We start from the raw sequence: 125,959 nt of genomic DNA, 5'->3' as shown, positions 1-125,959 counted from the left end.
GACTTTATCTGCTCCATCAAGTCACAGTCTCTGGAGGTCTGCAGAATGAGATCATCGCTCCCCACGCAGTCCCCTCCTCTGCAGATAAGGGGCTGGCATGAGTGCTGGGAACAAGGTTGCAGAAGGCAGGAAGAGGAGGATTGGCTGCAGTGCCTCCCTCTCTCCTGGGCTCTGGCCCAAACATGGGTTTCATTCCATACCAGCAGCGGGTAGCACAGGCTGACCTACTGAGACAGACCCTTCTGGGGCTAATAAGGAAGAAAAGCACGTTGCTGCTGCTGGGTGGGTCAGTAGGTTTCTCGATCAAAGACAGATGATCTCTCTGTGTCATATGTTCTGAAAATGCAGGACTCACTTCACTGCTTTCTGCCACAGGCGCCTTGCAAGGACATGGGCAACTTATATACAGGCTGAACTGTGGATAAGTGAGAGTCTAGAGAAAATCCAGGTTTTGGATTTACCAAAACCAAAGAAGCCAACATCCTGGGACCATGATGAGGAGACTTAGGGTATACTTTGCATACAGTGCACACCACCTGCTAGCTTCTGAAGCCACATTCACACCACAATCCATATTGAGCTCATAGCTTCTTGGCAAATACTGGTTTGATGCATTCGCTACCTTTGATCTGACAATAAAAGCTGGATGTGGAGTATTAATGGGAAAATACCCTAACATCAATTGTGCATGTGCAGATGAGCGCAGGTGGCAGGTGTCTGGAGGGACACGGAAATCACAAAGTTCATGCACATAAAGTTAAGACATCCTTGCCTCCTCTCTGATGTGAACAACACTGTGCAAATGAGGCCTGAACAGCAGCCGGGGGTGGTGGAGGAATGGCCTTGCTGCTGTGTGTTTTTCACTTCTCTCTCTGTTGTTGGAAGGGCTGCAAATGCACCAGATCTTATCCCATGAAAATAGGCAGAATATACACTGTGCAATATGCATATCAGCCTAATGCATGTGTACTCAGTAGGCTGTCAATGGGGGATTTGTTGTTGTTGTTTAGTCGTTTAGTCATGTCCGACTCTTCGTGACCCCATGGACCAGAGCACGCCAGGCACTCCTGTCTTCCACTGCCTCCCGCAGTTTGGTCAGACTCATGTTCATAGCTTTGAGAAAACTGTCCAACCATCTCATCTTCTGTCGTCCCCTTCTCCTTGTGCCCTCCATCTTTCCCAACATCAGGGACAGGTCTTTTCCAGGGAGTCTTCTCTTCTCATGAGGTGGCCAAAGTCTTGGAGCCTCAGCTTCAGGATCTGTCCTTCCAGTGAGCACTGAGGGCTGATTTCCTTCAGAATGGATAGGTTTGATCTTCTTGCAGTCCATGGGACTCTCAAGAGTCTCCTCCAGCACCATAATTCAAAAGTATCAATTCTTCGATGATCAGCTTTCTTTACGGTCTAGCTCTCACTTCCATACATCACTACTGGGAAAACCATAGCTTTAAATATGTGGACCTTTGTAGGCAAGGTGATGTCTTTGCTATTTAAGATGCTGTCTACGTTTGTCATTGCTTTTCTCCCAAGAAGCAGGTGTCTTTTAATTTCGTGACTGCTGTCACCATCTGCAGTGATCATGGAACCCAACAAAGCAAAATCTCTCCCTCCCTCCATTTCTTCCCCTTCTATTTGCCAGGAGGTGATGGGACCAGTGGCCATGATCTTAGTTTTTTTGATGCTGAGCTTCAGACCATATTTTGCGCTCTCCTCTTTTACCCTCATTAAAAGGTTGTTTAATTCCTCCTCACTTTCTTCCATCAAGGTTGTGTCATAAGTATATCTGAGGTTGTTGATATTTCTTCCGGCAATCTTAATTCCGGTTTGGGATTACCCCTAGCTAAATATACGCAGCAAGGAAAGGGAATGTGAAAGCAGCCCTGTCTAGGCCTTGAATCTGCCTACCCACTAGTCTCCCCCAGTTTACACCCCCTCTCAGACCATGCTCACTAGACCTCTTCTGCATCCTGTCTCCTTTTGCCTGGTTAGAATGTGTCCATGAATGGCAATAATGGCTGTGTGTTCACATGCCCATATGCTGTGCACTCACTGTGTTTCCAATAGCTCTGCCCCCCCCCCCGGCGACGTGGCCCCTGAAACACTGCTTGTGATAGAAAGTGGCCCTTTGGGCTGAAAAAAGGTGCATGCCAGCATCTGGAACAAGGCAATGTCCCAGCCAGCTGCTGTGGATGACAGCCAAGCGTGGTTCCCAAGCAAAGCTGACTGTGGTGCCTGCCCACTGCCACCTGCTCGCAGTCAGCAGCTCAGGCCACTGGGGCAGGGAATGCTCCCATCATCCTTGACTATTGGCCATGCTGGTTTGGGCTGATAAGACCTGGAGTCCCTAACAACTGGAGGGCACTATGCTGGCTAGCCCAAGTCAGTTGGAACGGACTTGTTCCATTACTTTATTCCATTGGTCACTCCTAACTTAAATTGGATTGAGGTTGCTGTGATTCAAAGGGAAAGTATTTTAGGCTTGGTGCAGCGTTCAGCTATGATAAACTGACAACCTCAGTTTTCCTCATCTGCAAAATGGGACTAGTACCATATCTCACACAGAGTTATCTGGAAAATGAAGAAGCCTGGAAAATGAAGAAGCCTGGGGGTTAGGGACAGAGGAGACCAAATAAATATGCATTTCAAAAAAGGATATATCACCGTGTTTCTGATCAGATGGACGATTGTAGCTCAATACGGCCTCTGTCCTTTTGCAGTTGCAGCTTAGGTTTTGCCACCTACTCTGTCTCCCTTCCAATTCACAAGTCCTGCATTATTTTTATAATATGTGAAACTTGCCTGTCATTCAACTGTCACAGCTCCAGGGCCATTTTTGTCACCTCCCGTAGCACATGAGAAGGTGGATGTGTCTCTTGTGCTGTGTCAGCTTGCCTGTGTTCACCCAGCCTGAGTTTATTTCGGAAGCAGCCTATAAATGTGTTTTACCCACAACAAGCTGCGCCAAAACATTCAAAAACCAGAGAAGATTTAGAAAAACGCAAATATGCAAAATCATACCCTCCAATGTTTCTCTGGTGAAAATAGGGCTATCCTACTCCAATGAATGAGTGAGTGAGTGAATGAATGAATGAATAAATAAATAAATAAATAAATACCGTGTTTCTCATATTTTAAGACATGTCTTATTTTTTTTTTTTTCGAAGAAAATAAGCCTATGGCTTATTTTCGGGGGTGTCTAATTTTTTGCCGAGCCACGACTGAGCGGGAACCAGCAAAGGCAGCAGCCCGCCGCCGGCTTGGAGCTCGGCAACGTGCGCGCTGCTGCCTTTGCCAGCTCCCGCTCTGTTGGAGCTCGGCAAAGCGCCGCTGCTACGGTACCTTTGCCGGCTCGAGCTCCAAGCCGGCGGCGGGCTGCTGCTTCGCGGCTTCTCCTCCTCCTCCTTCTCCTCACTGCCGCCTTTTTCGGGCTCCAGCTCCTTCTTCCCCACAGGCTCCTCCGCGGAAGGCCCGTCCAGCAGCTCGGCCTCTGAGTCGCCGCTGCTGCTGCCGCCTCTTTCTCCTTCTCCGCCGCCGCCGGGCTCTCCTCCTCCGGGCCCCTCGTCCTGGGCGGGAAGAGCGGTGGCGGGGTTCTCGGCGGCCGCCAGGCTCTCCTGGGTCTCCTGCCTTCCCGCTCGCCTCACACGCGCGGCACACGAACAGGCAAGGCGGCGCGCTGGGCCGAAAAGGGGGAGGGAGGGGGGAGGGTGAGCGCAGACGCGCGCGCAGGGGAGGCTCCCTCTCACCGGGCCATGTGCGCGAGAGCGGACCCGGCGGCGAGTCTCGCGAGAGGGGGCAGGGAAATTGAGCGGGACAGCAGCAGCCCGCCGCCGGCTTGGAGCTCGGCAAAGCGCGCACTGCTGCCTTTGCCGGGTCCTGCTCATGTCTTATTTTTGGGGTATGCCTTATATTTCGCAAGGTCTTGAAAATCCTGCCATGCCTTATTTTTTAGGGATGCCTTAAAATATGAGAAACACGGTAAATGTTATTGTTTATACCCCAACCATCTGACTGGGTTACCTCAGCCACTCTGGGTAGCTTCCAACATATGAATAAAATAAAATAAATATTATATTATATTATATTATATTATATTATATTAATATATAAAATTTTAAAACATTAAGAAACATTAGGAAAACTTCCCTATCAAGGGCTGCCTTCAGATACATGCCCGTGAATTCGAAAACTACAAAAACCAGAGCAATTTAGTCAAAACGCGGGATAAATTCAACATCGCCAAACTTCCCCCTCGCCGCCCCCTCTCCCAATAAAACCAATCTAGACTTAAAGTACATAAACACAAAGCCAAAAAGGCAAGTTCGCTTTCTGTCCCCGGCCCCCTCGCTTTCCTTCCCCTACTGACCGCTTTCTGCCCGTCTCCTCCGCGGCGCCGCCCACTTCCCAGCGCGCTCCCCTCCCCGCCCGAGAGGAATGGTCCCGCCCAGCTCTTTCCCTCGCGCCGCGAACGGTTTCCCTTTCAGGGCCCGGGCGGCGCCAGGTGACAGCATCCGGCGGCGCCCTGGGGAGGAACCAAGTGCCTGGAAGCCGGAGGGGTGTGCGCGCGCCCTGGGATAGCGGGAGCTTCAGGTGAGGAGAAGGGACAACGCCCCCCCACAATGAGCCGGGACGGTAGTCGGGGGCCGCCGTCTTCCTCGCTGACGGCCCGCGACCGCCCACCCCATGGCTGTCAACGGGCTACGCCCCGCTTTCCTTTCCCACCCTCTTGGTCCTGTGAACGGAACCCGCCCCCCTCGGGTGTGGGTGCTGGGTGTTTGTGGGGGGGGGGCTCTGGGGGTGGGGAGGGCGTCTCCCCCCCCCAGCCCTTGACTCTGAGGAGAAGGGAGGTTGCGCTACGTAAGGGTCGCAGAATCATAGAGTTGGAAAGGGACCCTGAGGGTCATCTAGTCCGACCTCTTGCGGGGGGGTGAGGGGGTGGGATACCCTCCTGCGTTCTTTGTCGTAGCTGAATCTGCATTTCTTTCTCGCCAGGACTAGAAATCTAAAAGGGTGCTTTGGGTGTGTGTGGTTAAGGGATGGAGGGAGGAATTCGTCAAGGGGCCAAGGTCAAGCTTTTGACAGCCCTACCCTGTGCGTGTCTACTTGAGAGTAAATCCCGTTGACATCTAGAATAAGAGAGCAAGAAGAACATACGTTTAAAGAACATTTATTGCATATATGGAAAATAATTGCATACAGCTGAAAACGCCTGCAGTATTAAGATAAATTCAACGGTGTAAATAAGTTTTGATGGGTGTAACAATGGAAAACTGATTAGTACAGTTTTTGTGACATATGCAGGGATATAAGATATGTTAAGGTGCTACACCCAATATGCCAGCAAGTTTGGAAAACTCAGCAATGGCCAGAGGATTGGAGAAGATCAGTCTACATCCCAATTCCAAAGAAGGGCAGTGCCAAAGAATGCTCCAACTACCGCACAATTGCGCTCATTTCACACGCTAGCAAGGTTATGCTTAAAATTCTACAAGGCAGGCTTAGGCAGTATGTGGACCGAGAACTCCCAGAAGTGCAAGCTGGATTTCGAAAGGGCAGAGGAACCAGAGACCAAATAGCAAACATGCGCTGGATTATGGAGAAAGCTAGAGAGTTCCAGAAAAACGTCTACTTCTGCTTCATTGACTATGCAAAAGCCTTTGACTGTGTCGACCACAGCAAACTATGGCAAGTTCTTAAAGAAATGGGAGTGCCTGATCACCTCATCTGTCTCCTGAGAAATCTCTATGTGGGACAAGAAGCTACAGTTAGAACTGGATATGGAACAACTGATTGGTTCAAAATTGGGAAAGGAGTACGACAAGGTTGTATATTGTCTCCCTGCTTATTTAACTTATATGCAGAATTCATCATGCGAAAGGCTGGACTAGATGAATCCCAAGCCGGAATTAAGATTGCCGGAAGAAATATCAACAACCTCAGATATGCAGATGACACAACCTTGATGGCAGAAAGCGAGGAGGAATTAAAGAACCTTTTAATGAGGGTGAAAGAGGAGAGCGCAAAATATGGTCTGAAGCTCAACATCAAAAAAACCAAGATCATGGCCACTGGTCCCATCACCTCCTGGCAAATAGAAGGGGAAGAAATGGAGGCAGTGAGAGATTTTACTTTCTTGGGCTCCTTGATCACTGCAGATGGTGACAGCAGTCACGAAATTAAAAGACGCCTGCTTCTTGGGAGAAAAGCAATGACAAACCTAGACAGCATCTTAAAAAGCAGAGACATCACTTTGCCGACAAAGGTCCGTATAGTTAAAGCTATGGTTTTCCCAGTAGTGATGTATGGAAGTGAGAGTTGGACCATAAAGAAGGCTGATCGCCGAAGAATTGATGCTTTTGAATTATGGTGTTGGAGGAGACTCTTGAGAGTCCCATGGACTGCTAGAAGATCAAACCTATCCATTCTTAAGAAAATCAGCCCTGAGTGCTCCCTGGAAGGACAGATCATGAAGCTGAGGCTCCAATACTTTGGCCACCTCATGAGAAGAGAAGAATCCTTGGAAAAGACCCTGATGTTGGGAAAGATTGAGGGCACTAGGAGAAGGGGACGACAGAGGACAAGATGGTTGGACAGTGTTCTCGAAGCTACGAACATGAGTTTGACCAAACTGCGGGAGGCAGTGCAAGACAGGAGTGCCTGGCGTGCTATGGTCCATGGGGTCACGAAGAGTCGGACACGACTAAACGACTAAACAACAACAACAACAAGATATGTTAAATGAACCATGGAAAGAGAAGGAGGGAAGTCGATATCTTGAGTAGGTAAAATGTTTATCTGAAATTGTAAAACAGAAAATTTAATAAAAATCATATTTTTAAAAAGAGAGAAAGTAAATCTCGTTGATGTCTCTGGGGATGACTCTCATGCCAAGCGTGCCTAGGTTCAGCGCCTGGACTGAGGAAAGGGAAAGGGTCGCATAAACAGACCTACAGTACCGTACAAGCGAAGAGCACACAATAGAGACAAAGGCAGGATAGAGACCAAGAGAAATGTTTTTGTCTTTGGGGAAAGGGTAGGAAATGTCTGGCAATTGGAGAAAGACTGTGTAGCATCACCAGGGCATCAATTGCTTTTTTTTTTTAAAGGATATAACAGACTTTACACATGTAAAGCATGTGTGAATCTCTCTCCTTTTGATGTGCATGTGTGAAAGACAGGAATGGGGTTTTAAATCTGCTCACCCAAAGACTGTAAAGCCATTGAGTGGCCATCCTTGAAGGGGTTTTTTTCCCCAATCTCAGTTTCAACCTTCCAGCAATCCTTGTGGTAATTGTGAATAGGTGGCGCTCTATCCGGAACATTTCTTTTTTGCCTCTTCTTGCTGCTTCTTTCTGTACATAAGACCATAGGAAGTTGCCTTATTCTGAGTCAGACCTTTGGTCTATCTAGCTCAGTATTTTCCATAATGACAAGGCAGTGGGTCTCCAGGGTTTCAGGCAGGAGTCTCTGCCTGCCCTACCTGGAGACAGCAGGAATTGAACCCAGGACCTTTTGCATGCAAGGTAGATGCTCTACCACAGAGCTATGGATGCTTGGGATGGTATGTTTTAAGCTGGAGACCATTCGCTGTGAATCCCAGAACACCTGCTCCCTGCCTTGCAGGCCTTTCCCACCTGGTCTGGGAGGGCTCATTCCAGCTACAAAAAGCTGAGGTGGCTGAACAGGGGACACCTGACTCTCTAGACAGTGTGGACTTCATCTCCCATCAGCCCCACCCAACAGGGCCAATGGTCAGGGATGACAGGAGTTGTGGTTCTTCAAGGGTTTTGTAATTGATTGACTTTAGTAGATAAACTCTGTGCCTCATCCTGCCAGCACTAGGAAGGCTTGGGTGAACCTCTGTAGGAAGGGAGCCTTTTGGAATGGCTGCTGAGAAATTATTACAGTCATACCTTGGACACTGAATGGAATCCGTTCTGGAAGCCAGTTTGGCTTCCAAAACATTTGGCTTCCAAGGCGTGGCTTCCAATTGGCTGCAGGAGCGTCCTGCAGCCAATTGGAAGCTGCGGAAGCTGCGCCAAACGTTCGGCTATTCATTCAGGAGCCGAAATGTTCAGTTTACAGGTGTTCGGCTTCCAAGGTTCCACTGTACTTTGTCACTTGAATGCCAGCAATTTGGTTTCTGTCGATTCCTTCTCCTCATCTGTAAAGGTGAGGCATTGTGTGCCTTTGTCACCAAGAAGTCCATCCAGGCCTAGTCTTGACAAACAGCAGATGAAGAACTAAAAGTACAAGCCGATAGAGGCCTACTTATAAATAACCTTCATTGTTTCCAGTGAAGTTATTCCCAGGTAAGTGTGTATAGCAGAGCTTTTCAAACTTTTCATGTTGGTGACACACATTTTAGACACGCATTATTTCATGACACAGTAATTCAGTTTTACTAGCAAACTGGAGGTTAAACTAACCCCTTATAAGAGTGTTTGCTAGACACACCTACATACAGCAGCCGACACACTAATGTGTTGTGACACACAGTTTGGAAAGCTCTGGTGTACAGTCATACCTCAGGTTACAGCCGCTTCAGGTTGTGTCTTTTCGGGTTGCGCTTCGCGCCGAACCCGCAAGTACTTGAATGGGTTACGGTACTTCTGGGATTTGGTACGTGCGCATGCGCAGAAGTGCCAAATCGCAATCCGCGCAGATGCGGGTTGCGGGTTGCGAACGCTGTGGGTTGTGAACATGCCTCCCGCATGGATCACATTCGCAACCCGAACGTCCACAGTATAGGATTGGAGCTTAAAACTGATTCTGGCTTATATGATGTGACTTGAATTCTCTGCTGTGCAATCCAATAACAGTCCCTCCAAAGTTAGCATGTCAAGGCGAGGACCTCTAATCTAGCATTCACCTGCCGTGCTGATTATGCAGGGTCTTATCTGCTGTGGCTGCATTTCTGGAATTTAATTAACTTTCAGAAGGCTTATGAAGACCTTTAGGAAAGCTTCTAGAATCCTGGAGGTGATAAAGTTAGTTTTAATTTCCTGTTGCTTTATTGATCAGTTGACTTTGGGGGGTGTATGTTAGAAGAGTTTTTTAATGGTTTTTATTAGTGTTTCTTGTTCTAAGCTGCATCAAGAGCCTCAGGGCCTGTGCTTTAAGCAGAGTATACATTTTAAAATGATAATGAATTCTCCGTTTAAGCAACCCTGCTCTCAGATCTTAGTAAGATAGTTGTTGGTGCGCTTCCCCTCTTGCTAATTGCCTGCCAATATTGTTTCATTTCCCCCTCTTGAGTCTCCCCCATTAGCTAGCCTCTTATTTGCTCTATGGGTCTGTCCAATGAGCCCTATTACATTATTTTCTTTATTACTTTACAGGCATTCCCTAGTCTGACACTTATCTTAATAAGCTCTATTAAACAGGCCCTAGATCAGGCATCCCCAAACTTCGGTCCTTCAGATATTTTGGACTACAATTCCCACTATCCCTGACCACTGGTCCTGTTAGCTAGGGATCATGGGAGTTGTAGGCCAAAACATCTGGAGGGCCGCAGTTTGGGGATGCCTGCCCTAGATAATAGGACCTGGCAGGCCAATTCCTTGGCAGATGGTTTTCCCTTTCCATGGGCCTCTGGTTCCATGACAATCCTAACATTAGTGGGTGGGGTTATTTCAAGGGGTGGGGGTACTTTCCTCACAAGTGATGTCTTTTGTCAGTAAGAACAGAAAAGAATCTTGTGGCGATCTTAAAGACTTAACACCTTTGTTATGGCATAAGTGTTTTATAAACTACAGTCCACTTCATCATATGCATGCCATGGCTGGCTGTTTGAGGGGAATCTGGTGTTTGGATCTGGGGTGTTGGCTGCAATGGATGGGTGCTCATGTGAGCTCCAGGTTCTCTTTGTAACATGAGTGTTTCTTCCTTTCCCTTCCACAGGGCTGGAATAGGGGGCATCTGTTGCTCCCACGATGGCTTCTGATGTTGGAGATGCCCAAATATTGGAACCCTCTTCTGTGTCGTCTTTGGAGACTCGCGCACCCACGGTAAAGGAGCCCCTTATTGGGGTGGTGGGAGATGGGAGGCAATGCCTAGAGTCCAGTTTTGTAAGTCAGGGTTGGGTAAGAAAAGAAACTGTACCCTTTCTGCTTTGTGAAAGCGAGGAGAGGCTTGCTGCCTCTGTTGACACCCTGCGCTACCTCTTGGCTTCTCCAGAGGAAGGCTAAGAAGAAGGGAGGGTTGCCAGACGCCAAACGGAAAGGGCGGGCCAAGCGGTTGAACAAAGATGCGGAGGATCTGCTCTCAAGCATGCAGCGATTGGTAAGTTGAGCACTTGGAAACATGAGCTTTGGTGCTGGGGAAGCAGCATTGGCTGTTGGGGAGTGTTTGCGTGGAGTGTGTACACATGCATGTGCCCGTGTGGCCAGAGGGACCTTGGAAGATGGCACTCTTGCTGCGGAAAGTGAACTGATGTTTGGTCTTTGTTCTGGAAATATGCCCTCATTTGTTCTCTTAAGCCCTTGGGGGCAGAATGCTTTTGCCCAGTGCTATTGAGAAGGTGCCCTGTACACGCACAGAAGTACCTTCCTATATTGTGTAACGAGTGAGTCCTGTATCAAAACGTTGCTGGGTAAAGCATTCCTCTTCAGGATGTTAACCAGACTGCTCTGCTCTTTTTCCAGGGGGCTGCAATGTTAGCTGCTGAAGGACTGGCCACCTTAGAAAAATATAGCTTTTGGTATCTAAGATGTTACCTGATCTCTTTTTAAGTGAAAAGCATGATTGTGATGGATGGGAGTGGTGCTACAGTGGTGCCTCGCTTAACGAATACCCTGCTTAACGAAATTTCCGCTTAACGAAAGGTTTTTTCTAGCGGAGGTTGCCTCGCTAGACGAATTCGTTTTATGAAAAATTTGTCTAGCGAATCGCGGTTTCCCATAGGAATGCATTGAAATTCAATTAATGCGTTCCTATGGGCATACAAAATTCAAAAAAAAATTCAATGCATTCCTATGGGATTCACTAGACGAATTTTTCGTCATAAGGAAAGACCCGTGGAACGAATTAAATTCGTCTAGCGAGGCACCACTGTATATGCGTGCAGTTGGGGGTTAAAAGAGACTCCCCACACACTTTACTTACAGCACTGTTCAATATTGTGCCTTCCAACTAGGATCTCACCACAGAATGTGCTACACCAGTAGGGACCGGCCTGGTTTGGGATGAACGGATGACACAGTTTCACTGCACATGGGATGAAAGGTATTTAGGAGTGAAAGCGTGGTTTTCAAGTCTTTGTTTTGATAACTTGAGTGCACCCAGAAAACTTAAAGTGGCTTAGATTTCAGGGCTTCTTCCCTCTCATGAAACTAGAACCCAGGGCCATACAAGGAGGCTACTATACTTTGGTTCCACACCTGAAGGCAGGATGCTTCCAAATACCAATTGCTGAAAGCCACAGGAGGGGAGAGTGCTGTTGTGCTTAGGTTCTGCTTGCGAGCTTCTCATAGGTGCCTGACTGGCCACCCTGAGAACAGGATGCTGAACTAGATGGCCCAGTGGCTTGATCCAACAAACTCTCCTTATGTTCATAAGCTGAATGTTAGAAGACTCCTGCCTTCCTGCCCCATTTGCAGGCCGTTTATTGGTTACTGTCTGAAACTGAGCGTTGGACGTTGATCTGATCGATCAGGGCACCATCCCGTTGGACTCTAATAGACCATCATGCTGTGTGAACCTACATGATTAAGATGGGAGCTGATCCTGACCCTAAATTGCAGGAAATTGTCATAATTTTCTTTTATATCAAACAAGTCTTTATGGCTATGTCCAAATCCAAAGAGAGTCTCCATTTGAAATTGGAGCCCATTTCAGACATAAACCATAGGGCAAAAAGTAATGAATTTGGCCACTTCTTATGACCGATTATTATAAATGCTCATACACCCCCCATATATATATGACACCAGGGAACCTGTGTCGGCCCCCACCTCCCATTAGCTCAGCTAGCATGGCCAGTGGTCAGGGATGATGGGAGTTGTAGTCCAACAACACCTGGAGGGCTACAGGTTCCCCAGCTACAGGTTCCCCATCAGTACATGGACTGATGTATCGCTTCTAAAATCTGATGTCACCAATGCTGAAGTGTCCATTTCAGACCAAACAATTGTCACAGCTGTAACCACTTTCCTCAGACCATGTTGTTATTCCTTGCATCTAACCTCAGTTTCAGTGTCCTACTCTCTAAAACCTTAATACAATATGGGGTGTATTATATAGGCATGCCTAAAATCAGGAGTTGGGCTGTGTGTTTTTATTCTGCAAGGTGAATCTCACTTCCCCACTTCATACTTCAGGAGACAGACATTCTCGCTTCCAAGTCAAACATTGACTTGGGCCACAATCCCATACAAACTTACCTGGGAGAGAGACCCACTGAAGCTGATGTGGCTTATTTCTGAGTAGACATGTCTAGGATAGCACTGTTAGTCTTCCGTTTTGATTCTCAACATAAGAGGGCTATCTGCCTTTTTATTATTTAAAATGATGCTTGTATGCTGTGCTTTTGAAAACTTATTTGGCATCATAATTGGAGGTGGGTCAGTAGAGAATATCAACTCCAGGAATATCGGGAAAGGGGATTGATGATGCCCCCAATACCAGCTAATGAGCCCCTTGTGGTGCTTGTTCCTGCTGCAAACTGGTGTAGCAGGTTTCTCCTCCCTCCGCTTCCTCCCCCAAATTCAATCCTGGGAGGACAATGTATGCCAGACCAAAAACTGTGCGCATGACTGCACTTCCAAAGCACGCCCCCCCCCCCGGGCGCCCATTGCAGCTTTTAGGTAACCTTGCTAACTTGGTGTCAACCTTCTTATGATTATTTCTACTGATGTTTGAATGCCTTGAAAGAGAATGGGGGGGAAAGTTTGTTGGTTTGAAAACACATACTAAGATATATGTGGATAATGTTACCCTTAGGTCCTGCTAGACTATGTTTCCCCCATTATACACTCTGCAGCAAGCAGTTTGGAAATCTAATGTATGTTTCCTAATTCCAAAACCATTGATTATTTTTTTCCCAGCAGGGGGGGAAAAGTACCCTTGGTTTGGATGTGGGTAAATATATAATCCTGAACTTATCCTCCTTTGTGCTGCCTGTACATCCATGCTGTTTTTATTATTATTATTATTTCATCCCATTTGACTCACACTTCCAGTGTAGTCTGAACACAGTTCCACCACACACTCTCCACTATTCTCCCTCTCCCTCTTGGTTTACCCCTCTTGCCCTTAATATCCAGTCATTGTGGTGCCCCTGCATTCTTGGCCTCCACTCCAGTGCAAATCTCATGATAGTCTTCCTCTGTAGGGTCTGTGTTTCTCACACTTGGAGAGAAGCAGTTGCAATTTCATCATTTAGGCTGCAATCCAAAGCAACAGAGATTGGGAGAGAACCTAGAATCATAGAATCGTAGAGTTGGAAGAGACCACAAGGGCCATCCAGTCCAACCCCCTGCCGAGCAGGAAACACCATCAAAGCATTCTTGACATATGCCTGTCAAGCCTCTGCTTAAAGACCTCCAAAGAAGGAGACTCCACCACACTCCTTGGTAGCAAATTCCACTGCCGAACAGCGCTTACTGTCAAGAAGTTCTTTCTAATGTTTAAGTGGAATCTTCTTTCTTGTAGTTTGAATCCATTGCTCCGTGTCCGCTTCTCTGGAGCAGCAGAAAACAACCTTTCTCCCTCCTCTATATGACATCCTTTCATATATTTGAACATGGCTATCATGTTCAAATGATCAGGCTATCACCTGTGGCCCTTCAGATGCTGATGGGCAGTCATTTCCACTGGCCACATTGACTGGGGCTGATGCGAGTTGGAGCCCGCCCCAGCGACACCTGGAAAGCCACAAGTTTTGCATCCCTGATCTAGAATCTGGTTTTGTACTTGGCAGGTGCAACTGGTGCAGTGGGATGGTACTGCACTGTTGTCCTCCTGAGGGTGAGGCTTTGTGGGTCCGCAGGTGGCGCCTTCCACTCAACACTTGCACAGCCCTGACCTTATCCCTGCATCATGCCAGTAAGTGCTGTCAGGAGAGCATTGGCATGGCCCCATGCTGGCCACTTCACGATACTTGTTTGAGTATCCGCAAGCACCCATCTCCTGATTCCTACGCAGATTCTTTCTCCTGTATCATTTTGGTTGTTTCGTAAATTGCCACAGCATTCTGGGAGCCACATCTATGTGAGGCGGGAAAGGTAACTCTGATAAAGTAAGAGACTGGTTCCTTCCAATAGATATTACTGGAGTAGCATGAGATTTGGCCATGCCAAAGAGGCTGTCACACTATTCCCACAATGGAGAGACCGTTTCCTAGAATCAGTGAAACAAAGCAGTCCTTTCCCACCCACCACCCACTCGGATTGTACCAGTTCAGGCTGAAGGTAGCAGAATGTGTTTGTGTGTGTGTGTGTGTGTGTGTGTGTGTGTGTGTGTGTGTGTGTGTTGCATAATTGAATGGCCCTCCAAGTGCAACCCTCTCCCCACTTCCCACAATACAGTATTTGTGTACCAGCGGGAAGAGTTCAGCCACTCTCCCTGGAGTAATTCCTCCCCCCAATTTATAATAATAATAATCTTTGGGTATGTGCTTCTTTTCCACATGGGAGCATTCAAGCAGGGAATCTCTATGGACAGCATAGGAGCCAACTCCAGGTGGTCGTGGGTGCTTGGGCACCCACAATAATATCATTATGGGGGCCGGGCACCCACAAAGTCAATGAGCAAAGCCAGAGAAAGGCAGGCAGCCTCTGCAGCACTGCATCCAAGAGAGAAGCAGTTCAGCTCCACCCTCTGCAGTCAGCAAACAAGGCATCCTCTTCCTGTGTCCGAGTCCCTCCATGTGGGAAAGGGTGCCTTGCTGGCTGCGGAGAGAGGAGGAGGAAGAGGAGCTGGTGGCGGCTGTCGCAATGCAGACATGCAATGTCACACACACACGCCTGCATATAGTGCTTGGGACATCGCATGCATGACATGCAACTTCACGTTACATTTTTGGAGGAGCCCCCCATTGTGCATCATGCATGTGATGTCACAAGCACTATGTGCAGGTTTGTGTGTGTGTGATGTCGCATGTCTGCGTTATGGCGGTGGGCTCCCACTGTCCTGGTGGACAGTCCTTTATTCCCATCAGCCCCAGCTAGCATGACCCAGTGGTCAGGGGCATAGCTGCCAAGTTTTCCCTTTTCTCGCGAGGAAGCCTATTCAGCATAAGGGAAAATCCCTTAAAATAAGGGATAACTTGGCAGCTATGGTCAGGGGTGATTGGAGCTGTAGTCTGGCCACATCTGGAAGGCTGCTGGTTTCCTTTTATTTATAAATCTATTGCCATCAAGCCTAGTTAGGGACAGAGCAGTAAACTATATATTTGAAATATAATAAATGAATGAATAGAGAATTGTTTGAGAAGCACTGAGGATTGAGTTTCCCATATCTTAAGCAGGAGCTTTTATCCATTACCATAAAGCCTGGAAACTTGCCTTGTTTTAATCATAAAAGCTCAGAGTTGCCATGTGTCTTCATAGGCTACCAGATTCTCTGAGAACTGCCGCCATCTGCACATCTATTCCAGTTTCAAAAGTCTCACACTTCAGACTACTCAGCAGTAGCTTCTGATTGTAGTCTGTTGTTCACTCTCCTCACCTGTTCTCCCCACTGCCATCCATAACCTGCAACCCTAATATCTCATTCCCTTCCACTTTAATTCCAGTCTCCCCTATATCCCTTCCTGTCCTCTCTTTCTTTCATTGTGCTCCTTCCTTTATGATGATGGTGGTTTTAAAAGTCTTGATAATAAGGCTTTCCTTACCCAACCCTGCTTGTTTTGCTGTCAGATTAAAGGGCTGGGATCTTGATAAAGATTACCAATTTGCCTCTAATCAGACATTACCAGAGTCTGCCTTGGGTCAAGAGGTATCAGTTGTGCCTGTGTGTATTTTGTTCAGGTATTTTGTTCAGGTTGGATGTTGTTGTTATTTCTCCCTTTCTTCTCAGGGTGAGAATCTCCCTGCAACACCCCCTCCACCCAAATCCTTCCTGACTCCTTAGTTTGTTTGTTGACCCAAAGCATCCTGATCCTCCCACCTTCCTCCAACTTAATGTGTTTTTGATTTATCCTACAACCCTCTTTGTTACCTCTTTCCCCAGTTTCCCAGAGCGTCCAGAGCGGCTGGTGGCCATACGAGACAAACTGCTGCAATGTGGACTGCTGGAACGTTGCATCCCAGTTGAGGTGAAGAGAAAAGGAGCAAGTGGGGCCAAAGAGGAACTCAGGGATGGGCAGAAGGCTTGGGAGTGTGGTGTAGTGATTGAGAGTATCAGACTAAGACTTGGAGAGACCTGAGTTCTAATGTTCACTCAATCGACTGTGAAGCTCAGCTGGGTGTCCTTGGGCCAGTCACTCACTCTTGGCCTAACCCACCTTGTTGTGAGGATAAAAGCAGGAGGGGAAAGAGCTACATCAAGCATCCCCAAACTGCGGCCCTCCAGATGTTTTGACCTACAACTCCCATGATACCTAGCTAACAGGACCAGTGGTTGGGGAAGATGGGAATTGTAGTCCAAAACATCTGGAGGGCTGAAGTTTGGTGATGCCTGAGCTACATAAACCTCCCTGAGCTGGTTGGTGAAAGGGCAGGGTAAAATCTAATAAATAATAGCTGGGGAATGAGAATTTCAGAATATTTATCCCATTCATCTCTTTCTTTACAGGCTCAAGAAATTTCTGAGGAGGAAATCCTCTTGGCTCACAGGTAAAAGCAGATGTTCGAGCTGTAGGGTGGGTGTGGGCAGGGAGCTGGTTCATGGACTTGTAGAGGAGATATGGAGATTGTGCATCATTGGAAAGCCTGGTCCTGCTGATATGTGTTGCATTTTCTTGTTGGTTCAAGATAAAATGCGTATATAGAAAGGAGAACTCCTGGGTGCCAAGATCCACATTTGGGGCAAGTACTTTTTGTTGGGGGAACCCCAGCAGAGACTTAAAATTGCAAAATATGCTGCAAAGTAAAACATGGAAATGTAGGCTGTTAGACCTTTAAAATATGTCCTTCCAAGTTCTTTCCCCTAGCATAGAAAAAGATCACATGTTTGGTAAGTTAAAAATGGTTTATTTCCCATCACATGTAGAGGTATGTGCCTATGGAGGTTCATCCTCTCCAGCATTTAGATGACGTTCCTTGGTGTATCGGCACCAGCTTCTGTGGTGCTAGATACCATGCTACAGAAGCAACTCCAGAACTAGCTCTGTTAAACAGGAAAACAATAGACATGCACATGTCACACTCTCAGCAACTAGAAACATCATAACTAGACACTGGAAGGGCCTATATGTACTTTTCCTTGTTTATTTGTTTGTTTTGTAACATAAGAAAATCTTTAATAAAAACCTTTTTTTTAAAAAAAAAAAGGTTTCCTTACAAACTTTCCAAAGGTCAGGTTCATGTGTTTCAGCATTCAGAAAAAGTTGCACAGGCAGTAAAGCTTGGCTTAGTTCCAAAGTGGTGAAAGTTCCTAAACTATTGGTATTGGAACTCAAGAGAGACTTGTTGGAGCCATACAGTCTGAGCTGGAGCACCCAGCTCAAACCTTTTTATTCACTGAGCTTCTCAGGTAGATTGGAGATTGAACAATAGGCTTGATGACCCATTTTCTCCCAAGATAAGGGGAAGTGAGCCTGGCAGGATAGCTTTCTCTATGGTATTGACCCATTCATGCATTATAATTTGACGTAAGCTTGATGGTTATATGAGGCTGGTTATCCCACATTTTTAACAGCCCCGAGTACTTGGCCCTGATGAAATCTACTGAAACCATGAGTGAGGCTGAGCTGAGATCTCTGTCGGACACATATGATTCTGTCTATCTGCACCCAGTGAGTATCCACAAAGCTCTGTACGTACCCCATGGTACTTGGTATCTGAACAACAATCTAGTCATCTGAGCTTTTAAAAAAATAAATAAAAAGAAAAGCAAGTTTCTAGCTCTTTTGGTTAGAGTTGCTGTTTCCTGACCCAGAGCAGTTGACACCTCTGCTGTGGCTCTGGAAACTTCTGTTGAATTAAATCACTCCTTTGCAAGGGCATCCCTCTCCCCTCCTTCATACTGTATTTGCCTGCAGTTTGAGACTGCATATATACCATATATTTAAAGTGCATTTAGCGCACCCCCCCAAAAAAAAGAATCCTGGGAACTGTAGTTTGTTAAGAGTGATGGGATTTGCAGCTCTGTGAGGAATGAACTACATTTCCCAGGATTCTTTGGGTGGGTGAAGGGATTGCTTTAAATGTACACTGTGTCTATGGAGCCTGAGACAATCCCTTGAGGATGTACAGTATAGTGAAAATCTATAGGCGACAAGAGGACCCTTAAGCTCTTGGGTGGGTAGCCTGTTTATGGGATGCAGGGTATAGCGTCTGTTAACCTGGCTCTCTTTCCCCTACCCCAGAATTCCTACCACTGTGCCTGCCTTGCTGCTGGTTCTGTCCTGCAACTTGTGGAGAAGGTGCTGGCTGGGAAGCTGCGTAACGGCCTGGCTCTGGTCAGGTATGGCAGAAACAAGGAGACTTGTTGTTGTTTGATTGGGGGGGGGAGTTGTGCTTAAATGTAGTCCTGGAGTTCCATCAAGAGCACACTTGGCTCCTGAATTTTACAGGTTCCCTCGGAAGTGTAGGAAGACATGAATTCTCCCAGTGTGTTATGCGCAAAGGATACATGTGCTTCTCTTTGGTGTGTCCTTCCTTCCTTCCTTCCTTCCTTCCTTCCTTCCTCTCTCTCTCTCTCTCTCTCTCTCTCTCTCTCTCTCTCTCTCTCTCCACTACAAGCCAGGCGGAAGGTTTCTCTGTATGCAAAAAAACAGAAACCAGGAAAACAGATTTAAGCTGATATTTAAGAGAACCTCCCAGGTCAGGTGTGCCATCTATGCAGGGCCATGAGCACCAAAGCGCACCCCCCCCCCCATTTCACAGAGGGGTCTGGGCCCCCTCAATATTCCGCAGCTGGTCAGGCCCCGTCAGGCCCTTCCACAGCTGTGACTATGCCCTGTTAGGCTTTTTGGAGGGCATGGCAGCCCCCATTGGGCCTCCTCCCACCGTGTGACATCACACATACACACCAGGCCCCCACAATGTTGAGCGTGCCTGTCCCATGCTCAGGCAGAAACTAGACCAGAATACGCAGCATCATGCCCACTATAGGTTGCTGGGTGTCAGTTTTGCTGCAAGGAGGAGGGGGTCCTCAAATGGCTCACCCCTCGCACTTGCTCCACTTGCTCCACTAGGCAGGTCACTTGCAAATGAAACATCAGCTCCTTCCTGCCCAGCTCCCAGTGCAAGTCGGGCGAGAGGCCTGCAGTATTTGAAAGTGTGGCGGAGTTAATCAGTTACATGATGGCGCAGAGGGCACTTAGTTTAGTCCCTTATTTTATGCTGGTTCCTCCGATAGAGAAAGCACGAGAGCAGGCAATGGGTCTGCTTCCCCAGTGGAGGAGATTATTGGCCGCTCTCGCTGGGGCAGATGGGAGTTGGAGTCCAAGAACTTCTGGCGGGCACCACAATGGCTGTCCCTGATTTAAAAAAAACAAAGCCAGAGCTAGTGTTTTGTTTGCTACCTGCTTTAATATGCAGTGGAGGAGTGTTGCTGAGTATGTGGGTGCTTAACCCTCGCCTCAATCCCCAGGCCATTTTCACTGAAAACAAAAAACAAAAAACTTGGAGCCTGGTACTGGTAAAAGTAGGGGAGAAATGGTAAGGAAGGAAGATGCACATGCACACACACACAGAGGGCCAGATTTAGGTTTGACGAGGCCCTAAGCTACTGAAGGTAACGGGGCCCTTTATATGTCCAGCTGTCCTTTGTCAGCAACAAATTGTCACTGTTTTTTTGTGTTGAATATATGCCAAGTACTGTAGTAATTTATCGACCATTTGCACATAACAAAATATGTATTTTATCAAAGTAATTGTTGAACTGAAATACAGTTAAGAAGAAGTATATTAATAGTGAAATAATTACCAGTGACATTTTAGGGAGCAGGCTAGCTTTCTCACAAGACAGTTCATCTTATGGGAGAAGGCATGTGATGATGTTTCCAACACATGTTTTGGGGACATCCCCTGGAGGCCCACCAAAGTATAAGGCTGGACACTCTCTGGAATCCATGTGACATTCTCGTTCTGGGTTTAGTCAATGTTATATTTTTGGTTTCAGGCCACCTGGACACCACGCTCAACATGACAAGATGGATGGCTACTGCATGTTCAACAACGTAGGCATCGCAGCCCAATATGCGCGGCAAAAATTGGGAGTGGAGCGGTGAGTATCATGGAGCCACGTTGGAGGTGCCTCCTAAATGAAATCCTTCATTTTTAGAGCATATATGCTCAAGTCTTTCTCACAGGAGAGCCATCCAGGAATTTGGTTCTCTGTTGAGCAAGGATCAAGGCAATTAATCTACCAAAAAGGAGTCTTCTAATGTCCCCTTTCCAGACTTTTTCAGCGGTAGATCTTTGCCTCCCTTTTTACAAAGAAACATGGCTGCTCTTGATGGCAAGTTGTAGCTGCTTTGTAGAAAATACAGCAGCCACTCGCCTTGTACTTGTGCAGAAAGGGAGTGTAGAATTATAGAATAATATTGGCCTGCAGGGCTGTTAAAAGCAGCATTGCAGTAATTAGGAGTTGCCTGAATACTATAAATAAAAATGCTAATAATTACAGAGAAATGGAGCTGGGTTTCACCAGCATACTGGTGGCGTCTTATCCCAAATTTTGCAGGTCTACAATAGCTAGGGCTCATTGGAGGGATGTCATTGACAGTGAGCATTGATGGTAACTTTTCTTTTTTCAGAAAGCTGAGCTCTGTGTAGTTCTCTTTTTATTATTGGTGACCCTTCATGTTTCTTTCCCTTCTAGGGTGCTTATTGTTGACTGGGATGTGCATCATGGACAAGGCACCCAGTACCTCTTTGAGGACAATCCCAGGTGCAGAATAAAAGGGATCAGAGGGTATCAGTTTGCAACAGAAGGGGCGGTCTAGTTAAATATGGGCTGCAGGCTGGAAGGCTTGTAGCCCAACTGGGCTAAGAGTGCTGGAGCTTGGGCTGATGGGCAATATTTCTCCTCACTGCTGTATCTACCATGGTTTCTGTTCATAGCATCCTCTATTTCTCCATCCATCGCTATGAAGGGGGCAGCTTCTGGCCCCACCTTTTAGACTCTGACAGCCATGCTGTGGGCAGAGGTCGGGGAGAGGGCTACAACATCAACCTGCCCTGGAATCAGGTAGGAAATGCTAGTGGGTGGGGTGCCCTTTACCTGTAGAGTGATTTACCTGCGTGTCTCATTGCTACTTGCCCCAACTCAATAGTGGCTGCTCTAAGACAAGGTTTTTAGTGTGCCTGTGTTTCAATGAGTTGCTTATGGATTAGGGATCTCCTTCAAGAGTTTTAATGTGCTCTGTCTGTCCCTCCAGATAGGAATGCGGGATGCTGACTACCTCTCTGCCTTTTTGCATATCCTGCTGCCTGTGGCCTTGGAGGTAAGGATTGGGAAGTAGAATTGTTTGGTTAATGGGAGATCAAGTGAGATCTTTGGCTTACCCGTTTCCTTTTGGGTTGTTTGTTTCTTGCAGTTTCAGCCCCAGTTGGTCCTGGTTGCTGCTGGTTTTGACTCTGTAATTGGTGACCCCAAGGTATGAAAATGTCTTTCGCAAACTCTACAGAACAGCCCTCCCCCCTCAGCAGTTTTCAGGCTTCTGTCTGAAGGGAACCATTCTACATAAATTTCTTGCAGAACACCTATTACCCCAAAGAGGATTTAGGAGTGTGTCCTGGGCTTACATTTTCCATGCAGTCTGTTGGGCCACACATTGGCCCTCTAAGAAGGAACTTTTTGGCTTAGAATGTGCTGCACGTTGCAGGGAACAAATCTGCTATGCTGGACAGACTGTCTTCTCCACCGCATCGGCTCAACGTAGCTGTGATTCTTTCTGCCCTGCTGTCCTAAATCCCCCAGTCCAGCTGATAGCCAAGGCTTCTTGTCTCCTGTCTTGAAGACGTGAAAGAGAGAACAGGAAATGAAGTGATTCTCTGGCCACTTTGCACTTTGTGAACATTAGTGACAAGATGAGGCCAGGCTGCAAGCCCCGTTCTCCCCCTTTTGGTTCCAGCTTCAGTGGTGGCAGCAGCTTGAGTGAAGAGCTACTGGCACCAGGTGGGAAGGAGCAGATTGCTCTCCCAGAGTCAGCTTTTCATTCAAGCCACAAATGGTGTGTGTGTGTGTGTGTGTGTGTGTGTGTGTGTGTGTGTGTGTGTGTTGGGCCTGCTCATGTTCTTCCATGTTGGTGAAAGTGATTGGGTGAAGGATTGCAGGGGCAGGAAGAGGGAGGGAAGGAATCTTCTCCCCACCTCTCATTCTGCAAATCCTATGCTGCTTCTGTGTTGCTTATCTAGATCTGGGGCATGCTTGAGCTCTAGGTAGACAATATGGTGGCACTTCCATCTGACTAGGAGGCAGAGGGGTCCTCCATCCCTTCTAGCAGTTGTCTCCAGCTTGGCTCCCCCCAGGTGATGCTGGACTCCAGCTTCTGTTATCCCTGACTATCAGGCATGCTGGCTAAACCTGATTGGAGTTGGACTCCTAGAACATCTGGAGGGCACGTTGGTTAGGTTGCTTTTATGGGGCCTAAAACACAATATATTAATTAGTCCTGTATGTCTAGCACATGGAGCTGCTGGAGGCCCTCTAAAGGACTTCACAGCAGGCTGCAGTGGAGGCAACTAACTCACCTGACCCTCATATTTTTTCTGGTTTTTTTTTAATCTCCTCTAGTAGAATCCACTCCCCACCCAGTCAGCCATTTGTGCCTTGCCTGTACCCCAAAAGTAAGATATGAGAGCAAAATCCCCCACTTTTTTGCATCCGTAGGGGGAGATGTCAGCCACGCCAGCATGTTTTGCTCACCTGACACATCTGCTGATGCCGCTGTCTGGAGGCAAGCTGGTTCTGTCTCTGGAGGTGAGCAATGTACACTTTTCATCTAGTCCCTGGGCGAAGGAGAGTGGCTCCAGTACAGATCTAGCTGCTCTCCCAGTGAAGGGATTGTGGCCATCTTATCTTCTCCCTTTCCTCCTCCTCTTCAGGGTGGCTATAACCTCCAGTCCCTGGCAGAGGGAACCTGCGCAGTCCTCAAGGCTCTTTTAGGAGACCCCTGTCCTCTGCTGGAGTCTCCTCTTACCCCATGTACCAGGTAAGAGAGAGGGTGCATTGGGCCCCCTCCCAAGCCTTGTACCTGAGTGTTTCCTGATGGCCACCTTCGCTTTTCCCTCCCAACAGTGCCCTCTGCTCCATTTCCCAGACCCTTGCAGTTCACAGCAAGTACTGGAAGAACCTCCGGAGAACCAGTGAGTTCTGCAGCCTCTACCTCTGTTTTGCCCTCTTTCTCAAGCAGCAAGGAGCAAACCTGGTCCTCTTTGGTTCTGCTCGCTTCCTGCCAGGGCTGGTTCTGCCTCAGACAGCTTGATTTGGGGTGCCATGAAAAGGCAGCTCTTTAATTTGTTTTATTATTGCCAGGAAGTGGGGGGGGGCATTAGCCCATATGGTGGTACATGCTGCGTGTGGCTCTTGGTGCCCTTGGCGGCTCTGCCTCAATCAATAAGATATCCTGGGCCAGCCTGTCTTCTTAGCCCCACAGGCTGCAGCTCCTTCCAGGAAGCAGAAGAACCCCCAGTCACCTACTTTTCCCTGCCTTCCCCCATAATGATTCAGGTACTGATGTGCCTCAGGAGAATGGAGGAGCGGCTGGCATAGTTTTGCCACCAGGCCACCCCTTGCCAGCGACCGAGATCCTATCCAAGTCAGCGGCAGAGCTGATGCTACCCCGGCCCCCATCCTGCACTGGGCTGGTCTATGATGAGAAGATGACGGAGCATTACAACATGTGGGACAGGTAGGGATCAATTCCATGCACGGCTTTTAATGCAAGGCCAGATGCGGCTTGTGGAGCTTCTGCCACCATCCTGTGCTGCAGTTAGGCTTGATCAAAGCCTCCTGTGAGAGCCAGTGGAAAGTTTTTCCCAGGGGTATGCAACCTCAGGCCCGTGGGCCGGATGCGGCCCAATCGCCTTCTCAATCCGGCCCGCGGATGGTCCGGGAATCAGCATGTTTTTACATGAGTAGAATGTGTCCTTTTATTTAAAATGCATCTCTGGGTTATTTGTGGGGCCTGCTTGGTGTTTTTACATGAGTAGAATGTGTGCTTTCATTTAAAATGCATCTCTGGGTTATTTGTGGGCCATAGAAATTCGTTCATTCCCCCCCCCCCCAAAAAAATAAAGCCCGGCCCACCACACAATCTGAGGGATGGTGGACTGGCCCACGGCTGAAAAAGGTTGCTGACCCCTGGTTTCCTCCCCCCCCCAAGCCCCAATACAGTTGCAATGGTTGGCTCTGGAAAGGGTTAACTACTGTCCTCTCAGCAGGAGCATCCCACACACACACACACCCTTTCTATGTCCATGCAATATTGGAAAATGATAATTCTAACAGGGTTGCTGCCAAGATTGCAGCTGCAGCAGCAGTCGCCCAGAAAAGAAAGCTCCTGTTGTGGGGGGAAACTCCCATTCACTCCCCCAAGAGCCTTTTTCCTATGTATGCAAATAAGGATGTGGGGAGGTGGCTCTTCCAGATCAGGACCACAGTGTAGGGATGAATGGGGACTCAATCTATATTCCCCCCCCCCAAGGTGGCTATTTGTGGATGGGGGGGAAGGGGGGAAATGACATAGCTGATCCCTAAAAAGTGGGCAAGTGAAGTCCTCGCCATCTCTCCCATGAAGGTTGGGGGGCAGGTTCCCACACCCCCGAGTCTCATCGCCCTGCCCTCCCTTAGCGCTCCCTCTCTTCCATAGCCAGCATCCAGAGCTGCCTCAGAGAGTCTCCCGGATCTTCCAGCGCCACGGGGAGCTCCGCCTGACGGAAAGGTGCTGCCGGCTCCCGGCCCGGCTTGCCTCTGAAGAGGAGTTGCGGATGTGCCACAGGTGGAGATGCGTCCCCAGATTGCAAGAGCCTTTGCAGCTTCTGGGAGTGGGTTAGGGTGGGTGTCCCGGAAAGGGTGGGCTAGTAACCTCTGAGGCTCTATATATCCCCTCCCTCTTCCCGTGAGAGGGGGGCCGACTCTGTCTTGCGTCTCCTCTCTGCAGCCCGGCCTATGTGGAGACGGTGAAGTCGACGGCGGCCATGAAGCCCCGCGACCTGCATCGCCAGGGCGACCAGTACAATTCCATCTTCATCTGCGCCAGTTCCTATGAGTGCGCTCGGCTGGCGGCTGGTTCTGCGTTCAGTGCAGTAGAGGCCGTGCTCTCTGGGCAGGTGAGTGCTGGCAGCCTAGTGGAGCAGGGGGTGGCCAGGCATCTTGCTCCAGGTGCAGACCATCCTGGAAGCCTGGAAGCAGGACTGAGTGGTGGGGGACTCAGGGAAAGACCCTGGAGAGGAGGAGTCCTAGTGGGCACTGGGAAGGCAAGGACCTTCAGTCTTCGCAACTGCTTCATCAGGTCAAGACCTCCTAGAAAGAGTTGCTGAGACCACTAGGCTGGAGCTGTGGTTTGTTTCCTTCAATAAAGAATTAACTTTTTAATTGATGTATTTTTTTTAATAATTTTTTTTTGCATTTTCAATTTTACATAAGCATATAATCCCTTCTGATTTCCCTCCCCCAATTGTAGATCTTAACGTAACGATTTCCCCCTTTGCATCTCTATCATAACTCTATTTTTATAAATCCTTTGTCAATCCATAGTTCACTTTTTTTCTATAAGTTTTCTGTCAATCCTACCAGTGTATGTAATTGTTTACAATAGCTTTTCAAATAAATTATAAACTTTCCCCATTATAAATTATAAACTTTCCCCAAAAGACATCCTCCTCGTGGTTTCTAATTCTTCCTGTAAGTTTTGCCCTCTTTGCATAGTTCATCAGTTTTGTCTGCCATTCTTCTTTGGTCTGAGTTATACCATCTTTCCATTTCTGAGCTAAGAGAGTCCGCACAGCTGTGGTCGCGTACATAAATAGTTTTGTCTGGTCCTTTGGGATCTCTGGTCCTATAATACCTAAAAGAAAGGCTTCTGGTTTCTTAGGAAAAGTTATTTTAAACATTTTCTTCAGTTCTTTTTTTAAAAAATAAGCTTTATTTCGTTTTTTTCAAAACATACATAAAAAATAACACAGACAAACAAACCAATACTAACAGCAAATAATAAATCAAATACAAATTAAATCAAACTTAAATCAGATATATAACTAAATTAAATCAACCTAACACTCATACAAAAAAAACTATATATATATATATAAACCCCGATCCTTAAACATATAGATATAAACATAAAAAGATATAAACATATAGATATAAACATAAAAAGAACATAAAGAAATCACCGATAGATAAATGCTTAAATCATATGAAACTCATAGCTTAACACAAATCAGCCTTAAAGGCATAAATGATACTCATTTACAAAACTAACACGAAAAGATATACCTTGACCCACTATCCATCCCTCCCTCCCCCCCTAAAATAAAGATTGACTTCCAGTCATCCCTTTACTTTGAGTAAAGGGAACATTTTCTTCAGTTCATTATATATCATTCCCCAGAAGTCTGGGGGCTGCCACATATGATAAAAAGTACCCTCTTTTTCTTTACATTTCCTGCATATTTTAGGCTTTGATTTGTACATCTTAGCTAATTTGCCATGAGTTAAATACCAACAATACATTGAAATATTGTTTTGTTGCTGAACTATGCCTGACTCCAGCCCTGACACTGTGGTACTGATCCAATTTTTCCTCCTTTGGGGCATCAGGTCCAAAATGCTGTGGCCATTGTCCGGCCCCCTGGGCACCATGCTGAATCAGACACCGCCTGTGGCTTCTGCTTCTTCAACTCTGTGGCCTTGGCAGCACGATACGCACAGCGCCTTGCTGGACGACCTATGAGGTACAGTGGCGCCTGGCTAACCCCCAAGAGACACAGAGCACCCAGAGAGGAATAGCCACTTGACAGCAGCATTGCTGTTGTGTGCTGAGAGGGGGCGGGGCTTGCTGGTGATGAGGTCAGGGATGTAGAGAAGCACCTGAGGACAGTTCCAGATTCGCTCCATCAGTCTATCTGCACAGCCCCACAGAGCACACCTTGTTCTACAAACTTCAGCAGGTTTAGCTGTTGTTATTTGTCCTGCGCCAGGAGTCCTGGGAATTGTAGTGCTGGCGGCGTGGCGGCTTAATTTGCAACTCCGTTTCTAGCATAGATGTAGCTGCTTGTCCAATTCTGGTTCTTTTCCTCAGGGTGATGATACTAGACTGGGATGTTCACCATGGCAATGGGACACAGCACATATTTGAAGATGATCCCAGGTAACGTATTTTGTTTCCCTCTCCCCTGTTCCAAGAAACTCTGGCACTAAATCTCTTCCAAGGTTGCAGATGCAGGTCTGGTGGTGGGGATTTCTGACTTGAGATGGGTAGTTCTAATTCCTTTTCGGTGGAGGCTGTGAACTGGGGCAAAAAGTCTTAATACTCTGCATCAAGAAACTCATCCACCTTATATATAGCTGGAATAGGCCATATGGATCACAGGACCATTTACTTATTAATTAAAATGTTTTAAATCCTGCCTTCCGTTTTAAAAAACAACAACATGCAAGGCAGTGTTAAAAACAGAGGCATCAAGTAACATCATAAATAAAAGTTTTAAACAAGCAACAACAGGGAAGAATAGCCTGTGTGCTTTTCTTCCTGCTGAACAGAGTTTTGTCTTTTGAACAAACTTTGAAACTTCTGGTTGGAAGTGTATGTAGATTTATTTTGTTATGGTCAATAGACCAGAGTAGCAAGGGAAAGGGCACAAGTCATCTGTGCAAGGTGACAGAGGCCACAAGAAAAGAGATGGAAGGTGTGTAAGCCCCTTTGAGGCTAAGCTCAGTGGTGGGATCAGGAACAATTTGCACTCCTGTTCTGCCCTTGATCATCCAGCTGTGGCTGTGCAATTCCTAGGCATCCTGATTTGTGATTGGGGGGGGGGAGTGAAGCTGCAATGTCCCCTTTCTCTGATTGCTTCCCCTTCTTCCAAATTAGTGTCCTGTATGTCTCCCTCCATCGCTATGACAATGGAACTTTCTTCCCCACCTCTGAGGATGCAGACTATGATCGTGTGGGCCTGGGGCCTGGGGCGGGCTTCACCCTTAACGTGCCTTGGAACTGTCCCCGCATGGGGGACCCTGAGTACCTGGCTGCCTTCCATCAGATAGTCATGCCTGTCAGCTATGAGGTAGGCAATGTTTAGGGCAGGGAATGAGGGTGGGTTGGTGCCAGGCTCCACTTCCTGGAAGCCCAGGCACACTCTTAGGCTTGTGGCACAGATAGGGTTTAACACAGAAACACAGTAAGGGCTCATCCACACTTCTGCTTGTTCCTTGCCTAGAAAGCACAGATCTGAGCAGTTTCCCCCTTGTCCTGCTCCTTTCCCAGGGAAATCCTGCTCTTTAGCTGTAAAACCTGATTGCCATTTGTTCCGATTGAGCGCTAAAGAATGGCATTTCCCGGGGGAAAGCAGCAGGGGAAGAGGGAAGTGTGGATGAGCCCTGACTGACATCAGCTCTCCAGGGTTTCCAGCAGGAGTCTCTCCCAGCCCTATCCAGAGATGCCAGGGATTGAACCTGGGACCTTCTGCATGCAAAACCAATGCTCTAACCACTGAGCTATGGCCCTTCCTCAAGGAGCAGCCATGGCTTCTCCCAAAGAATGGGTAGTTTGGGGAGGGTATGACAACGCTGTTAAGAGGCTCCTAACCAGCACTGCTCCTTTCTCTATAAGTGCCACAAAGAGAAAATGATCGGTGAACTAGTTAGTAGTGTGGTTGTGCCTTCAGACTTGTAAATAAGTGCTAGACTGCAGCAATGGGAAATGGGGTGGGCAACCAGCTTGGTTAAGTGCAAGCAGTATTTGTGCTGGGCTGGACATAGTCCTCTTCATTGACAGTGCTGGCTGGGGCTGACGGGAGCTGGAATCTTTGGAGGGCCTTCCCAGTCCGAGGTAGATGAATATGCCTAATAGATCTGAGGAGTTAGAAAGGGGCTGAGGGAGCAGCATCCTTCTGTATCGCATCTCTAGCCAGGGAGGAAGAGCGAGAAGTGAAGCTACAGGGAACAAGGCAGAGGGCCTTCTCGGTAGTGGCACCTCCCCCCCCCCATGGAATGCCCTTCCATCAGATGTTAAGGAGATGAGTGATTATAAAACATTTAGGAAACATCTGAAGGCAGCCCTGTATAGGGAAGCTTTCCAAGGTTTAATGTTTTTATATATGCTGGGGCAACCCAGTCAGATGGGCGGGGTACAAATCATTTACAATTATTATTATGGGGAATGCCTGCCCACTTGCACCTCTTCCATTTGCAGTTCAATCCAGAGCTGGTCCTGGTTTCTGCTGGCTTTGACGCTGCCCGAGGAGACCCGCTGGGCGGATGCCTCGTGACTCCAGAATGCTACGCACACATGACCCATCTGCTCCTGGGTCTGGCCGGAGGCAAGGTGGCAGTTGTCTTGGAGGTAGGACAGAGTGCCACCTTTTACTTCTTGGGGAGCACAGCCTGTGAGCCATCTCCAGGGCCAGGAAACACCTGGTTGTTCAGAAAAGGGTGGAGTACTGCAGGAGAGTAAATGCGGGGCTGGCATCCACAGCAAACAATTCCGACAGAGTGATGGAAAGTAAATAATACTTATTTTCGGAGCTGGAACCCTGCGGGGTGGTAAAAGGTGGGGGAATGTTTCAGGTGGAAACAGGCCGACGGGGAAATAGTTACATACACCTTCTCCATTTCAAGGCCTGGACATTTTGCGAAGGTGAAAGGGCTGCCGGGGTTGGCACTGCAGCACGGTGAGTTGAGTTTGCCTCTCGGTGAACAGCTGCCACTCATTGCTGTGGGAAAAGCAGACTTCTGCGCTTGGAGGCACCTGGGCTGTTGGGCAGTACTCTGCCCTGGGTTCAGCCTTGGCTGCTTTGACAAGGAAGAAGAGATGACAGCCGTGATGCAAACCTGAATGTCACCTTCAGGGGTCCTGGCAAGGCATTAGCAGTGGGCATTTTACTTGTAGTAGAAACAGTCCTCATTTGCCCTCTTCCTTTTGTAGCAAGTAAGGGCTCGCCCCCATGTCTAAAAAGCACAGATCCAAGCAGTTTCTCCCTTGACCCGCTCCTTTCCCAGGGTAAACCCTCTCCTTAGCTTTCAAATAGGAGCAAACGTCAATCCGGAGAAAACCCAAATTGCTGTTTGCTCTCATTGAGTGCCAACGAGTGGGTTTTCCTGGGGGAAAGCAGTGGGGCAAATGTGAACGAGCCCTAAGTAATCAAAGCCAGCATTTCTAAACTTGCCCTCCCCGTAGTCTCTACTTAAAGGCTGCTGGTGTAGCCTAGTGGCTAAGCAGGTGAACTGCAACTCAGGAAGCCTTTGGTTTGGAATCTCCCCCCTCCCATGAACTCGTTAGGTGCTCTTGGGCAAGCTGTACCCTCTCAGCCTTCCCCCATCTGCAACCTACCTGACTATATAATGATTTCCGGCCTGCTTTAAAAAATTTGTTGTGACAATTGCCACAAGACAACACAGTTGCAAAGTCTGTTGTACCCTCGAGCATTATGTACCGTACTTTTCCATGTATTAGATGAGGTTTTTTTACTCTAAAAGAAAGTTTAAAATGGGGGGGGGGGTTGTCGTCTTATACATGGATAGTGCAGAGGGGGGACGGGTGATTGGTTGCAGCCACGAGCAGGATTTAGGGTTAGGGATTGGGTGGGTGAATGGTGTCTCTGTCCAGGGCTGCTTTGGAATAGTTGCCGCTTCAGCAATTTGGTGTGCGTTGCTTGCGATTGTTAGTGTTTGTCAGTTGGGTGAGTGATTTTCTGCATTCCCCACCCACCCAAAATAGCTCAACAACTCTGGTCAATCCTCTGGGCCATCTCCCCCCATTTTCTTTAATTTTAGCCCCCCAAAATAGGAAGCGTCTTATACATGGGGGCATCTTATGGACAGAAAAGTAAAGTTGGCCTTTTCATTGCTGCTTCCTCACATTTCCTCCTCCATCATGGCACACAGCAGCCATCGTCATTCACGGCACCACCTTCCCAGTGGACCCAGTGACAGTGGGTCATGAGGACTAGAAGCTTCTTTTTTGTATTTTGAATGCCAACAGAGGTTCCTTTGGGATAGCAAATTCCACACCTCCATTGTGAACATGCAGGACTTTCCCAGCAGACTCGTACGTGGTTGCATCTGGGGCGCAATTTCTCTGAACTTTCCCTCCCCCCCCCTTTTCCAGGGCGGCTACAACCTAGAATCGATCTCGGAATCCATGACCATGTGCACACGCAGCCTCCTGGGGGATCCTCTGCCCCCGCTGGGACGCCTCAAGGCCCCCCACCCCAGTGCCCTGCAGTCTTTGGCCAATGCAGCCGCTGTGCACCGCAAGTACTGGGCAAGCCTCCGACTGGAAGGTGAATTGTCTCTCTCCTGTCCTCCTCTGTTCCTTGGTGGCGAATGCTCTGCATCGGAACTATTGCAATGTAGAGGGTAAGGGTGTGAGCTGGGGGCTGACCGGCCTCTGTTATGAATTCACAGAGTGGCCTTGGGCAAAGCTCTGTTCGTCAGCCTCGTCACCATGCCCCCCTCGCCTCTCCTGTGGGTTGTGGAGTAACACTACTGGGTTAATGTAAACATTACTGCAGGGGGGGGGGGTGAACTCTGGACTATGTCACCTTTGCATATCAAATGTTACCAGTTCCAACCTGCCAAGTTGGGTGTCTGCTGCAGATGAAAGGCAGCAGCAGGGCACATCTCAACCTGCTGAGCATCTTTAAAGGGCGTGGGGGGCAACTGCCAGGAAAGTGCCAATAGGTGCGAGAGGGGGGGGAGATTGGGTCGTGACTCTCCCACATAGATACAGCCCAGTCTCTGTGTGGGCCATGTTTCAATACTCATTGCAAAAGAGGGGCCAGGCAGAGAGGCTGCAGCTGAATACGTCTACAGGGAAGCAGAGAGGAGAGGCCTCAAATTAAAAGTACACAGGTAAGGCAGAGATCAGACCTGAGGCTCCAAAGAGATAAAGGGGGAAGAAGGCTTTGTGGTGGAATAGTTCTGTGGCTATTCAAAGGAAAATGCCCTGGAATGCAGAAAGTGTGGGTCGAAGCCACTTTCTCCACAGAGCACATGCCTTGCCTTCTCACATCATGTGGTGAAAGCCCCACGTTTCCTTTGCTAAGCCACTTGTGGAAGATCACTGCAGCTGGTGCTCACGGCCTGCTCAACTGCAGCCTCTCTTTCCTCCTGAAGCTTCGAGGTGCATGTTAGGCACGCTTCAACCTTTCATCTGGGGGTAGCCTCCGGTGATATCTGCCTCCTCTGCAAAAACTACACAGGGAAGGAAGCAGGACAGCTTGTTGGGGGTGGATATTTCAGGGCGGTTGTGATCTCAGCAGCTCTTAATCTCAAGGTCGTGGGTTCGAGCCCCACATTGGGCAAAAGATTCCTGCATTGCAGGGGGGTTGGACTAGAGCAGGCATCCCCAAACTGCGGCCCTCCAGATGTTTTGGCCTACAACTCCCATGATCCCTAGCTAGCAGGACCAGTGGTTGGGGAAGATGGGAATTGTAGTCGAAAACATCTGGAGGGCCGCAGGTTTGACATGCCTGGACTAGAGGATCCTCACAGTCCCATATAGTTCTGCAGTTCTATGATCCTGCGCACCTAGCAACCAGCACGCCTCCTGAGATGGCATTGCGGATTGGTAGAATGACTGCTGATGTCACAACTTCCCCTTCTCTTCATGACTTCCGGGGGGGGGGGGGGTGAGTTTCAGAATAGGACCAGAGAGAGTTGGGGGAGGAGGCAGGGGCCTGAGGACAGGGGTGAGAAGCAGATGCCAGGAGACAGAAAGACGAGTCAAAACAGGCCAGGAAGGTAAGCTGGAGTTGGCATTCTCCTACCTCTCTGGCTCTGTTTGGACGATTTGGACGGCAGCTCAGTGGGTGTGGGAAGAGGAGGAGTAACCTAAATCTTGTCTCCCCAGTGCCTGCTCCTCTGTGGGAGAAGCCCAGGACTCGAGCTGGGAAAGGAACTCCCATTCCAGGTGAAATCCCACCGGAGGTCCCCCAGGAGCTGCTTCAGAGCCCCGGCGCTCAACCTGTGAATGCCTTGAATGATGCCGTTTTGGCTCTGAGCTCCCTCCAGCTGGAAGACCGCCTTGCGGAGGAGGCAGAGACAGCTTCCAGTTCCCTCTCACCCGATTCCAGTCCGGTGGGTGAAGAGGCTGGGCCCAAGGTTGGGGGGACCTCCCCTGGAGAAGCTGAGCCAGTGGTGGATACCCAGAAGGAAAGCATGTCGACGGGGAGTTCCACGGGTGGAGCGGAGTCTCCTGGCAAAGAGGCAGAGGTAGGTGCCAGGGAGCTGTGGCCAGTGCAAGCCATGGTATGAGGGCTCACCCACACTTGTGCTTGGCTTTCGGTTTCCCCCCGGGGAAACACACTGTTTACTGCTGAATCAGAGCAAAGCAAATGGGTTTTCTCCGGATTGGCGTTAGCTCCGATTTAGCGCAAAAGAGCAGGTTTTATGGGGGAAAGGCAAACCCATGCCTAGAAAGCAAGAGACAAATGGAAAACTGCTTGGGCCTGTGCTTTCTAGGCATGGGAGAAGCAGAGGTGTGGATGAGCCCTGATTTGCGTTGTAAATCTGACTGGAGCTTTTGAAACTGGGACAGACATTTGAAGGTTTGTCAGGGACAAAGGAGGAGTGATCCTGGGGATGCCTGTAACAACTGGGAGGGAACTCTGGGAATTGTAGCTCTGTGAGAGGGAGTAGGAATCTCTTAGCAACTCCTGACAAAATTTGGCATCCTTGAATTCTGAGGTCTGTAATTCCTAAACAGTGCTAAGAGTTGTTAGGGGACCCTTATTCCCCTCAGAGCTACAATTCTCAGAGTTCCCTGGAAAGAGGGACGGACTATTGAACCACTCTGGGAATTGTAGCTCTGTGAGGGATCTCCTAGCAACTCTCAGCACTCATTAACAACTCTCCCAGAATTCTTTGGGGGAAGCCATGACTTTTTGTAGTGCTGTCCCTGAGATCTAAATTCAGGCATCCCCAAACTTCGGCCCTCCAGATATTTTGGCCTACAACTCCCATGATCCCTAGCTAACAGGGCCAGTGGTCGGGGAAGATGGGAATTGTAGTCCAAAACATCTGGAGGGCCGAAGTTTGGGGATGCCTGTCTAAATGTATGCTGTGACAGTGGCCTGCGCTCAGTTGAATCTTGCTGTACCTGCCACACACTCTTCTCTACATCAGTAGCTTTTCCAGACTACCCACTTTCTTTCTTTAGGGAATAATTTCCCCATTGGCTTGTTTGCCACATGGCTCCTGCACAGTGAAAAGGATTCTGTGGTACCAGCCCTGCTTGTATGCAGAATGTACCCAGAAATCACCCAACCATCCTCCGTGGCTTCAAGTTGGAGGGAGAAGATTGATAGTACTGGGCAAGCTTATTCTGGGCACTTGTCCTATGTCATATTCTATTAAGGCTATAAAGCAGCCACCCCCAACCTTCGGCCCTCCAGGTGTTTTGGACTACAATTCCCATCATCCCTAACCACTGGTCCTGTTAGCTAGGGCTCATGGGAGTTGTAGGCCAAAACATCTGGAGGGCTGCAGGTTGGGGATGCCTGCCATAAAGAGCCCTCTTTTGGGGGGCGGTGGTGTGGAATCACTACTCTAAATCCTTTTGGTTTTTTGGACCCAGGACCTCAGCCTGTGGCATGATGCCCGCTCAACTTTCCCCCCAAATCTCTGTCTTCTTTCTCCTCCCCGTGAAACAGCATTTCTTTTCTAAATAAGAAAACACAACAGAAAGGGGGGGCTAAGCTGCTCCCCCACAAGCCTTTTCCTCCAAAAAGAGGGCAGGGGGCTGGTTGCACGCACGCACACACACCCCACTTCACTGCCTGTATTTCTATATACTGGAGGCTCCTTTATTCTAGAACTGTAGCGTTGCCCGTGGTGTGCTTGGAATGGAAAATCGCAGAATTTCAGGTCTCTCTGATAATCTGAGACAAGACTTGACCCTAAATCTCTATTCTCTTTCCTCCATCGCGCCTCCTTCAACCAGGTAAGCCCACCGGCTGTACGCCCAATGCTAGCGGAGGTTATTCTGCTTGACGAAGCTGCAGGTGGCTGCTCTTCCTCCTGTGAGCCGCTTGAAGAAGACCTGGCAGAGGCAGTGAGTTTGGGGAGAGATGGGAGGGTACCTGGGATTGGATTTTCTGGGCTTGGCGGGGGTTGAGGTTGGGAATGGGTGCCAGGATGCAGAGATGATACTCTCTCTCTCTCTTTCTAGGGGCTGTTTTATGCTGTGACTCCCTTGCCATGGTGCCCCCACCTTGACTCAGTGCTCCCTGTGCCTTCCCTTGGCTTGAATGTGCTGGAGCCCTGTGCAGAATGTGGCAGCGTGGCAGAGAATTGGGTCTGTCTGATTTGCTACAAGGTAAGGTGGGCAAGCTAGGGGGGGGGGGGTTGGGTAAACTGGGAGTGACCCCCATCATCCCTAAAGTGAATTAGCAGTGCCTGGTTTTTAGGGTTTTGGTTTTTTATAAGAGTTGCGTTTTAGTTGGTTTAACAACAGCTAACAGATAAGCTACCACTACTGGAGCTTCAGTAATGGGGGAACCTCAAATGATGGCAGTCTGGAGGGGGGATTAGGGTGAGACTTATTAATGACTCAGTGGGGTTTTGAACCTATATCTCCCCAGTCCTAGCCCAGTGCTCTTAATTGCCACACTATGCTGTCTTTTTGTACCCCAGTTACGTTTTCATTGGGAAAGATTGATTCCCCCCCCCCTTTTCCTCCTTGCTGTGGGGTTCACTGTATTTTTTGTATGCAAGGCAAGGAGATTTCTCTCCATGTTGTGTTGTCCTTAAACACGTTGAGGTGCTGTGCAGACTGCCTTCTGCGGCCTGCTGACTTGCCCCCTTGATTTCTCTGAGGTGATCGACTCCACAGTACAGTGGTACCTCTACTTACGAATAACTACCGGTACTTACGAATGTTTCTACTTACGAATGGAGCTCCGTCCGCCATCTTGGATGCGGTTTAGATAGGATTTTTTCTACTTACGAATTTTTAGATAGGGTTGCTTCTACTTACGGATTTTTTCTCCCAATGCATTCCTATGGGATTCGACTTACAATTTTTTTCGACTTACGAATGTGCGTTCAGAACGCGTTAAATTCGTAAGCAGAGGTACCACTGTATCTGCTCTCTGTCCTCCTCCTCTGCTTCTGATACATGCCAGGTGGGGTGCTGATGTGTGGTCCGTCCTCTGTAAGAGCAGAAGAGTTGAGCTTCAGATAGCTGTCCTTGGTATATTCATTTTCAAATGAGTCTGTTTGGTCCATTCCCAAGGTTAGTCTTTTGGAGCCGTTTCCATCATCATCTAAGCCTGCCTTCTTCCACCCCATTCAGGTTTGCTGCGGCCGCTACATTAAGCAACACATGGTAGCTCACAACTCAGAATCTGGGCATCCACTGGTTCTTAGCTTTGCGGACCTCTCTGTCTGGTGCTATGGATGCCAAGCCTATGTCCACCACCCGGTGAGTTGTGTCATGCTTTGGTCCTTTCCCCACCCTTTCCTTTCCCAGGGGTTTGCCCTTCAGCTTGGAAATACCAAACCAGTGTGATGAGGTGCACATTTGCTCAGGGAAACAAACATCCCCACCCCATCATTCCTGTCATAAATGACACATAGGCATCTGAGCTGCATTGCTTTGTGGAACATCAGTTGAGGTTGCAAATCATTACTTGAGGCTTGGGAGGTGGTGTGAAGAGCTTGCACACCTCTAGAAGAGACCCGAGATAATCTGATGGCTGTTGCTTTTAAGGGGTTCCAGCCCCAATACACCTTGAGCCACATAATCTGGTTTGCCACTGAACTAGGTTACTTCGGTACTGAATTCACTATGTGCCTTATGCTTCCCCCCATTGAGATACAAAGGTAAAATGATTCCTCCACCCACAGCCCTGCCACCCATGTGGCAGCTTTTGAACAGGAACAGCCAGTGCTTCTTTTTCTAGGGGTGCTCTCATTTTGAGTCATTTTGACTCAAGAAAATCCCCATTTTATAGTTTAATTCGGGAAAAAATAAATACAGTAAATGGACAAAAGTACAGAGATTCATAAAATGTTTAGGGGTATGCGTACCCCCAGAAAAAAAGCGCTGGGAACAGCAAATAAGGACTTTGTTTCACTCTAGCTCTTTTTAATAAAAAAAGTTTGATTGACAGTGGCATTAAAGAAGAGTGTGGGTGGATTGTTCCATTAGTATTGACAGGAGATTGTTCTGTCAAATTCTTCCATTAACAGAGAATCCAGAGGGATTTCTCTCCCACCTGGGGCTATTCCGTTCCATTATGCTGAGAGCAGAGCAAATTCGCCTTTTGCTGAGAGGATTCTGTGAACTGCATGGAATGTGTTTCTGCTGGCAGCAATGAAGGTTTTTTGCCTTGCTGCCTGCTGTGGTGGAATTTTATGTAATTAATGATGTAGTTAATTACAGTGGTACCTCTACTTACGAATTTAATGCATTCCGAACACACATTTGTAAGTTGAAAAAAATTGTAAGTCGAATCCCATAGGAATGCATTGGGAGAAAAAATTCGTAAGTCAAAGCAACCCTATCTAAAAATTCGTAAGTAGAAAAAATCCTATCTAAACCGCATCCAAGATGGCAGACGGAGCTCCATTTGTAGGTAGAAAAATTCGTAAGTAGAGTTATTTGTAAGTAGAGGTACCACTGTACTTTATCATGACATTAACCCACACCACTGATTTCAACACAGAGGCCATTCATTTCAGTGCAAAGGAAACTCAGTGCAAATGGGGTAAAAATGTCATCATTTGCAGACTGAAAACAGCTACAGTGAATGCCAATCACATTCACTCGATTGATTTTCTTTCCGGACATGGGATGAATAAGCGAACACCGGTCGTTTCTGTTCTCATGCCCATTGGAAATTTCCAACACCCCTGTAGGAGTGCAAAGTCCTACCCAGTAAGAAGCTACACTCCTTCAAAGGAATTATTTTCCCTTCATGAGAAAGAGAAACAAAACAGGAGCCATACTTCTTCAGGAAAACAGCGTGGTGGAAAGTAGTATTTTGAAAGCATGTGACTTCTCTTTTCCAACCCCGCCTCCTGAATAATCCTAGGCTTCTGCTTTGAAATAATGGCAGCTGATGTGTCCAAAAAGTGGGAGGTGCTCCAAGTGCCAGGCCCCTCCCACTGCACCTGCCCTCTCTCCAGCTGTGCTTCTAGAAATGCCACTGAAATGCTAGGATAGTTAAACGGAGCAGCAGTGCCCCTCTTCAATACTAGGGCAAGGATGATGAGAGTTGGATTCCAGCAACATCTGGAAGAGCACAGGCTCCTCTTTCCTTGACTACAGCAGGAGCAGCCCCTGTGTTACTTTTCTGATGTTTTGGATCACAACCCCCATCATCTGGAAGGCAGTCTCTATGGCTACCCCTAGACTAGGGAGTGAGTCCTATTGCTCCTAATGGGACTATTTTCTGGGTTGACTTCAACCAAGACATTATGCGAGTTAAACAACTTAGTGCTCACACAACAGAAATCTTCCAGAGCCCTGGGTCCACATTCCCCTATTTTGGGGTTTTGCGCTTCCTTCCACTAGTGGGAGGTGACTACCCACCCGGGTGCAGTGGTAGAATCCACTGCAGAGGAACCCTTGCTACCAGCAATGCTCTTTGTGCCGGAGGTTTTCTTGAATTGTGGTCTGATTTGACACTATCTTGTGTGTTTGTTATCATTATTATTAGTAGTATTGTTCCTTTGGGCTTCTCCCCTCTCCCAGGTTCTCTTTGAAGCCAAGAGCCAGGCTCACCGGCTGAAGTTTGGTGTGGACATGGCAATACCGTCCTAAAGCAACTCCCTTTGTAAGGAGCAGCTAATACAGAATGCAGCACAATCTGCCATCGTTTGACCTCACTGAATTGAACCTGATGCTTCAAGGGCTCTTGATGTGCCAAATAATAGTCAGCAATCATCAATGCAATACCACCAGCAGCCACGAATCAAACACCAGCGACCTCATTGCTTCCACAAGGACAAAGAATGTTCCTTTCTGGTGTATTCCATGATTGGGTCCATTTCAAATCAACCTTGGGGATTTCTTCACTTCCGGGCAGAGGAGACTTGCTTTCCCTGGTGCTGAAGAAGCGCATGTTTTTATTGGAAGGGGGGGGCAGGCATTTATCTCTGCTCACATTGCCAGAGTCTGATTGCACAATATACCCATTCCGTCCTGTCTCAAATTGCCACATATTTTTTTCCAAATCACCCTCTCTCCTCCATACTAAAGTTGCTTTATGCTAGGCTGGAGGGAATCCATGCTGAACTGAGAGAGGAGGGGTAATAATAATGATGATAATTTATTATTTATATCCCGCCTATCTGGCTGGGTTTCCCCAGCCACTCTAGAGGGATGTATTCCTCTTATCTCCTCTCCCCTCTGCCCCCCCCCCCAATTAATCAAGAATGTTTCTGCAACTAGTTGAGACGAAAGCATGTTTTGGGCAGGTGGAATCCTGTGACTAGGAGAGGTTCATCTCTAGAAGGTGGAATCCTGTGACTAGGAGAGGTTCATCTCTAGAAGGTGGAATCCTGTGACTAGGAGAGGTTCATCTCCAGAAGGCTTGAAATATAAACGGCTGGAGGTCCACGTTCCTCTGAACTGGGTGACATCCTGCAATTATATACATACATATATTTGATGGGAGTCTTTGGTTTGCTTGTTCCAAGGTTCTACAGTATTTGGTGCTGCATGTAGTAGAGAACATGCAAGATGCTTGCGAGGATGGCCTAAGAGGTCTTTAGATTATAGAGACAGGAGCATGCAATCTGAAAGGCTCTCGTCTGATGCCGTGAAGGGTATCTTATCATTCTTCTAAGGCCAGATTCTCACATTCTTCCCATTCCTGCCCCGTCACTGTATATGGACTCAAAATTTGTGTGTGTGTGTGTGTGTGTGTGTGTGTGTGTTGCAGCTCATCTGTGAAGGTGGGTGTGAAATGGGGCCATTTAAAACTCTGCTCTCAGCATGCCACAGCTACATTATTCACACACTGTTTCCTGCAGTATTTGGGCCTCCTGCAGTTCTGCTGCAAAAGGAGAATGTGAGAATTGGGCCTTGGTTACTGTGTTTGTGGGAAATGTTTGCCGGGCTGTCGTCTTAAGCAAGGAGCATGGCCAGTCCTTCCAAAAGGCAACCGAGAGCTGTATCCTGGGCAATGAGTTGCAGGGGTGGGCAAATGGAAAAGGTTTTGGCAACCCTGTCTGGTTCAAAGTGGTTCAGAGGAGCACCTTCCTTACTGGATTCCAGGCAACCACAGATTGCCCCTCACCTTGAATAGTCAAAAAACTGAATGGGGCCAGGGTCAAGGCAACACATCACTCTGTCCCTAAAAAAAAATAGGTTTGGGAAAAGGTGGGTTGAAAAGGGCTTATGTAGAGGGTGATTGGGGTGTGTCAGTTTTATCAGGGCCGGCCCTGGTAAGCTGGGGGGCAGGGGAGGGGTGGCTGTAGGGCAGAGATGGGGAATCTGTCATCCTCCGGATGTTATTGGGCCTCAGCTCCCATCATCCCTGACCATATTGGCCATGCTGGCTGGGACTGGGGAGTTCAACACCTGGAGGGTTACAGCCCCCCCCCATTCCTTGCTAAAGGGGCTGAACTCATACCATGCTATAAAGGAGGGGTGGGGGGTTTCACCGAACCTTTAGAAGTGGGAAGTTAGTTACATTATAGCCTTAAAAATCCTTTGCATATGATTACTTCCTTTGCCATTGTTTCTCTGCTCAGTTTTATAATCTTTCTAATTATTCAAATAAAGTGTTTCTGTGAATGGAGTGGCTGTGTTTTAGATCTGGGAAGTGGGGACGGATCTCTTGGTCCAATGTTAAGCCATTTAAATTGTGATCCCATGACTGTGCCCTCCTCGTGGGCTGCCACTGGGACCGTGCCTGTGCTCTGCCCACTGGCTGCCAGTGCCCTCTCTGCTTCCTCATGACTTGTAAGGGAAAGGTAATACAGAGATCCCCCTCCCATCATCAAGAGCAGCTCCTCAAACAGCAGCAATGCCAGTGGGGAGGGGGAGGGCTCCAGTGAGGAAGGAGGAAGAGGGATGCAGGGCTCCGGCAACACAGAAGAGCCCCTGCTACACATGAGGCAGGAAGAGAGAGAGGAGGAAACGGGGAGAAGGAAAACATGGAGCGCAGACCCCTTTTTCCTCCGGTTCCGGAATTACGCAGGAGAAGGCGGGGAAGAAGGTTTGCCGTCCCGAGACTCTTATGCTGGAAGAAGACAAGGGGCGCGCCATTCCCGGATTCTGGCTCGGACTAAGCAGACATGTTTCTGCACCCCCATTTCACTGTAAATAGACTGCACTAAATAAAACTGTCTAAAGACAAAAATGTGGAGCGTCGTTACTCTAGAGTAGTCGCAACAACAACCTCTGACATGACTGCTTATACATATATACCCTTGGGGAGGCTTTGCACACCTGATGACCTGCCAGAGCCTCTGTGTGTAATAGAAACTCATTCTCTTCCGTTTCTGACACACACACACCCTTGGCCATCGGTCAGAACTGTGTGCAGGATGCAGCTGGGGCGGGGGTGTTTTGCCAGATGTGTGGGTTTATCATTCTGCTTCTAAATTTGTATTTATCCCAGTCTGTTCCAGAGATTCAGGCACGTTTCCTCCACCTCCTTATCCGTGTTCACTGGATGCAGCCTTTGAGTAAGCGATGCCAGTTTACATACTTGGTTTCACACATAGTTTGTCGTAAAATCCACTTGCAGTTCTTCCAGCCCAGTCCCTTAAGCATCTTCTTTTCACCTACCTGCCTGTTATCCATAATGTTGTGTTGATCCACCAGAGTTGTTCCACACCTATACAGTATATACCTTTCTGCCTTGGGTGATCTGATGCCACACTCGGTGAAACCCTTGCTCCAATGGTGGAAAATTTTTTGATTCTGACCTTACCCACTTTTCAGGTTTAGTTTGATGGCCTTAACTCCTTACTCTCTGCAATCCTGCACATTTGTGTCGCACATAGGAATTCAGCAGATCATGGAGCTTGGGCTAAGCACAAGGGGGGGGGGCAGGCTGCATCGTCTCCCTTTGATGGCCTTGGCAAAATCAATAGGCTTTTTCGCCTCTTTAAGAGCAAACTGCTTGTGATCAAAACTTTTGTGGCTCTTAGGTCTGCAGCCTAAGTCATTCGGGCTTAGCAAGTCAGTGTGTGTGTGTGTGTGTGTGTGTGTGTGTGTGTGTGTGTGTGTGTGTTTATAAAAACATGTGCATGATGTCACAAGTTGGTATGTCTGCTGATAGGTCTCTATTTAGGCCAGAACAAGTAGTGTCGTAAATCCCGGAAGCCAGGAACCAAACCTCAGGAAGAACTTTCTGACAGGAAGAGCTGTTCAACAGTGGAAGAGATTCTCTCAAAAAGTGGGGGACTCTCCTTCCTTTGAGGTTTTTAAACACGAGATTGGATGGCCACCTGTCATGTATGCTTTAGTTGAGATGCCTGCATTGCAGAGGGTTGGTGACCCGGAAACTACAACTAATCCAGAATGAGGCAGCTAGACTGGTGACTGGGAGTGGCCGCCGAGACCACATAACACCAGTCTTGAAAGACCTACGGTGGCTCTCAGTATGTTTCTGAGCACAATTCAAAGTGTTGGTGCTGACCTTTAAAGCCCTAAACGGCCTCGGTCCAGTATACCTGAAGGAGCGTCTCCACCCCCATTGTTCTACCTGGACACTGAGGTCCAGTGCCGAGGCCCTTCTGGCAGTTCCCTCACTGCAAGAAGCCAAGTTACAGGGAACCAGGCAGAGGGCCTTCTCGGTAGTGGCACCTGCCCTGTGTTCCGCCCTCCCACCAGAAGACATCTGAAGGCAGCCCTGTTTAGGGAAGCTTTTATTGTTTGATGGATTACTATATTTTAATATTTTGTTGGAAGCCGCCCAGGGTGGCTGGGGAAGCCCAGCCAGATGGTCGGGGTATTTATTATTATTTAGGTTTAGCTTTCGCTGTGATGCCCACCTTGTGTCTGAACTGCATCACCACAACTGGCCTCTGACATGGCTAAATGCTCGTCTGTAATTGGGGGTCAGTAATGGCTTAAATTCTTTGTATGGAGGAGCCTCCTAGCACATGAGCCTAGCAGTCTGAAGCCCAGGCACAGGTTTGTAACTTCTGTGAACTAGAATGTTGTACAGTTGTTCTTTATAACATATTGCTGTGAAGGTTGCACACAACTCCCAATCTCTGCCAAGCAGTAGAAGATTCCCAGGAATCCCAGGCACTTACTCTGGGGTGCATTTCCATTGGAAATCAAGATGCAGTGAAGACTGTTGTACCCTTAAGAAATACTATTTGTTCTACACACCAGAAGCTTTCAAGGGAGGGAGAGCACAGTTTAAAGCATTTGCATATCAAGAGGGGCTTGTTCCCCCAGCATTGCCGCCATCTCCCTGCCCTCTTTTGCAACCTGCCAAGATGGTTCTGCCCTTTGGCCCCGCATTGAGGTCTGCCTACTTCCTTTCTTGTTCCCGGAAACCTGCTGGGAGCAAGCAACCCCTCCCCTTTCTGTTTGCTATTCCAAGTCTAATTTTAAATGGGCACATTTTTCCTGTGTGACATCATGCCTCCCTCCCAACCTGCCAACCTGGCACCCCTGTTTTGCACAGACCCAATGATCCTTCTTTGAAGCCAATGCAATTCTGGGCTGCATCAATAGGAGTACAGTATAGTATCTAGATCAAGGGAAGTAATAGTACCACTGTATTCTGCTCTGGTCAGACCTCACCTGGAGTACTGTGTCCAGTTCTGGGCACCACAGTTCAAGAAGGATACTGACAAGCTGGAACGTGTCCAGAAGAGGGCAACCAAAATGGTCAAGGCCTGGAAACGATGCCTTATGAGGAACGGCTTAGGGAGCTGGGTATGTTTAGCCTGGAGAAGAGAATGTTAAGGGGTGATACGATAGCCATGTTCAAATATATAAAAGGATGTCATATAGAGGGATAAAGGTTGTTTTCTGCTGCTCCAGAGAAGCGGACACGGAGCAATGGATCCAAACTACAAGAAAGAAGATTCCACCTAAACATTAGGAAGAACTTCCTGACAGTAAGAGCTGTTCGGCAGTGGAATTTGCTGCCAAGAAGTGGGGTGGAGTCTCCTTCTTTGGAGGTCTTTAAGCAGAGGCTTGACAGGCATATGTCAAGAATGCTTTGATGGTGTTTCCTGCTCGGCAGGGGGTTGGACTGGATGGCCCTTGTGGTCTCTTCCAACTCTACAATTCTAAGGCCATTGTTTCATAGTTTGCATGTGTGGCAAAAGAAGTGCTTGCAAGCCTGTATTTTCCCTTCAATATCTCAAAGGTTATCTAAATAGTACCGTTTATTATTATTTTTAGCATTCACTAACAGACACTAGTACCCAAGATCTATGACAATATGGATATATATGCTATATATGTAAGTCAATAATAATATTTAAAAATCTACTGTGCTGCCTGCCACCTGCTGGAAACGCAGAGTCTGCAGAGGACCATAATAGGTGTCTGTCTGCATTCCTGCATTTTGTAGCCGATGTGCATTTTGGAGGAGAGGAACAGCTTTTCTGGGCCCTCTTCCTCCCCAGCCCCAAAAACACCGCTTCTTGATTTTCCAAGCCAGGAAATGAAAGCGTGCCTCCATCCTCGCCGTGTAGGAGCTCGCCCTGGGCAGGTGGAGGGAGGAGCGCGGAGCATCTTCCCGGCAGCTCCTTGCTGAGCGACCGAGCAAGAGAGGCCAGGACGAGGCGCCCAACTCAACCTGGGCGCCGGGCCAAGTGGCAGCTGCTTTTGCCTCCGTCGCTGGAGGAAATAAATCCGGGTTTGTGGAATGAGGATGGGAAGAGCCGGGGAGCAGCATCTCCCTCCCTCGGCGCCCCGCAAGGGAAGGTAGCCAATCTCGGGGAAGGAAGGTACCGTAGCATCCCCAGCAGAGGAATGCAGAGAGACTGCAGAGGAAGCCAGCCGAGCAGCCCTCCCTCGCCCTAGAGGGAGCCTGGAACCAGCGACAGGGAACGCTTAAGCTGCTGGAGTCGAGGAATGCAGAAATTTGCCCAGAGGAGGAGAGGAGCCAGGAGCTGAAAACGAAAGCAGGACACCCGCAGCCGGAGGAAGTGGGTGCGCGCTGGATTGTGGAGCAAAAGGGACGCGGCGACCCTTCACTTTATCCTTCTCTGGAAAGCTTCTCCCTCGTGGAGGTTGCCCCGGCGGGGCAGGTCCCTTGAAAGAGGGCTGCTGAGCCATGCTGGCAGCCCGAGAAGCAGCTGCCCTCTACCAGACGGATTTTGTGCGCAATGCCAGGGCGGTGGGCGCTCTCTGGGCTGGCTGCACCCTCTGCTTCGGCGTCCTGGAGGTCGTGGTCCTGATCCAGCCGGCGTGGGTGCAGACAGCGCCGCTCACCTACCAGCTGCCCCCATCTGGGGTCCTTTTTGACCCCAGCGTCAGCGCCGTGGGCTCCTTCGGCCTCTACCAAGTCTGCAAGGAGCGTGATGGCACTCTCCAGTGCGAGGGGTCACTGGTCACTCTCACCCCGATCCCATCCTTCAAGGCAGCCGCGGTCTTTGTCCTGATGGCCCTGGTCCTGGTGATGGGCAGTGTTGCTTCCTTGGGCCTCTTCTGGGTCTGCAGCCCTGGGACTGTCTACAAGGTGTGTGCCTGGCAGCAGCTTTCAGCAGGTGAGAGAGAAGGTGCCTCTCAGTGGGAGCATATGGCAGGTTTCCTGGCAATACGGCTGGGTGCGATGAGAGCAGGCAGACACCTGGGCTACCTTCTTTTAGAAAGGAACGGGTGGGAGGGCAATAAATTCATTGAATCATAGAATCTTAGAGTTGAAAGGCACCCAGGGGTCATCTGGTCCAACCCCCTGCAGTGCAGGAATCTCGGCTCAAGCATCCATGACAAATGGCCATCCAACCTCTGCTTAAAAACCTCCAAGGAAGGAGATTCCACCGCCTCTTGTGGGAGTCTCTTCTACTGCCAAACAGCTCTTACACGCATGCACACACACACACACACACACACACACACACACACACAAACCCTCTGGTCACCCGGGGTCATATCCTGCAGAAATCAGTCATGTGATTGCTTGGTAACATATTTAGAAGGCAAACAACAGCGTGAGTCACGTGCTGGTGTGACCAACAGACCCAATCCAAGATTGGATTGCACCACAGGCAGGCTTGATTCTCAATAAGTAGGATTCCCCGGCGGCAGGAGTCTGGTTTTACTCCCCACCTAAGTGGGGTCGCCCAATACTCACCTTCCTTTTACCTGTCCAGATTCTCCCCCTATGTTCAGTCTTATTGTGGGATCCCGGGTTCTGGTATTTTCTGCATCTTATAAATCTAGAGCTCAGAGTCATCAGCTTAAGCAGAATGGAGACAGATAAGAGAAAGTCTTCTTTACGCAACACACAGTTAAACTGTGGGATTCACTCTCCCAAGGCTTTGTGATGGCCACTGACTTGAAGTGGGCTGGACAAATTCATGGAGGAGGAGACTTTCAGGGGCTGCCAGACACGGATTCAAGCTACAAGAAAGAAGATTCCACCTAAACATTAGAACTTCCTGACAGTAAAAGCTGTTTGACAGTGGAATTTGCTGCCAAGGAGTGTGGTGGAGTCTCCTTCTTTGGAGGTCTTTAAGCGGAGGCTTGACAGCCATCTGTCAGGAATGCTTTGATGGTGTTTCCTGCTTGGCAGGGGGTTGAACTGGATGGCCCTTGTGGTCTCTTCCAACTCTATGATTCTATGGTGAGCATGTACCATATTACTTCCACTATCAGAGACACGACAGCTCTAAATATCAGATGAAGAGGACCACAAGTAAGACAGAGCTATTCTCATGTTTGATCAGGCCGAAGTGGAAGTGAGACAGATAAAAAGCCTGCCTTTAAAAAAGGTGTACTACCATGACCACCCAAATGTATCTGTTTTAGAATGGGCGACCCTCTAGATGCCATTGGCTTCTCAACTCTTAGGCGGCAAGGCCAATGGACAGGGAGGACGGCTACTAGTCGTGATGACTATATGCTTCATCCATGATCAGAGGTACCATTCATACCTTTCCAAATACCAGTCATTGGTATTTTGAATACCTGCCCATTGAGGGACAACAGTGGAGCCACAGCTGGAGAGAGCTATTGCCCTCATGCTCTGCTTTGGGCTTCCAAGAGGCATCTAGTTGGCCACCATGGGGTAGACAAGCCTTTGTTCCGACTCAGCAGAGATTTTCCTATGAACTATGCAAGTTGAGCAAATTTGCACAATTTTCTTCTTTTGCATAATTTAGTCTGCAATTGTCACTATTTCTGAACAATTTCTTCTTCTGGTTTTGCTAGCCACAGGGGAGGGGCAAGGAGTTATGCAGGACTCCAGATCCAATTTAACCACCCATCTTTTGAGATTTCTGCAGATGCCACCTGCACACTTTCTGGCATATCTTTTGCTGCCCTAAGGGCCAGAAACCTGCTGCAAAGAATAAAAGCTGCGCTTCTTGGAAAGTTGAATTCTGTACCCATTGCCATATTCAGTGCTTTTTCGGTGTTCCCGCTCAACTGCAGCATACGCAGAGCCCTGACTGTGTAGAGTTCCCTTGGAGTGCTCTTGTGCAGTTCCTATCCATTTCAATGAGGCTTCTGCAAGACAACTTCCTGGTGGATTGTACCCCTTATAAATTAGCAGGAGGGTGGCATCATTCAGATTTTCCCCCTTACGTACCAAAATGTTTGGGGCAAAGGATGGGGTCCTCTCCTGCACCACCAGGATTGGAGTAGGGGGAGAGAACAGTGCTGGTTCCAGGATGCTGAGGGCCCTCGGACATAGTGCCCCCCCTTTGAGCTCCCCCAAACCTAGACGAGGTGTGATGTGCAAACAGAGAATTCTCTTAGATGGCGCCTGATCTCCTAGAACATTCTGAGCAAAGTGAGAATTATAGTATTGTGGGGGCAATGGACTTCTGCTGGTCTTCAGGTTCCTGGCAAATGCCCAATCTTCCCCCACCCTCTGGAGCTAGCATGGGGAAAGTAGGTTAAACATCAAGAATGGGGTGGGTGGGGGGCAGAATCAGTAGTGGATTATCATCCTACTAGTGTAATTCAGCCCGTTGAATAAACGGGCGCTAGAACATCCCGGGGTTCGGAGAAGCGCTTGCGCAGCACTTCTCCAAACCCCGGGACCTGTCCTTGTTGTCGGCGGCAGGGGGACAGGAACGAAGGAGGAGAAAGCAGCCCCTCACGCCGATAGGAAGGAGGCATCCCGGGGTTCGGAGAAGCGCTTGCGCAGCACTTCTACGAACCCCGGGACCTGTCATTGCTGGACGCACACACGCGCGCTCTCCCCCGCCGCCGCCAACGCTCAGTCCAGCTGGGTGCAGCGGTTGGCGGCCGCAGGGAAACAGTAGGTGGGGGGGTGGGGAGTGTGTGTGTGTGTGTGTGTGTGTGTGTGTGTGTGCGTGCAGTCTCTGCATCCAATCCCTGTGTCCATGGGGCACATGCGCAGTAGCACGGACACAGGGACACAGGGAATCTGGACGCAGAGACACTTGCACTTTCTTATATAGGATGGAGGTGTATTAACTCTGTCTCTCTCTGTCTCACAGCAACTTGTCAGGCTCTCGGCTGCCTGGTTTTCCCAGACGGCTGGGGTGCCCCTGAAGTCAGGGCTCTTTGTGGGCCCCGGGCCAGGAGCTACACCCTGGGCGCCTGCACAATACACTGGGCCTTTACCCTTGCCTTGCTGGGCATAGCCGATGCCCTGGTGCTGGCCACCCTCGCTTTCGTCTTGGGGAACCGGCAGGATGCTCTGCTACCAGCAGGCTATGCGCCACCCTCGGGAGGAAGAGGTAAGCAGCAGAATATTAGCCCCCGTCCCTGTTCTTCTAAGCAAGGATGGGAGCCAACAGATGCTCAGATGCGAGGCTGGCAGGAATGTCAGCTGCTGCCTAGCAACGGCCAATGAGACACAAGGATGCATCTGAAATGGGGGGGGGGGAAGGTGGAGGGGGCTGGAGGCTGCAGCAAAGAAGCCCAGTCTTCCAGGAACCACTGAAGCCCCCCCCCTTTCCTCTACACCAGACAAATAAAACTGGTGCCGATGCGAATGCATATGTGTGCAGAAGTCTCTCCCTTTCTGCCACAAACTGGGATTAAGGACTCTGGGTTTTCCGCTGCCTTACTTGCTGCCACCAAAGAGAGGGGGGAGGCGGTAGAGAAGGCACCATTTTCTCCTCATACCCCGTTCTGGTGTTTTTCGAAACACTATCTACAGTAGGTCTTTGTGTAAAGAACTCAAAGTCTGTGCTCCATTCTCTCACTACAGCCGCCACCACCACCCAAAATGGGATTCTGTGATAATAAATTATTATTATTATTATTATTATTATTATTATTATTAATACCCCACCCATCTGGCTGGGTTTCCCCAGCCACTCTGTGAGTTGAAGATTTGCACGTATTGCTTTTTTTGTACAATTTCAACTGGTTATAAGGGAAAGTATACAGAACTCGCTCTCAGTGGCATAGCACCACAGCGGGTGTGGTTGCCCTGGGCTCAAAATTCTTAGGGGCATTACTTTTTTAAAGTAATAATAAATAGACAATAGTGTGCCCTTCCCACAGAAAATCTCTGTGCTCGCATGGGCAGACTGAGAAGCGGATTTGGGTGATGGCTGGTTGCAAGGCTTTAGAAAGATACCAATCCCCCGTCCTGCTCTCCGCCATGCTAAACGCTCACAGGGTGCTGCAGCTGCCACTTGGGTAGGTTGCAGAGCTATTGCCCCTTTGTTCCAACCTATCAGTGGATGGTGCCGAGGATATTTGCCTTGCCCTGGGCGGGCACTGGCAACCCACGCTACACCACTGCTCATGCTAGAGGCTTGGGGCACATAGGGCAGGAGGTCCGCTTGCAGTCAGTGCCCCCATCTTGGTTGTAACTTGATGCCTGGCCTGATCCAAGAGGTGTGTGCATTTTCTCTGACCCTGCCAAGCCCCACATGAGGTATGTCTCAGGATCTCAGGCCTGGAACTAGAGCCATAGGATCACCACCAAGCACAGAGAAGGCTTGGTTTGGTTCCTGAAGCAGAAAATCTGTAAACTACCTTCCCCACGCCAGAAAAATAAACCGACTAGCTGTGGCTGCATACACACAAATACGGTTGTTTAAAACACACAGCTTCCCCTAAAGACTCCTGGGGGCTCTAGTTTTCCCTTACAGAGCTACACTTCCCAGCATACTTTAAAAAAAACTATAGATCCCAGGATCCTTTGGGCAAGTCATGTGCTTTACACGTGTGGTTTGTATGCAGCCTGACTCTGTGTCTGAAGTCAAGGTCAGTCTGAGAGTTACATAGACTTAGAACATGCAGAAAACCTATAGAGAGAGGAAATGAGAGCCATTCATGCCTTGCTGGGCAACGGCTCACACCGCCTCTCTCGGTAGTTGTAACCCTGACCCACAGCATGGGAGGAACACTTAATTTTATTTTATTTTAAAGCAACCTGGATGCATGAAGTTTGTCCTTAAAAATGCCTTTAAAATAAAGGTGGTGACACTGTTTTATATTTATTTTAAAAATCCTAAAAAGGAAACGATCATAACCACCCTAGTACACTATAAAATAGAGGCAGCTGAAATTTGGTATGCTGGAATGTGACACTAGCCAAGGCCTCCGTACCCAAATATGCTCACAGGGCATGTGCCACAATATCACCTATGATGATGCCTGCCTGAGTTCAGAGGGAAGGTTATGGGATCGTAGAACTGTAGAGCCGGGAGGGATCCCAGAGGTCACCTGGCCTGCAATGCAGGTCGCAAGACAGGGCCAGCGTTGCATTCATTTGTTGCAGGATGAAGCCACTTGCTCCAGGCAGCAGCACAAGGAGCGCAGGACAGATGAGAGCATGAACTATTATCTGACCAGTGCATCAAAGAATTGTAGATTTGGAAGAGGGTACCCAGAGGTCATCTAGACCAACCCCCCTGAAATGCAGGAATAAAATGTGTTGGCCTTGGTGGGCTGGGGGAATTGGGGCTCTCCTTCAAAGAGCAAATGCCTTGCTTAGGCAGGGACACGAGAAGAACAGTATCTTTCCAGGTCTTTTTCTTCCCATTCCCACCCCATTCCCTGTATGCACACAGGTGTGACTTCAGCACTGATTCCGGACTGATCTCGCCTCCCAACGGACATCCTTCAGAGTTGGTCGCTCACCACAACAGAACCATTTTCTTGCTGTGCCTAGCTGTTGCAATAAAGATACTTTTTATTTTAAAAAATGCTACATTGTGTTGTGTTTCCGCTGGAAACTGAAACGGAAGCAGAAATTGCTGCAGGTTGCATGTTTGTCCGAGTCAGGAATGGAAATCATGTGAGCAAATATATCTGTTCTATCAGTGGGTGGGATTCAATTAAGTTGCTGCATGTGCAACTTGCTGTGTTTTGGCCTACAACTCCCATGATCCCTAGCTAACAGGACCAGTGGTCGGGGAAGATGGGAATTGTAGTCCAAAACATCTGGAGGGCCGAAGTTTGGGGATGCCTGCACTAAATCTTCCCTGGAGGGTTGGGGGGGAAACCTAAGTAGATTTTGTTACGCTCCCTCCCCCCCCATGCACACACACACTCCGCACTTAGCGCTATGCTGAAATCCACCCGTTTTTTTTATTTCCTGATCATTATGTAAACAATCAACCTTATTTTCTGCATAGTTTTTGATTTTTTTCATTCCACTGAAATTAATTATGCAATTATGCCGTCAGTTGTGCAATTTATATTTTTCAGTTTTGGCCAATAGTGGACAGCGAAATGAACAACGGAGGTTTCAGTGGGAGCCAAACTGCAGGAGAACGAACAGCACTGGTTGTGACAAACACGAGACAGGGTGCCTCCGGACATCCTTTGTTATTAGTTATTTCTATAGCTGATCTTATAGGCTTTGAAAATCATTTATCTTATTCATTCTCACTGGAACCCTCCAAAGCGTTAAATATTTTTCCTGTTTTACAGATGAGAAACTTGAGACTGGACAAAAGTTTTGAGTTGTCTCAAGCCTGTCCTGTAAAAAGTTCCCAAGGGCATTGAGACTTGAACCTCCGAGCTCTAGTTCAACAGAGTGTGTTGTTGTTGTTTAGTCGTTTAGTCGTGTCCGACTCTTCGTGACCCCATGGACCAGAGCATGCCAGGCACTCCTGTCTTGCACTGCCTCCCGCAGTTTGGTCAAACTCATGTTCGTAGCTTCGAGAACACTGTCCAACCATCTCGTCCTCTGTCGTCCCCTTCTCCTTGTGCCCTCCATCTTTCCCAACATCAGGGTCTTTCCCAAAGATTTTTTTCTTATGAGGTGGCCAACAGGGCAGTCTCGAGCAGGTCGTGCGCCCTGGTGCTGAGGGGCGGAGATCACTCCAGCGCCCCTGCCCTCGCAGGGCACAGCATGGTTCCCGGCGCCCTGGCGCACCGCGCCACCGGGGGTCTACCTAGAGCCGGCCCTGGTGGCCAAAGTATTGGAGCCTCAGCTTCAGGATCTGTCCTTCCAGTGAGCACTCAGGGCTGATTTCCTTCAGAATGGATAGGTTTGATCTTCTTGCAGTCCATGGGACTCTCAAGAGTCTCCTCCAGCACCATAATTCAAAAGCATCAATACTTCGGCGATCAGCCTTCTTTATGGTCCAGCTCTCACTTCCATACATCACTACTGGGAAAACCATAGCTTTAACTATACGGACCTTTGTAGGCAAGGTGATGTCTCAACAGAGTGTATTGGAGTGTATTTCAACAGGGTATTTGAAAAAGGTTTAATAAGATGACATCAATGACATCAACGCTACATTAAAATACCTGATGGGCTCTTTATTAATTCATCAACACCAAAAACTCTGGCCACAAGCAGGATCAAACAGGGCGACAAATCAGCAGGGGGCACATATGTCTCTGTGTAAAGTGAATGTGGGCGAACACAAGGCATCTTACAAACCGGACATACACAAGCAGGGGGAAACTCTGGTGGGCCAAGGGAGGAGCAAGGGATGAGAGACAGGGTTGAGGTAATGGGACTATTAAGGCAGAAGGAAAATCAGGGTGGGTGGGGGTTATTTGAGCCACTTTTTTATTTTTAAGCCAAGATGGCCCCCAGCTCTGCATTTAGCATGGGAGGGTTGATCACCATCAAAATGCGTCAGATTGGCTGAACTGCAGCTTTCTATCGGGACGCCCAGAAGGTTAGCGGAGGAAAGAGCCCCTCCCCATACAATAACAGAACTGGGATTTGGGGAGCCCGGTGCAAGGCTCCCCCCTTTCTCCTCAGTAATTTGGGGTCACAAGGCAGAAAAGAGGCAGGAACAAACACTAGGTGTCACAGTCCACTGACATTCAGAGACTGCCAGAGAGGTGGGGGGGCAGGGGCAAGGTGGCTCCCCCAATCTTTTTTATGCCAATTCCTCCTATTCAGGGAGATACCGGAGCCTCTGCATCCCCCCGGAAACCCCCCTCCTCCCGCCGGCCCCTTCCCCTTCTGTCCGCTTGACTCGTTGCAGCTGGGGCTCCCCCCCAGCCTCCCCACCTAGTCGTTTGACCCGCAGAAGATTGGGGGGTTCAGGTAGGTCGCCTCCATCAAAGATGGCCCGCCGCAGGCGCCGGGGGGGCGCTGGGAAACGCTGGGGGGTCAGGTTGCCCGCTCCTGCCAGGATCCGGCCAACCAGGTATCTGCAAAGAAGAGAAAGAGAAAGAGGTAAGTCAAACGAAGGAGCCCTCTCTGCCTTTCCCCACAATTCTTTGCAGGGGCCAAGGATAGGCCTTGACTCATAAAGTTGCCTGCCATCTCCCCTCTCCCAAGAAAGGCTGGAGACTGAAGTTGCAATTCCTGATGGCATACCCTCCCATACTTTCCACTAAACCCCACTTTCATCGACAGAACCCAATGATGCCATTGAAGCTCCCAGACATGGATTGGTTAGCATGGGGTCTGCTCTTCTAGATTTCCCAGAATTAACACCTGGATTTTTCTCTTCCTTGAATTAGTCTTCCCTCTCTCCATACCCTAGGATAATGGCTTCTTCAGATACGTTGAAAACTTATCTGAGATTTCTTACTGACAATATCAATACTGGTGCCCAGATTCCTTCTGGAAGATTCTTTGACCTCAGTATCCTACGCCGTGGCCAAATTTTGTACCTTAGCTATTAAAAAACGTAAATCTCTTTTATTGAATAACACATTACAACAATTTGTCCTGCCCTCCGATGTTGATATTGCTGCTACAGTTCTTAGTTAAATCTCTTATTCTTTTATGGTGTTTTATTCCGCTGGACCTGTATTTTAAGTATTGTATATTCAATTAGTATATTGACTGTTAAAACCCCGTATCAGTCATTTTCATTGTTTATGTAGAGAATTATGCAGAATTTCTGGTTTAATATGCTGGCTGTTTGCCGTAATAAGCATTGACTGACTGTCTGATACTGGTGTCCAGACTTCCAGGGAAAACAGCTTGCCCCCGCTGTGACCATCTCCCATTGTGTGTGCCCCACAGTACTTTGTGGCTCACTGCCGTTCTACAGTTGATAGACAAGCATTCCTCACCAGCCAAGTCTAGGGGGGGGGGAGGTTCCCTCAAGGTAGCAAACAGAGAAATGCAAGCACTTGGACTCAACCCTGTCCTTCCATTTACTAAGGGCTCCTTGTTCCAGTGGGCACGGAGAGTAGACAACTTCTACTGCTTCTCCTGCCATCCTTCTCCAGACCTTTGCACGCACACACACATGCTCCAGTTCCTCTGGAATAGCATGGAAGGCAGTGCAGGGAGCTGTAGGAGAAAGGAGAAATTCCTCAACCCCCCCCCTTTCCTCCCTCTCTTTTGCACTCACGGAAGGTGCCTCTGTGGCATCAAAGAGCCTTTCACGAATGGAAGAACAGCATTGGATGCAACCCAGACAGCCTATAATATCAGGCACGTCCAACAAGTAGATCGTGATCTACTGGTAGATCACTGGATGTCTGTGGTAGATTACTGCTAGATTACTGGCTCCCCTAAAAAAAGCTCACCCAAAAATGTCCTCCTCCCTAAATATATATATAAAAAGCTGAACAACTATGACCTGAAGCCCTTAAAGAAATGGGCCTTCCTCAGTCCTAAAAGAAGCTCAACAAGTTTGACCTGAACCCCCCAAAACAGGGCTTCCCTTCCTAAAAAAAAAGCTCAACAGCTTTGACCTGAACCCCCCAAAAGGGGGTAGATCACTGCCAGTTTTTAACTCTGTGAGTAGATCACAGTCTCTTGGGAGCTGGCCACCCCTGCTATATATCATGGTTTTATTACATTTTACTAAAATTATTACATGCCAAAATCTACCTAAAGTGAAGCAGGTTCCCTCCTTTCTAATAAATTAGTGACTGCACAGTGCACTAATTAAAAGACCAGAATTCCACCTGCAAATAAGCCGCCAGATGCAAATCTGGGGACCTACCTGGAATATCCAGGTGAGGGAGGGGCTGTGAACTACAATTCTCATCAGCTCCAGCTAGCATGGCCAGCAGTCAGGAATGAGGGGACTTGTAGTCCAGGACCTCAAGAGGACCTCAGGCTGAAGAAGGCAGTTCTAGGGCCCAGATTTTCTACACTGAATATTTCCTAGGCTGTGGTTTTCTTTTAAAAGGTAAAAGTGCTGGAGCTCTTCAGCCTAGCAATCTTGCCCCTTGTTCCCATGTGCGTGAGGCAGGGGCAGGCTGTGTTAACGCACAAGTTGTTCAAAACCGTGCATTTCCCAAGCATTGTTTGAATTTTCTTGAACTATTTGATCGTTATTTTTATACTCCAAAAAGTCAGATCATCATACAAGAGATGGAAAGTCATTACTGGATCACACCATTTCAGGTGAGGGTTTGCATCGCTGAACGAGTTCCTCTTGCAAAACAAACTCCCTGCATTTGGACAAAGAGCTTGCCAGGGAGAAGGCTGGGTGAACTCTTCTCCACAACATGCTACTTTTCTATATGCATTGTTTAAAAAAAGGAGGGGGGGAGATAGTCACGCATACAAAGCCCCACACCTGGAACCTGGAACCAGCCCAGGAAAACACTTTACTGCTTGATTCTGGTGAAAATATAAACTGCCACTTAAATTTCTTATGTACCACTTCCTGTTCCATTAACTGTTTCCTCGAATGTACGATCTTGTTATTTTAATTATATATTCTATATAAAAAGAAAAAATGGATGAAGGCAGCCTGAGTTCATTCTGTGATGGAGGACGATGTGTGGGCATTCTGCACATGCTCATAGGCACTCCCTTCTTTATTGCTTCCTGGGTTACACAGCTGAGAATGACATTCCAAACAGGTTCTGGGGCTAAGCCAGGCATCCCCAAACTTCGGCCCTCCAGATGTTTTGAGACTACAATTCCCATCTTCCCCCGACCACTGGTCCTGTTAGCTAGGGATCATGGGAGTTGTAGGCCAAAACATCTGCAGGGCCGCAGTTTGGGGATGCCTGGGCTAAGCCCTAGCTCAAAGAAGGCTCCTGTGCTTCCTCTCCAGGGATCCCATTCCAGCTACCTCAGCATCTCAGGGTCCATCTCCCCAGTGGGTTCTTCCTCCCCTCCCAGCTCCTCTTGGGGTTCAAATCCTCCTTCTGGGACCCAGTGACGATTTCGCTGTGGTTGAGGTGGAAAGGAGTTGCCTGCTAAGCCGGTCTCATCATACTCTGGGTACAATGGGGCACCCTTTGCTTCTTCCCAAAGCCTGAGCAAGTTGGCCAGATAGGCAGACTCCTGGTCGCGGCGATGCCCATCCTGAAGGAGGCGCTGTAGAGCAAGGGCCAGCCGTTCGTCTGGTTGGAACTGGTTCCCGGGCGGTGCCACCGCTCTCTCTAGTGCCTGGGCCAAGCGGTCATCTTGCAGTGGGTTACCGGAAGAGGCCATGGCTCTCTCTAAGGCTTGGGCGAGGTGCTCTTCCTGCAGCTGACCACCAGGGGACGACATGGCTCTCTCCAGCGCTGCCAGCCGGACGAGTTCGGGATAATAGACCTCATTGGCCAATGCAGTCTCGTAGGGCACTCCCTGCAGCTCCCGCCGAACCCTTCGGGCTCCCCCAGATAAGTTGTGGTTCAGCCCTCCACGGGAGCCCCCTGTGGTGGGGAGAGGCTGTAAGAAACAGGGGGAGAGATTGCAAACTGAATTTTAAGGAAAGGTCAGAAGTCAGGCTGGCAACAACCGCAAGGAGAGAGGGGGGCACGATACCACCTCTACCCCACAGCAAGCCAGTCGCTGGGCATTTTGTGGTGTGGGCCATTATATGTCAATATGAAACAGCGAAGGACGAAAAAGGGCAAGCAATTTAAGCATAAGTAACTTAAGAATTAGGGACCCAGGTGGCGCTGTGGTTAAACCACTGAGCCTAGGGCTTGCTGATCAGAAGGTCGGCGGTTCGAATCCCTGTGACGGGGTGAGCTCCCGTTGCTTGGTCCCAGCTCCTGCCAACCTAGCAGTTCGAAAGCATGTCAAAATGCAAGTAGATAAATAGGAACCGCTACAGCGGGAAGGTAAACGGCGTTTCCGTGTGCTGCTCTGGTTCGCCAGAAGCAGCTTTGTCATGCTGGCCACATGACCTGGAAGCTGTACGCCGGCTCCCTCGGCCAATAATACGAGATGAGCGCACAACCCCAGAGTCGGTCATGACTGGACCTAATGGTCAGGGGTCCCTTTACCTTTTTAACTTAAGAATTAAATTGAAAACAAAAATTGTAAAGGGCACAATTCAACCGAAAGCAAAGTACTTTCACATCTTAGGTAAGATCCACACCATACATTTAAAGCAAATTTACAATGGTTTTGACAGTCCTGGTTTCTCCCAAGCAACGCTGGAAACTACCGTAGTTTATCCCACGTAGAGCTACCATTCCCAGTATACCCTTAAAAACTACTGTTCCCAGGGTCCTTTGGGGAATCCACATGCTTTCAATATATCGCGTGGATGTGACCTTATTGGTTTTAGCGAGGGGAAGCGCTTAGCCTTCTAAACGAAATCAACAAGGTCCTGGCAGGACACAGTGTTGAGGTAACTGCCACAGGAAGATAATTCTGAGTGTCCCAAAAGAACAGCAAATGGTTAGTTAATGAATTTATTTTCTGCCTCAGGTGCCACAATAATAAGCTTGTTGTCTCCTGCTCCGGAGGATAGGACCCAAACCAATGGATTCAAGTTACAAGAAATGAGATTCCAAATAAACATTAGGAAGAACTTTCTGACAGTAAGAGCTGTTCAATGGTGAAATGGTCTCCCTTGGATGGCGGCAGACTCTCCTCCCTTGGAGGTTTTCAATGAGAGGTTGGATGGCAATCTGCCAGGGATGCTTTAGCTGAGATTCCTGCTTTGCTGGGGGTTGAGCTAGATGACCCTCAGGGTCCCTTCCAACTCCACAATTCTATGATTCTAACTCAGTCAGTCTTGCTCACAATGCACCTTGACTTTTGGAGGTGGAGGCATAGCTGCCAAGTTATCCCTTTTTTAAAGGGATTTTCCCTTATGCTGAATAGGCTTCCTCGCGAGAAAAGGGAAAACTTGGCAGCTATGGGTGGAGGTGTCATTTGCTGTTCTGCTTCCAGCAGCAAAACATCTTGGATCAGCCCTGGTGTTTAGGCGCAACTATGCTGAATTATCAAGCATTACTCAGCGAGCTTCATGGCTAGGGGAGGCGTGGGGGTGAATACTATAAAGCAGAGGCAGATTTAATTTTGAGTGAGTAATTGAGCCGAAAACTGCCTGCAGATTTCCTGCTGTGACGTCTAGAAGGACATCAGCTAGAGTCTTAAAAATAAACAAAGATAAATAAATTAAAAAGCCAAGCCAGAAAACTAGACTGTCCCTGAGCTCGTTCTATTAGATTCTTTCCAGATTTTTCTCCTTGGTTTCACTCTGGACTTCTGTCAGGTTTGTGGAAACTGCAATAAATCTGCAACAGCCAAAGGACAGAAAATGAGATGGTTTTCTGGTGAGGCAACTCGTATCATTCGCAGTAGATGTTCACAGGACCAATTGTAGGGACCAAAAAGCTCACGTCACAACAAACTATTTTGCCTCTAGACTGCCATAGTATGGCATTTTGTTTCTCCCTTTGTAGATGTAGGTGTTTATATTTCTGCATCTCCAGATAGTATTATTAGTTAGAATCACATCAATGTTTCTGGTTACAGGTAGGTAGCCGTGTTGGTCTGGGTCGAAGTAAAATAAAAAAATTCCTGTGCATGCACACGAAAGCTCATACCAAAATAAAAACTTAGTTGGTCTTTAAGGTGCTACTGAAGGAATTTTTTTATCAATGTTTCTGTTTTTCTTCACATTTGTAAAAAGGCTTTGATGAAGACAGAACAACAAAGGCTGAATTCTTTTGGTGTGTGTGTACCACACACATAGATAGAAGCCTGTTTCCAAGTTCTGACCTACCAGCCCAATACACACAAATATGATCTATACCAGCCGCACTCTTTTCCCAATTGCAAATTGGTTATTGCAAATCACCACATGTCCTTCATATATAAGCCATATCTATGTAACTAACAGCAGCCAAATTTCAGGGCATTACTAATTATTAGTAATGATTATTATTATTATTATTATTATTAACATATCAATTTGCACCATGCTCCCATCTCCCATCTGGGGACCAATAACCAAACTTCCTCTAATGCCTACCCAAATGGAGAAATGTACTTGAGCCGTAATCAAGATTCAGGAGCTGAAAGACCCTCTGGAAATGGGGGCAGGGAGATCTGCCAGTAGAGGAGACAGATGGGCCAGACTCAGGCTGGGCATCTCTACAAGGATGTGCACAGAAGCCCTTGAGGATGTGTCACAGTGGAAGGACCTCCGCAGTCTTCCTGCAGAGTTAGTCACAACCACCAGGAGGATGGATGCTGAGAAGCCTGGTTGGTTTGGGTACACTGAGAAATCACTTTGGTGGTTGTGAGGCTCTCCTGAGCTAAGGGGGGCTCCCTTCAGCCTCTCCCACCTTAAACACACATTCTACATATGTGCAAAAGCCCTGCAACATCCAATTTGCCTCTGGCTTTGTTCAAATTACCACTGCCCCTTAATAAGGAGTCAGGACTCCTACAGCTGAGATGGGAGGCAACGCACAGCCAACAGGCCACTGACATAAAAGCCCATCAATGAAAAGTGTGTCTTAATATGTTTCCAGTTTATTGCAGATTTTAAGTATTCTTTGATATATGTTTCATTCCTGCTTTTAACTCTTGTCTTTTATTGGCATTTTTTAAAAAAATGTTTCAATTTTAATGCTGGTTTTATTGTTTTGTAACTCGTTTAGAGGCTCTATTTACAATCAATTAGTATATGAATTTTCTTCAATAAAATGCTCCAAAATACATGCCCTGAATTATTTTTTTAAAACGAATAGTGTATGGCATGTATTTCAGTACCCCTCACTTTGCACCTCCTTTTACACTCAAATACACACGCGCACACTCCGTCTTGTACAGATGGATAACAGGTATTATCACGGTTGTGCTTCTTTGGTGGCCCATTTGCCCACCCAGATATGACACACAGAGACATAACCCCGCAATTTGGCTTGCACCCGTCACACCCTTTCCACAAAAGCCCCACACCCTTAGCTCATCCTTAGTCCCACAGGCGCCCACACTTTGTACACAGCAACGCCCCCAGCACTAGCTTGGCCCTTTGTACACATGCACACTCCAATTCTGCTGTGCGTAATTCTTTGAAACGATGGAGCTGAATTCGTAATAACGCATCCTTACCTTTCCACCCACAAAACCCTCCAGTGGCTCACAGGGTGAACAGGCATGAGTCACAAGCACACGCACAAAAACACACACGAGCGCCTTTCTTGGGATCGGCGGGTGAAAAAAGATGCACAAATGACTCACTGTTTTTTGCTTCCCAACACACAAACACACACAGATTGTCCTGCACAGTTAGAGAGCATCCTTTTTCTAGATCACCACCATTTAGATGAAGAACGCTCCTCACCCCCCCCCGCCATCCCCACAGTGCCCCATTAATTGGGCTTTGGGTGCCCCCCCCCCGTCTCGTTTCTCGCCTGGGCTGCCAACGACGACTATTCAGTCAGCCCCGGCTTCATTCTACAGAAATCAGATGCGCGCACTCTAGAGCGCGGCTGGCTGCGCAGAGGCAGAAAAGCAGGTGCGCCACAGAAAGGTGCCACCGTGCCGGCAGAGCCAAAGGTTCTGGATCGCTCCAGCAAGGAAGCCAAGCCGCAGGGCCAGGGGCTCGTCTACGTGCCCTCTGGGTGCGGAGCCCCCAGACAACCCGGCACCCGTAACGCGCAATATCCTATCCCTCGCCCCTTCCGCGGATGCTCGCCCATCCCGCAAGTGGCTCGCGTCCTCCCGGTCATCCTGCCCGCCCGGCGGGCTGATGCTCAGGCGCCTGTTCTGGGTTCGAATCGCCTACCTTGGCGGCTCCGAGGCCCGAGAGCAGCGCGAGCAGCAGCGTTGGGCCCATCGCTCCCTCTGGGTTGGACGGGAGACCGAGGCTGCCCAGACGACGGCGGCGGCGACAGCAAGCGAGCGACGGAGCCGAGCCCAGACTGCGCCAGAGGAGGCGGCGGCGGCGCCAGGCAAGAGCCGGAGCTCCGCCTCGCCGCCGCGGCCCCGCCTCTGCCCATCGCTCCGCACCTGGGTCTCAAGGACAGCGGGGGGCATTGGATCCAACGGGCGGAGGACCTCGCCCCCCCCAAAAAATATTTGAGCATATCTGAGCCCCACCCCAATATTAATGGACATTGTCTCATTCAAATGGTTTTATTGTGTGCGCTACGTCTTATGATTGATTATGCGGGGCGAGGCTTTCCTGCCCCCCCCCCAATATTTTATTCAAGTTGGCACCCTTGGCCGGGTGCGGGGGAAGAAGAAGCACGGCCACGCCTCTGCCGCCGAGTCCGATTTCACCAGCCAAGGACTGGGGGCACCACGAGGAAGGCGGTGCCCCGGAGCGCGTGCAAAATGCATCCCTTTCAGCGCCAAGCGATCTGCACAGGCTCAGAGAGGCCCCAGAATGTTCTGATGTTCTGCCATAATTGAGTTGTATTAGCAGATGTTAACATCTAAAATCTCTCAGGCATTTTGACCAGAACAGTGGAATTTGCTGCCAATGAGTGTGGTGGAGTCTCCTTCTTTGGAGGTCTTTAAGCGGAGGCTTGGCAGCCATCTGTCTGCTTGGGAGGGGGTTGGACTGGATGGCCCTTGTGGTCTCTTCCAACTCTATGATTCTATGATTCTACCTTAAGCTCCACCGAGAAGCAGAAAACAGATGGATTCTCATTTTCTTCCTGCTTCTAAATCACACACACACACACACACACACCCTTAGCTAGGTCTCATACACAAAAGAGTAGGAACCATCTTGGTGCTAGAACTGAAGAGAAAACTCTTCAGAGGCTCTAGCACTGGTCTCTGAGCCTGGATGGAAAAGAAAACAGGTTGCAACAGCAAGACACACACACACACACACAGAGAGAGAGTGCCTTTGCAGATAGCTAAACACCACATCAAGAATGTTAAACCCTCTTTTGCAGTGCTCTATGCAGTTGCAGGGGACGCGGGTGGCGCTGTGGTCTAAACCACAGAGCCTAGGGCTTGCCAATCAGAAGGTCGACAGAAGGTGAGCTCCCGTTGCTTGGTCCCTGCTCCTACCAACCTAGCAGTTCGAAAGCACGTCAAAGTGCAAGTAGATAAATAGGTACTGCTCCGGCGGGAAGGTAAATGGCATTTCCATGCGCTGCTCTGGTTCACCAGAAGCAGCTTAGTCATGCTGGCCACATGACCTGGAAGCTGTGCACTGGCTCCCTCAGCCAATAAAGCGAGATGAGTGCCGCAAACCCAGAGTCGGTCACGACTGGACCTAATGGTCAGGGGTCCCTTTACCTATGCAGTTGCAGATGCAGGACTGAACAGAAGGTATGGATTCTACACTAATGTTACTTCTTTGTATAGAGTAGATGGGTCTTGCCAGTTCAGTGCAAAGCTCCTACAATAAAACAGAGCCAGCAAATAAATGAAAAGTTAACATTTCCAGGCCTCTGTGAAGCTGGATGGCATTCACATTACCTTTCAAGGCCTTCAGTAAGACTGGCTGAGTTTTCCAAGGGTTGCTGGTTTTCAGCTCTGCTCCGTAGATTCGCCCAAAACTGCCATTTCTTATAAGCTTCAGTGACTCCCAGGATATTTTTTCACGTGGAATCTCCAGCTCCTTGAAGGTTAAGCAAGGAACTCCTGGTTGTCTTTCATATGTGGTGGAATTGTAAAATAACCAAAAAATTATGGGAAATGATTTATGAAAATGAAAAGAATGTTTAAGATAGCTTTTGTTAAGAGACAAGGAGTTTTTCTGCTAGGCATTACAGGTCAAGACTTGCAAAAGATCAGAAGAAATTATTCATGTATGCCACAACAGCAGCTAGAATATTGGAAAGACAATAAGATACCAACTGAAGAAGAATGACAAGAAAAACTGATTGGAGTATGCTGAAATGGCTAAGCTAACTGGAAAATTGAGACAGGTAGGTAGCCGTGTTGGTCTGAGTCGAAGCAAAATAAAAAAATTCCTTCAGTAGCACCTTAAAGACCAACTAAGTTTTTATTTTGGTATGAGCTTTCGTGTGCATGCACACTTCTTCAGATACACTTGAAACAGAAGTCAGTCCCTTATGTATATACAGAGGGTGGGGTGGGTGGGTGGGAATGGGTGATGGGCTGATGGGAGTGGTAAACCTGTAGATGACTGTTAACAACTGCTGATGACTGCAATTGGTCCTGCGGGGGGAAAGCAAGGGCTGAGGCGCTAAAGAAAGCTTGATCATGCATAATGAGATAAGAATCCTATGTATTTGTTCATCCCAGGTGGCTCCATGGTTTTAAGCCATGAGATAAAATTGGAAAACTGAGAGATAAGGACAAGAGAGACTTTTTAGAAGATTGGGAACCATTTATGTTATATCTACAGAAACATTGTAAAGAAGTGGACTCACTAGCAGGGTTTGAGTAAACACTTACAATCAACAAAACAAAGATAGAGAGTAAGATGTAATACCATAATTGGTAAATAGTAAAATATTAGAAGTAATTTAAAAATAAGTACCGGCGGGCGGCGGGCAATAACAATATAAAATATTCAGCTGGAAAAATTTAAGGTATGAAAATAAGCAGGAGATGTTATTGTGTAACAAACAAGAAGAGGAAATTGAGGGAAGTCGCGCGGGGGGGGGGGCAGTCGGGGAACTATATTTCTTTTTCTGTCTGAGACAATGTTATTGTGATGAACATAAAATGACAAAACCTAATAAAAATGATTTTAAAAAGAAAAAGAAAAAAAAAGACATTTGCACCCACTGCAAGGGACTTTTTAATGTGTTCCTATGACCAACAGGTGGTGGAAGAAGCGAGCGGCATTCCAGTGAGTGAGCCTGTCCCTGGCTAGTGTACTGGGGTTAGCCCTCTCACTGGTCAGAGCTGAAGGAGATAATGGCATAGCTGCCAAGTTATCCCTTATTTTAAGGGATTTTCCCTTATGCTAAATAGGCTTCCTCGCGAGAAAAGGGAAAACTTGGCAGCTATGGATAATGGGCAGAAAGATTAGGAGAGGGAGGCTGGGGAAGATGAAAGAGGTTTGAAAAGGCAACGAACCAGCTTAGGTTAGGATGCTTTTCAGAACCTATTGGGATTTATTTATTTATTTTAGAGTAAATGAAGGGATTTCATTCTGCTGAAATTCATCATTTACAACTTTAAAAAGGGACACAGGTAATTTTCACCTGTGGTTGATTTCAAATACTGCACACATATATCTTAATCAGGCATTTGTCCCTGAAAAGTATTAGCAGAGGCATTAAATTTTAAATTAAAAGGAAACCGAAGGAAAATAGAAGACCCAAGAAGACGTAATCCTAATAACACCGGGACAGTAAATTGTAGACCGATGGTGGACCTTGAGAAAGTCCCCGCCCCCCAAAAAGTTTAGGCGAGCAAAATTTAAACTGAAAATTCAGGAAAAACCCCAAGATGGAGACATTTAAGAGAATCAAGAAAATTAAAAATACTTAACTGGAAAAGCCAAGAGAAAATGAAGCAAAAGGAAAGAATGTGAAGGGGGGGAATCAAGTTATATTTACCTTTCAAGCTAACTAGTCTTCAGATGAAAAGAAGGAACACATGGATATGAAGTCTGCATAACGCCAAGAGAAAATGAGTAGGGAAAATAGAAGGCATTTCTTTTAAAAGGCAACTAGAGAAGTAATTTCATGAAGAGAAAGTTGGGTTTTTTTGTTGCTGAAGCTAGAAATGTGCATGCGGGGGGGGGGGGGGGAGAAAGAAGACAAGGAGAAGACAAAACTGTTCCTTCTAATTTCATGTTGGCTCAGGTTGCCTTGGAAGGAGAGAAAGACCAGTAAGATAAAAACTTGCTGAAAAGGCGAATAAAGCATTTGGAGGATGAACCTGCTGATGGCGACTGGAGAGTGACTGCTCAGGGACATGGCAAGTCCAGGATCCTGTGGGAAAATGCTTTTCCTGAGGGAAGTTCCTGAGAGAGTGGAGTGGCTAGAGGGGTGGATTAGGAACTGGGAGACTAGAGTTCAAATCCTCCCTCTGCCATGAAGCTCTCTATCCCTCAGCCTAACCTACCTCAAAGGGTTGTTGTGAGGATCAAATGAGGAAGCAGACTTGAACATCAACTCCACTAAGCTTTTCCAGCAGAACCTGCAAGATTACGAAAAGAAATGGGAAATGGAGCTCAAAAGGTAACTATGGAACAGGCCAGGCAAAATTTTTTATCCCTGATGCGTAACGTGGCTCTCTGGTGGTAATAACCAATTTTTTTGGATTTTATTTGATTTTTGCCAGGCATCTTCTAGGAACAGCTATTTAGCACATAGCTCAGAAAACACAAAGCGTTGACTTCATACAAAGAAAAATATACAAACTTCTCACTTTGAAGCGACCATCACAGCTGAAGGAAGGTAGCTATCAAGTACTCTTGTATTTTCAGAGGCGATGACAGGCTCCGATAGTCACAAGTAAACCTTAAATGTTACATCACAATGATAGCAGCAATATAGTTGTATATATTGTGCCTGAAGGACATCTAGGTGAGTATCCCTTGCTTGGCTGGGAAGGAAATTTCTCTTGTGTTCCTTCTGCAACTCTTTGTGCTAAGACTCTTTCAGGTTGCGGTGACGGAGGTGTCAGAAGAGGCCCTATTCTGCATCCCCACAATGAGGCTCACCTGCAGGTAGGAGAACACTTCTTCTTTTGTTCCAGCTCCACTTTTCTTCAGGTTTCCCAGAGTTCATTGTACCTGAAGTGAGAGTCACCTGCATTTGGACTGTGCTGCTTTAGGTAAGTTCACATTCCACCACTCAATGATCTTATTTCATGACAATGTTTTTTTTATTATTAGTCTCTAATTTTCCCCATTTTCTTTTCTGCTGGTCTCTTCACAGGTCTCTCCAAAGAGCTCCCAATGGTCAAATGAAGCTAGCTTTTCCAGCAGAGTCCCAGAAGTCATGATGGTAAGAAAATCTTTTTTGTTTTTTTAAAAAAACTCATCTTCTTTAGAGTTGGTGGAAGGTGGTTGGGGACAAACAAGTGACTAGATCACAGACCGGAAAAGGGAACTGCAGGACACAAAGTCACCCTCAGATAGACAAACCGAAGGGTGAACAATTTTCACTCTTTTAACACCAAGCTTAATGGCAGAGTTTTAAGTCTGAATCACATCTCTTTGTTTTGCCCCTGTAGATCAAGGACTCAATCAGCTTCAAACAAAAATGGCGGTCAACTTGTATTCCATGCTTGAAGGACATCTAGGTGAGTATCCCTTGCTTGGCTGGGGAGAAAATTTCTCTTGTGTTCTCTCTGCAACTCTTTGTGCTAAGACTCTTTCAGGTTGCGGTGACGGAGGTGTCAGAAGAGGCCCTATTCTGCATCACCACAATGAGGCTCACCTGCAGGAAGAAGAACACTTCTTTTGATCCAACTACTCTTTCGATCAGGCTTCGCAGAGTTAAGAGACATTAAATTTGAAATTAAAATGAAACCGAAGGAAAATAGAAGATCCAAGAAGAATTAATCCTAATAACACAGGGACAGTAAATTGTAGACCGATGGTGGACCTTGAGAATGTACCCGCCCCCCAAAAAGGTTTAGCCAAGCAAAATTTAAACGGAAAGCTCAGAAAAATACCAAGATGGAGATGTTAAAGAGAATCAAGAAAATTAAAAATAGGTAACTGGAAAAGCCAAGAGAAAATGAAGCTAAAGGAAAGAATGTGAAGGTGGGGAGTCAAGTTTTTTTTTAACTTTTCAAACTAATTAGTCTTTGGATGAAAAGAAGGAACACATGGATATGAAGTCTGCTTAAAGCTGAGAGAAAATGAATAGGGGAAAATAGAAGGCATGTCTCTAAAAAGGCAACTAGAGAAGTCATTTCATGAAGAGAAAGTTGGAGTTTTTTGTTCCCGAAGCTAGAAATGTGCATGCGGGGGGGGGGAGAAGACAAGGAGAAGACAAAACTGTTCCTTCTAATTTCATGTTGGCTCAGGTTGCCTTGGAAGGAGAGAAAGACCAGTAAGATAAAAACTTGCTGAAAAGGCGAATAAAGCATTTGGAGGATGAACCTGCTGATGGCGACTGGAGAGTGACTGCTCAGGGACATGGCAAGTCCAGGATCCTGTGGGAAAATGCTTTTCCTGAGGGAAGTTCCTGAGAGAGTGGAGTGGCTAGAGGGGTGGATTAGGAACTGGGAGGCTAGAGTTCAAATCCTCCCTCTGCCATGAAGCTCTCTATCCCTCAGCCTAACCTACCTCACAGGGTTGTTGTGAGGATCAAATGAGGAAGCAGACTCGAACATCAACTCCACTAAGCCTTTCCAGAAGATCCTGCAAGATTACGAAAAGAAATGGGAAATGGAGCTCAAAAGGTAACTATGGAACAGGCCAGGCAAAATTATCCCTGATGCATAACGTGTCTCTCTGGTGGTAATAACCAAGGTTTTTTGATTTTGATTTTTGCCAAGCATCTTCTAGGAACAGCTATTTAGCACATAGCTCATACAACACAAAGCGTTGACTTTATACAAACAAAAATATACAAAATTCTCACTTTGAAGCGACCATCACAGCTGAAGGAAGGTAGCTATCAAGTACTCTTGTATTTTCAGAGGCAATGACAGGCTCCGATAGTCACAAGTAAACCTTAAATGTTACATCACAATGATAGCAGCAATATAGTTGTATATATTGTGCCTGAAGGACATCTAGGTGAGTATCCCTTGCTTGGCTGGGAAGGAAATTTCTCTTGTGTTCCTTCTGCAACTCTTTGTGCTAAGACTCTTTCAGGTTGCGGTGACGGAGGTGTCAGAAGAGGCCCTATTCTGCATCATCATAATGAGGCTCACCTGCAGGTAGGAGAACACTTCTTCTTTTGTTCCAGCTCCACTTTCCTTCAGGTTTCCCAGAGTTCATTGTACCTGAAGTGAGAGTCACCTGCATTTGGACTGTGCTGCTTTAGGTAAGTTCACATTCCACCACTCAATGATCTTATTTCATGACAATGTTTTTTTTTGTTATTAGTCTCTAATTTTCCCCATTTTCTTTTCTGCTGGTCTCTTCACAGGTCTCTCCAAAGAGCTCCCAACGGTCAAATGAAGCTAGCTTTTCCAGCAGAGTCCCAGAAGTCATGATGGTAAGAAAATCTTTTTTGTTTTTAAAAAAACTCATCTTCTTTAGAGTTGGTGGAAGGTGGTTGGGGACAAACAAGTGACTAGATCACAGACCGGAAAAGGGAACTGCAGGACACAAAGTCACCCTCAGATAGACAAACCGAAGGGTGAACAATTTTCACTCTTTTAACACCAAGCTTAATGGCAGAGTTTTAAGTCTGAATCACATCTCTTTGTTTTGCCCCTGTAGATCAAGGACTCAATCAGCTTCAAACAAAAATGGCGGTCAACTTGTATTCCATGCTTGAAGGACATCTAGGTGAGTATCCCTTGCTTGGCTGGGGAGAAAATTTCTCTTGTGTTCCTTCTGCAACTCTTTGTGCTAAGACTCTTTCAGGTTGCGGTGACGGAGGTGTCAGAAGAGGCCCTATTCTGCATCACCACAATGAGGCTCACCTGCAGGAAGAAGAACACTTCTCTTGATCCAACTACTCTTTCGATCAGGCTTCGCAGAGTTAAGAGACATTAAATTTTAAATTAAAAGGAAACCGAAGGAAAATAGAAGATCCAAGAAGAATTAATCCTAATAACACAGGGACAGTAAATTGTAGACCGATAGTGGACCTTGAGAAAGTCCCCGCCCCAAAAAAAGTTTAGCCAAGCAAAATTTAAACTGAAAATTCAGAAAAAAACCAAGATGGAGACGTTAAAGAGAATCAAGAAAGTTAAAAATACGTAACTGGAAAAAGCAAGAGAAAATGAAGCTAAAGGAAAGAATGTGAAGGGGGGAATCAAGTTTTTTTACTTTTGAAACTAATTAGTCTTCGGATGAAAAGAAGGAACACATGGATATGAAATCTGCTTAAAGCTGAGAGAAAATGAGTAGGGGAAAATAGAAGGCATGTCTTTAAAAAGGCAACTAGAGAAGTAATTTCATGAAGAGAAAGTTGGGTTTTTTTGTTGCTGAAGCTAGAAATGTGCATGCGGGGGGGGGGGGGAGAAAGAAGACAAGGAGAAGACAAAACTGTTCCTTCTAATTTCATGTTGGCTCAGGTTGCCTTGGAAGGAGAGAAAGACCAGTAAGATAAAAACTTGCTGAACAGGCGAATAAAGCATTTGGAGGATGAACCTGCTGATGGCGACTGGAGAGTGACTGCTCAGGGACATGGCAAGTCCAGGATCCTGTGGGAAAATGCTTTTCCTGAGGGAAGTTCCTGAGAGAGTGGAGTGGCTAGAGGGGTGGATTAGGAACTGGGAGGCTAGAGTTCAAATCCTCCCTCTGCCATGAAGCTCTCTATCCCTCAGCCTAACCTACCTCACAGGGTTGTTGTGAGGATCAAATGAGGAAGCAGACTCGAACATCAACTCCACTAAGCCTTTCCAGAAGATCCTGCAAGATTACGAAAAGAAATGGGAAATGGAGCTCAAAAGGTAACTATGGAACAGGCCAGGCAAAATTATCCCTGATGCGTAACGTGGCTCTCTGGTGGTAACAACCAAGGTTTTTGGATTTTATTTGATTTTTGCCAAGCATCTTCTAGGAACAGCTATTTAGCACATAGCTCAGACAACACAAAGTGTTGAATTAAAACCAACAAAAATATACAAAATTCTCACTTTGAAGCGATCATCACAGGTGAAGGAAGGTAGCTATCAAGTACTCTTGTATTTTCAGAGGCGATGACAGGCTCAGATAGTCACAAGTAAACCTTAAACGCTACATCACAATGATAGCAGCAATATAGTTGTATATATTGTGCCTGAAGGACATCTAGGTGAGTATCCCTTGCTTGGCTGGGAAGAAAATTTCTCTTGTGTTCCTTCTGCAACTCTTTGTGCTAAGACTCTTTCAGGTTGCGGTGACGGAGGTGTCAGAAGAGGCCCAATTCTGCATCCCCACAATGAGGCTCACCTGCAGGTAGGAGAACACTTCTTCTTTTGTTCCAGCTCCACTTTCCTTCAGGTTTCCCAGAGTTCACTGGACCTGAAGTGAGAGTCACCTGCATTTGGACTGTGCTGCTTTAGGTAAGTTCACATTCCACCACTCAATGATCTTATTTCAAGACAATGGTTTTTTTTAATTGGTCTCTAATTTTCCCCATTTTATTTTCTGCTCGTCTCTTTACAGGTCTCTCGAAAGACCTCTTATTAACAACTTAAGGTTTTCTTTTTTCCTGAGAGAACATTCACAGAATGTTCTCTCAGGTTTTGCTTTTCCCCTTGTTGCATTGCTCCAAAAAAAAAGCAAAAGACACTGGTGTTCGGCGCTCCTGGTTCCCAGGATGGGGTTCAAATCCCTACGGTGTCCTTGCTAACTTCCAATGCAACTATCAGGCCCCTCTGTTTCCCCCTATATCCCTCACTTCCCAACGTATTAGTATGGGAAGGTTTTTTGGTAGTGATTTCAGTGAATAAGCTTGGTTCTGAACTCCACCAAGGCATCTAAGCACCTATTCAAGCAACTTTAGCACTGTTCCGGCTGCTCTAACGATGCTCCCCTGATGCATCACCGGCATCTGTCTCGATAGGCTGGATCATGTGGGTGCTTCCTATCCTAGCATCCCAGGTATGTCTGTCTGTCTGTCTGTCTGTCTGTATTTAATTTCTATACCGCTTTATATTTTTAAGAAAATCTCAAAGCGGTTTACAGAATATTGAAACATCAATAAAACAATTTGAAGAAAGTCAAATATAGAGTATATTGTGCCAGATTTTAAAAATGAGATGCTGGCACAAATGCAAAAGCAGAATGAAAAAGTTGTAGCGGAATTGGGGAAGAACACCAAAATGGTTACATAATTGTCTAGTAAATTAGAAGCATTTAGACATTTCTGCGACAAAATTGGAGGCCAAATCCCAAAAAATTGAAAAAGAGAATGAATAAATTAGAGGGGAACAAGAGATAATAAGGTGGGGGGGATATGAGAGGTTTAGCTGGCAGACAGGATCAAATTGAGGATTGTCTCATGGTCTTAGAGGTGAGACAAAAATCTAATGTGATGCGAAAAAGAGGCCTTCCAGAGGTGGAGGGGGAACAAGTTCTTAAAACATACAAGCCAAGACAATTGCGGATTGATTGGGAGAGGAACAGGAGTATGTTGAAGGATCTATTGACAGTTGCTACAGGGTCTGGTCTAAATCAGCTAAGGCTAAGAAACAGGCTCGAGACTGTTTGGTAACTTTTAACTGTAAGAAACTGAAGCACACTATAGTCCAGAACAATTATGAAAACAGACTCCAGGTTGAGTCCATGTGGCTATGTTTAGAGAGATACCTCCTCGTTTGCTTTAAAAATGCCAGAGGTACTGGTTCCTGACAAACGTCTTGATTAGAGTTAATATTAAATTTAGATGGGAATTCCCAGAAGGAATTTCCTTTACATACAAGGGGGGTGGGGTGGGAAAGATAAAGATTGGTAAATGAAGAGCAGGCACAGGAATTCTGGCTAAAACATGGCAGAGATTTTGACAACCCATATACTCCACAGGACCTGTTGGGAGCATTAGCAGGGGCAGTGGAAGGAGCAACAGCGGGGGAGGTAGATAATTTAGATAACCAAGACAACAAAGACAATACTTTAGGGGGAAAGACACAAGTAAACATAATGGCAGACTTAAAGGTACTGAGTTGGAATGTAAATGGTCTAAACAGTAAAGTAAAAAGGAATAATGTCATGACTACACCGGCTTCCAGGGAAGAAGTACAGGCAGAGGGAGAAGGCAGACAGGAAGAGAGGGGGTAAACGCAAGACTAGATGAGTACAATCAGGAGTCCTCTCCAGCCCGTCTCTCTATGTCGTTTCCTAAAGTGAAAGTGGTAAGATCACTTGCCAACTACTTGATAGACCTGACGGAGCCCAATTTGAGAAGAGCGTTTACTATGGCCCGTTTCCATTCTATACCCACGGCCTTCCTGCATGGGATTTACTCTAAGACCCCTATTACTCGGCGCCTATGCCCATTCACAATGAATGAAATAGAGGATTTTCTACATTTCTTTTTCTACTGCCCCATTTATGAGCCAATGAGATCTAAGCTCCTCCTCTTGATCCCGTCCACCATTACATCTAAAGAAGACTGTTTGAAATTGCTTCTTGTGGACGCAAATCCCCTAATTTCACGTGGGGTGGCAATCTTCATAGTGCAGGCTCTGAAACGCAGGGCTACCCTGACAGGGTAGTGTGTCCTAGACCTGGACCTGTTTTAATTCTCTCTATTTCATTTTTAACTGAATGTGCCAAGCCTATTTTGGGCTATTTTATGCTTTACATATATCTCCATATTAGATTTTTGGTGCTGGCGCCTAAATCTTTGCGTTATTGTCTTAGGGTAATTTAAATGTTATTACACCAGCAATATCGCCTTGAATTATGCTTTGTTGCTTGTCTCTGGCATTTTGTATTGTTTTTATTTTGCTATGGCTGTATGCTAACGCAATAAAGGTTTGAATTTAATTGAATTGAGTCCTCTCCCCAACCCTCAGGAATGTCGACTGGAAACAACCCTGATGGACGCAGCAGCCGCAGCTTGGAGAGCGGGAACGAACATGGAAGCTCCGTGTCTGGGAATGAGGAAGGGGAGGAGGCTGACCCCCTTAGCCCCCGCTCTCGTCGAATAGGCGGCCTTCAGGACACATAGCGTCACAAGAGGAGGCTGGGCTGGTTTTGGTTTTGCTGGAAGAAGCCTCGTCAGTAGGAACATCTTCACTGATGGACGGACGGCAGCGTTCACCGCTCCATGAACTCTGTTGGTTTCTTTGCAATAAATATTCTTTCTAATTAACCACGCTCGTTTGTTTCCAAGACTCCCTGACAAATAAAATTGAACATATAATTCCCAAACAAAATTTATATGTAATTTGTCTTCAAGAAACACTTATAGTGAGCAAACATAATGGGCAGGTTGCAATCCACCTTCACCTTTGGCTCATTAAATAATCTACGGCCTTTTAAGCTGGGGAGGTTAGTGCTACTCTGGTATGCATTTTTGTGTTTTTATATTGTAAACTTCACTGTGATCTTCAAATGAAGGGCGGTAGAGGAGGAGGAGGAGGAGGAGGAGGAGGAGAAGGAGAAGGAGAAGGAGAAGGAGAAGAAGAAGAAGAAGAAGAAGAAGAAGAAGAAGAAGAAGAAGAAGAAGAAGAAGAAGAAGAATGCTCTGGTGTGGATTCACTCTTAGTTTAGACAATGGTTGTCAGGGTTGGGAAGTGTGTGAGCAGGCATGGAGAATGAATAGGGTAGCCCTCATGCCAAACACCAATGGAGGAAGTGGGAAGATTATTTTCAATTATTCCTCCTTCCCCATGTAGCCCCTGACCTTGTGACAGGGCTATCTACCCAGGGATGCGAGAGGTGCATTGCACCCGGGCTCCGAATTCTGTGGGGCACCCACTGCTGAAGCCGCCTAAGCTGTTAACCGCGACCCCCGGGTGATTGCGTTCAATGGGTCATTTCCGTTCTCTATTGCGGAATAGTTGCAGAATCAACGTATCCGGAGCCACCCCCTAGTGGTGTCTTTCATTTTAGCATGATCGCAAAAATGGAAAGACTGAGGTATCATAGCTGCTTTTTACTTTTTCATGTTAGCGGCCTTTGGTCTTTGGTGTTGCCCTCCTCAAAAGCTCAACAACTCTGAGCTGCCCCTCTTAAAATGCTCTACAGCTTTGAGCTGCTCCCCTACAAAAAGCTCAACAACAACTTTGACCTCCCCCCCCCAATTTGGGGGTGCTGGGTGAATTTTTGCACCCCAGTGCTGCATATGCTAAAGACGGTCCTGTGCACAGCCTCTGTGACTGTGTAGAAAGATGTGGTTTTATTTATTTATTTATTTAAAAATAATTTTCTTATTATTAAAGAACATTTATTAAAGTTGGGTATGTTTAGCCTGGAAAAGAGGAGATATAGCAGCCATCTTCCAATATCTGAAGGGTTGTCAAATGGAAGATGGGGCAAGTTTTTTCCCCCTTCTCCTCTAGCTGGTAGGAGCTGAACCAATGGTTTCAAGTTACAAGAAAGGAGATTACTAAACATCAAGGAATAACTTTCTGACAGTAAGAGCTGTTTGACTGTGAAACAGAGGCTGTGGACCTTCATGAGAGGTCTTAATGCAGAAGTTAGATGGCCATCTGTTAACGGCAGTCCTTTCTTCTAGACAAAAAAAGGTACCAGTACTCACCATGAAATTGTTACAGTAAGTGCCATACTTTTAACATTTGGCGGGGGCAAAGGTATCCTTGAGTTCCCGCAGAAAAAAACACCACTGGTCATGGGTGATTTAGTTGGGATTCCTGCATTGCAGGGGGTTGGACTAGATGGCCCATGGGGTCCCTTCCAACTCTATGATTCTATAAGGCAATATACCTTAAGAGGATGGGGTGGGTATTATCTAAGTGACCTAACTGCATTACTGAAGCAACATGTAGAACAGGGGTCAGCAAGCTTTTTCAGCAGGGGGCCCACAAATTCCCATGCCCCACAAATAACCCAGAGATGCATTTTAAATAAAAGGACACATTCTACTCATGTAATAACACGCAGATTCCCGGACCATCCACGGGCCGGATTGAGAAGGCAAATGGGCCTTAGGTTGCCTACCCCTGATTTAGAAGGTTTGGTCCCTGGTCTTTGTCAAGGAAATGTCTTGGGCAACTCCCTCTAAGCAACACTGCTCTCCACACTGGGGAGTGCGGACACACACCTTAAAAGCAGCATCCTTGCTCTGCTCTCCATAGCCTATATTTTCTAGTCCCGATGTATCCATCCTTCTCTCCCTTTCCTGCATCCACCCTCAACCCCTTCAGGCCAATGATACATTTTCCTCCTATGTATAATCTGCACATGATGGAACCAGATCTCCCTCTCTCTCTCTCCTTAATGGTGGGTTCATCTTGTTTTGACTTACCGGTAGATCCACCCACAGAGAGAGAGAGAGAGAGAGAGAGAGAGAGAGAGAGAGATGATTCTTGCATCCTGTGTCCAGTTTCTGAACATCTAAGGCTTCAGTCCTAAGCACACACTGCCATGAACATGACATTAAAATCCCCATGACATGCCAAACTCTCATATTAGGCTAAGTCAGGAATCAGGCAAAATGGGGAAAGTCTTGGAGACAGAGAAGTGTTCATTTGTGTAGCTTATTGCCCTTATCTGCAATCACTTGCCCAATGATAAAGTGTTTTATATGTTAATGTTTTGTAAACAAACACAAATATTAATACACTAGGGGAGTGCTTTGTGACTTGGCTGCAGTCTTGAAGCTGCTGGTTTTTGCCTAGGTAAGCAATAATCTCTCTTTTAGCACTGGGGAAACCCAGCCAGATGGGTGGGGTATAAATAATAAATTTATTAAAGTATTATTATTGCTTATTTCACTATGAAAAATCTGGGGTGTAATTCATTCGACACATGAACTTTTCCCCAGTTAAATGCAATTTAATCTTTTATTTCTCGATTCTTACACAGACACAGACCTGGGATCACAAGAATACTGCAGGCTAGAAGTACTATCGAAATCTAAAGTGTCTGTGGCGCCGTAGGTATGGAGTTTAACTTGGGAGATGTCAGTTCAAGTATGCCCACAGCCGGAGGGGCCTTGAACAAATCCCTGACAAGCCTCAGTTCTTCCATCTTTAGAATGGGAATAATAGTGATCTGGGCTCATATTAGAAAATGCAACCTTGGCCAGCATGCTCTTTGCAACAGGGTCCAGTTTCCCTCTTTTGGCTGAGTGGGACTAAAGTTCCAGGGGCAACTCTACTGGGTTCAGTTTCCTTTGAATGGGGAAGCATGGGAGACTCATTATGGTCTCTTTGTAATATTTCCTTCATTTATGAACATGCAAGCACTGCAGGTGCCCAAGTGGAGGCAAAAAGCAGACACTGCTACATGGAGGCAAATCCGCCTCCGTACCACCGTACCATACCACCAACTCCCCTGCCTTCAGACAACTCCAGGCAGCCTCCCAAGCACTCATCTCAGCCGCAGCCCTGCAGATGAAATGACCACTCGTGAAATATCTACAGACTTTGGAAAGCAATGGAAGCTTCCTTTCCAGGGTGAATAGCAGCGTAAGAGCGGGGCAGCATTTTCATCAGCTTGAATGAATGCTTTAAAAAAAAACACCACCAAACCCATTCATCTGATCCTGTTGGGTGGGGGGGAGCCTGGAAGTTGCATTAAATAAACCAGGGGTTCCCAACAAATTTTTTTCAAGGACCCCTCATCGAGCCGCTATTGTGACAAGGACCCCCATTAATTCCTAATCCTAAAATTAAAAAGTGAGAGCCAAATTAAGAGTCTTTTTATATTTTATATTTATACGTTTTTTACAGTTACAACAGAGTACTCCATCAGTATAGTTAGTTTTAATTTTCAGTTCTTAATGAGATGAGTTAAATCTGTCCTTTGAGTCCATTATTTCTGAAATATTAGGTTCCAAACTTGAAACTTTCACTCTGAAATCCGACTGCATGTCGAGCCGATTCCTATATTTGTTTTTCATGAAACACATGGAAGAAAATGCGCCAGGGAGGAGGGAGGGGAATGGAGAAGACAGGGTACCTGCGCAGTAGCGCACAAATGAAGCCGACGCGCGCAAAGCATCTTGGGGAGGTGAGCGTTAGTAGAATGCGCGCGCTGCCTCTTTGCAAAACAGTAGTGTTTGTAAAGCACCACCTAACGGCATACAGCAGAACTACTGCCTCTATCTAATTCTAGTTTTGCGCTAGACTCTGCTCATTCAGGAAGCGGCCAAAACAAAAAATCTGTTATCATACGAAATATATTTAATATATTTTTTATTCTAATAGCATCTTGCGGACCCCTCTGGCATAGCTCGCGGACCCCTGGGGGTCCCCGGACCACCTGTTGGGAACCACTGAAATAAACAAATAAAACTTGAACTGTTAATTGCAATTAATACCAGGTCTAATTTGGTCTTCAAGCTATTTTGCATCATATCCCAGATTCTCATTCAAAATCAGTTTAAGCAAAACTATAGGAATTGATTATTACAAATCAATCAGCAAATTCACAACCGTACAGTGGTACCTCAGGTTAAGAACTTGATTCGTTCCGGAGGTCGGTTCTCAACCTGAAACTGTTCTTAACCTGAAGCACCACTTTAGCTAATGGGGCCTCCTGCTGCCGCTGCGCCGCCGGAGCCCGATTTCTGTTCTCATCCTGAAGCAAAGTTCTTAACCCAAGGTACTATTTCTGGGTTATCAGAGTCTGTAACCTGAAGCGTCTGTAACCTGAGGTACCACTGTACTTCTAATTTAAACAACAATTTTCTTTCTTTTAACCATGCTTGTTCGAATTTGTAGTTCTGTTCTTTTGTATTAGGAAAAATAATGCCTTTTTGGAAGACCTTGTCTCTGATCTCTATCCTGGTTAGTTTTATCCATCTTTCTGTTTTTAAAAAGGAAGGCAATAACAACAGCACACATCATGGCGATTGTCTCTCAGATGTATACTGGACCTCCGGTAAAAACACAAACCCCAGTAGATTTTGGAATATTGTGCCTTGTCATCTCTCGCAGACACCCTTGCAACGCAAGCTCACTTATGCGTTCTCTGTCCTTCCCTCCCCTCTTCTCCCAAACAGTTATTGCATTTTCGCTTTCTGCAGCATCCATCGCCATGGAGACATAATGACTCATTTAGGAATTGGAGCGGGCTGTGGCAGGAGGCAAGATGGGATTGGCCTGGACTCAGCCCACAAGAAAACAGATGCGTCCCCACTTCCGATGTTGCTCTTGGGGTCCAAAGAGATGCAGAATTTCTGAAGACCACTTGCAGCACATCCACACTCCAGCCAAAGCCCCTCTGTTAACAGCCCACAAGTCCCCACGCAGTACCTCCCCTGCTCTCCTTGTCAAGCCACAGGCTCCCTGCGTCTGGCTTGGATGCCCCTTCTCTCTTCCAGCCTACAGCAAGCAAGGGCCGCGTGAGTGGATGCTGAGCTCTCCTGGCCTGTTTCCCATTCCGCCTCAAGTTAATGGCTCTTTAGAAATCTGTAAGTAATGCTAGCCTGGCCTGGGGCTCTGGGAGGCATAGCCCACCCCTGGGAGACTGGCTCTCACACTCTCCTAAGTGGGATGAATTACTTATGGTTGAATCCATTACCTCTTATGCTGCTGTTGTGTCTTTTGGTCTCCCACACAGCTCTCTTTGAACCGCCTGACGTCGCTTCCCCACAGCCAGCCCCTCAAATGCGGCTGCCTCTTGTGCTCAACTGGCTCTTCAGTGGGTGATGGTGGCACAGCTACCCTGTGAGATGGGGAAAATAATTAGACTGAGAACTCCATTGTCAAATGCTGTCACACCGCTCCTTTGGGACTACTGTTTTGATTAGGGTCTAGGGTTGCCAACTTCTTTTTAAAAACTGCTCCTGTATCTTGAAGCAGTTGCTTGATCTAAAGCAATTAGGACAATGGGAAGGTGCCTTATACTGAGTCAGACCATTGGTCTATATATCTTAGTGCTGCCTACACCAGCCGTCCCCAGATGGGTCCCTTCTTTTGTAATATACAGTTATTGATTCACAAGGGTTAACCTGAGCGTAGGTTGCCAGTGGATGTGGCTTAGCAGGCTCTCAGCAGGCTCTGCTCCCTTTCCCCTCTCTCTTTGTGCTTCCTGGAACAAGCAAGAAGCCATGCGACCTGGGCTCGCTGCAAGTCAACTGAATCTCCATAAAATGAGATTTTTATAGCCTGCATCTTTGCTAATCCAAAGACTGCATGATCCTTTTCGTTAGAAAACCAAGTTCTTTGCTTTTTAAGTCATTTGGAAGCTTTTTTCATCTTTATTTCACTGTCAACGTGTAGATACTTTTTTGATACAACTTCTGGGAACTCTGTGAGTGATATATTCATTTATTTGCAAAGTGTCTGTGATTTATTCTAGCCTAAGTATTTCCATGGGAAATGTTTGTTTAAAGGTGGGTGAGGGCAGATGAGGGCAGATGTAGAATCTAACCAAGTTTAAATGCACTTAGAGCAATCGGCATCATGTTAACTTGGCTATGGAACCAACACTCCAACACTCTCCAGATGTTTGGGACTACAGTTCTCATCATCTCTGACCAGTGGGTGTGCTGGCTGAGGATTGTTGGTCATAACCCAAAGGCAGCTAAGTGAGGAATCCAGCACAAAACAGCAGTGCCAGCTATCCCCAAAGCATCTGTCTCCCAGAATTGATGAACAGGGCCAGCTCCAGAGGGTGGCAAGGCTGGGCATTTGCCAGGACCCCCAAAACAACAGGTGTCCATCCCACCACAGCAGGCCTTTCATTTCTGCTCTTTGCACAGAAGAGCCAAGAAGATCAGATGCAGCCGAAGAGCATTCTCAGTGTTCACATCCCTCCTCTTGTGGACTAGGGAGGTCCACTGAAGTTGCCACACTTGATGGATCCCCAGATCCTGGAGCCAGAACTGTTGGATAATAATAATTCTGCATAAATAGCTGGGGAAATATGGATAAATTCCTGGAGAATATGCTTGTTCCTCCAGGCACTGCACTCATCATTTTTTGCCTCTTTAGGTCCACCTCTCTGTTTGCATCTTCCTGCCCCTCGAAGGACAGACTTTTGTTTTCCTGATTCCTTGCCCTCGTCCTCTACTGGTAAGCAATACTTTCTTACCTTTTGTTACTATTTAAAAAATGTTGATGCTGTGGCCCACATGGAAAAGGAAGGCCACAGAGAATCAGAACCAGCCAAAGGCTCATGCAAGTAGCTTTGTTTGATGTGAGAGCCCTCACAGCCCCACCTTGTTCCCAGAGAAGAAGGGGCAGGCAGGAAGGTGCCATTTTGGGGTCCACATCAGGTGCCAAAATGTATTGGCCCAGGCCAAGCTTGCAACCATTTGGTTTAGCAGCATGGGATGCCCAGAAGCAGCAAACGTGGAATGCAGACAGGAAACCCTTTTAAGCAACATTAAATTCTCTTCTGAGCAGCCTTCTAGGGGCCACATGCCAGTGGTGGGCGGGGCCAGAGGCAGAAGTGGGTGGGGCAATGAATCAAAATTTGCCCTTTGTACAGTGGGCGAGGGGTGTGGTTGGAGGGGGGAGTGGCTTTGGGCGAGGCTGTGTGGCCTTGGGAGAGTCCCCGGGGGCCAAATTGAGAGATTTGGAAGGATGCATTTAGCCCTGGCTGTGAGGTTCCATGCAGGATGCCTGAAAAGAAAGGTGGAAGCCAGAAAGCCACAGAGAGCTATTTTATAAAAAGTTCCACTGATCTACAATTCTTTTTAAAATAGTTTTAGGTCCCATATGAAAATAGTAATTTTGGGAGCTAATTTGGGAGCGGAAATAATAGTGAGAGTGTGAGGACATTTCCTACTAAACGTTCCAAGCATTTCACGTCATAGTAATCATCACAACAGCCCTCTAGGGTAGGCTGTGATTATTATCCCCAGGCTGTGGAGTAGGAAAATAGTCACTTGACTGGGGCTACCCAGTGAGCAGGGCCCAAGACATTTTGGCCCCTGAAGTGTATCCCAAATGGCGCCCTCCTCTCCGCTAGGAAAGAAGGGGTGAGGGAAGATCTCCATCAGGAACAAGGGTAGGGGGAGAAAGATCTGCATTGGGATCTGCTGCCCCGGTGGATCCTGCTGCCTGAGGCAGTCACCTCACCTTGCCTCATGAGTGGGCCGGCCTTGCCAGTGAATTCAGGGTGTGGTTAGACTTGAACAGTGAGTGGCCACCGTCCACCTCAGTAATATTCTTATCAGGGCAGCCCCAAACCAATTATTGGTAAAAGCCCCTGCTGAAGATGGCAGAATCGTAGTAATTCTTGTGTAATACAGTCTCTCTCCTCACCCTTAGGACAAGAGAATGGGGACAGTTGTGCCAGCCCATTTCTCACTTAAAACTCATTCAGTACAAGGGACTGAATGGAATTCATTTTCACAAACTGGTACTTTCCCTTCCTTTTGCTTCACAGTGGTCAGAGCTCCAGACAACGGCTCGGTTTCAAATTGGTACCCTCTCTTGGCCAAACCTACCTTTCAGGGTTGTTGTGAGGACAAAATGGGGTGGAAGGGGCAAAAACCATGATTGCTGCCCTGTGCAAAGTGCAGGTAAAGCGAGACTGTAACAAATCAATAATACTAGGGAACTTAAAATCGGTCTGCAATTTGGGAGCAGGCTTAAGAAGAAAACCCCCTAAGACACAGCAAGATGCAAAACTTGTTCTGCCTCGGGCAACAAAATGGCTTGGGAGGAATATATTCTGTAGCAGGAGACCAGATATATTGAGGTGCAGCTGCTGCTTCTGGAGGGAGGAGGGGGTCAGCTGTTTATTATGCCAGGCGCTGAGAGTCGGTGGCACCTTGGGTGGAGCAGCTTCTGGTCTGGTGGCATTTCGTGTAGAGATAATACGGCCCACTTAAACTGAATTTAGCCCACCCACTCCCTGGACCCCAGCCCAGCAGCACCAAGGCAGGCGCAGGGGAGTGGCTATTTTGTGTGATGATAGCCTAGGCTATTTTGTTTCCCTCCCCAGCTATCGGGCTGAGCTACAGTCAGGATGTTATGACGACAGACGAGCTGGAGCATCAGCCAGCCCAGAATGGACCGAGTGTGAAAGGCAGGCGGAGAGGGAAGCCTGTGCCAAACTGTGAGTGTGCTTGGCGTGCGCAAGTGCTGTGGAGGAGTGAGAAGGGAACCGGGGGTCCATTCCTGTCCTCTGAGCTGCTTGCAGGTAAATCAAGGCTTTGCTGGCCCCCAGATTCCCTTAACACCCATCGCCCTCGTAATACCCGGTTCTTTTATACTTAATTGTGACATTTTCCTGTATGATTGTGATCCCGGCAGCTGCTTCCCTGCATGCCTTTTGACAGGAGTCTGGAAGTTTATCTCTTGTGGTGGGGTCCTCCTTCTGCTTGCCATTTAGCATGTCACTAATCTTTGCATGAAAGCTATGTATTTTTTTTTTAATCATTTAGTCAGCACTTTGCAAGGTACTTGTGCTCTCTGCACAATCTGCCTTCTTGAATGGCACTCCAGAATCTTCCTGCTCAAACAGCTTGCTTTAGAAGGGGCTTGCAGGAGGTCCCCGGTTCAATCCCTGACATCTCCAGTTAGAGCTGGGAGAGACACCTGCCTGAAACAATGGAGAGCTGCTGCCAGTCAGAGTTGACAGTATTGGACTGGATGGACTTGGTATACGGCAGCTTCATATACTCCTGTGAAGTGGTTGTAATTACCATGGGCTCATCTAGACGTGTTCTGTGGCGGTGGGGACCAAACCCAAAATACTTGGTTATGCTGAAGGGGCAGTCAAAACAGCCATTAAACCAAATTATGTTGCTGTGAAGTACCCTGGCAAAATGTATCTCTTGGGGGGGGGATACCAGGAACATGATGTATAACCATGGTTGAGAAGAGGCCTGTATCTGAAGTTTCTCGGGGTCTTGGACGTACTGGGAACCCTACTTTTAAAAATAATAAATAATAAATATTGTACTTGGCCTTTTGAAGTTAGAGGTCTATCTTCTCTAAATAGCCTGACACCATCATTTTGTTTGTTTGTTAATATTTTCATGGTTTGCCGTTTTTCTCCCCTTCACAGTGAATAAAAACAATAAGAAGAAATATCGGCAGTGGATCATAGCAATCTGTAGTGCAGCAGCTAAATTAAACAGCTAGATTAAATACAATCTGAACAGCATGAAAAGTGGGAAGGAGGGCAGGGGGCTTGGTGGAGAGACCACAGTACAGTACTAACTTAGAACAGTGCCTTATGAGAATCTGTGTATGGGAACAAATGGAAATTACGATGGGTTAGGCATTATACAGATATAAGATATGTACACACCAACATGCATTTAAAGCCCACATCAAAAATCTGGGAACTGTAGTTGGGTATGGGTGTTGAGAATTGTAATTCTGTGAGGGGAAAACTATTCCTAGGAGTTCCTAGGAGTCTTTTGGGTGAAGTCATGTGCTTTTTAAGTGTTTGGTGTGTAGGCAGCCCAGATATGGGTGTGCATTGTTGCGCTTGCCCAGTCTCCAGGTGGTGTGCCCATAAGGAGGGGGATAGATTGGCTCTATAATATAAAAAGTGTCATTTGACATGGCTGAATGTGGCACAAATGTTCAGCAGCCATCCACTTCACCATTTTTTTACTCCATATCCTTAACCAGACAGGCAGCAGCTCCCTTGCTGCTATCCGATGAGCCATTTCTGTCTGTGGGTGGAAATACAGAAGGCTGGAGCGCTAGCCAGATCTGGGCACTTGTCAGTCTCGTTGATTTCGATGGGAGAGTTGAGCACCTGCTGCTCGGGCAGCGTACTGGTTAGCGTAGCCAATTTCCCCCCTCTCTCACCCCCCAGCTTCTGTGCTATGAAAGCTGACACAACAACCCTGTAGAATGTAGCAGGTGGTGACTCTTTCCCCCCCATCTCTCTATCTCCACTTTGGGAAAAGATTCTGCTATTGAATCATTCATCTATTAAACGCGCAGAACCCTAGCGGGAAGAAATAATGTTTCAGGCCGTCCAAGTGTCCCTATTTTCCAGGGACAGTCCCAGAATTACAGGAGCTGTCCCAGTTTCTGTTTTGATCTCAGAATGTCCCGCTTTTCCTTGGACATCTCTATTTTCACTGAAGAAATGTTGGAGGGTATGGACTTAGGCGACCCCTGAGCCAAGGAGTTAAGGAAGTATACAACTTTTAGAAGACATCTTAAAGCAGCCCTGTACATGGAAGTTTTTTTTTAATGTTTAATGTTTTATTATACTTTTTATATCTGTTGGAAGCTGCCCAGAGTTGCTAGGGCAACCCAGTCAGATGTGTGGGGTATAAATATTATTATTATTATTATTATTATTATTATTATTATTATTATTTATTATTATTATTATTATTATTATTAATTATTATTACTAACCACATCTCTATTTTCATTAGAGAAATGTTGGAGGGTATGTGAAGTGCCTGGCCTCTTAGCCCCCTCCGCTCCAGCCCACTGAAGCTATGCTGCCCTCCCTACCCGAAAACCCTGGAGTCCAACGGGGCCCCCTCCCGGCTTCTACGTTTTTGTTCCTGCTGTTTTGCCTTCCTCTGTTATTCTAGCCCCAGTGGGGTGGGAGGTTAATGGGCCTGTTGTTTCCTGTTTCCCCCTCCCAGGGCTTTGAACTGACCGGATTGGTTGGGGAGGATTGGCGAGAGCTCAGGAAGCTACAACCCAGCAGCAGCCTCACCTCTGAGCCCCTCATGTCTTTCATCTCCGCCCCAGTTCGGCTCCCCGCCGCACACGTACAACCTTGATCCTATAACCCAGTGAAATGGAAATACATGCCAAACTCACTTGAAGTTGACTTTGACCGGGCTCATCAGTAGGCTTCAGCCCAAAAAGGCTTGGCCTTAACTGCCACTGGGCTGTTAGGGCTAATACCGTATCCCTTTTCCGGTTTCATATCAGCGGTGGATATTTGGCCAGGCTGATCCATCCATCCTAGAAAAAAGGGAAAGCCAAACTCCCCACCCCCACCCCCCGTCGCAACTCCAGTCTTTCAGGGGCAGCTGACTGTTGTTGTGAGGGTCTAATTTTTATCACATTGTCTGTCCTCCAGTACAACAGCCAAGTTGAAATGTGCTGCAGTGAGCTGCTCTTCTGGACTCTGCTCTTCTGGCCACATCCACGCCATACATTTAAAAGCACCATTATACCACACACATGGGACTATACAGCTGCAAATATAACGTTTTACGTCTGTTTTAAGTGCAGTACACAAATGTGACACTAGATGGTGATGGTGAGCTTATGGCAAAATCAATATATTTTTCAAAACGTTTTTTTTTAAAAAAAAAATCACAGCATTTTTATATGTGTCTAGATTTCACCATGGATTTCCTCAGAGACTCCTCCTGTCAGAGTACTGAGCGCTCTTAGGGCCAGGTGGTCCAAAGCACGGCCCTTCAGGCCATTTTTTGTGGCCCTCAGCAACATTGGGCATCCCCTTTTGCCCTGCCTTCCCAACGCCAGGAATGCAAGGTGCTGGGCTTTAGGAAGGAGGTGTGAGGGCTCTGACAGGGTCCTAGCGTCCTCCCACCCCCTTCCCACAGCCTAGTTAGTACTTTCCCAGCTTTGGGAAGGAGGTAGGTAGGAGGGCTCTAGGATCCTGCCAGTGCCTTATGCCTCTTTGCCAAAGCTCCTTACTTACATACCCTCCAACATTTCTCCAATGGAAATAGGGATGTCCCATTCCATAATGATAATTTTACTATTGATACCCCACACATCTTACTGGGTTGCCCCAGCCACAGCCACTCTGGGCGGTTTCTAACACATATAAAAACACAGCAAAACATTAAATATTAAGAAAACTTCCCTATACAGTACAGGATTGCCTTCAGACAGCTTGGGGGGTCAGATAAGTCCATACCCTCCAACATTTCTCCAATGAAAATAGGGACATCCTAAGGAAAAGCGGGACAAATCAGAAACTGGGACAACTTCTCTAAATCAGGGACGTCCCTGGAAAATAGGGACTCTTGGAGGGTCTGTGCTTAGGCAGCTTTGAGAAGGTAGTAGGATGGCTGGGTGCAGGGGCGTACCCAGGATCAAAACTGGGGGGGGGGCAAGAGAGGGGAATAGAGAGGGAAGGAAGGAGGGAGGGAAGGAAGGAAGGAGGGAGGGAAGGAAGAGAGAGAAGGAAGGAAGGAAGGAAGGAAGGAAGGAAGGGGTGAGAGGGAGGGAGGGAGAGTAAAAAAGGAAGAAAGAAAGAGGGGGGAAGGAAGGATGGAAGGAAGGGTGGAGCTCCCATCCGCCCCCCCATCTCAGACTGCTCCTCCCCCCGCACACGTTCCTGTCGCTGGCTGCAGCCGCGGAGGGGGCCAAAACAGCCCGATTTCCATAAACCACAGCAACTTTTCCCCTTCAGTTTTTGGAGGGGAAAAGTGTGGGTTATGGTCCGTAAAATACGGTATTATTTTTTTGCTTCTGGAGGGGGGCAGCTGCCCCCCCTGCCCCTCGCTGGGTACGCCCATGGCTGGGTGAGTGTGTCAAATTCTGGCCTCACTCCCAGCACAGGTTCCGTGTTGAAGTACTCTTGAGGCCTACTTGGTATGAAAAGATGGACTGCTGTGTTTTAGGAGATCCCTATTCCCTTAACAGAGTTACAATTCCCAAAGTGGTTTAACAGTCAAAGTGGTTATAACAGCCCAATGCTATTTCATGACACCCTTTTGGCTTAAATTATTGTTCATTCATTCATTCAACTTACTAGTTGCTTCTTCCTTCCTTCCTTCCTTCCTTCCTTCCTTCCTTCCTTCCTTCCTTCCTTCCTTCCTTCCTTCCTTCCTTCTTTCCTTCCTTTCCTTTCCTTTCCTTTCCTTTCCTTTCCTTTCTACAAAAGCAACACAAAGGGACTTAAATGAAGCCATAGTTCCACTCCTCCCGCGCTCTGATGTTCTGATGAGGTTCTGCTGATGGCAAGTCCATAAAAAATTATTGCCTCCTTTTTTAAAAAAACTAACCTACCTGTTCCATATACCCATGGCAGCCAAAGGAACCACCAGTAGTAATATACAACTGACCAACTGTACCATGATGCTGACCTGAGAAGCAGAGGGAACGGCGGGAAGAACAATGGTTCTAAACAGGGGCGTAGGAAGAGGGGAGCGATAAGGGCGCTCCGCCCTGGGCAGCGTGATCCTGAGGGTGCCATCGTGGCTGCCCGCCCCTCCCCTGCGGGCGACGCGCCACGCCCCCAGAACGCGCACCACGCCCCCAGAATGTGTACCCGCTCTGCCCCCGCCTGCTCTCCGCCCCCCGGTGCCAGAGCATGAAGCTCCGCCACTGGTTCTAAATTACAAAATGCCCTCTGCTTGGTAGCATAACGGGCAATGGGTGGTATTAAACAAGATGGTTGTGCTAGTGCAAGGATTAGTGCTGGCACAACAGGATTTCTGCCTCTTCCTCTACACACTGTCCCCAAATCTGCTCTGGAGGCTTTTGGGGAAACACAGAACAGATTCAGGGGGAGCACAGGAAGAGAGGAAGATCATTCTGCTGGAAGATCATTCTGTTGTGCAAGCAGAAATCTGTGTGCTGATGGAAAAATCTTCTTAATGTGATGATGAATACAACTCAGTTTCAGGGAATCTGCTATCTACAAGCATAAGAACAATAATAATGGTGGTAACGGGAAGGACTGATGTGTAGGGTCATGGAGGATGAGAACATTTCTAGTAGACCCCAGGTCAAGAGTTCAAAGTACGTCACATGTATCATTTCAGCCATCCTTCTGATAAAATAGATTGACTTTTTAGGGAGGGAGGTGGCTGTGCTGGCTTGCAGAGGCCAAAACTATCATTCACATCAGCTGACCACACTGCAAGAGTCAAAACTGGTAAGAGTTCCCAATGAAGAGGGAGTCTACATGTTATAGGGTCTATATGTTATTTAGGCATCGCTTAAAAAGAAGACATGCACCACCATAAAAGATGATGCAGAGTTGCAGAGAATTCGCTTGTGCTAGCATATTACATAGATGCCAATTTAGAAATACTTACTGTAATTTCTCTAGAAATGCATTTCCAAGCACAGTTCAAAGTGTTGGTGCTGACCTTTAAAGCCCTAAATGGCCTCGGTCCAGTATACCTGAAAGAGCGTCTCCATCCCCATCGTTCTGCCCGGACACTGAGGTCCAGTACCGAGGGCCTTCTGGCGGTTCCCTCGTTGCGAGAAGCCAAGTTGCAGGGAACCAGGCAGAGGGCCTTCTCGGTGGTGGCGCCCGCCCTGCGGAACGCCCTCCCATCAGATGTCAAAGAGAAAAACAGCTACCAGATTTTTAGAAGACATTTGAAGGCAGCCCTGTTTAGGGAGGCTTTTAATGTTGAATAGATTATTTCATTTCATTTTTCTGTTGGAAGCCACCCAGAGTGGCTGGGGAAACCCAGCCAGATGGGCGGGGTATAAATAAATAAATAAATAAATAAATAAATAAATAATTTATTATTATTATTATTATTATTATTATTATTATTATTATTATTATTATGGAGACTGCAGCCAGGTGACCTGTGTTTCTTCTCAGTCTGCTCTGCAGACTGCCCCACATCTGAAATAGAGGACTGACCTCTGTACAGCATGGCCACCCTTGTGACTATAAGTGTTGTAGACCCATCCACCCATCAACAAAGTAGAGGGGGGTGGAGACCATTTGGCGCTGAGCATAATACCATGCGGGACTTAACTCTTATGCGATTTCCAACTTCTCGTATTCCCATTTTTAGTTCCCAGATGTCAGCTGTCAACTCAGGTGTCCCTATCAGGCCTGATGGAACAAAGACAGAATCCAGAAGGGACCCTGGGGATGCTACAAAAATCACCCCCAATTCAGGTGAGTAACCTGACCATTTAATTCAATAGAAATTCTTCTGGGTTACAGGTAAGCCAAATGCACTATTCAGCCTTGCTCCGGGCTCCATACATGTAGAACACTCTCCCTGGGTCAATTGTTGCTGCTAGTCACAGCAACGGCTATTGATGAGCAACAGAAATGGGGGTGCAGTGCAACTTGCCTTAGAAGGAACTGGCCCAGCTCACGATGTTCTGCCACGCCAAGCGGCTGCACGCCTTGTGCAGTCCGTGTTGCCAAGGGGCACTGCCTCGCCAAGCATGGCCTGCTCTCAGCCAGCCCCCGTCTGCAGGGGTGGAGGAAGGGGTGTGCGGTGGGTGCGGGCCGCCCTGGGTGTCACCATTGAGGCGGGTGACAAAATGCTGGACGGCACTCACCGTGGGGCCTGCAGCACGCCCAAGTCACAACATCTCTCCTGGGAAAGAGAGAGCATGCTTGGGCATGCGCAGGCTCCGTGCTGCCCTAACCGTCCGCTCGCTGCCCCCCCCCCCAGCTGTAGGGCGGCTGAGTGGGAGGAGGCAGGCAGACTCCGGAGGCCCTGCGGTGCACCCCGCCCCTATGGGCGGCTCACCCCGCCCCTGGGCGCGCTGCCCCAGGTGCCCGAGCGGCTTCCTCCGCCGCTGCCCGCCTGCCTGCCTTCTGACTTCCAACCTATAATTGCCTCTGGCTCCACCTGCTGTTAGTCTCCCTGTCTCCTGCCCTACGAATCCCAATGGGGTGCAGACCCCACTGCAACTGGAAATTTCTTTGTTGTTTAGGTCAAGGGATGTGTGTGTGTCCTTGTTGTTGTCATTTGCTTTTGGGGCAGTTTTCAGAAAAGGAAACAAGCCAAGTCATGGGTTGGTTGGTTTTAAGAATGGATTGTGCAGTTGAGCTGGTTAGAGGTGCAAAGTAAAAATTGGTATAGGGTAATAATAATAATAATAATAATAATAATAATAATAATAATAATAATTTTATTTCTACCCCACCCATCCGGCTGGGTTGCCCCAGCTACTCTGGGCGGCTACCAACACATATGAAAACATAATAAAACATAAAACATTAATAGTAATAATCTGATCCAATATAAAAAGTCACAATAACTTATTTCAAACAAAGCAACATTCAGCAATCCATCAGAATCTAATAGTAAACAGTAAAAAATAATTTTTTTATTTATTTTCCATTTGATAGTATACATTCACATCATCCTTATCCACTTTACTTCTTTGGCTCTTTAGAGCCTATCGACTTCCTTCCCTCCCGCCTCAAAATTAACCTTTATATCATTGCATTTTGCACGTTTTCAAATTCTAAAATACACTCATTACAAAATAGCTCAACATTTAAATGAAAATAGAGAGGAAATTTCTCATTACATGTCTTCAGACAACCCTGCTAGTGATGTTAAATGCTTACAATAATCTTTCACATATTCCCTCCAGTCCTTTTGGAATACTGGATCATGCTGGTTTCGGATTTTTCCTGTCAGCTTCGCCAGTCCATCATCTTCATCTGCCACTAGGGCTGCACTGTTCTCACTCGCCCACCCCACAGGGAAAGCCACGCAGGGTCTCTGTTGTAGAGCTGTGTTGTGCTTGCACCTTCCTCCAGCTACTACCTAGCAATGTAGTTGCTATTGAAGCTGGTGGCACTAATATACCGAAAGGAAATTTGAGGATCTAAAGCTACGATTTGTTATTTGATGAGACTCGGCACAGCAGCGAATCTATTTTTTAAAAATAAAAAACCCTGAAATTGTAATTAAAGTTAATTCAAAAGGGGCAATTAGACTTCCATTAAGTGCCTTTTAATTCAATTTTTAAATTATGCCTTTTACTATGCCGGGTGCATGGAGTGATTAATTCGATCTTTGCATTATTCATTTAAAAGTATGAAAGCTATTATTTTAAAGTTTCACATGCTCTCAGTAAGGGCACAGTTTTCATAACTAGATGGCAGGAAAGCTGCGTTCAGCTCTCAAGGAGTTGCAGGATAGAGAGCTGAACTGAGTCTAGCAAGGGTGGACCTAATCGCCCTCCCATGGGTGAGCATCAACAGCTCAAAAGGCACCTTGCCAATTGCCATGTGCAATGCCTGGTGTTAGTGCTGCAGACAAAATGGATCTGGTTCCCACGCTGAGATTCAGAGTCCCTCTGAGATTTTGGGCACTTCCAGGCTGTCACTATTTTCAGGTGGGATTCAGTCACATACCAGAAAATTCAGATTGCACAATTAAAGTTGATTTGATGCTCTTGCACAGCAAACCTATACTCTGCCCGGCCCCCAAATCTCACTTTTTGCAATAGGGAGGCGCTGGGGAAGTGCACCAAAAAGTGTAAGATAACATCTGCTTGAATCCAATGGTCCTTGCATATAAATCAGAATGAATGCTCAATAAATAGCTAATGTTGCCTAATCTCCTGACAAACAAATTGGGATGAGTGCTTGATAAACAAGTTCTGTGGATGTGACCTTAGCCCAGGGGTCGGCAAAGTTTACCTGGCCTGGGCCGGTTCACTCCAGTGGAGATCCCTCCGTGGGCTGGATCGTGCGTGCACGATTTCCAGCGTCTACGTCTGCGCATGCACAATTTCCAGCACCGCAGAAGCGAGTCCCCATGCCACACTGTGCCAGTTTAGCACAGCGTGCAGGGACTCGCCGTGCGGACAGCTCGGTTTGGGGACGGCTCGTGGGCCAGTTAAACGACCCCTGTGGGCTGCTTGTGGCCCATGGGCCTTAGGTTGCCGACCCCTGCCATAGCCTCTTGAGCCACTGTGGAGTGAGTTTAAACCCTGAAAGATGGCGATAGCACTTGCAATTCACATCAGTTCAGTGGCTGAGCATGTGCCGTTCCTGCAGAAAGTCCCAGGTTCCATTTTTTGCATTACCGGTTAAACGCATCTCAAGTAGCAGTTGATGGGAAATACCTTCAGAGATCAAGGGAACCCAGGTGGTGGTGTGGGTTAAACCACTGAGCCTAGGGCTTGCTGATCAGAAGGTCGGCGGTTCGAATCCCTGTGACGGGGTGAGCTCCCGTTGCTTGGTCCCAGCTCCTGCCCACCTAGCAGTTCGAAAGCACGTCAAAATGCAAGTAGATAAATAGGAACCACTACAGCGGGAAGGTAAACGGCGTTTCCATGTGTTGCTCTGGTCTGCCAGAAGCGGCTTTGTCATGCTGGCCACATGACCTGGAAGCTATACGCCGGCTCCCTCGGCCAATAATGTGAGATGAGCGCGCAACTCCAGAGTCGGTCACGACTGGACCTAATGGTCAGGGGTCCCTTTACCTTTACCTTCAGAGACAGGGCAGTCTCAAGCAGGTCATGCGCCCTGGCGCTGAGGGGCGGAGATCGCTCCGGCGACCCCGCCCTCGCAGGGCGCAGCATGGCTTCCGCGCGGCTTTGCCGTGCAGCGCCCTGCCTACCGGCCCGGCGCCCTAGCACCCCGTGCCACCGGGACTCAGGAGTCAGGAACAATGAAAGTAGGCAAAGCCAGGCTTTATTTCTAAAACAGCGCTGAGTGGTCAATTCCCCGGGCTATCGCTCCAAGAGGACTGACCCAGAGCTTTGGGCGATGTCCGTTTCTTATACACAAGACTACACAAAGACCTGACACAGGTCCAGAAAATTACGTATTGGCAAAAAGCAGTTAGAAGCATTTTGAGCACAATAGGCAGGTATAATCAGTTTTTGGCCAGCTCTAGGATGGCAAAGGTAAGAAAGATTGTATTGCTATACCATATAGAAGCATTCCGGTCTGACACATTCCTTAAAGGTTCAAGTGCATATTATCTTGGCTGTACTTCCGCTAAGCAAGCAAAGTGAGCAATACAGAAAGCCAAAGGCTGGTGGATAGATCCACAAATAGAACTACAAAGATCCAGTTTTAGGCTAAATGCACCAAACCAATAGTCTGACCTGGTTTTGGGGAGCTTCCTATGTTCTACTAAAAAAAATAACAAGGGATCCCCAAAAGGCAAAAATCAGGGTAGCAATTTATAAGCGACAGGTCCCAGAAACAGAGATCATCCCTCATAAGTAAGGACAGCGAAAGCATATATAAACTTGAAAGAGAAATGAGGAATGGTCAGTCTTTGGAGTTCTGATGCAGGAATTGTGGTTGTGCTGCCTGCTTGAAGAGTCTGCAGCCTTCCAACAGACTCTGCAGATTTATTTGTACCGTAAATAGACAGATGCTGCAGAAAATATCCTGTGCTCTTTTTACAAAAATCCAGGCCCTGTAAAGAGGCCAGCTTGGGAACTCAAGGAAAGGGGGCAAATTCCCCTTATTCAAAAAAAGGGCTTTCAAAGAAGAGTTTCAAAACAATTGTTTTTAAGCAAATGTAACTTATACCATCAATGCAAAATTTGATCTTACCCGAAATGCTGACATTTTCAGTAGGCTTATTTTAGTTGTGTGCCTGGCGGTGTCTGTGCAAAAGAGACAGGGAGTATTGTCAGGAGCGATTCAGTGGCCGAGATACTTGGGCAGAAGAGCGATGCCTGGCACCAGCATACTCCTGTTGCATTTCTAAGGCCATCGAAAGGGCAAAACCATCCTTGCCTTTCATTTTTGTGTTCCTAGTGGTGCTATTTAACTGCTATTTCAGGCTTGGGCGTGTGTGTGTGAGAGAGAGAGAGAGGGAGAGAGAGAGAGAGAGAACACAAAAACATTACGTCCAAAGGGTGGCAAGTTTCATAGTGAGGCTCAGCAGCCTTCATTTGTATTTAGTCAAGAAAGGGAAAACTACCTGTTTGTGCAGGGTTTTTGTGTCAGTATCACGTGGGTAGGTCCTTAAGCAACCTCATCTTATGTTGTTGCCGTCGTTGTGACTGAATTTTCCAAAAAGAAACCAAGTACAAATAAAGGCAAACAAGACAAACTAAAAATAAGTAAATAAAGGGGAAATTACCCCCCCCCCCATGGCCATGTATTCCCAGAGCATTTTTGTGGTTGCTTTATCTCATAATAATTAGCAGTCTAAGTGGTCCTGAAGAATAATCACATAGTCGAAAGCACAGGGGAGTGGGTCGAGCCCTTCCTCTGTCCACCCTTCCCTCAGCGACACTTCCTTTCCCTCCCATCCTTTCGTAAATTCCAGGGCTGTGAAAACAAGATTAGGTGGCATTCAGTGCTATCCTAGGCATGTCCACTCAGAGGTAAGTCCTGCCACGTTCAGTGGGACTTACAGGTATTTGTGTATAGGATTACAGCCTCAGCCCTAAATGGAATCAGGCTCAAATTAAGTCACACTTCGGTGAGAATGGGAGAGAAAGTCCATCTGAGGGTGCCTCCGTTTTGCGGGAGGAATTCAAGCACACCCAGGCTGTTAGGATTCTGCAGTGGGGATTCAAGCACATACTGCAACTTTACATTGGTGCAGTTAAAGTGGATTAAAACATGGTGTTGCCTTAGCAGCAGGGTAGCCAAAAGGGTGCCCTCCAGATGTCAGGCTACAACTCCCATCAGCCTCAGTCTGCATGGTCAGGGGATTATGGGAGTTGTAGTACAACAACATCTGTAGTACAACAACATCTGGAGACCTCTGCCCTAGTGCAGCTGATCCACTTTAAAAAGAAATTGAATTTTTGTGGTTAGGAAAGTGATGCGGAAATGCATAGAAAAGTGCGGAATGAATGATGAGATGACCTGTAAATGCCCCTCAAGGATATCAGAATGAATGCTCAGGGTCATGTAACCGAATGCTGAATAAAGACCAGATATATTATGACCTCCACGTAAGCTTTGTGCAAGCAAATCAGGCTGTGTTTTAAACAAATAGGTTGTCTGGGGGGCCTCGCTGAAATCCAAAAGGCTCCACCAGCATTGACACTTTGCAGGCCGCTGACGACACACCTGGTTAGGCCAGCATGCCTCTGAACTTGAACTTCTTGTTTTAACTTTTAAAGACGTTTAATGAATGGTGTTTTAATGTTCTGATGGAATAGTGCAGGCATCCCCAAACTGCGGCCCTCCAGATGTTTTGGCCTACAACTCCCATGATCCCTAGCTAACAGGACCAGTGGTCAGGGGTGATGGGAATTGTAGTCCAAAACATCTGGTGGGCCGAAGTTTGGAGATGCCTGGAATAGTGATTGTGTGTTTTAATTAATGTATTGTTGTGAGTTTGCGGGGGGAGGGGGTCAGTCTGTATGATGCCTGAGTCCCTTCTGAGTACTAGGGTCCTGGATCCAACAAAGGATGAAATCTCATGGAGAATTCCATTGTTGAACTAGCCAGGCCAGTTCCTTTGCGAGATAATGTGGCTGTCATTGCCATCTGGTCCTTGGTATAGCAAAGGAGGTGACCTTGTGTCAGTGGGCAAATGGGTGGGCTGCCTCGCTCATGTGGCTGGTAGTGAGGAAGGCAAAAGCCAAGGCTGGGTGTGATCTGGAAGCAGGTGGCAGGCAGAAGCTAGAGAGTGAAAGCCATGGGTAGGCAAACTAAGGCCCGGGGGCGGGCGGATCCGGCCCAATCGCCAATCACGGCCCGCGGATGGTCCCGGGAATCAGCGTGTTTTTACATGAGTAAAATGTGTCCTTTTATTTAAAATGCATCTCTGGTTATTTGTGGGGCATAGGAATTCATTCATATATATTTTTTCAAAATATAGTCCGCCCCCCCCCAAGGTCTGAGGGACAGTGGACTGGCCCCTTGCTGAAAAAGTTTGCTGACCCCTGGTGAATGACATGCTTGATTCCAACACCGTGACTGTGATAGAAACAATATCTTAAGGAGCGTTGTTAATGCTGTGAGCCCCTCTGTCTTGGGCTCAGGTTGCATATATGTGTGAATAAACCATAAATCAGAAAGAAAACACTGTTGTCCCTCGTTCCAAGGAAACCAAACCCCTGGGTCTGGAATCTCTCACCACTCAGAGATTGGGGTGATTTGCAAAAAAGTGAAAAGTTTGTTGAGCTTTTTCTGTGCAGTTGTTTTTTTGCAGAATCTAATAAAGAGAGAGAGCCAAAATTTATGCTTCTGACATGGGCTGCCATTTGTCCAGATTTTCCTGAACATTTCAACGTTTCCCCACCCCCTCATGCTGTTTAGGAGGGCAGAATATTGGCTATGTCCGGGAAATTTAAGACCAATTTTGGCATATAAACTGTATACAAATCAATCAATAAGCAACAACAATTCCTTCTTTCAATTGCCAGAGCACGAGGAATCATTTGGAAACATCTCTTTCCCTGAAAACCAGAGATACTCGCCTGGGGAGTTTAATTCCAGTGAAGATTCCTCTCTCATTCCTTCTGCCCAGATACCAAAGAAAGCAGAAAATGGTAAGAATAAAGTGGGGAGGAGTAGAGAGAGAGTTCATAAGCAGAGGAAGCTAAGAAACAAGAGCCTAAATAGAGATCTTGGTTTTATTGGATTACGGTAATGGTCTGTAATCCCCCTGGTGCCCCATTATTTATTTACTGTAGCCCTTTATGTATTGATCAAGCCACACACATTGAGTCTCTGCACACAGAAGCTGTACACTTGCTTGCAGACTTTGCACTCTGGATCCGTCCCCGGGGACAGGGATCCCAATTCCATCACCCCATTGATTCTCCGTGCTTTGAGAAGTCTGCCTAGGGCTAAAGAGTCTTGTGGTATCTGGTGTCTGTCTGGAAATGATGAGGCAGGCAGAGAAGGGAAGGAGCCTGCCATGGCCACAGCCTGCAAAAGGATCGCCATCTTTGGCACCACTGGCATGACCGGCTTGGCCACCTTGCCGCAAGCCGTCAAGGCTAGGAACCAGGTTCTGGTGTGTGACCCGATTCGGCTTCCAGTGGAGGTCCGACCAGCACAGGTGGTGGTTGGGGACCTGGTGGACATCGACCGAGCTGTGAAGGGGCAGGGCGATGTGATCAACATCTTGGGCACCTGCAACGACCTCAGTCCCACCACTAGGGTGTCTGAAGGCACCTGGAATAATGTGGGGGCCATGAAATCCCACAGCAACCACTAAGTGGTGGTTTGTCTGTCAGGTTAGCTGCTCCAGGCAGAGTTTCTCTAAGCCAACAGTGCGTGTGGGTGTAGACAGTTAGCTCAGTGGCAGGACACATGCTGTGCCTCCAGAAGGTCCCAGGTTCAGTTCCCACTCAAAATATTATCAATATTATTGGGGGGGGCGGATTGTGTGAAATGATTACCATTTATGTGTTTTTAAATGCAAATAGCCAGTAGGACTACCACTGGTAAAGGCATGTTGTACATTCTGGTACGGGGTTAAAAGTCTTTCTTAGTATTTATTTTACATTGGTTTCTGCTCCTTAATTTTATTATTTTTATTCTATACTTCTGTTTCTCAAGTCTCCTTTTCCTTCTTCCTTCCTTCCTTCCTTCCTTCCTTCCTTCCTTCCTTCCTTCCTTCCTTCCTTCCTTCCTTCCTTCCTTCCTTCCTTCCTTCTTGGTGAATTTATGTTTTTCTTTTAATAACTAATGGTGCAATCCTAACCATGGGTGTAGCCAGGGGGGCAGGGGCGGCAGCTGCCCCCGCATCAATAAAAATCAACAAAATTCATAGCAAACTGAGGTCATGCCCCCCCCTTCCAACAAAAGGCCTCCCTCCCCTAACAAAAATTCTGGCTAAGAAGTTGACTAAGAAGCAAGTCCTATTGAATTCAATGGAGCTTCCTCCCGGACAAGTAGGAAATGGGGATAGCATGTTGGAGGAACGGTCTACTAAGAAAAGGGAAATATAGTGAAATAAACTATTGTTTTAAAAGACAGCTTTTTTAAAAAAGTAAATACTGTAGCCATCACGTCATGGGGAGGTGAGACATATCGGAACCACAGTGTGCAAGGAGGAGGTTTAACCACTGCCCTCTGTCAATGGTGCCGGCAAAAGTTGCCCCCTCCTAAAACTGCTGTTGGCCATTTACGAGGGAAGAGTTATTATTCTTGCAGCATAATCTTCACCCAGTGCCAACGTTGCACCTGCAGGCTTCAGGTTACTTTCCCCTTTCTTTGCAGAGCTCCCCCAGTCCGTCGTCACTGGCATCGTCAACTCCTCTTTCCAGCCAGGGAAGGTTACCCTCCATCCTGCCTACTGCGCCAACGGCTGTGGGCTTCCCCCGGCTTCCGTGAGGCAGCAGCCGCGAGTCTCCAAGAAGCAGCGCATTGGCTCCACCGCCTCTGTCTGCACCAACAGCAGTAGGAAGAGCTGCAAATCCACAGCATCTCAGATCCAGGAGGTGGCTGGGGATGGTGAGTGCATGGGCATTGAGAGTGGGAGGCAGTTTGGGAGGGATGGGTCAATGGGTGGGACACCGCAAAAGACTTGGATGGAGAGTAACAAGCTCAAAATAGTGACATTGGGGCTTAGCTGGAGCTCAGTGGTGGGACATAAGAACTGAGACTCTGGCAAAAAGGCTCTCTTTAGCCTCTTCCTTTCCAATGTGAACACTGGGGTACAATGGTTATGGGAGAGGGCTGTTGGCCTTATGTGCTCTTGTGAGCTTCCCAGGGGCATCTGGTTGTCCATTGTGGAGGAAAAGGATGCTGGACCAGATTGGCCTTTGGGTTTAACCCTGCAGGACTCTTCCTATGTTCTTCAAGTCTACCTGCCCATTCCCCTTCCCATCTGTGACCATAGGAAAGTTTAACTAATCACCCGCGCAAGCCCCATCTCACATGACGACATTTTGCGATATTTATTTTGGTTGTATTGTAAGACCGGCTTATTTTACCTTTAACTTTCTTGATTTGATTTTTGACGAGAATAACAATGCACGTTACAAATACAAGCAAGAAGAAGAAGAAGTCCCAGCAAAAGAAGAATGGATACAAAAATTGCGGAATCTGCAGAAATGGCGAAACTTACCGGAAAAATAACAAATCAAGACAACAAACTTTTTATAAAAGGATGGAATATTTACAAATGAATTGTAAACAGATAAGAACAGTGGCAGGATTAATGTAATAACCTGCAGTTTCATAGGAGTATATATTTAAAGTAGATGAATAAATGAGCAAATTAAGTTAATTTGTATATGCAGAAAATATTAAAAATAAATTTAAGGAACCGCAGAAAGAGGGGGAAGGAAGACAAGTTTTGGAATGTTAAAATGATTACAAAATTATTGATAGGTAGCTGTGTTGGTCTGCCATGGTTGAAACAAAATAAAAAAATTCCTTCCAGTAGCACCTTAGAGACCAACAAAGTTTGTCATTGGTGTGAGTTTTTGTATCTGAAGAAGTGTGCATGCACACAAAAGCTCATACCAATGACAAACTTTGTTGGTCTCTAAGTTGCTACTGGAAGGAATTTTTTTATTTTGCTTTGACTATAAAATTATTGAAATGTATAAAATTGAAAATAATAATAAAAAGATACAAATACAGTACAAGCGACGTCACACCTTATAAAACTGACTACACTGGCAACAGTGGGGCATCTTACGTTCCTTAAGAGACCTCCCGCCTCTTGTGTACTCTGAAACAGGCCAAAGAGGCTCTGATCATTAGCCAACTCACCCTGGGAAGCCCAAAGGTTAAAGAGCAAGGCACTCTTTACCCAGGGAAGCAGTTAAGCATGCAATCTCCTTCCCCACCGGTGGCCTTAAGTGGTGCTCTTCCAACAGGGCGGCACCATGTGATTGTTCTGGCTTCAGAGGCCAACTCTTCAGGCTAGCTGTTGTTGAGTGCCTAATGAGTTTAAAGAGACTCAAGCCAGATGTTTCCCAATTGCCTTCGCACACCTTAAGATAAAGAGGACGGCAGCGGGCGCCTCGGCTGTCCTATGGGCCTGGCTCCCAGCTTCTCAGATGAAATAACAAATGTGCATTCCAGCAAATTTTAATGGCTGTTCAGCCACTGGTTTTTCCTCTTGTATGCTTTCCAAAGTACGTTTTCCATCTTTTTAATTCACTTGTTGCTTAAAAAAGAAGAAGCAAAATTGCCCAAGGGATTGGGGTTCAGAGAGAGACAGCTTCATGATTGCAGAAATGCATAGGATACTGACAAGCTGGAACGTGTCCAGAAGAGGGCAACCAAAATGGTCAAAGGCCTGGAAATGATGCCTTATGAGGAACGGCTTAGGGAGCTGGGTATGTTTAGCCTGGAGAAGAGAAGGTTAAGGGGTGATATGATAGCCATGTTCAAATATATGAAAGGATGTCATATAGAGGAAGGTGAAAGGTTGTTTTCTGCTGCTCCAGAGAAGCGGACACGGAGCAATGGATTCAAACTTCAAGAAAGAAGATTCCACCTAAACATTAGGAAGAACTTCCTGACAGTAAGAGCTGTTCGGCAGTGGAATTTGCTGCCAAGGAGTGTGGTGGAGTCTCCTTCTTTGGAGGTCTTTAAGCAGAGGCTTGACAGGCATATGCCAATAATGCTTTGATGGTGTTTCCTGCTCGGCAGGGGGTTGGACTGGATGGCCCTTGTGGTCTCTTCCAACTCTATGATTCATAGCTGGTATTTTCAGAGTCGGACCTGGAGAGGAATGATGCTTTAGAATTATACTTTGCAGGGGTGTTTCCAAATAAAGCTGTCCTATTTGCCTTCTCGCTCTCCTTTCCTTTCCACAGAGCTGTGTGCCACTCTCCTCTTAGCTTGCCTCTTCTGCCGTTTCTCGGACATCCTGCCTCTTTTCTCCGGGCCCATTTGCTCTTGCTTCCCTGTACCATCTTGCAGCTCCAGGCTTCTGGGCTTTTGCTCGGACCCCCAGGGCTGCTGCTGCTGCTGCTGCTGCTGTCGGTTTGAGGGGCCGGCCCTGGAGTTATGCTACCAGACTGGTGAATGTCTCGAACTTGCATTAGAAGTGTCTGAGCTGTGCTATCACTAACCTTGGCTGCCAAAGATGCCTTCTACTAATCTTTACTTCTTCCTGGGATCCTTATGGCAGGTGAGCAAACTTCAGTCTGAATATATTTAAGTCAGATCGGCTTTTTGGTGCACATTTGTCTTGGATTGTTTACATTTCCGGGGATATTTCTCCAGACTATGGGACTCTCTCACCTCAGAAGTGCCTATGGCTTCTGTGCTGTGGATTTTAATTTATTTTAAAAAACAAAACACTTTTAAAAAATGACCTTTTCTTAAATAAGTCGTCCGTCCCCCCCGAGAACTATGTTACTGAATATAAAGGTAAAGGGACCCCTGACCATTAGATCCAGTTGTGACCGACTCTGGGGTTGCGCGCTCATCTCACATTATTGGCCGAGAGAGCCGGCGTACAGCTTCCAGGTCATGTGGCCAGCATGACAAAGCCGCTTCTGGCAAACCAGAGCAGCACATGGAAACGCCGTTTACCTTCCCGCTGTAGCGGTTCCTATTTATCTACTTGCATTTTGATGTGCTTTCGAACTGCTAGGTTGGCAGGAGCTGGGACCAAGCAACAGGAGCTCACCCCGTCACAGGGATTCGAACTGCCGACCTTCTGATCAGCAAGCCCTAGGCTCAGTGGTTCAGCCCACAGCGCCACCTGGGTCCCTATGTTACTGAATATAGTTGATATATTAATCTCTGTTAGCTGTTTTAATTAGTCTTTTTAACAACTGTACTTGCTGCTGCCTTGTCTGTTTTGATTCTTGTTAGATTGTTCATTGCATGAGTTGCCTTGGTGGCATATAAATAATTGAATAATAACTAGTTACTCAGTATCTACATTGATTCGAACGCAGCCTGGTTGACACATCCCTCGCTCCACAGAGGCTGGCATGGCTGAGCATTTGCTGGGGGCCCTCAAGGCTGCCCAAGGGCCTGTGGCCCTAACATCCCTGCCACCCTCACATTACATGGAGCACCCCAGATGTGGGAGACCATTATCCCTATGCATGTCCTGAGATCATTCTCTCTGTGTATGTCCCGAGGGCAACTTTTTCCAAATCCACGAGCCAGCCTTGCTGCAGCTCCTCACTCTCTGGCTGATTTGTTGGTTAGGACCGTTGGTGGGGAACCTTTGGCCCTCCCGATGTTACTAAACTACAACTCCCATCAGCCCCGGGATTCATGGCCAATGGCCAGGGATGGTGGGAGCTGCAGTTCAGCAGCCTCCGGTGAGCCAAATGGTCTCCACATCAGGATTAGCAAATCTAGGCTCGGGGTGCAAGCTGTTTCTGATTTTCATTCATTCATTTCGCCTCAAAACAAAAATACACCTAGTCTTCCATGAACTGAGTTTCTGGAGCACATTGGACTCCGTGCAAAAGTCAGTGGCACTCTGAGGTCAAGATATGGCTGGAAGGCAATTTCTGCTATGTAGGAAGTTCGGGAAACTGTGGTGAGATTCCCAGATTCTCATCTTCTCCCTTTCTCTCTCCTCCTCCAGATCGCTGCGCACACTGTGCTCTTGCCTGCCTCTTCTGTGAGTTTATGTCCCTCTGCTCACTTGCCCTGGACTGCGGGGGCTGCCTAGAGGCTTGCTGTGGTGGAGAAGGAGGGGAGTCCCTTGCCGAGAGCTGCTGTGGGGAAGCAGGTGGAGGAAACTGCCCCTGTGGGTTAGGCTGTGGGATGTTGCAGGATTGCTGCGGCTCCTCTGACTGTCTTGAGATCTGCCTGGAGTGCTGTTCTATCTGCTTCCCAGCCTGAATTCAGGGACCGGGAGATCGTGTCCATCTGTCCTCCATGGTTCCAGACTGCGTTGGGATGTGTGTGTATACCTTTGGGAATCCCACCACCCCACCAAACTACAAAGCATGGCAAGAGATTAATCTGGGCCTCTTTTCTTACCAAAGCCCCAACTCCTTTGAACATCCTCAGGCAAGCTCCTTCCTCTTTTTTTATCTCATGGTAACATCCCAAAATGCATTGCTTGTATGCACACAGCTGTTTGTATTGGATGGGATGAGGCCCATTAAGTATTGTTTCAGTTGCGTGATGTCACACCCAGACATTGTGATGATGTCATCAAAAAGGCTAAGCTGCATTCGCCCTGAAGACAGGATAAATTCCACTCGCACTACACAATCCTGCCAGGTCAAGCCTATTCTGCTCTGCACTGTAATGTTACAGAAAAATCAGTGCCATGCATCTTCGACAGGTGTCACCATGCAACTGTGGATGGAATCTCTCTCCTTTTTTTTAACTGTGACAAAAAATATATACATTGATGCTGTGATATATCTGAATGGACTGAAGCTGAATATGCCTCAGAGCCAAAGAAATTCCTCTTCCTGTACTGAATTTGTTTTCAGGGAGATTATACAAGGTTGGATATTGAATGAGCATTGCTTTTTATTTGATTGCAAGGAAGTTAGAAGGCCTTGCATTAAAAAAAAGGTGTTGTCCCACACTTTCCAGTGCATTTTCCTGTCACTTTCCTAATTCCAAAAAAAGTCCAGTTGTTTTAGGGCGTGGATTTGTTGTGCAAGACCTCCCTGAATTTGCCAGTGTGTGATTGAATCCCACCTGAGAATAGCTATACAGTCTGGAAGTGCCTGATGTGTTTCTGATGTGAACTTTAAATGGACTATATAGGCTCCAGGTTGGTGTTTATCACATGACTATTTCTTTGTGCCTGGAAATATATTGTTGTGCTGATCAGGATGCCTGATTGTAAAATAAATTTAAATTAATGAAGCCAGCACCTGTTACTTCAGTTTTATTTCTGTACCAGCATTGCTTGCCCCCAAAGTTCTCACATCTCCCCCCCCCCCCACAAATTATTGTGTTGTTGGGCCTGAGTTGTGTGACTGTAATGTTACAGTCTGGAACCCATTGTGGTTTCCTCCAGAGGGTGTTGGGACTCCTACGCCTAGTCTTGGTTTGGAGGGACTCAAAAACTCTTGTAGCACTGTAAATACTAAGCCTTTGTGAACTGCAGACTGATTCCTTCTGATGACAAGTTCCCAGTTCCTTATTCAACACACAGCTACATTATTATATCATCTAGATAGCTCAGTTGATTGGTAGGTAAAGGTAAAGGACCCCTGGATGGTTAAGTCCAGTCAAATGCAACTATGGGGTTGTGGCACTCATCTTACTTTCAGGCCGAGGGAGCCAGTGTTTGTCCACAGACAGCTTTCTGGGTCATGTAGCCAGCATGAATTTACCACTTCTGGCACAACAGAACACCGTGATGGAAACCAGAGCACACGGAAATGCCGTTTACCTTCCCGCCACAGCGATACCTATTTATCTACTTGCACTGGTGTGCTTTCGAACTGCTAGGTAGGCAGGAGCTGGGACAGAGCAACGGGAGCTCACCCCATTGTATGGATTTGAACCACCAACCTTCTGATTGGTAAGCACAAGAGGCTCAGTGGTGTAGACCACTGTGCCACCTGCATCCCTTGGTTGGAGCATGGTGCTGATTCTGTCAAGGTTGAAAGTTTGATCCCTATAAGGGACAACTGCATATTCCTACATTGCAGAGGGTTGGACTTCACTAGACGATCCTCAGGCTCTCTTCCAACTCTATGATTCTGCCCTATGGGCAGCTTGAACAAGGAGCTGAAATTTATATGTGTTGGTATTTTGTGTTTTATAATTGGGTTATAAAGAAAAGAATAGATATGGTAAAATAAAAAGGTGAATTCCCTGTAAGCCTAGATCCAGGTTTGGGGCAAGTACTCTTTGGTGAGAGAGCCCCGGCAGAAATTTAAAATCACAAAACATGCAGCTAAATAAAGCATGGAAATATAGACTGCTAGACCTTTGAAATAGCCTCTTCTAAGTTGCTTCCAAAATCCCTGCTTCCCTTAGCATAGAAAGAGACCACAAGTTTGGTAAGTTAAAAATGGTTTACTTACAAACAAATCAAAGGTCAGATTCAAGTGCTTTTCCATACAGCAGCAGGAAAAGGCAGGCAGCATGACTTAGCTTCAAAATGGTAAATATTTATAAAATTATTGTATAGAAACACAAGGCTTGCTTAAGCCACACAGTCGAAGCTTGGGATATCCAGTTTAGACATCCTTACTGGTAGGGTTCACATAGTGGAAAAGAAAGAAAACAAATAGTTTGGTAACGCCTCCTCCTGAGATGAGGGAGTGTAACCTAGCTAAGCCTGGCAGGACAGCTTACTCTATGGTCTTAACCCCTCATGCATTAATCAGAATTAAGCATGTTGGTTATATGAGGTTGGATATATCCCACAAAATGCTCTTGCACCTCAAAATAAGCTTTGGGCTGCTCCTATATTGTACATCCTTTGCAGCATCAGCCCTCCATTTGGCTCTGGATATGTCTTTTTGCCTGGCTGAATCTTGACAATGAACACAGCACCCTCCTTCAGAATGCATTATTTATATATAACTTAATAAATAATAATAAATCTATGGCCTTTTAAACTATGTGGGTTTATAGTTTTTGTTTGTTGTTATGGTATGTATTTTGTGTTTTTATATTGTAAACTGACTGTGATCTTCGGATGAAGGGTGGTATAGATATTTAATAAATAATAATAGGAAATTGTGTAATCAAGACCTCTGCTTTAAAAAGGTGCGTTGGGGCAATTTACAAATCATAAAGCATATAAGATGAAACTAAGCATTTTTAAAAAAGGCATTTCATCATAATGTTTTTGATCAGGCAGGTTAGCGGAGTTTGTAACCTGAAGCATTTGTAACCTGAGGCGTTTGTAACTTTAGGTACCACTGTATATGAAACAATTACTCCTCTTCCTTCTCAGTGGCTGCAATCTCAGATCAGGATGCAGAGCTTTGCTGCCTCTTGCTGGGCGAATGAGAGCAGGGCATTCTGATGGAGGCAAAGGCCTTTCCACACAGAGCTCACTTAATAACACTCAAAGGGCTCGCCCAGACAACACCATCTCAAAATTCACTTGCTTTTCCATTTTGGGGGTAGGAACCACACAAAGTTTCTAATGACCAGGTGACATGCTGTTTTCCCCAGAGCTAAAATCTGCTTTCCAACTAATGCAAAAAAGGCTTTCTAAATTTGTTACATGTGTATTTGCCATATCACGTTTTTGGATTTATCCCATTTCCCCCTATCTCTTCACTCCTCCTCTGGCTGCTAGGGATCTTAGGATCTGTCCCCCAACATCTGCCGTGAAGCAGATGTCTAAATTTGCCTAATGAATGGACCTTTTATCATGCTTGGTGGACCTGTTTTTTTATTTTAAAAAAGCTTTAAAAATGTGATACAAATGCAGACATTGATACAGAAAATTTTGAAAGTTAATGTTCAACTGAAACCAGAAGTTCTGCTGGCATTAATTAGTCCTGCTAGGAGAAATAGATATACAACTAGAAAAAAGAGTAAAAGATTACTGCAATATATGATCACAGTGGCGAGACTATTATATGCACAAAGATGGAAGGACTTATTATTACGTACTAGGGAAGAATGGTTATTGAAATTAATGGATTTGGCTGTGATAGCAAAGTTGACATGTTTAATTAGAGAAAAATCATTGTTGACATTTATTAATGATTGGAAGGCCTTTATGGACTTCTTAAGTAAAAAAGGAAAATGTAGTACAGTATCTGGGTTTAAAGTCTGAAAAAAGGTTGGTTTATGGAAAGTAGGAGAGTTTGATGCTATTATGGAGCATGGGGTTTGCATATATAAAGTTGATATAAAGCTGATAGACAGGGAATTGCAAGTCGTTTTTTTCTTTTTTCTTTTATTCCTTTTTATTTATTTTCTTTCTCTTAGTTCAGGCTTCCTCAACCTCAGCCTTCCAGATGTTTTGAGACTACAATTCCCATCTTCCCTGACCACTAGTCCTGCTAGCTAGGGATGATGGGAGTTGTCGAGCTTGACGAAACCTGTTTTAGCTTTTATGTTTAAAAAACATTTGGTATTTGATGTTAACTTTTGTATACTGCTTTGTCTTTTTTGGTTCTTCATGTGCTAATAAAAATAACTTTCAGTGAAGAAGAAAAAGATCATTCATCCTGATTTGTTTGTTTCCCATTATTTGTGCTTTCCACACTTTTCAGTGTTTCCCCCTTCACTTTTCAAATTGGAAAAAGTCAATTTTTAAAACAGTGGATTTTTTCATGCTAATATGGCAGAGTTCTTTAATTCCCATTAACTGCACAAACCTAAAGATCTGGTCACTTGAAGCCCTCCTGCAAAATAGTGACAGTTTGGAGGCCCTAAAAGATTCATGAGACACCTAAATATTGATTATGGTATATGCTTTTGTTAAAGTAAGCAAAAAGCTTATACCATAATAACATTTGTTAGTTTTAAGGTGCCCAAAAGGTCTTTACTTTCTTGGTGCAACAGACTAACGTGGCTCTCTCCAGAAATTCTTAATTCAATGGATCATTTCTTATCCTTTGATCAGTTTCTAGTTAGGGCTGCTCTGCTAGCTCTCAGCTAGCAGAAGCACTGGGATTATTCCCCCATATGGGGTAGATCCACATGTACATATTTGCAACTAAGTCTGCCTTCAGGAATCCAACTGTGAACTGATGTGAGTAAACTTCTATTATTGACTTTGAATAAAATTGTCACGTCTTTATTTTTTTTAAGAGGGATTCATGGGAACTTACCAGGAACATACAATTCAATCTGAGACAGATTGAATTGTATAATAGTGAGAGGCTCACACGAGCCTGCAACCAGCTATCTGCTGTGCATATAAAAAGGGGAATGTAAACTCTGTTAAGTAAAGGAACTTGCTAGCACAAGTTAGGAAGGATATTAATAATATATCCTCTGCTGCCACCCTGAACATTCCCACACCCCATCCCTGCCTTTCTCATACCCCAGACCTAAACACATTCACTTGGGACAGAGGCTGAAGTATGCTCTCACTGCTTGTATTTGAAGCTGTGCACGCATTATGTTAGCTACGATCCATATGGTTCCTATAATTTATTGAGAGATACACCTGTCCTGTGCGATTAGAAAAAGTAAAATGCAATGAAGCTGAGGTGTGTACATTTGAGACAGCTGAGCTGATGCACATGCGCATATGAATGTGCAAACCTCACTGAATAGGAATTTGGTGCAGCAAAACAAATCAGGTCATGCTCATAGGGTGAAGATATTCCCGCTCCCTCTCTGGTCTGTGCTACAGCATTAAAAAGTGCCTTGAACCACATCAGGGGGGAAAGTGACCTTGAATATACTCTTACCTATATCAGTGGTGCTTATTTCTAAGCAATTTTATTTATTTATTTATTACATTTATAATAATTCTACCTTTCCTCCAAGGTGTTCAAGAAGACATACAATACCAGGATTCTTGTCGGTTGTGGCAAGAAGAAATTGAGTATAAAAAAGGAGAATTTACTGGAGGCCAAGATCCAGGGGCAAGTGCTTTTGGGTGAGAGATCTCCTGCAGAGGTTTGAAATCGAGAAGTGGACGCGGTAGGCACCACTCCATGACTCCACAGTCCGAGCTATAACTTGGAGCCAGCTGCCTGCTGCCTGCCAGGATGAAGCTTGCAAGCTGCGCGCACAGACTTCTGAATCAGTAATAAAATGCTTGCTTAAAGATGTGCTCTCGCCCACCTAGATCTTCAAGCCAAACATCTGCCTCCTGGAGACTTCGAGTCAGCCCTGGAGATCTGGCACCCCTGGCAGCAGCACCTGCCAAAAAGACGGCGGGGGCGTGCATGGTGGAAACGAAGGGCTGGAGTTGGGAATGTGGTGGTGCCGCCGCGCTGCTCAGCTCACCTGAGGAAAAAAACCGTCTTCTTTCCAATGTCTGTGGAAGAAAAAGGAGCTTTTTTTTTTTACTTGGGTGAACAGCGCGGCGCAACCATAGTGCCAACCCCCGGCCCCCTGTCCTTTATTTCCACCAGGCACCACAAACCAACGCACGCAACGCGGTCTGGGGAAGCAGGAAATTAATTCGTGCCCATGCCCATTCGCGAAGAAAGTGTTTGCAACCCGAGGCCGCTGCCCACGATGCGCCCCTAGAGGCGAAAAGAAGCGCTGCAAGCGACGGGGAGGGATGCGCGCAGGGTGCGGGGGGGGGCTGTCCCACAGCCTTGCGGATTATCCGCTGCTGCGCTCTGCCATTGGCCAGCGTCTCTGTCTTTCTCTCGCTCTTCGCCCCCGCTCTCCCGCCCTCCGCATCACTTTCTGCCGGGCAGGAGGAGAAGGAGGGTAGCAATTCGCGTTGCCTTGGCAACGGCCCATGGTCCCTCCCCTGCTAACTGCTGCTATTTCGGGCAGCATCAGCATCCAAGGTTGCTCCTAACCTCCTTGGCTCTGGCTGCTGCCGCTGCCGCTGCCACCGCTGCCGCTTGGCGGGGCCCTTCTGGGAGGTTAGGGGACCCGAGGCCCGGGGGCTGCTGCGAGTCAGAACAGCGCTGGCGGCGGGGGCATCCACAGAGGTAAGGAAAGGGCGCCCCCTCCTCTTCTTCCTCCTCCTCGCTTCTCTTTCCCCAGCATGGCGATGGTGGCTGGAGGATCAGCCCTTCTAATAGGATTCCCGGGTCTACTCTGCAGGGGGGGAGGGATGGGGTAGCAGGAGGAGAAGATAAGTAGCCGGCCTGTAGTGCAGTGGGTGAAAGTTGGTTGTGGGGGGGGAGGGTGGGAGAACCAGGTGGCTGCCTGCTGGGAGGGGGATGGGTGGGGAATGGGTGCCCTGGGCTGGATGGGGGTGGCTGGTGGGAGGAAAGAAGGAGAGGGAAGGGATGAGAGCCAGCAGGGCGGGGGCAGGTGAATGGATGATGTCAAGAGATGGATAGGACCTGACAGCCGGGCAGGGGAGGGGTGCTGGGGACGAGCAGAGAACGCACACAGGATGTGACAGGCCAGCGAGGAGACGGATGACTCGGTGGGGGCTGAATGGAAGTGACAGGGCACTTTCCAGCAGCGGGTTCAATGGGCATGCAACCCCCCTACCCCCATGAAACCACCTGCTTATTAGCTGCTGCAACCCCACGAACCAACAAGGGGGTTAACTAGGCAGACAGCTCTGGGTGGAGAGGGGTGGGGGTGGGGTTAGCCTGGACCATGGAGCATGGCTTTCACCCAGGTAAGGAGCAGATCCTGACATGGAGTGATGCCGGGATTTCCTACTCCCTGTCCTAGGATTCTTTAACTGCTGATCCTGGAACAAGGGGAAGAGAGGGGTTGTGATTTTTCAGCAGAGCATTTGCTCCCTGTTTCCATCCTTCCACCTGGCTGGTTAGGTGCTAAACCACGCATCCCCAAACTTCGGCCCTCCAGATGTTTTGGGCTACAATTCCCATCATCCCTGACCACTGGTCCTCTTAGCTAGGGATCATGGGAGTTGTAGGCCAAAACATCTGGAGGGCCGCAGTTTGGGGATGCCTGTGCTAAACCCAGTCTCTGTTTTCCTCTGCCCACTGCTCAGAGTGTTTCCTTTTCTTGGGTCTCCTGGGATTGGCCTGCTTTCTAGAGTTTTCCCCTTATGGATCCTGACAGGAACCCCTTTCCTTTTGCAGAGGGCCCAGGACCCAGCAGTGAAACTCTTTCTCCCCTCTCCCCTTCCCCCACACAATTGCCTCAGTTCTGAAAAGGGGCCTGTGATGCTGTGCCCTTCGCATGATGATATATGACTCAAGAGAATAAAACCCAAATGCGCTGTGGTGGTCTGCAGGAGATGGTCTTTCTCTCTGAGCTTTCACCATACATTTGAAGCGCATTTAAATCACACTCACACACTCCAAAAACATGGGAACTGTAGTTTTTGAAGGGTACTGGGAATTGTAGCTCTATGAGGGGTGAGCTACGTTTCCCAGGATTCTTTGGGAATCCCAGGTGGTATACATAGGTGATCAGCCAGTAAAATGGCAGATGAAGCACAGCACTGGTGAGAAGACATGCACGTTGAGGCAAAATATTATTATATGCAGTGTTGGAACTGACTGTTGAGGTAGCCGCTAAAGAAGTGTGCATGCACACGAAAGCTCATACCAAAATAAAAACTTAGTTGGTCTTTAAGGTGCTACTGAAGGAATTTTTTTATTCCACTAAAGAAAGAGATTTGTGATTTTAGAATCACTGTAAAACTGGTAACATTCAAGAAACTGCAGTATTTGCTGTCAAAACCTCAGAGAGAATCTTAGAAATCAGGTATCAGTGCAGATATTATCCCATGGGTTCTAGAGACAGAAAAGAAGTGAATTTGCATGTTATTGTTGTTTTCCACGAATCAGCTATGTGCGGGTTTAATGCCCATTTTGTATCAAGCATATACTCTGGCCTCAGGCAGGCTTTCTGGTAACACTTAACTCTTCAGCAAGCATTCTGCGGGGTAGTTCATGCAGCTCTACTTTATGGGGATTCAAAATGGGCATTTAAATTTCAAATGGTCCAGTCTTAGTGGGTTCAACAATAGGTTTAACCCTATAAATATAATAAAATTACTTAGCCTATGAATAATTCCCATGCATTCTCAGTAATCCTTACAACAGCCTTGTCCAGTAAAATAGTGTTGTTGTTATTATTCTCATATTGCCAATGGGGTGGTACTTAGCTGTGTTTTATGGCAGAGGTGACACCTGAGCAAAATATTTCCGGGATCAGGGCTCTGTCTCATGGCCACTTTGCTACACACCAGCTCTCTCAGAAGGTGACCTAACCAAAGATACCATCTACTACTGAGCATGCTCTAGGATGATTCAAAAAGAGATAGTATGCCATTCAGAAAATATTATTGTCATATTGTATAAATCACAGCATGTTTTGTCTCTCATACTTTTACCATTTTAAATACTCCCCTCCAACTCCCTTCGCACAAAAAACTTATCCATTGGAATATTGGCTTCTCCCTGACATGCTAGCTTTCAGTGTGCAGGGTTAAGAATTTTTCCAGTGAGAGAGCAGTCCAGTCCTGACAAAGGCTTTCCACTGGACTCTGCTGATTGTACGGCCCCTTTCAGAAGTTATTTTACTGTGTAGAGAGGGAGAAAGCGAGATTGTGTGTACTCAGCTGTGCCACACTTCTCACAGAGCACTTCCAGATACCGTTTATAGAGCATTCATCCTGATTTTGTTTACAGGGCGATTTGACAACACTGGCTATTTCATGAACAGTCATTCTGGGTTCTGGTCAATGGATGCTTTTCTCTGGTTGTTGTCTGCTGAGTGTTCAAATTTAGCCAGGCACATTTTGCACCTGGATATCGGCCACTCGCAACCAAGTGAAGATGCCTGGGCGGCAGGATGGCACCTGACTACTGTCTGGGGAGCCTTGGATCTGGACTGTTTTCACACACTAATACCCCATCCTGTCGAATTCTATCCAGAATATTTTATCCACACAATCAGAATGAATTTCTGGAAGCAAAACGCTTTTTCTGTGCAGCCTGAGCAGGAGCAGTCATTGTTAAGGAGAAAAAATGGGTTGGAAAAGGCTGGTATATATGTGAACTGTCATTGGATCAAGTAACTTTCCTTCTTTATGTTTTCAAAGCTCTTAAGCGAGCTCGAGATTGTCATCGGAACTAGCCAGATGTTTAACTGATAATCAATCACAGTCAGTCCATCATTTGAAAAATAAAACTTCAGAGCCGTCTTGTCCCAAAATGGCAACTAGACATTCTGTTTTAGCAGCTGTAACCTTGGTTTAAGGAGTCATTTGGCACCTACCTTATATATCTGAGTTTCTAGCACTGTGTCTGCTGCATGTGGCAACAAACAAACAAAACAAACGTAGCAGCAATGGGTTTCATTTCTTCCTGCAACCCCATCTTTTCAAACCGTCTATCAGGCAGCTGCCTGCCACATGGCTGACAGGCAGCAAAATTAGCCAATAGGCAGTTGCCATGCTTGCCCCTGACACACACACCACACATTTTTTTTAAAGTAGCTACTGACCTACCGCTTCATGTGGCTGGCAGAGAGCAAAAGAAAACAAGCAGAGCAGCAAACGGGTGGCTCCTGCGCTTCAAACCCACTTTCCAAAAACTGCTCCAAGGAAGAAGAGGGCTGCTGCTTGCTCCACAAGGCCAGCAGGCAGCAAAGCAAAGAGGATACAAACAGGCTGCAGCACTTCTTCTCCCCCTGCTTTTTTAAAAGGTCCCCACCCATGGGCAAGAAAGCTTCTCCCCTTTTCAAAAAGCCCTTCCACGTGCAACTTCATTTTCATGGTTTGATTCGTTTTTTTCTGAAACGCTTTACAATTGGGTATATTTTACTGAGCGGAGTAATTTCAGGTTTTGTTTGTAATTGTTTATATTTGCGATATAAGGTAATGTAACAATACCAGTCTGATATCATTTCTTTTTTATGTTCTTCGGCTATCTAGATCCCTGTTTTGTTGGTAATAACCTTGTAAAAAAATAAGCCATACCTTTCTTTCTTTCTTTTTAATATAAATCTTTATTATTTAAAACAAACAAAAAACGAAAACAGAAGAGAAAACAAATTGGAACAAACATCTTCACAACTTTACATTTACAAACATTAATACTCACCCTACTAACACTTAACTTATTCATACATACCTACACGACTAGCTCATACATACCTACTTAATTCCCACAACCAAACACACGACTCTTCACCAAGACACACAAATAGATCCACACTAATCTTTAAAAAAAGACTTTCACTTCTCTGAAGGAAGAGGGCAGGGCAAGAACCTCCTCATATTCTCCTTGGGTACAGAGGGGATTCATTCAGGAGAGTGTGTCCTACCAAGCTAGGGCAGCCAGTCAGGGACTTGAGAAGCCTCCTCTTTTCCCTGCTTTTCTGTGGCTGCACAAACAAGAGCAGAACTCAGGAGAAGGTGTTCCCACAAGCACCCTCATGCGGGCCATTTGAAGCTGGACTAGCCAGAACCTCTCTTTCGTGGGGCCTTTCAACACAGGGCTGGTGAGCCGCAAGCCAGGGGCCGAATGGAGCCTCCCACCCCTCTCTGGGCCATGGGGACTCCACGCCACACCTTCTTTTTCCAGACACACTGCTTGGTGACCTTGCTTCACATCCCCCTTGAGTGCTTTTTGTCGAACGACCCTTGCTTGCAACTTGCCTACTGGACAAAGGTGGAATTTATACTCATATTGCTCTGCCTATTTTTGCCTCTCGCCCTGCACAAAACCAACGTCCGGCCCCTGGGAGATTGTACCGAAGGGAATGTGGCCCTCCAGCTGAAAAAGGTTCCCCGCCCTCTGATTTTAAATAATAATAATAATAATAATAATAATAATAATAATAATAATAATAATAATTTATTTATACCCCGCCCATCTGGCCGGGTCTCCCCAGCCACTCTGGGTGGCTTCCAACAGAAGAATAAAACACAATAATCTTTTAAACATTAAAAGCCTCCCTTCAGATGTCTTCTAAAAGTCTGGTAGTTGTTTTCCTTTTTGACATGTTGGGGGGGGCGTTCCACAGGGTAATTTTCAGCTAAGTAGGCCTATTGGGGTTAAGGCACCTCACTCACATTTATTTCAGTGGGTCTAGTAAAAACTTAGTAAATGCACAAAGCTTACTGGAATCTAAGCTGTCTCAACATTTATGTCTCTGCACAGGACAAAGTGAGGCAACCTCTGGGGACCCTACGAAGCCCCCCTGTTGGATGTGGGGGACTGAGCTTGGGTCCCCGAAGTGAGATCCCTGGCTGCGCTGACTGTGGGGCTGTCATGGGGGGTGCTGGCCCCCATGTCCACGACTGGGGTTCAGAGAGGATCGAGCCCTGTGGCATCAGGTCAGTCCAATGCGCTACTCCTCCTCCCCACCTGAGAGGGCTGATCAACTGAAGTGGGGAGCAAGGGAATGGAGGAGTCCACCTTCCTGAGTACAGTAATACTCATCTCTCATTGTTGTCCCTCTTCCCAAAGCTGCAGCACAAGACAAAGCCCCCAGGTGACTTGTGAGGCTCGTATTCCTGCAACAGAGACCACCCCAGCTGCAGGAGGTGAGTTTGGAGGGAGTTTGGGTGTTGTTAGAAATAGGACACCCTATGGTGGGTTGGGGGGGGGGTCGCAATTGATTTTAATGGGGTCCTTTCCAGCCTAGTAAGTGCAGAATGGTCAGCAATATTGGCTCTCTAAGACCCCATTGGCATTGTACATTTAAAGCAACATTATAGCACTTTAAACATCAATGGCTTCCTCCAAAGTAACCCGGAAACTGCACTTTCTTGAGGGCGCTGATTGTTGCTAGGAGACCATTATTCCCCTCACAGAGATACAATTATCAGAGTGAGTTACCGGTCACAGTCAATCCCTCCTTTGCAGGAAACTCTGGAATTTGTTGCTCTTTGAGGGGAATAAGAATCTCCTAAAATTTCTCAACGCCCTTAGCAAACTACAACTCCCAGGGTTCTTTTTCGGAAGCCATGATTGTTTGAAGTGATATGATACGAGACCCTCCAAGTGTCCCTATTTTCCAGGGACATCCCTGATTTAGAGAAGCCATCCCGGTTTCCGATTTGATCCCAGAATACCCCACTTTTCCTTATGATGTCCCTGTTTTCATTGGAGAAATGTTGGAGGTTATGGAGTTTTCCGACCCCTAAACCATCTGATGGCAATCCTGTAAAGGGCAGGATTTTTCAAATGTTTGGAGTTTTATTATGTTTTTATATATGTCGGAAGCTGCCCAGAGTGTCAGATGTGTGGGGTATATAAATAGTAAAAATGTCATAATGGAATGGGACGCCCCTATTTTCACCAGAGAAATGTTGGAGGGTATGTGATACTGCTTTGAATGTGCAGGTGGGGGCCTAATTCCCACTCAAACCAAGATGGAGGCAAAGGACTCTATTCCCTCCACCTAGCGGGCTTTGGTAGAGCTCTTCCTTTAGAACCCGGGTCTGCAAAGAAGGACCTGTGTGTGAGAAACAAAATGCTCTCTTGGGACTTGCTCCTCCTAATATATTTTAAATCGAGGAGTGGGCTTTGTTGTTTTTGTTTTGGTTTGGTTTGGTTTTGATTCTTTTGCTTTGGGGGGGGGAGGTTATCGCTTGTTTTCCCCCCTCTGCATGTTTTATTTGTTTTTTGGGGGGGTGTTTTTTGTGGGGGGGGAGTCTAAGCATTGCCAGTTTTTCTTCTGTGAAATGGGTATGTCTGTGGTGCCCACAACCATTTCTTGGATTTCAGGTCCTTATTCCCCCCCCCCCCAAAGGCTGAGGACCTCTGCTTGATAGCCATCTCTTTACCATTTCCTTGTACAGTGGTACCTCTACTTACGAATTTAATGCGTTCCGAACACACATTTGTAAGTCGAAAAAAATTGTAAGTCGAATCCCATAGGAATGCATTGGGAGAAAAAAATTGTAAGTCAAAGCAACCCTATCTAAAAATTCGTAAGTAGAAAAAATCCTATCTAAACCGCATCCAAGATGGCGGACGGAGCTCCATTTGTAAGTAGAAAAATTCGTAAGTAGAGTTATTTGTAAGTAGAGGTACCACTGTATCTTGGCTTGCATGTGATGATGAGCAGCCGAGGTGCTTTAAGGAAGAGCACTTCCAAAGCCACTTCTACTGCCCAAGCTGAAAGGAAGGACTTAGAATCCCTCGCCTGCCTCTCAGCTTGGGAGAACATCAGGGCCTATGCTGGGAACCAGAAGTAATGTGGATTGCAGGGGGTGGAGATTTGTCCCCTGTGTTTCCTGTTGCTGATCCCTGAGTTAGAGTTTGTGTGAATGCCACCATTAAGTCACGCTAGCAGGAGAACCTCCTCTCCTCCAGTTGAAGCATGCTCGTAAATAACGGGTTGCCTGTGGCGAACAAGAATTCCTAGAAGCCTTTAGAAAAGACTGTGCACACACTTTTAAAGCACATTCATGGCAGGTTCTTTTTTCTCCAATAATTCTGGGCGCTCTAGTTTAACCTCGCAGGAGTTACAGTTCCCAGCGACCCTTAACAAACGATTCCCAGAATTCTTTGAGGTAGAAAGAATGTGCTTCAAACATGCCTTACTGGTCAACCAACCCTTTGGACATCAGATATGACAGGCAGACTAGGGAGACATTTGGTGAACTTGTGCGCAGGGCCGTGCCAGGGCTGAACTTTGCTGTATGTTCCAAAATGTAGTGCTGCCGTTCCTGCCCAGCTTCACCAAATGAAGCACTGTAGGGCTTTCTAAGAACATGTGCCCATTGCACATGCTACAACGTGACCTCCTTGTCAGAGCTATGACGGTTTCTCCTGCCTTTGCAAAGTTTGTACACCCCAAATGTAACGGCCAGAATTGCAGCCTCTCTCCTGAAACACAGGCAAAAAGAGAGAAGCCTGAAACATTGAAAGTTTTGTCTTGTGGAATAAAACCCATGGGGTTGGGGGAACCTCAATGCTTTTTTACTTAAAAAAAATATTTTTTCTGGCAGTAGAGTCAAGACACGGCATAGGCCAGGGGTCCTCAGACTTACCCGGCTTTGAGCCGGAGGGCGGGGGAGTGCGCGCCCGTGCGCATGCACGTTCACACTTACTGGCGCAGTGGCGCGCTTCCAGGTCGGAAAAGGCGCCGGAAATCGTTTGTGTGCATGCATATGGGCCTCACCCGACCCGGAAGTGCACCGGAAATGACCTCTTCTGCGTCGGGAGAGGCCCATACGCATGCGCACAAATGATTTTCGACGCTTTTTTCCGACCTGGAAGAGTGCCACCGCGCTGTCCGCCGTAAGTGCGGGCGGCGGCAGCGGGCAGCGGTGGTCATCACGGACCAGATTGGGAGGCCAATTGGGCCGCATCCGGCCCGCGGTCCGTAGTCTGGGGACCCCTGGCATAGGCAAACTCGGCCCTCCATATGTTTTGAGACTACAATTCCCATCATCCCTGATCACTGGTCCTGTTAGCTAGGGATGATGGGAGTTGTAGTCCCAAAACATCTGCAGGGCTGAGTTTGCCTATGCCTGGTCAAGACGGTCTGTTTTAATGAGAGAGAACTGTCTGGGGACCATTCTGTAGAAGCATAGGTGCCAACTCCTTGGGGCCCCGAGTGCCCAAGCACCCACAAAATTCCTCATGAAGGGACTGGGCACCCCCAAATTTTGGTCCCAGGGCCATGCACGCTGCATGGCACCCACAGCCCCGAGCACCCACGGTGGCAAGGCCAAGCTGGCACTCCTGTGTAGAAGAATCATCCCTGTTTATTGCAACACAGCACAACAACATTCCACATTATTTAGGATTACCTGGAACCGTTCCTTCACAGCCGCAAATACGGCAATGTGTTGCAATCCCAAAGCAATGCCCTCAAGCCTACCCCCATCTCATCTTCAACTGTGGTCATGTCTGATGCTCCTGAGGAAGGATTAAAAATGTCCAAGGTCTTTGTGGCAAGGGGAGAACTTCTCTGAATCCAAAGGGCCTCAATGAGATATCGGAATAGGAAATCATGATATACCTGTTACCAATGTATCCAATTCTGTTTTGCAGTCAATGGGTATCTTGGCTCCTGCAACTGCTCCAAGCAGACGATTCCAGAATATTAGTCCTTCTAAATGTATGAATGGCTAGTTTATAACGAGTTTATGGCCTTGCATTCCATAGCAATGCCTCATCTTGCCTAGAGCTGAAATGGGTATTTGAAATTCACTGAAATTTCCAATTTCACCATTTTTACATGTGCATTTGGAATGTGACATTGTGCCTCTGACTTAAAATGTTTAGATTTGCTGGCATCTCTTGGTGCTTTTGGCAGGCATTTCTTTGTTTATTTACACATATATACTTCGTTAAAACCAGCTCCACTAGATTATTAAAGCCGCTCATGACATACATCCATAATATAGTATAAAGAAATACGAAACCACATAAGCTGTCAGCTGTCAAATACCAAACACCACAGCATGCCATCTATCAAGTGTTATTAAATACTAAATACCATTACATGTCACTTACCAAATACAATCAGATACTAAATACTATTGCTTGCCAACCATCAAATACTAAATCCCATTGCTTATTAGCTATTAAATATTATTGACTACTAAAAAAAATAAAAATGTTGCATGCCAGTTATTAAATGAAGTACTAAATACCATTACATGTCACCTAGTTCCAAATAATACCAAGCAGTGTCAAATATCATAGGACGTCAAATGCAGATATCAAATATCGGGTGACTGTTTGGCAAATGAATATTTGACTAAATTTCCGCAGAATCTGGAAGAGATTTTGATGGCGGAAAATTTGTTTCAGCCCTAATCCTGGCTCTGAAAGGTACTGTCTTGCTGCCTCTCTTTTATTTTCCTTCCACCTTTTCAGTGAATGTCGTAGTAGTGGTTGACGGGAACTGCATCCTGCAATATACCCATCGCCAGTCACCTTGCTCCTGCCTCTCTGATGGGGAGCCTCTCCTGTCCCGACGCCCTCCACCATCGTACGGTGCTGTGCCCCCCAGCCCCACTGTCCCCCGGGGCCCGGCTTGCGGCCAAGAAGCTGGCCCGCCCCCATCCCGCAGGACCCGTGGACTCAGCGTCCGCTGTTGCACCAAAGCCTGTCTGGGCGACGAAGAGGAACATGCCGAGCGGCACCTCCATCGGGGGGCACCCTGCAGCCGCCTCACCCCAGTGCCCCTGCCCTGCAGCCCTTCTGGGCCGTGGTTTGGAGTGGGGTCTCTCAGTGGGGGCAGGCCGGGGGCTCGGGTCGTGAAGATCTGGGACCGACAGCGATGCCCCTTGCTGGAGGAAGGGGATGTCATTGCAAAGGTGAACGGGGCGGACGTGCGGGACCTGAGCCCTGGAGAAGTGGAGAGTGTCTTGCAGGAGCATACGCGGACAGGAGATGTGATCCTTCTGGTGGAAAGGAAAGGTGAGCCACGACAGCAGGCAGGGCCACCACGAGGTTTTCACAGCCCTGGGCAGATTCAAGTTTCGCCAGGCCTTCCCACCATCCTCCCTCATCTTATCAACCTGCTGAGCATCTTGCTTCACAACAGTAGCGCATGAATGGCCAAGGGTTCTCCATTTTATCTTGATTTTCCGATTCCAACGGCTCCATTGGAAATCAATAAAAAAAATCTTTTAGAAAACAACTCGCAGGACAACAGAGAGGGATTAGAAGTGTGGCACTCATCTATGGATGTCTGCCCTGCCCTCTGCAGCTGGCTGAGGTGCTCGGGCATGTCCTCTAAAATTCAGCAGAATTTTAGACCCCCAGGTGTCTTTGTGTCCCTCCACCAGGAAGAGAGGCTGTGGCTCCTCCTCCAAGAGTTTTGCTTTGCTGAGACAGGCGCCGCTCCTTCAGCAAGAGAGGCGGGTTCCAAGTTTGCCTTTACAGTGGTACCTCGGTTTATGAACACAATTGGTTCTGGAAGTCTGTTCAGAAACTGAAACGTTCATAAACTGAAGCGAACTTTCCCATTGAAAGTAATGGAAAGTGAATTAATCCGTTCCAGATAGCTCTGCGGCGTTCGTAAACTGAAAATTCGTAAACCGAGGTGTTCATAAACCGAGGTTCCACTGTATTAACTTGGCCCCGGGAACCAGGGAGTAGTGAGGAGAAGCAGCATTTTGGGTCATGGGATGCCGTGTGACAGGAGGATAGAATTCAAATCCCCTGTCACAGAAGAGGCAGGGGTAGATAGTCCTCAAATAAATGATTAAAATAAATAAATAGTTGTATTAATTTTTTAAAAAATCACGGAAATGTCTGCAAGCATGAGAGAATGGTGCTAATGATAATAATAATGTTGCTGTTGTCAAGGGACTTCAGTGCTAGCCATGAGACAAGGGTCCCTCAGTTCAAACTGCACCTGTAGTCACAAAACCATGGGATGGGGCAGAGCAGGTACACTCTTTATATGGCACTGAGTATCACAGACCCTCCAAGTGTCCCTATTTTCCAGGGAAGTCTTTGATTTAGGGAAGCTGTCCCGGTTTCTAAATTGATCCCAGAATGTCCCACTCTTCCTTAGAATGTCCCTATTTTCACTGGAGAAATGTTGGAGGGTATGGAGCTATCCGACCCCCGAGCCGTCCGAAGGCAATCCTGTAAAGGGAAGTTTTCTTAATGTTTAATGCTTTATGGTTTTTTATATATATGTTGGAAGCTGCCCATAGTGGCTGGGGCAACCCAGTAAGACATGTGGGGTATAAATAGTAAAGTTATCATTATGGAATGGGACATCCTTATTTTAATCGGAGAAATGTTGGAGGGTGTGAGTGTCGCAGTACAGTACCTTGGGTTACAGACACTTCAGGTTACAGACGCTTCAGGTCAAAGACTCCGCTAACCCAGAAATAGTACCTCAGGTTAAGAACTTTGCTTCAGGATGAGAACAGAAATTGTGCTTCCACAAGGGAAATGGAAAGGGAAGTGGAAGTACAAAGAGGCTGAAGAAGCAATTAGATATAGTATGAGGGAAATAAGTTTAAATATAAAATAATCATCATGATCTAGATCCAAATGATATTTTGAAATATTGGGAATCTGTGGTTAAAATGGATCAAGGAAAATAGTTATAATGAGTATCTTAGAAGAAGAAATGGTTTAAGAAGTAGAGAGTGCTATATTAGACATAAATAGAAACGTGGAAGGGGGGAAGGAGGAAGTCAAGAAAGTTAAGAAATATATTGGATATTGTTAAGAAATGTTTTTTGTTCTCTGTTTTTCTTTTTTGTTCTTTGTTTTTTCTTTTTCTTTTTGTATGTTTTTATATTTTTTCTGTATTCGTTATAAAGTCAATAAAAATATATTTTTTTAAAAAAAAGAGAGAACAGAAATTGTGCGGCGGCAGTGGGAGGCCCCATTAGCTAAAGTGGTACCTCAGGTTAAGAACAGTTTCAGGTTAAGAACGGACCTCCAGAACGAATTATGTTCTTAACCCGAGGTACCACTGTATTATCTTCTCTCTCCCCTCCCCCAGTAGCAAATGCATGGCAGATGCACTGGGTTGAAAAACCTGTTACATGCATGAGGGAGCTGTGGTCTACTCAGGACTCTCAAGCAGATGTGTATGGTTGTTTAAGTGTGAAAAACCAGGGCTGACCCAAGACATGTTGCTGCCCAAAGCAGAGCAGCAAATTGTGCCCTTCCCACTGTACCCCCACCCCTCCAAGTCAAAGGGTCTAATTCCCAAGGCAAGCTAAGTTAAAGGTAAAAATGCAATGATAATACATTAGGGGATAATGAGGGGAGATGGTTTCATTTGCAAGCTGAAACGACTGCACTGACAGAACAATCAGAAGAAGGCAATGTTAAATTCTCTCGAAACATACCTACTCCTGAGACGTTCACCTCACTCCATCAAATGGTTGAGCTTGCCCTGCAAACAACCGAATGATCTTTAACAAAAGAAAGAACCCCAAACTTTTATACACGGAGTGAAGGGGGGAATCAGAACCCTTTCTTACAATAAAGAGGGATTACATATACAAACACTCCAATCATAAATCCTTCTCAGGCCAAATCCTGTGTACCCTATTTTTCAACACAAGCCATAAGCCCATCGGGATGGGGCAGGGCAGGTGGTTAGTTATGTGGTTGTTGTTGTTGTTGTTGTTGTTGTTGTTGTTGAAGAAGAAGAAGTGCTGATTTCATGAGTTTTTATTATTTTTTATAGATTTGCTATGTTTAGTTTTTTGTTTTGATGTCATATTTGGCCGTTGATGAAGACCTTTGTGCCAAAATGCACTTGGTTTATGTTGAAATATAATGTACAGGATTTGGTTTGTTAAGGATTTGTTATTGGAGTGTTTAAGTAGGCCAGTTTAGGGACCCAGGTGGCGCTGTGGGTTAAACCACAGAGCCTAGGGCTTGCTGATCAGAAGGTCGGCGGTTCGAATCCCTGTGATGGGGTGAGCTCCCGTTGCTCGGTCCCAGCTCCTGCCCACCTAGCAGTTCGAAAGCACATCAAAGTGCAAGTAGATAAATAGGGACTGCTCCGGCGGGAAGGTAAACGGCGTTTCCGTGCGCTGCTCTGGTTCTCCAGAAGCAGCTTAGTCATGCTGGCCACATGACCCAGAAGCTGTCTGCGGACAAACGCCGGCTCCCTCAGCCTATAGAGCGAGATGAGCGGCGCAACCCCAGAGTCGGACACGACTGGACCTGATGGTCAGGGGCCCCTTTTACCTTTACCTTTAAGTAGGCACATATACAGTGGTACCTCGGGTTACAAACGCTTCAGGTTACAAACTCTGCTAACCCAGAAATAGTACCTCAGGTTAAGAACTTTGCTTCAGGATGAGAACAGAAATCATGCTCCGGCGGCGCGGCGGCAGCAGGAGGCCCCATTAGCTAAAGTGGTGCCGCAGGTTAAGAACGGTTTCAGGTTAAGAACAGACCTCCGAAACGAATTAAGCTCTTAACCAGAGGTACCACTGTATTGTGATTCATGTTTAGTGTATTTATAGCAGGAAGCTGCCATGTAAACCTTCTACCTGCAGACTGTGGTTTAGAAAGTTTGAGGCCACTGTTCCTTAGCCTCAAACACCATCTTAGCATAGGAATAACAATACAGTACCAGCTTGTTGTAATGCTCGCAGAGATATTCTCTCTGTAAGTGCTATTTAAAAAAATGGCTTTATTTGTGTATACATGCAGCAGAGATCAGATCCAATATTGGATTGTAAGCCATCTCACTTTGATTGTGAGTGCTGATCTCACAGGTTTGTGGGAAAGGTGGGGCATAGATGTGGGAAATAAATAAACAGCTTGCCTGTGGCACTTGCAGCATCTCATTCCATGCACTTATCACAATTGCAACCAATAGTGATTTCTGAAGGAGGCTCACATTTTCCCAGGTACAAAGTAGTGCCCTTGGGTAAATGCTCAGGAAATGAGACAGCCCCATCTCCCAGCCAAAGTAGCACCTTGAAAGAAAGATGTGCAGCGAGACCAATGAGAATTTGCTGGGCAAAAAACCCCAAAACCATCATCATCATCTGATTATACAGAAAGTAATGCGAAATCTTTTTTTTTCTTAACTGAAGTTCAACGAATCTAAAGATGCTGACTTCAACATCTGATTCCCTCCCCCCCCATCAACATTTGAATTTCAAACTCAATTTTTTACCTCAACATTTGCAATTTAACTGTTTTGCTTAGTGTGTTTGTGTTTTTTAAAACCTATTGAAGGGTGGGATTTTTTTCCATGATTGGGTAAATAAATGAATTATTTTAGTACAAAATGTACTATATTAAATGCCACTGCACACCAGCTATTAGATACTGTCAAATATTGATGGGTACATGTAAGATACTGTCAAAGCACTATCTCCTCCTGCATGTCAGCTGCCAAATACTGATGGATACTGTAAGTCTGACAGCTACTGAAAAGATCACTGGATGATGAATGCTAATGTGGAATATCAAATATTCAGTGAACGTGCATACATGCAGAGGGCTGTGATCTGAACAGGCATGAAGTCATAAACTTTGCTGAGGCAGGCCTGGGTCTGGTCAGTGTTAGATGGATTAAGATGAGTAGGAGAGGATATTCTATTTCAGGGGTCAGCAAACTTTTTCAGCAGGGGGCCGGTCCACTGTCCCTCAGACCTTGTGGGGGGCCGCATGGGCGTACTCAGCATGGGGCAGGGGGGGCAGCTGCCCCCCTAGAAGCAGGGCAGCTGGAGAGGACAGGCAGGGATGCTGCCTGCTGTGCTCCGCCTCAGCCTGCTTGGCTGAAGCGAAATGGCAGCAGCGGGAGCGAAGCGGCCTTCGTCGAGGGAAACCTGGACCTGGACCTGGGCTAACTTCAGCCCACACTCTTTCATGGGTGCGGCATAAATAATAATTATTATTATTATTATTATTATTATTATTATTATTATTATTATTATTATTATCCTAGAGTCCTATTATCCTAGAGTCCTTTGTCTGTGACTATTTAGCCAACCATGCAATCTGTGATTTGCCTGCGGATCCACAGTCAGTACCTGGATGAGAGGCCACTTGGGATCCACATAGATCCCACCTTAATTGAAGAAAAGTAGGCTATAAATGTAATGAAGGAACTATTGCCTGTCAAAATTCACACAGGATAATTTTAGAGGTGCAAATTCATTTCAGCTGTAACAGAAAGACGCTACCTCTTACAAAATGAACGTAGCATAATTGAAAGCCACGACCTGTTCTTTTCCTAGCAATTTGCCAAGTGGACAGGGCAGTTGCACACACAAAACACCTGTAAGTGAAACAAATGTGAATTATCAGAAATATGATGTGATTCTGACAGCTAGAAGTGGGTATACAAGCTTGAGGTGAGGGCTTGCTAAGCACTGCAGACCCCAGAGAGATCACTGTGGTATGTGACGGGGTCTGGTGTCAATTCAGACCTAACTCAACCCTACCTTCTTGTCCCTGCAGGTCATCATTCCCGGAGACATCCCCAGGAAAACTGCTCTTTCAGACGAGAACACCTCTTGCCTGATTCTTGTCACAATAAAGGAGTTTCCCGAGATACTCCGAACGCTTGGGGAACTCCCCCGGCTGACACTTTGGCTGTGACCAGTTTTGTGGGCCCCGAGCCCCGGGATGTACTTGTGTGTCCTGCTCGTTGTTCCCAGAGGCTGAGGAGGCCCCGGCCAGCGGGAGGGGCTGGGGAGCCCACAGGAGGTGTGGATGGCCCCAAAGAAGACCATGGCTGCAACAGCGGCGTCACCACAGCAACAGATGGAAGTGGAGCTGTGAGAGCAGGTGAGGCTGTGGTAAAAGGCACACCCCTTTGCAGCAGGGAAGAGCAGTGGTTGGTGGGTGCCCATTGGGACTGGTTGGTTGGGTGGAAGGAGAGGAGCCCAAACAGTAGGCGGAGCCAGAGCCAGTGACAGGCCAAGCCAACTCATTCTGGCCTTGGCCTCATCCTCTTCCCCACCGTGTTCCACAAAGGCAGCACTGAGACTAAGGACTCGGATTAGATATACCGCTACAAATACATCATTGTGCAAATTAATTGAAACAAACAATGAATTTAG

At 46.9% G+C, this 125,959-nt stretch overlaps 4 protein-coding genes across 7 annotated transcripts; 3 read left to right on the top strand and 1 right to left on the bottom strand.

Annotated features, from left to right (window-relative positions):
- Positions 1–4,453: 4,453 nt before the first annotated feature.
- On the top strand, positions 4,454–41,030 carry HDAC6 (histone deacetylase 6). The gene is made up of 29 exons (XM_035141128.3): positions 4,454–4,587; positions 9,901–10,007; positions 10,177–10,281; positions 11,135–11,223; positions 16,171–16,255; positions 16,735–16,775; positions 17,800–17,896; positions 18,470–18,567; positions 20,230–20,334; positions 20,932–21,000; positions 21,174–21,300; positions 21,491–21,556; positions 21,650–21,709; positions 22,945–23,034; positions 23,160–23,266; positions 23,353–23,420; positions 23,785–23,965; positions 24,926–25,054; positions 25,217–25,385; positions 26,878–27,011; positions 27,359–27,427; positions 28,148–28,340; positions 29,468–29,617; positions 31,382–31,556; positions 33,128–33,489; positions 35,219–35,329; positions 35,447–35,593; positions 36,572–36,700; positions 38,978–41,030. Exons 2-29 carry the CDS (start codon positions 9,933–9,935, stop codon positions 39,044–39,046), a joined length of 3,300 nt encoding a protein of 1,099 aa, XP_034997019.3. The 5' UTR covers positions 4,454–4,587; positions 9,901–9,932; the 3' UTR covers positions 39,047–41,030.
- A 3,534-nt stretch (positions 41,031–44,564) lies between these two features.
- Positions 44,565–51,522, top strand: LOC118075395 (LHFPL tetraspan subfamily member 5 protein-like). The gene is made up of 3 exons (XM_035097342.3): positions 44,565–45,924; positions 48,850–49,092; positions 51,388–51,522. Exons 1-3 carry the CDS (start codon positions 45,492–45,494, stop codon positions 51,414–51,416), a joined length of 705 nt encoding a protein of 234 aa, XP_034953233.1. The 5' UTR covers positions 44,565–45,491; the 3' UTR covers positions 51,417–51,522.
- Positions 51,523–53,067: 1,545 nt separating this feature from the next.
- PCSK1N (proprotein convertase subtilisin/kexin type 1 inhibitor) lies at positions 53,068–61,905 on the bottom strand. Its single transcript, XM_035141080.3, has 3 exons — positions 61,690–61,905; positions 56,791–57,377; positions 53,068–53,944 (listed from the first exon to the last, which is right to left on the bottom strand). The coding sequence occupies exons 1-3, from the start codon at positions 61,738–61,740 to the stop codon at positions 53,683–53,685; spliced, it is 900 nt and encodes a 299-aa protein (XP_034996971.2). The 5' UTR covers positions 61,741–61,905; the 3' UTR covers positions 53,068–53,682.
- An 18,357-nt stretch (positions 61,906–80,262) lies between these two features.
- LOC118075500 (myoD family inhibitor domain-containing protein-like) lies at positions 80,263–104,048 on the top strand. 4 transcript variants are annotated; one of them, XM_088658527.1, is made up of 6 exons: positions 80,263–80,570; positions 82,453–82,650; positions 89,195–89,301; positions 96,465–96,590; positions 98,272–98,505; positions 102,572–104,048. In XM_088658527.1, exons 3-6 carry the CDS (start codon positions 89,202–89,204, stop codon positions 102,829–102,831), a joined length of 720 nt encoding a protein of 239 aa, XP_088514653.1. In that variant the 5' UTR covers positions 80,263–80,570; positions 82,453–82,650; positions 89,195–89,201; the 3' UTR covers positions 102,832–104,048. The 4 variants fall into 4 exon arrangements, with proteins under 4 accessions (XP_088514653.1, XP_088514652.1, XP_088514651.1 ...); XM_088658526.1 differs by lacking the exon at positions 80,263–80,570 and having other exon boundaries at positions 81,328–82,650; XM_088658525.1 differs by lacking the exons at positions 80,263–80,570; positions 82,453–82,650 and adding an exon at positions 87,808–88,308.
- Positions 104,049–125,959: the final 21,911 nt, after the last annotated feature.

The sequence above is a fragment of the Zootoca vivipara genome, chromosome 15, assembly GCF_965207765.1.
Source record: "Zootoca vivipara chromosome 15, rZooViv2.hap1.1, whole genome shotgun sequence".
Lineage (NCBI taxonomy): Eukaryota > Metazoa > Chordata > Lepidosauria > Squamata > Lacertidae > Zootoca > Zootoca vivipara.
This window is presented reverse-complemented; position numbering and strand designations above follow the sequence as displayed.

Bases quoted from the DNA above. Each gene is read 5' to 3' on its own strand.
- HDAC6 (XM_035141128.3), top strand. From the start codon at position 9,933: ATGGCTTCTGATGTTGGAGATGCCCAAATATTGGAACCCTCTTCTGTG. The intron at 16,776-17,799 runs GTAAAAGCAGAT...CATTTTTAACAG, and splicing joins GAAATCCTCTTGGCTCACAG to CCCCGAGTACTTGGCCCTGA. The intron at 23,966-24,925 runs GTAGGGATCAAT...TCTCTTCCATAG, and splicing joins CATTACAACATGTGGGACAG to CCAGCATCCAGAGCTGCCTC.
- LOC118075395 (XM_035097342.3), top strand. From the start codon at position 45,492: ATGCTGGCAGCCCGAGAAGCAGCTGCCCTCTACCAGACGGATTTTGTG. The intron at 45,925-48,849 runs GTGAGAGAGAAG...TCTGTCTCACAG, and splicing joins CTGGCAGCAGCTTTCAGCAG to CAACTTGTCAGGCTCTCGGC. The intron at 49,093-51,387 runs GTAAGCAGCAGA...GTATGCACACAG, and splicing joins GCCACCCTCGGGAGGAAGAG to GTGTGACTTCAGCACTGATT.
- PCSK1N (XM_035141080.3), bottom strand. From the start codon at position 61,740: ATGGGCCCAACGCTGCTGCTCGCGCTGCTCTCGGGCCTCGGAGCCGCC. The intron at 57,378-61,689 runs GTAGGCGATTCG...TGTTTCTTACAG, and splicing joins CGGGCCTCGGAGCCGCCAAG to CCTCTCCCCACCACAGGGGG. The intron at 53,945-56,790 runs GTAGCTGGAATG...TCTTCTTTGCAG, and splicing joins ATGGACCCTGAGATGCTGAG to ATACCTGGTTGGCCGGATCC.
- LOC118075500 (XM_088658527.1), top strand. From the start codon at position 89,202: ATGTCAGCTGTCAACTCAGGTGTCCCTATCAGGCCTGATGGAACAAAG. The intron at 89,302-96,464 runs GTGAGTAACCTG...TTCAATTGCCAG, and splicing joins AAAAATCACCCCCAATTCAG to AGCACGAGGAATCATTTGGA. The intron at 98,506-102,571 runs GTGAGTGCATGG...CTCCTCCTCCAG, and splicing joins CCAGGAGGTGGCTGGGGATG to ATCGCTGCGCACACTGTGCT.